Raw genomic sequence first — 144,179 nt, 5'->3', positions numbered from 1 at the left:
CATTCTGGTGCGTTTTGTGCGTTAGGCTCGCTTTGAGTAGACTTCTGGTTTCTTTGTAGATTAGATAGTTGTTGAACAAATGCCATCTCTCTCTTAGAAAAACCATGATGAAAAAAATGCACCGATGACGGAGCCCTTTAAGTGAAGCCCACGCTTTACTCGCGCTTCGAAATGCATAAATCTGAAAGTCAATGAGACACAACATTCTCTATGGTGTATGTTATTTTCTTCACCGTTCAAACGCTGTACACTGAAGAAGATGTACACTTGGTGAAGAAAGAACATAGACGCTGAATGAAAACTCAGAGATCAAAGAGCAACTCAGAGGGAATTAGATCAAATGGCTTGTTCCTTGGGAACTTATCAGCGTTTCTGCTTAAATGCAGCGTTTTGAATGCCATAGGGCAGCGTGTGAAATGTTAGCCATCTTGGAGTTGAGGTGTGTCACATTTGTGCGCGCGGTTATGTGCAAATGCCTTGAATAAAAACTTACTTCCTGCATGCTGACAATGTCATTTATGTAAAATTTCTTGTGGTAGAATGAGCACTTGAGCAAAGCGCAAGTAGATTATTAGCACCGCTGATTCTTAGCACCGCACAGTTTTCAGGTGAGCACGGAGCGCTTTAGGTTGACAATGTGCTCAGCCAAGCCACGGAGTGCCTTCAAAGTTTAGCCACTTGCTTTTAAAAGCACTAAACGATATGCAGAAGAATCGCCTATAAGGTTAAGAATAAGTATGCTTTCACTGGACACATCAACAAATTCACATTTATTGTTCGAACAGTGTTAAGCGTATCATATAATATAATCGAGCGCAGGTCCACTTGCGTTTTGAAAATAATCTAGTAAGCCAATCATGGCGCCATGAAGGCTGAAAACGCACCTGCAGTGCCAGAAAAAAAAAAACAAGGGAGAGTTCAAAGCCACCACACTGCTTCGGAAATACTTGCCTTCCGCCTGCCTTTGAGCGCTCTCCGTCAGCGTCAAAGGAAGTGGGATCGCTTTGTGCTGGAGGAAGAAACAAAAAGAAATCGTCCCGGTAAAACGATCCAAATACGTGGTGGTGAAAAATACAAGGGCGAAGGAGGAAACTAATTTGATTTGTTTGGTCTGGTCTTCGTGCAGGTATACACTGTGGTAGAGCACTTAACCTGAGTGCGTTTACACTACTGTGACCACCCTCATAATGGTTGTGATTGAATGGCAATGACTGCCAACCTTACTACGCGCCAGCTACGCGTGGTCCACATTTTTAACTGGTCCATAGAGAACATATTGACAACGCGTAAATACTGCGATGATCAAACAGCCCTCCTCGCCGACAGTGAGCTTGTTACGTCTATGTTGCTGGTACATTGCAGTGACCTATTCCTCCTAACGTAGGAATGTTGTGTTGGTTTCAGTGGCGCATTAGCATCGAAGGCTATATGAGTGTGAAGTTGAAGGTATAGAAAATTATTTTGTGCAGGATATAAACAGATGTAAAACAACGGTGATGTAATGAGCATAAAAAGTGATTTAGTATTGCCTATTGATAACAAAGGAGAGAAGTTTTAGCAATGGCGAATTAGACAAGCTTTAAGGAGGGTCTGGTATCCTCGGCGACCATCCTTGGCTTGAAAAGGATCTCGAGGTTCCCTCAGCAAATAAAAAAATTCCTTGGCCTTCTTATCAGAAATAAGAAAGTGGCCGAGGTGTGGTCAAGAACGTGGGTTGTAATAGATCGACTATGGCGATGGCGTAGAGGTAGAGCGTCCGCATCGCGTGTAAGAGGACCGGTGCTCTAATGCCGGTGCCGCGCAATTCTCTACCGGGTATTAAGAAAAAAACGCCGTGTGTCGATGGAATTGCATAACCAGGCCTGGAGTGCGGCCTCATCTTAGTGACCAGAACTGACAACGCACTCTCTCCTCAGAACAGGATTTGGCCACTCCAGTGTAGTACTTGGCCACCACTTTTTTAACCACTCGTCCTCAAGGCTTTCAAGATTAGGCAAGCATAGAAAGGGGTGGCAGAATGTTAGACGGGCGGATGATGTTAAGAAGTTTGCACGCATAGGGTGGATGCCGCTGGCAAACGACAGGGTTGTTTGGAGAGACATGGGAGAGGTATTTTTTTTCAAATCAATTCCATTTATTATCCAGAAAATTCTGGCTGGCTGCCTGGACTAAAAGCTTTAGGTATACAGCTTGACGAGGCCCAGGCAGTCGTTACAAAGCACAGGGGCAGACACAGTTCAAAATCGTTACATGGACAAAAAAAGGAGGAGATTCAGTTGAAAATCTTTGCATGCACAAAATAAAAAAGCGAACACATAGTGAGGATACATATTTCACAAAAACAGGACAGTTAAAAAGCCCAAAATCATCTTTAATGAAAATACAGGAGTGCAAAAACAAATTTGCAAATCATACAAGGGAACAGCTGTACTTGGGCGTGAATGAGAAGTCAGGAATTATTTCTGAAGAAATAATTCACGCAATGCTTTCTTAGTGGGGTTAGTTATATTTTTATATCCATTTAAAATTATAGGAAGATTGCGCAGTAATGCTTGGAACCTATAGACGGTGCGAAAAGGGAAAATTAACCCAGTGTTTGTGTTGCGAGTATTAACTGTGTAATCGTTCTGTTTCAATAGCGCAGTGCCTTCTATCATAGACCTAAACTATAACGACAGATGAAATGAAAGCCACATACAGAATTCATACATATTTTCAATTCTTAACACACTTAATGTTTAAAAAGCTTGTCGTGTGTGGCTTAGGTAAGCAAGATTGTCAATGTAACGTATAGCTTTCTTTTGAAGAAGGTAAATATTTTCTAGCTTGGTTTTAGTAGTTGCAAACCACACTAATGAGCAATAACTTATTTGTGACCCAAATAGTGCATTATATAGTTGAAGCTTTATTTTAGCTGGAAGGAACGCGCGGCAACGAGCAATTGCACCTGTCACCAACGAGAGATTTTTGGTTAACATCTCGACATGCGAATTCTATGTAAGGAGTTAAAAAAATGTTACTCCCCTTATGGTGTGTTCGTGAAAAATTTCGATTTCTTCACCACCACAAGTGATGTTTTTTCCTAGACGGAAATGTTTGTTTCTTGACAAAATAAGATAACTTTCGTTTTTGCAGGAATAATTTTAGTAGATTAACATCAGACCATTCATGGAACCGATTAAGAAGTTGATTACACTTGGTGACTAGTTCATTCACACGAGGACCAGAGAATAAAATCGTGCAGTCGTCATCATAAATAACGAATTTTAAACCTTTCTCAATGTTCGCAGTGCTGTTTATATAGACATTAAATAGAAGGCCTAGTACACTCCACTGAGGTACGCCTCTGATTATGTGTAGTAAAGCTGACTGGTGGTTTCTGATACACACACACACTGTTGCCTGTCAGCTAAGTAAGACTTTATCAAAGATAAAGGGTTGCCACGAATATCTCATTGACTGAGAGCTTATGAGTTAAAGTGCAATGATCAAGGGAATCGAATGCCTTACTAAAGTCTATAAAGAGGCCAAGGGTTATTAGTTTCTTTTTTATATTTCGCAGCACGTGTTCCTTCAACACCTTCAAGCCCTGCAGTGGGCGCAGTCAGGGTGATTATGATGATGATGATGATGATGATGATGAGTTTATCAAATCTACAGTTCGTTTAAAGCAGCTGCTCTCTTGAAACCTGAAAAACAGGTGACAATTTAAGAAATGCATCAAGAAATGCAATGTGGGAAGGAAGGCTATATGTTACTCGTCAAACACTGAAAAATGTTTTTTCCTCGGTGTTTGCAGATTCCTGCAAAAAAAAAGAAAATATGATTTACTGTTAGCTCGTCTCTGCAGTGTTCACATAGTGGTGTCTCTTGTTTTGTCAGCATGAAGCGATGTGTAGGGCGTGTGTTTTTTATACGAAGACGGCAGAAAATCCCTTCACTGAAACGTCCCTGGTGTCTTCAAGGCTTCAATTGCCCTAAACCTGGCTTTACCAAGCGCAATTCTTTATTTACTTAGTTCTTCCAAACGAACTGGCATTTTTTTTTCGAACTTTACGATGTATTACGCCCATGCGACGTTTAAAGGGTACATTTATTTTTTATTTGCTTCCAACGAGCTTGAGCAGCGCACAAGTCTCCAGCCTCGTTGGCTTGAACTCCGCCATGACAAGGTACCCAGCAGAGCTTTATGTTCTGTCCTTGAGCTGTGGCTTCTATTATGTTCTGTATGATGCCACCAAGTAGCGGAGTGATTGCATTTCCAGATTGGAGAGCTGTAAGTACACAGATAGAGTTTGTGCGATTAATACTGTTTGTGAAGTTCTCGATTACTCTTTTCTCTACCGCTACACAGACGGTGTAACATTCCGCAGGGAAGATGCATGAATACTGCGGAAGCGTAATTCATTCCGATTCCCTTGTACCACTGCGCTTCCAGTGCAAACTTTCGTTTTTGGAGCATCAGTGCAACATTCGGTGAAACCATTGCATTTTTCCACGAATGCAAGAAATTCTTTAATTATAAGTTGTTGCGGAGTTTGTTTCTTCGGAACTGTGTAAGTGTGAAATCGCAGATTGCAGGAAAGCTGTACCATGCAGGCAGTGGATGTCCACTTCGCTCAATGGCAGGATATGTTCTGTACGCTGAGAATATGTCTCACATCTTCGATTAGCAAGACCAGTAGCCTGGTAGCTTGAAGTCTGTTGTTAAACAATGTTCTAGATGGGCACTTCATATTAACTGCGTATCGGATGCATTTTGGCCGAAATCTTACTTCAATGACATATGTAAACGACAGATAGGTTTTTCTAATCCCAATAGCGGTTTATTTGTTTTTAAATAGATGCTCACCATGGGCGACGTCTTGTATGCAGCAGTAGAAAGACGCATACATAACATGTGCAGGATCCAGTTCTTTAAGGTACGACGGTCTCGCTGACCCACACACTATGCATCCATACTCTAAGCTAGTTTTTGGTTTATAGGGTTTTAACGTCCCAAAGTGACTGAGTCTACGAGGGACGCCATAGTGAAGAGCTCCGAAAATTTCGACCACCTGGGGTTTTTTAACGTGCACTGACATCGCACAGTACACGGGCCTCTAAAATTTTGCCACCATCGAAATTGAGTCGTCACGGCCGAGATCTAACCCGCATCTCTCGGGTCAGGAGCCGAGCGCCATAATCACTGAGCCACCGCCGCGGCATACTCTAAGCTAAAGTGTACTACAAAGGAATAAATTTTTGAGACATGTAATATGAGCCGCCCAGTATTTTTGAGACAGCACTTTGAGCATGTTCATGGATCGGGAGGATTTTGTTTTCAGCGAGTTTATGTGCGGTAGGAAACTGTCTTTTTTTGCTAAATATATGCCTAGATATTTGTATTCGTTTTAAATTGGCAACTGTGTTTAAATAATGTAGAAGCTTGGGCGACTTGGTGGCAACGCACTTTAGAACAGCTCGAATAGACGCGGACTCAGGGAAGAGACGACGCACGAGAGCTGAAGGCGCACTGCATGCGTAAGGCAAATTACCTGTGCAGTGGACGACACTCGCAGCTGTGGTTGTTTTCTTTGGAAGTGGAGGGCGCAGATAAGGCAAGGCTTGTTGCCAGGTGAAGTCGGTGCATCTGTCAGCATCCGCCATGGTAAGGTGTTGTCGGTAGAGCTGCTTGCTTCTTGTTGGGCCATAGGTTGCTTGTAGTTTTAGGAACAAGGCATATCGATGAGCATGGGTGAGCTCATTCAGACCTCATGATTGTGCACACCCTTAGCAAAGCCGAGGTCTGCTGGTTATTTGTAGACTACCTACCATCGGACGGTCATGGACTCACGGTGTGCAAAATCATCAGGTCTGAATGGCAGCAGCTCAACCGTCTTCATCAATATGCCTTTATCCTCCAACTACATGCAATCTATGGCCCTACAAGAATCAAGCAGGTCTACCGACAACGCCTCACCATCCCTGACAGATGAACATACTTCATGTGGCGACAAGCTTTGCTTTATCTGCGGTCGCTACTTCCAAAGAAGACAATCACAGCTGCGAGCGCCGTCCACTCCACAGGTGGGGTTTCCCTTCAGCTTCAGCGTGATGTGTTCGGCAAGCGCTCGTCTGTCGTCAGTTCCCTGAGTTCGTGTCTTTTTGCGCTGGTTTAAAATGAACTATGCTTCATTCACGTCTGAGGTGAAATCTGTCCCCAATCCTCCTTTCACAGAGAAAAGAGTGACCACTGTTTTCTGCAAAGAACACTGGAAACCATTTCCGTCTGCCCATGTTGGCAATTTATTTATTTCCAACCATACTTGTTTTTCACATGTTATGTTGGAGGACGTTCAAGCTACTTTGTCAACATACACTGAATACATAATGAACCTTGGTATAATTTTGGTGATAGAATTAATTTTTACGACAAATGGTGTTGAAAATACGCACTTGAGCTGCTCTGTTTCCTGAATAAAATTCCTCGAAAGGTTCGAGCCTAGGCGTACATGGAATGAACGCTTATTGATGACGCTTTCAAGGGATTTCTCGAGGCAGCTCGTGAGGGCTATAAGTCTTCAACTCAATTTCATATAGCCCCTTTTCAGGATTTTATAAACTGAACAATAAAGACTTTCAGGCCTCGGGTATTTTGTCAAATATCAAAACTTTGTTAAAAATCTTAAATTGCCTCTGCGGCAAGTTCAGTAAAATGGGCTATCATTTGATAAGTGTAATAAATCGCGGCCGGTGCAGTCTGCTTTCCGGAAGCCGGCACAGCATAGATATTTTTAACTGTAACTAAATTATTATAAGGTTCATTTGTACTGCCACTTGTCGGCAGTCTTTATTTTTGAGCGTTTTTTGTATTTTATGTGATGCGCCCGACCGGCAGCAGTTCAGGCAGCCAAGAGGGAGACGACGTGCAGTTGGAATCCTGAGTGACGCCTGTGAGTGTGTCCGCAGTGACGCTCTTTAACCAAAGCTCACTGACCTGCGCATCGAATAAACATCTTCACACTTGGTGGAGGTGTCTCGGTTCCTGTCCCGGTCCCCATCCTCGAACTTAAAAGCCGAACACTACTCGCCCCGGACACAATGTCAGACGATCGCAGCCAACCATCACCGCCCATTGCTGCCACCGTCGTCTGTTCAAGGGAGCAACGCCAGTGTGACCCTTCTCTCTTCAGCGACGACCATGACGTTGTTGGCTGGCTGACATCCAACGAACGCGTGAGCACTTAAAATCAGTGGGACGATTCCGTTAAATTGAGTAACGTCCTATTTTACCTAACGGACGTTGCCTGCCTATGGTTTCGTAACAATGAAGCCGACCTTCCCACCTGGCATTCATTTAATACGAGCTTCAGTCATTTTCGGCCGTCCCACCATGCAACGTCTTCGCGCTCGAGTTCAGCTACCGGCCGAAACCTTCAACAGCTATATTCAGGATATCGTTGACTTATGCAAACGTGTAATCTCATCTATGCTCAACAATGCCAAAGTTAACCCCATCCTTAAAAGGATGGATTATGGTTAATGTGGTTTAGCGTCCCAAATCGACTAAGGCTACGAGGGACGTCGTAGTGGAGGACTCGGGTAATTTCGACCACCTCGTGTTCTTTAACGTGCAGTACACATCGAACAGTACACGGGCCTCTAGAATTTCGCCTCCATGGAAATGTGACCGCCGTGGTCGGGGTCGAAGCCGCGTTTGCGGGTAAGCAGCTGAGCACCATGAACACTGAGCCACAGCAGCGGCCCCTTAAAAAGATAACTGATGACGCTTTCCAGATGCCCCTGGCGAAGGACCCAAGCTCCGCCGCTACCGTCATCCATCTGTGCCAAAGCTATAAAAAGTTACGAAAGCAGTGCTCTTCTACGCGGCAGTCTGGCGCGCCTGCCGAGGTTCTTGCTGGCTTGGCCTTTGGTGCATCTTATTATGAGCAGTCCCTGTTCATGCACAAGTCAAGGACTTCATCTGCGAAGAGTCGCTCGCTAGGTTAATCTTCTCCATCACATTCAAGACGCCGCCTGTCCTACTGACGGCCTAGCGCTGTCCATCGCGGCGACCATCCGCCGTGCTATTCAGGAATAGGTCGTGGCAGACCTGCCGTTCAGCACGCCGCTTCCTCCTGTGGCAGCACCGCTCACCTATGCTGAAACAGTGACCCAGAAATGCTGGTTGCCGACCCCTCCCGCGAACCGCTGCAATCGTCCTTTTATGCGCCACCACCATCCGTGTCACAACCGCCAGCCTCGTTTCGTCGAGCGCGTTGACACCCTACGAATCCTTGGCGTACCGACGACAATGGCCAAATCTGCTACTTTTGCGGGCTTCCGAGCCATGCCGCACGTTTTTCCCGTCAGCGATTGCCCCCTTGTGGGGATGACGTGCGCCCGTGCAGATGCTATCCAGAGCCGCATTTGCCTAGTGCGCTTTCATGCTCGTTTAGCCCACAGTATCCTACTACCCGTTCGCCTTCGCACCGCCAATGCTACATTTATCCTACGAAAGGATCACCTCCTAGGCGCTGACGTGTCGATGATTAGTGACGCCCTTCGCCGCAAAATTGGCAAGGTGCTGACGCCGCTGTCTTTTTTCTCCTTACGGAGAGCTCACAACGCATGCCCCCAATCGCAGCCTGCACCGCACCAGTTTCTATCAACGACGTTGCATATGCCATCTAGTTGTACTGTGTGACTGCTCTCACAATGTGAACGTCGGATGCTACTTCTCGACATTTAACACAGTTAACTGCTGAGCTGGTTGGTTTTCAGACATATTACCGGGATTTTTAGCGCAACGAAGACACACCTAAGAAAGACGACAACCTGAGTGCTTGTGTTGTTCTCTTGTATGTGTCTTCGTTCCACTGAAAATCCCTGTCATGTTTCCTCTCGACACCCCGTGCAGTGAATGATTGTACCCGTGCCAACCTTGCGCTTACTCATGTGTGTAGCGTTTCTTTGTGCGACCTGCCTGTGTGCCCAGCTAAACTTCTTGTAGCTGTCGGCACCGACATACCTCGCTTCTCGTCTGCCCTCGTTCCGCTCCGACCTGACTCTGCCTTCAGCAGCCGTGTTGCCTTTACACCCACAGCATCCGCCACCTGCCATCCCCATCTTCTGCTTCCTTCTGCTTCCTGGATCGTGCTCTTACTTAACAGTGCTCCGATCACCATACCTCTGCCCACGTTGCTGCCATGTCCTGTTGTGCGACTCCACCCGACCCGCATCCCGTCAACGTCTTTCATCGCGCCATCGCGCCCGACCTTTTACCCGCTGAGCGTGACCAGATGTCGGCATTTCTTTAAAGCTTTCGTACGTTTTTACTTTTCCTAGCCTTCCTTGGACCACGCGTCATATGTCACTCACGAAATTGACAGCGGTGCTAACGCCCCCTTGAACCAGCGGCCGCACCGCCTCTCGCTCATTGAGCGCACCGTCATCCTTGACAATGCTACGATATTTTATGCTTCAGCGCGGTATCATGCAGCCCTCCCATAGCCCTTGGGCTTCTCCTGTTGCGCCGGTGATAAAAAAAAAAGATAGCTCCATCAGGTTCTGTGTATACAACCAGCGCTCAACAAGATAACTGTCAAGGATGTTTATCCTCTACCCCCGAATCGATGACGCTCGGGATTGCTTGTAGGGAGGGGAGTATTCTTCCCAGTAGACTTACGCTCCGGGTACTGGCAAGACCCGACGGCTGCCGCTGAGCAGTAGAAAGCCGCCTTCATCACCTCGGGCGGCTTCTATGAATTCAGTGTGGATGCTAGTCGGCCTATGCAATGCTCCGGTCACATTCGAGAGGGTGTTGGAGAATTTTCTCAGCGGGCTGAAATGGCAAACGTGTTTATATTGTCACAAAGACGACGAAGCTGGCCGTGGCGCGGGACGGAGTGCTCGCGCAGAGGAGCTGCCATTAAAATAATCTCACTGTCTCGTTAATCGCTCTTTATTCTCCGACTGGTCACCACGTAACATTTGGTGGAGGTGCGGGGTCTCATCCCCATCCCGGTCCTGGAACTTCGGCGTCCTCCGCCTGCCGTGTGCACCTGGTCCGCCCCGCCCGGCTGTGCCCCAGCCCACCGGGTCTGAACCGACCTCGCCGCTCACTCGAGCCCCGTCCCCCGCCCAGATCACAAGACATGACGACATGACGACGCTCCCGCGACCTGTACCAATGAGCCGAGCGGCCCCAGACGCTGCCCACACGTGTGAACACAGCCCCCCTGCCCATGCCTTTCAGCGCGTTCAAGGGCTTGAGCCGTTGGCTCCTAGCGACCTGCGGCCCGGAATCATTGTGGACCAGGGTTCATTCGTCCATATCTTTCATCGTGACGGCCAGCATTTCCCCATCATGCCATTTCTGTTGTAACGTCCTCTGAACCCATCACCATTGAGCGCATCTCTTCGTCGCGCGATCGGGACGATCGCTCGGCAAGCGCGGGTAGTGTCACGAAGACGACGAAGCTGGCAGTGGCGCGGGACAGAGTGCTCGCGCCAGTCCAGCGGCCACTAATTACAATCACCTGACTGCCATCGTTCATCGCGCCTTATACTTCGACTAGTCGGTACGTAAGAATATTATCTGCAAGACATTGTCGTTTTTTCATAAGATTTCTCTTCCCGTCTAGAGGGTCGCCAGTGCAAACTCACATGTCTAACTGAAGCCGGACTACAACTCAATATTAAAAACGTTACTTCGGTGCTGCGAAGCTGAAAATATTGGTTCATATTGCTACGTTGCTGACACTCAGCTAGCGCCACTACGTACCGGAATCTTATATCTTAGCACGTGGGCAAGCGTCCTCTTCCTCTCGAATGAGCGTGGCTCTTCCGGTATCCTCTTGCTGCGTTCGTGGGTGACACTTGCTGGAGGTGCTGGGTCACACCTCATATACGCTCACCATGACGATATCCTTGACACTGCTCCCCGAAGTGCGGACACAACACCCGTCCACAAAGAGAGCCGTCGCCAGCTAGGCCTGGAACCCGAGTTCGAGCCACTGACAATGTTGATGCGGGCCATGACGTCAACCACGGGCAGCCAGTCAGGCGAATACTCCGGCAATGGCCCGCCGTTCTCCTTCTCTAACCTCGGTAGCCGCCATCCTTCCACGGCGAGAGGTCCGAGGATGTATAAGATTGGTTGGCCAGTTTTTGCCGTGCACATATGGCCGCATTCAACCAATGGAGGAATGATCGAAAACTATTTATCGTATATTTCTTGCTGCAAGGCTCGGCGAAGACGTGGTTTGAGAACCGCGAGGCGTCCTTCTCAAAGTGGGCAGCTTTCCGTATGAATTGCTCGGCACATTCAGCTCGAGCGAGGGAACAGGAAAACACTGAAATTACCCTTAGCTCCAGGTCACGGCAGTTCAACGAGAGCGTGGCCATGTTTATAGAGAACATGAGACGACTCTTCAATCGGGTCGATCCTGTCATGTTTGAGGCAACGAAGGTACGACACCTCATGCGTGGGGTGAAGCATAAGCGGTTTGCTGGCCTCATTCGCGAACGTCAAAGAATCGTCGCCTCCTTCGCCAAGAAAGCAACGAGAATGGAATGTTTATGTATGGAATGTAGTGCACAGTACGGCCATCAGGCAAATGTAGCGGCCACTGACTACTGCACGTCCGTGCCAGCCCCCGAAGACGAGACGCTGCGAGGGAGCCAGTTCGTCATTGTCGAATGTTATCACAGCACCGGCACTCGTGGCATCACTGAAGCGAACATGTCGCTGCTACTTGCTCGGCAAGTTTGAGTAGCTCTCGGCCTTGTAGAAGCTGCCAATGGTCGCACCGATATTTTAGTAACAAACTGACTGTGAACCGCAACATTTAACGAAAGAAGCGGCGGTCGCTTATTTTGAAGGACTTGGAGAATGTACTAGCCAGTGCTCTTTGTCCAACACATTGGACCTCGACGACGTTGGGGCTAGAGTCATTACGACCGACGTGAACCTGCAGCACTTGGCCAGTCAGACACCGTGCGTGGAAAGTCTTATCTATTCCTTCCACCATTCATTTGCGTCATCTTCCAAGGTCCGACAGACGCTGCTCACCAAGCAGCGAAATATAGCTGCCCACGCAGCACGCCATTAACAGCCGGGTACTGGTCGAATGCCGAGAAAATGACTCCAATAAAGGCCAATAATGGCGTCTGACTGGGAAGCCACCCGATGCTGCCAGTAATGACACAATCTTATTGACTAGCTTCATTGGCATTCCTCGGCTATTCAATATTAGCCATCCAAAATTCATTAGCTTATACATCACAGGCAGTCGGCCCAATTCACCGGCTATCCAATATCCCCCCGCCCCCAAGTTTACCCAATAGTTGTTTATTACAGGCATCCAGCTACACTCGGTGGCTGCCCAGTACAGCCCACCCGAGCTAATAATCCACTGGTTGTTCACCACAAACATCCCGCCACACCCGCTGGCTACCGAATGTTTCCCACCCAAGCTCACCCGCTGTTATTCACCGCGTGCATCCAGGCACGCTCATTAGCAGTCCCATTACTCGTTCCCCAAAATTGCTCATTACACATCCTTTGCATAGCACTGCCAATGCCATCTGTAACGAATGTTTGATTTTATTTTGGCAACCATGTTGTATGCAGTGAGTTTGTAAATCAACACTGTATAGTTACATACACTGAAAGTGAGTAAACCAGCAAGTTGACTGTCTGAAAATTTATTAAAAACATAACAAAGAGCCGCAGGTCTAGGCAGGCATGTGGAGGCTACACGGAAGCGATGAATTAGTACTGTAGGGTCTAATAACGGCTCGAACGCCACATCAAAGGGTCCGCTGCTGGAGCAGGCTCCTGGTTCGAGGGAGCGGCTGCATTTATGGCAGGGCCAGATGCTATTGTCACGGAGTTCTCACGGAGAGACGCTTCAACAGCTGGAGTCGGCAAGAGGAGACGGTAATGGCGGCCGATCCGCGATAGCACGATCGCAACCTCATCGTCTTCGCGGACAGCTTGCGCCACCTGGCAACACTAGGTGGCATTATTCCCCCCTCCGAAAAAGAAGGGCATCGCAGTGGTGCCGCCAGCAGCGTAGGCGCGCTAAGGTTCAGAAGGGAAACAGAGAAGAACGCGAGGAAAACGGAGCACACACAGAGTCACAACGGAGGGCCGCTAAGCCGTTATCGGGCATAGTACGGCTTAAGCCGCACAACGTGCACAATGTCAGAGCTGTTGGGCTGTCGACGTCTCGGTTGCGCGGCACCGTCGGGAACCACTTCATAGGTAACATCACTGATACGCCGTAGCACTTTATAGGGGCCAAAGTACCGGCAGAGTAGTTTCTCGGACAAGCCCTGGCGGCGGACAGGTGTCCACACCCAAACTTGTTCACCGGGATTGTAGTCGACCTGTCGGTGTCGAAGGTTGTAACGGCGCGCATCAGTGCCCTGCTGCTGGCCGATGTGTACGCGGGCAAGCTGACGGGCTTCTTCAGCGCGTTGGGCAATTTCATGAACATCGGGTGCGAGTTGGTCGTCATCGAGGCATGGTAGCATCGCGTCAAGCATGCTCTGGACTTCACGTCCATATACAAGACGAAAGGGAGTAAAGCGTGTAGTCTCCTGGAGGGCCGTGTTGTACGCAAATGTGACGTACGGTAGCACCTCATCCCAACTTTTGTGCTGAACGTCTACGTACATTGACAGCATGTCCGCAATGGTCTTGTTTAAGCGTTCGGTTAGCCCATTGCTCTGCGGATGATAAGCTGTGGTCTTGCGATGGCTAGTGCAGCTCAACGTAAATATATGGTCGATTAGCTGCGCTGTAAACGCTGTGCCTCTGTCGGTAATAACGCACGAAGGGGCTCCGTGCCGCAAGACGATGTTTTGCATGAAAAAGTCGGCGACCTCTGAAGCTGTGGCACAGGGTATCGCCTTGGTCTCGGCGTAGCGAGTCAAATAGTCAGTAGCGACTATGATCCACTTGTTTCCTGAGAGTGACAACGGAAAAGGACCGAGAAGGTCCATTCCTATTTGATCGAACGGAGAGCGGGGTGTAGTAACGGGCTTGAGAAAACCCGCCGGCTTAAGCGGTGGCGTCTTCCGGCGCTGGCATTCACGGCAGCTTTTTACGTACCTTTGGACATCGTCCGAGAGTCCGGGCCAGTAGTACATGTTGCGTATCCTGGCGAGCGTCCGGGAAAAACCCAGATGGCCTGAAGTGGGCTCGTCGTGGCATGCCAATAAAATGTCGGCGCGAAGATCGGCCGGAAGTACCAGAAGGTAAGCTCTTTCTTGGCCTCTCGAGTTCTTCTTGTATAAGATACCTTCGCGCAAACAGAAAGAGCCGAGACGTCGAGCGAAGTGTCGTGGTAGAGGCATGGCGTGACCTTCAAGGTTGTCAATCAGCGGTCGGAGGTCCGTGTCAGCCCGCTGCCGGGCTATTATGTCCGATGCATTAATTATACCGAGGAAACCGCGGTCGTCGTCGATTTCGGGACCGGAAGAGTCGAGTGGTGCACGCGACAGCGTGTCGGCGTCTTCGTGTTTACGGCCCGACTTATATACGATGGTAATGTCGAATTCTTGGAGCCGTAAACTCCAGCGGGCCAATCGTCCAGACGGGTCTCGCAAATTAGCCAGCCAGCATAGGCAGTGGTGGTCGGTTACGACTTTGAATGCGCGGCCGTAAAGGTAAGGGCGAAATTTCATGGTGGCCCACACGACAGCAAGGCATTCCTTCTCTGACGTAGAGTAATTGCGTTCGGCGCGGGAGAGAGTACGGCTAGCATAGGCTATAACTCTCTCAATGCCCTCTTGGTGTTGGACAAGGACAGCTCCAAGACCGATATTGCTGGCGTCGGTGTGGATCTCGGTGTCGGCCTCTTCGTCGAAGTGTGCAAGAACGGGAGATGTCTGAAGGCGTTGGCGGAGCGAAGAGAAAGCCGTCTCTTGGTCTATTGTCCAAACGAAGGAGGTGTTGCTCCTGGTGAGGCGCGTCAACGGCTCTGCAATCTTTGAGAAGTCCGCAATAAACCGTCGGTAATATGCACAGAGACCCAGAAAACGCTGGACAGCTTTCTTGTCAGTCGGAGTAGGAAAATTGGCGACGGCGGCTGTCTTGTCGGGGTCGGGTCGAACTCCGTCGGCGCTCACAACGTGACCGAGGAACTTGAGCTCTGTGTAACCGAAGTGGCACTTCTGGGGCTTCAGCGTAAGGTCAGCGGAATGGAGGGCTCTGAGGACAGTTCGCAGGCGCACGAGATGCTGTTCAAAAGTTTCTGAAAAAACGACAACGTCGTCCAGGTATACAAGACAACTTTGCCACTTGAGGCCGGTGAGGACAGTGTCCATCATCCGTTGAAACGTCGCTGGCGCAGAGCACAAGCCAAAAGGCAGCACTTTGAATTCATAGAGGCCATCTGGTGTAACGAAGGCAGTTTTTTCGCGGTCCCGTTCGTCCACTTCAATTTGCCAATAACCGCTCTTCAGGTCAATGGATGAAAAGTACTTAGCATGCCGTAATCTGTCCAGTGAGTCATCAATGCGGGGCAACGGGTAGACGTCCTTTTTAGTCACATTGTTTAATTTACGGTAGTCCACGCAGAATCGAAGTGTTCCATCCTTCTTTTTAACAAGGACAACAGGCGAAGACCACGGGCTTTGGGAAGGTTGAACTACACCGTCGTCAATCATCTCCTGAACTTGCTTTTGGATTACTTGCCGTTCTTTGGCGGAAACACGATAAGGCTGCTGGCGGATAGGGCGAGCGTCGTCATACGTAATGATCCGGTGTTGCGTTAGGGGCGTTTGACGAACTTTCAACGAAGAAGCGAAACACTGTTTATACTCCAATAGCAAGTGCTCTAAGGCCAGGCGCTTTCCTTCGGGGAGGTTGCAGTTGATGTCGACATTCGGAACAGATTGGTCGTCAGTGGCGCGCGATGATTGGTCGTCAGGGGCCGCTGCCGCGAACGCAAAGCAGATCGGAACATCCACAACAGCTTCAGCGGTAGCGATCGCAGTTCCAGAGAAAAGGTGCCGGTGCTCTGGAGAAAAATTTGTAACAAGGATCGCAGACCGGCCAGCGCGAATTGTTAGTAAGCTTCGAGCGGCGCAGATGCCTTGAGTCAGGAGGAGCGAATGATTAGCCTCGGCGACTGCTTCAGCGTCGTGCAACTCAGCACAGGCGACTTCAATCAAAACACTGCTACGGGGCGGAAGTGTGACGCTGTCGGCGAAAACGCGAAGTGCGGCACTGCGTTGGCAGGAGTTGTCGAGTTCGGCGGCTTGCTCTGTGGAAAACATGACGATTCGGTTGCGCAGATCGATAATTGCTCCATACTCCCGCAGAAAGTCGATGCCGAGGATTAGGTCCCGAGAACACTCGCCCAGGACGATGCAGCTGACGACGAACGTGGACTTGCTGATCTGAACGCGAGCAGTGCACATACCCTTGGGCGTAACCAGATGACCGCCGGCAGTTCGAAGGTGCGCGCCAGGCCAAGGGGTAATCACTTTTTTCAGAATGGTCGCCAGTTGTCCACTTAAGATCGAATAATCGGCCCCGGTATCAACTAATGCGCTTCCTCTGCGACCATCGATAAGAACGGGTATTTCTAAAGAAACGCGGTTTTTTAACTCTGGTGATGGCGTCGGCGGGTTTTTGTCGGATTGTAGCGGCGACGACGGGAGGTCTTCAGCACAGCGCCCCCCAGCGACCTCGCCCCCGAAGGTCGCTGGTTTCAGTTTTCCCGACGAGGACTTGGCGATCGGCCCGGTGCCGCTCGCGAGAAGCCGGGAGGTGTCGGGGAAGAGCGCCTCGGTGAGGGTGAGCGCGACTGCCGCTGCACTCGGGATGGATTGCGCTGGTCCGCAAGGAATTCTTCAATTTCAGGGGGTCGTTCACCTTGACGGGGTCTCGGTGAGTCGGTGCGAAAGCCTTGGATGCCGATGCGTCGGTAATAACAATTTCGATAAAGATGACCTGGCTCTCCGCAGTGAAAACAGAGCGGTCGTCGGTTAGGTGTACGCCAAACGTCGGCCTTTCGGAGGGGTGCTCGACGATCCTCGAAGTACTGCACCGGTTGCACAGAGGGCCGCGGGGCTTGAGGCGTGGCGTGAATTGGTGGCGGCGAAGCGGGAGCCGGACGCCTTGCAACTTCGGCGTACGTCGGACGGTGGTAGTCCCCAGGCAGAGGTGGTACGTCGACCGCAGGAACAGGGCCCCGGAACGCCTGTTGCACCTCCTCTCGTACAAGAGCGGAGATGGAACCGAGCGCAGGCTGCAACGGGCTACAAAATTTGTGAAGCTCCTCACGCACGATTGTGCGAATAAGTTCCCGCAAATCATCAGGATGCTGTCCGATGGTGGCAAACGATGAAGTGACTGCAGCAGCATGCACGGGCCGGTCGTAACTGGCGCAACGCTGTTGCAGGACCTTCTCCATCGTTGTGGCTTCCGAAAGAAATGCAGCAACTGTAGATGGTGGGCTGCGCACGAGGCCTGCGAACAGCTGCTCTTTGACGCCTCTCATTAAGTGCCGAAGTTTCTTCTCTTCAGGCATGGCAGGATCAGCTCTCCTGAAGAGCCGCGTCATGTCCTCGACGTACATTTGTACGCTTTCGTTCGGTAGCTGGACGCGGGACTGGATTGCCCGCTCCGCTCTTTCGCGGCGATCCGCGCTGGTGTAGGCCTCCAGCAGGCGACGGCGAAACTCTCGCCAGGAAGTTAGAACTTCCTCACGGTTCTCAAACCACGTGCGGGCGCCATCCTCTAGGCTAAAGTAGACGTTTCTTAGTTTCGCGGCGTCGTCCCACTGGTTATAAGCAGCCACACGCTCGAAGTGAAGGAACCAGTCCTCCACGTCTTCGAAAAGGTCCCCGTTTAAGGCCTTGGAAACCCGCGGGGTCTGCAAGGTATAGTGGGCAGGTGTAGCACCGGCAGCTTGCGTGAGAATACCGGTGGCTGGCATCATGACTGTCGCGAGTGGTCCAAGCTCCGGTGAAAGTCCCTGCAGCCTCCGGCTGAAGCGGTGTACCGGGGTGTCAATCGGCGCAGGGCTGGCGGCACGGCTCCCTGGAGGGGTTTCTTGCATGGGATACTCGTACCCAGCAGGCTCCACCAAATTGTCACGGAGTTCTCACGGAGAGACGCTTCAACAGCTGGAGTCGGCAAGAGGAGACGGTAATGGCGGCCGATCCGCGATAGCACGATCGCAACCTCATCGTCTTCGCGGACAGCTTGCGCTACCTGGCAACACTAGGTGGCACTATCTTAGCCAGCACCTCATCCATGCGCTTTTTACGGGCGCCTCCCCCTGTCAAAAGCTGCGGGCATCCGCCTGCAGATGTATGCCTGGACAATTTGCACAGCTTCCTTATTTTTGGTGAAAGCATCTGCACATACAAACCGCAGAATAAAACGGTATTTGGCGAAATACTTTTTGGACAATAGCAGCTAGGATAGCTACTACATGCTGTATAGAATAGAAATAAAATATCACCTGTAGCCCCTCTGCAGAGCGTTGTCGAAATAAAGGGTTTCTTGCTGAACTTTAGCTGGACTGGAGGGCCCATAATAGCCTTCATACCACTTGTCGCAACCTCTGCCAGCTTGCTTCCCCCTAGCTGGACGAGGTGCCGGCGCTGAAAGCAAGTAGCAAATAATTGTGAACGGCAAATTGAAATTACAAAAATATAATCTTTTCTGCGAACAAACTGCTCGGCTAGTTCGTCATGCATGGTGAGTCTTTGAGTGTAAAAAGTAAAAGGAGCAAATTTGAACAACCTCGACAACTTTCGTCCTTTTTTGTGAAAATAAACCTGTGTGTCTCACAAACCAGTCTCAACGAGCGACAGCTTTCGACCACGGTCGCATCTCCACAGATGTAATTTACAAAGTGTCATGCTCCTTCTGCCCGGTCTCATTCATCGGCAACACCCTCGGCAACACCCTCGGCGAACACCGTGAACACATCGACCACAGAATCACCTTCGGAGATAAGCTTATTGGCCGTGAAGCGCAATGCGCCCAAGAGGAGCCACGTTGAGTCATGGCATATCCGGCTCGCAATGGCGACTTTGAATAGCATTCTGGGAAAGTTCCCCTCCGGGTTTGTTAATGGACTTGGCCACGTGTCAACAGAATGAAAGCGAAGGCCGTGCCCTGCTGCTGCTGGCTTCCATTTCAGTCACCCTTTAAGAGTGGACCTAGTTGGTCTCGAAATAATTGGATGAAAATAAATTATTGGTTGTGTCCATACTTTCGAACTTTTCTTTCTTTTCAAAATTCCACTTCGACTGTACGACCATTGCACAAAAGCTTTGCTCAAGGCATGCTCTGATCCGGCGATGCCACTTCGAGGGAACAGCGCCGAAGACGTACAGCTCAGGAATTATATGCAACATCCACCGACGCACAATGATCAATCGGTTGTCTGCCATTAAGAATGTGAATGTGAAAAAGAGCAAAAGTGAAGCGGACTCTAGAAATCTGGCAGCTGAATCCTACCTAAAGCGAAATATTACAACGGAGGAAGAATTCCGTGAATTCTATGTAACGTCCACCAGTGCGCAGTGATCCATCGGTTTGCTGCCATTTTTACGAAATCATGTGAAAAGTCACCGATGGGATGCAGAAGTGAAAAATTCAACTACGCAGGGTGTTTCACCTGGGTGAAATTTTTAAAATTGGCTTTGGGAATTAGAAGAGCGCTTCTCGCGGCATAGCACTGACAGTGGTGTAATGCATCAGAGTACAGTTAAGAGATGCTAATTGGCAAGTTGGTTGAAAATATTGAGTGTTTAAGTCTTTATCTATTACTGTTAGGTTTCATAATTATTGAGAGGCGTGTAGCTTTGCGTAAGTGACCTCGATATCAGTTTTTAGAATTTCAGAATTTCAATGACGCCGTTACCCTCGGCGCTCCTGCCCAACAAATTTTGGATATATCGATATAAAATGCATGCGCTTTCGAGACGCTTGCCGGCAAATCAACTTCTCCCGCCAAAGTAGCAAAAAAATCGCAAAAATTTGTTGGCCCACAGCTCCGATGGTAGCCCCGTTTTCGAAAGTCTAAAAACTGATTTGTATATTACTCTCCGTGGGTTACGTGCCTCTCAATAATTTAAGCACCTAAGAGTAATAATAGGCGAAAGTTAATTATTCGATATTAGTTAACCAGGCTGCTAGTTAGCATATCCTTGCTGTGCCCTGATTTACTGCCTCACTGACAACGTTATGCCGGAAAAAGTACTCTCGTAACTCAAAAAGCCGGTTTTTAAGAATTGCTGAGAGTGTTACGTGAAACACCCGTTTTAAGAGATTTGTTGATTACCCTTGAGTGTTCCACTTCATTCGCATCGTTCGACGTAATACACTAAACCTTGCCACACTGAAATTAAGCACCTACAAAGGCTAACTCATAACGGCATGTAGTCTGCAAATTTCTGGTCGCGAGTTATGTGTATGTGCGATGTAATACCTACCGCAATTGAAATAAATATACAATAAATGCTCTCACGTGGCAGATGGCCCCAAGTCGTTGGCGATACGTATGAAAAAATATGATCTGCGGAAGAGAAAAGTCAGATCCGAAGGGCTGTGTGCTCCGTTAGTCGACCGAGTAGAGCTTGCAGCGGGGGCGCAGCAAGCCATGAGAACGAAGCAGTCTTTGCACTGAAGGCAGAAGCATCAAAAAGCTTGCAGGATCAAGAGAAGGCACTGACGTTCTTGATGACGATAGGGGAAAGGGGGATGCGGAGCCCGCAGTAATCTCAACCACGGTCAACCCGCAACTAAGGCGCACATCCTCTGGAGATGCGAAAATAACGCGCCCCGACAGGCCCTTCTGCCAGCTTCCTCTGCGGAAAGCTGGGACCAACTCCTCACCCAGCCAGACAAGGCCACTCAACTTGCATTTATTTCGTGGGCCGAGGACGTCGCCCTCGCTTAGGGGCTGCACAGGACCCACCTGCCGCCATTTCCGACACCTGTGGCAGATAAAGTTGTGTCTCTCTCACTGTGTTGAGGTGATGGCCGCTGCGTCGTGCTGGGGAGGGGTGGGGGGTTGGATTTAACGGATAGTAATAGAAAAGGCCCCCTTCGCGTGCCAGCAAGGAGGAAAAAAGGGTAAGAGGTAAAGACGCGCGCGTTTCCTTTCAAACTCAGCCCAGCGTACAACTTTCGAGAGAGACACAACAGAAGATCTTTCCTGCGGACTGCGGTGCGGCTGCCGGCGACGACGGTGACGCAAAGCTTGGAGACTGAGGAATGAAGAAGGTTACAAAAATTGTTCTCAGTCAAAAACCCGAGTACATACGCATAATGCGACCGGCTCGCACACACCTGCCAAACCGCTTGGCCGCGCTGTGCGCTGTTTACTCTGTGAGCTTGCACTGCGCATGGCTCTCACCGCTATATCTACAAAGCTCAAAGGTGCGTTTCCAGTTGTTTTATTGCCTCTTTATAGAAACTTCGACCTAAGCAAAATCTAGTTTGCAAGGTTGGTGAAGTATATCACAATACCTGGCTCGCGCGACATCACGCGCACAGGCCAAGTAGTGTATATGTTCAATGTCAGAGCCACCAAAATTGGAGGGAGAATATTGACCAACATATGCCGCGATGTATGCAAATTCTGGCGGCCCATCGCAACTAGCAGGAGAATGTTGAACAAAGTATGCCTGGATATCACATTTCTTGTAAGCGATCGTTACTCGCGGGACAATATTGACCAACGCATCGTAAGATGTGTGCTATACCCATCGCAACCGGTGGGACAATAATGGGCAGCACGGCCCAGTGTGTATACATTGTCGAAAAGCAATCCCAACTGCTAGGGCAATATTGACGAACGACTCGTGCTAATGTTCACAGGCCATAAACATTTGCGTCACAACGTTGACCAACGTAGGCAATAAAGTATGCTACCGTGGATAGCCACCACAACTGCCCGAACAATATTAGCCAGCGTATGCCATGTTGTACGTAATGTTGGCGGGCCATTGTTATCGGCTGGCCACCGTTGAACGCTGTTGGAGGTATATGCCAATGTTTGAGAATAAAGGGCATGATGGGGACTTTGGTGGAAGTGTCTTCCAAATGGCATCGCCATTACTGGTTGCGCACTGGTAAGAACGGGCCACCGTAGGCCCACGGGTACCAAACGCGTTTCTAATAGCGGGCCGGTGACATGTGCTGTCTGCATGCCGGCGACCAAAGACGATTCTGTCAGCGCCCTTATCGGGTGTCTTCGAAAGAACATGATGCCATCCGCCACCAGGCTGGAAAAATGCTCCAGGACGACATCATAAAACCGTCGACGAGCCCCTGGGCGTCGCCGGTAGTCGTCCGCACGAACAAATTGCACGCTAAGGTTCTGCGTGGATTGTAGGCGCCTCAGCAATGCCACGTGAAAGAATGTGTACCCCATGCCACGCATTGATGAATCCATAGACTGCCTGCGCTCGCCTTGCCACCTACGTTTCGCCACCTTACCTCCGCACTGGGTTTGGGCAAATAGAGGTCGACGAACGCGGCCGAAAGAAGACCGCATTTTTATTAATCCTGACGGTTTGAATCAGTTTAACATGCTCTCTTTTGGAATGTGCCTGGCCCCTCTACAACCCAACGAATGATGGACACCGTGCTGCCTGGCCCTGAAGTGGCTTCGTATATCTCGACAAAGTTGTAATCTTCTCCGACACGTTTCATGAGCACCTGAAAAGTTTGCGAGTTGTTTGAGGCAATCCATTCGGCAGATCTCTCTCTCAAACCCAAAAGATGTCATTTTGCATATCATGAGCTGAAGTTTCTTGGCCACATTGCCGGCGCTGCAGGCATTAGTTTCGATCCCGAAAATTCAGCTGCCGTAGCTGCCCTCGCCAAGCCAACAGATAAACGGAGCCTGCGTCGTTTTCTAGGCTTCTAAGGCTGCTATCCGCGGTTTGTTCACAATTTCTTCAAGCTCACTGAGCACCTGACCGGCCTGACGAAAGACTCAAAACCGTTGTTTTGGGGTATCATCAATAAAAAGACTTGGCGAAACTCAAGTCGCGCCGTCAAAGAACACCTGTGCTTGGCCACATTGACGACGAGGTCGACACAGAACTGCACACCGATGCCAATAACGTTGGCCTCAATGCGGTCCTTGTTCAGTGACAGGACGGTATAGCACGCGTGATTGCTTACGCCAGCCGCACTTATTCACGTTCTCAAGTCAATTCCACCACGAAAATGAAGTGCGTCACTGTGACGTAGGCATCACGAAATTTCGTCAATACTTCTATGGCCACCCATTTGGGGTAGTGAGCGGTCATAATTCACTGCGTTGGCTTGCAAACCTATACGATCCATCGGGGCGACTTGCTAGATGGAGCCTTCGGTTACCAGAATTTCGCGTTCCTATCGTGCTCAAAACCGGCCAGAAACAAAGCTATGCTGGCTGTCTATACCGTGCTCCTCTTCCCTACTGCACGGATCTCTCCAACGACGATTCTGCTTTACTCTGTGCTATCACCACGCCCAACCTCAACCGCCAACAGATGGCCGACTCCGAACTGTTGCCCCTCATCGAGTGCCTCGAAAGAACCGGTACATCTTCACCTCAACTCTTGAATCGCGGACTGTCGTCGTTTTGCCTGCGCGATGATGTACTCTCCAAGAACAACGGCCGAACAGAAACTGTTTTTCTGCTTGCAGTACCTACAACCCTTCGTGACGAAGTTCCACGTGCGTGCAATGGCGACCTTTTTTCGTACCACATCGAGTTTTCCCGCACGTTGGAGCGGATACGCCAAACGTGCTACTGGCCTAAGCTTGCTGCGATTGTCCAACGCTACGTACGAACCTGAGGTGAGCGCGAGAGCCGGAAGACGCCGCCGACTAAACCAGCGGGACTCGTGAAGCCTATCGATCCTGCGCAACTCCCATTTCAACAGGTTGGTACGGACTTGGCCTATTTCCTGCGTGCACAATACGTAACCGGTATATTGCGGTTGCTATTGACTACGTCAGCCACTACTCTGAGACCACGGCCATTCCCCGTGACACCGCAGCCGAAGTTGTAAATTTATTCGTTCACAACAGTGTGTTTCCTCACAGTGCCTCAACAGCCGTATTAACTGACAGGGGAATCACGTTTACATCGTCACTCACAAGCGAGGTGCTTCTACTCAGTTGCATCAGCCATCGAAAGACAAGAGCTTACCATCCTCAAAGAAATTGACTGACTGAGCGGCTTAACAACACCACTGCCGACATGAGTTCGATGTATGTCGACGATGACGATAAGAACTAGGACCGAATACTGCATTACATCATGTTCGCGTACAACAGTGCGCTCCACGAAACGAAGCGTTTTACTGCGTTTAATTTGGTGCGTGGTCGGGAAGCTTTGAACATGCTGGTCGCCATTCGTATTGCGGTTCATGCATCCTCTTCTTTCGTGGGCGCTGACCAATTTGTTCGTGATGCAGAAGCCGCTCGCCACCTTGCTGCACAGTAAATCCGGCGCCAACAGGTACATGACACCTGGTGCTGTAATCTTCGCCGCAGGGAGGTGATTTGCACGCCCGGCGATCAAGTCTGGGTCCGGAGCTTTATAGTTTGGTTTGTGGGGGTTTAAGGTCCCAAAGCGACTCAGGTTGTGAGGAACGCCGGAGTGAAGGGCTCCAGGAATTTCGACCCGCCGGTGTTCTTTAACGTGCGGTACACATCGCACAGTACACGTGCCTCTGGAATTTTGCCTCCATCGAAATTCAACCACCGCGGTCGGGATCAAGCCCGCCTCTTTCGGGTCAGTAGCCGAGTGATATAACCACTGCGCCACCGCGGCGGCCTGAACCCCTATCCGTTTGCGACAAGGGCGCTCTGAAAAGCTTCTTCGCCGTGACTTTGGCCCTCACAAGGTGCTACGCCGCCTCAGCGAAGTTACTTTCTAGGTGCTCCCACAAGGAACATCCGCTCCACTAGACAGCCGACGCCGAGAATTATGCCATATTACACCAGCTAGCCCCTTTCCAGGGCCCACCTCCGGGGCCGAAGACACTCGTAGCGCTAACCTGCCGCTCTTACCCATTCTTTTTCGCAGCACGTGCGGCATCGAGTCGATGCTTCTCGAAAAGGAGGGGGGCAGTGCCACACAGCTGAAAATCTGCCCGCGCAGCCAAGTGGCATAACATGCGTGCTTGAGGTCACGTTGCTTTGGTTGCATCTGATCCCACTTCCAAAACAATCATTTCCGACTCGCGAGGGGCCTGTCAGAACGTCGAGCAGCGCAGGGTACTGTACCTGGCGTACCGCCTTCTCGATAAGAGCGTCTTAACGAAGGCCCCGCTCCCCAGAATATCGTTTCGGCTCCTGCTAACATGGGCCTTGAGGGAAATGAGGCAGCTGACACTGCCACCCGCGCGCTCTATCACCAGGCATTTTCCTCCGACCCCGTCGATCAGGAATTCGAATTCCCTCCGGCCTACTCCTTCAAAGACATTGTTTTACCTATCAATCTGGCCAAGGCCTTTATCCCTGCCCGTGTAAAGGTATCTTAAAGGCAGAGGAGCGGCTTCTGCTCCGCCTATAAAAAAATACATTGCTGAGCCCGGCAGCTTTCAATTACTTCGACCCTTCTTTCTCGGGCAGCTGTGCGCACTCGGCAGAGAAGTCTTCGGACATCTACCATATAGTGTGAGCCGGCCCCTGCAACCCTGCTATCCTCGCTCATCCCAATCCCACCCGGTGATATGCTTGGGTATCGGGACCGAGGTCTTCACCGCATGACGATGACCTCTGCAGACGACGGAGGGAAGCCCTCAGGAGGGTTGGAAAACTTGAAGGTTTATTTACATATTTACAAGAGAAGCAGGGAGTCCAAAAGTCAGAGATGAAGTGCCGTGAAACCAGCCAAATCGCGGCTTAAATACAGTGGATATTACCTAGGCACCTAGCTAGGGAAACCGGTGGCTGATCAAGCGTCCAATGGGCAGACACACTTCATAGTCTCTTCCCTAACCCCGTGACCGCTCCGCCCCCACAAACACGTGCACAGGCGATAAGGAATCCTGGCGCCTTGAGGTCCTGGAATTGTTTCCGACCAGTTGAGCAGGTGCATAAGGTCGTTGGCTTAGCAGGCGGTGACCCCCTCCGTGGGAAAGAGGCGTCCTGGAATGTGGTTTCCGACGGGTTGATCATGTGCACAAGGTCGTTGGCTTAGCAGGCGGTGATGCCCTCCGTGAGAAAGAGGCGTCCTGACAGCCCCGGGCATTCCAGAGGGTAAGATGAATCAGCCGTGTCCGCCCTCGCTTTGTCTGGCCGCACGTGCAAGCGAGCGAGGCGGGTTCGGCGCCTTTGTTCACGTCTTTCTGCCGGTCCACGTGAGGGCGCAGTTCGGGAGCAATGCCGCATTCCATACTCTGGACGAAGGGATGAGAGGCCTTTCGTCACAGCTCACCGTCGCCAGGAGCCGTTCCTAATCCTCTTATCAGGACGACGGCACCTTTGGGTCAAGCATAGCTCGATGGCGCCTGCCCGGCTCGTCTGTTCCCGCTGTCGGGGCCTCCGATCACAACAATCCGTCCGCCGCGAAGAAGACGCCACGAAGTGGTTGCAGCTGGTCGGTGCACCACGAATGGGCGTCAGAGTCCCAGTCGGCCTCGTAGTAGTCAGTCCACTTGACCTGCACAGCTGGCAAGGATCCTCAACGGAGCATTAGCGATCAGATCTGAGCTCAGCCCCTACCTCCGGCTAGGCAGCACGCGGCCAGCCTCAGAACATTGCCAGGTCTTTAATACGGAGCAATATGGCTGCAAATTTTGGATGACTTAACCCTCGCCAACAGCTCACGCCTGGAAGACTGCTGAACCAAAACTAGTTCCTTTTTGTTTTCCGTTTTTTTCGCAAAAGACATGCGTCTGAATTTTGGTAAAAAACTTTTTTTTCGGCAATGAGGTAGGTACGGAGAAGCAAGAGAACAAAATACAAAACAAAAACCAAAAATGATAGACGGTAGCCTTTCTCGAGCATTAGGGCATTTTACGCCAGATTATGCAGGAAAGCTGTGCGAGAAAACCGCTATGTCTTCGAGGTAAGGAAGCGCAAAGTCTTCCGTCCCCCTGAGAACACGATCCATTAAGCGGGAACAGCAAAAGGGGGCGTTTTTATCCCAAAGCTCATCACGAGCGGTCGGAAGGTACCCATGGGTGAGATAAACGCAGCGTAACGGCTCGCTCTTTCTGTCAGGGGCACTTGCCAGTATCCCCGCGTTAAGTCAAGGGTTGACACATAGGTAGCCCGGCCAACCGTCTCGACTCTTTCCTCCAAATTAGGAATTGGGTACAGCTGGTCGCGTGTTATAGCATTTAGCCGGCGGTAATCAATGCAAGGTCTCGGGTCCTTGCCAGGCACCTGCACCAGCATGTGGGGAGAGGTATATTCACTGTCTGACGGAACTATAATCCCCATCTCTAGCATCCGTTCTATTTCAGAAGCTAAAATTTCCTTCTGCCGCGGAGAGACTCGGTAGGGCCTAGAGCAAATCGCTTCGTCCGATGTCAGCTCAATGTCGTGTTCTATCAGATCCGTTCTCCCTGGCTGGTCCGAAAAAACAGCCTGGAACTCGCCCTGCAGGTCCCCCCGTTTCTCTGCACTCACGCTCTCCTCCACCCGAATCCTCTCGAGCAGGTTTTTGAAGGGTTGTGATTCGGTCTCGCCCCCTGGAAACACAAATTCTGCTTTCACTTCTTCTGGTACATTTAGTGCAAGCTGGACAAGGTCTTCGCGTTCCCTGTAAGGTTTCATGAGATTCGAGTGATAAACTCTCGTTTCCTTTCTCCGGCCTGTCATCCTAACCACATAGTTAACGTCGGATCGCTTTTCAACTGCTTCGGCAGGCCCTTCCTACTGAGCAGCGAGTTTGTTTGCCCGTGAAGTAGCCAAAATCAACACTTTGTCACCTACAGCAAACGTACGCTGGCGCGCGTTTCGGTCATAGTACCGCTTTGCTATTTGCTGAGCGGACTTTATGTTATTCGCTTCCACCTCCTGACACGAGTGAAGCCGATCAAGCAAGTTCAGCACATACTCCACCACGGTAGTATCGTCGCCGGTTCCCTCCCAGGCCTCTCTTAACATCCGAAGGGGGATCTCAGCGATCGCCCGTACACCAACTCCGCCGGACTGAAGCCCGTGGCCTCATGCGGCACCGAGCGGAGCGCGAACATCGTTGCTGACAGGCAAGCTTCCCAGTCCTTATGATGCTCATAGCACATAGCTCTTAGCACGCGCTTCAAAACCGAATGCCACGCTTCGACGCTGTTACTCTGAGAGTGCCTGACCGAGCTATGAACTATGCGTATTCCACATTTTTCCAGGAAGATAGTAGTCAGTGCGCTCGTGAAGACGCTTCCCTGATCGCTTTGTAACTCAGCCGGAAAGCCAACGCGAGAAAATGTCGACAACAACCCGTCAACAATGCCCACCGAGTTCACCTCCTTGAGCGGAACTGCCTCGGGGAACTTGGTCGCCGGACAGATCATAGTTAGTATGTAGCGGTAGCCCGACTGAGTCACTGGTAGAGGACCGACTACGTCCACCACCAAACGACGGAAGGGCTCGCTAATCACGGGCACTAGCTTCATCGGAGCCTTCCTCAAATCCCCTGGCTTTCCGACACGCTGACAGGTGTCGCAGGACTTTACAAACTGCTCGACATCCCTGAAGCAGCCAGGCCAATAAAACTTCTGTAGAAGCCTAGCTTTAGTTTTCTTCACTCCAAGGTGGCAAGACCAACCCCCACCATGGCACAATTTAAGGATGCCTGCGCGGCATTTCTGCGGCACCACGAGCTGATCAAACTGGACCCCCTTTGAGTCCTTGTATTCGGCGTTGCATCTGTTCCTGCCGCGAGCCTCCCTGCTCGTCTCAGAAGCATCGCCTCCTGGGTTTGCCCCTGCCTGACCCGTCGTGGGAGAGCCTTCGTTTTTCCTACGATTTACTTCAGCTGCAATCTCGCGAGCTTTCGCACGAGTGAGCGCCTGGACGGTTCGATCGCCGAAACTACGACCCTCTTCCTGGAGCATCTGCTCCGACGGATTTGAAAAGAGGTACGGAAGTGTTTCCGGCAGATTCGGTGATACCGCTGCCTCCGTTTCCAGAACGCCATGCGGGCCCTCTATTCTAACTCGTGCGATCGGCAAGCACGCGCTATTCTCTTCGGCCACCTGCCTAATCCCCGCACATTCCCCAGTAAAATCAGCTGCGTTCACGTACGTGGGGTGGATTACGTCCATGGTGGCCGCGGAGTCCCTCAGAACCCGGCACGGTTTTCCATTAACCTGCATGTCTTTCAGGTATGGCTCTAGCAGGCGCATGTTCTAATCGCCCGCCTCCACCAAGGAGAGAAAGATTTCCTGCTTCCTGGAAGCGTGGGCGAAGTGACCGGGCTCGTGACAATGAAAACACACTGGTTTCTTTCTGGCTTCAAAAGCCTTATCCCTCTCTTTTTCGGTCGCCCCCTTTGTGGGGTTGCTTGATTCTGCTTTGTGGCCCTCGTTCCGCTCCCAGTTGCGGCTTGCTGCCCCTCCTGTCTGTCCCCGTGGAAATTTTTTTTCCTACTTTGGGGCTTACGGGGGCACGCGCACCCTCTGCGACGCGCTTGACATGGAACTCTTCGGCTAGCTCTGCTGCACTTTCTAGGGTTTTATTTCCCGGCCTGTCCTGCACCCACACGCGCATTTCTTCCCCTCAAAGAGCCAAAAAACTGCTCCAGGCAGATCACCTCTATTACTTTATCGTGAGTTCCGTAAGCCTGTTCTCCCTTTAGCCATTCCTTCAGGTCTGCTTTAAGGTTATACGCAAAATCCGGAAATGACTGATTAGGCTGTTTTCTGGCTTCCCTGAAGCGGCGCCGAAAGGCCTCTGCGGACAGGCAATACTTTTTTATTAGTGCTGCCTTTACTTTAGTATAGTCTGCCGCCTCTTCTTTTGCCAAACGAGCGAGTACTTGGGCCGCCTCACATGGAAGAATGGTCAGAAGTTTCTGCGGCCAAGATTCGGTCGGGAACTCGCAACTTTCACATGCCCGCTCAAAGTTCACGAGAAAGAGCCCTCTGTCCTCTCCAAGTTCGTACGGTTGCAAGAGGTCCTTTATTTTTATTTTTGATGCTGCCTGGCTTGCCACTGTGTTCGGCACCTCTAGCCTAGTGCGTTCTGCCTGTGCAGCCTGAGCTATCTGTAGATCGAGCCGTTTTTTCTCGATCTCTCTTTCATGCTCCCTTTCCTGCTCTTCGCGCTTTTTTTGTTCATCCTCTCGCTTCTTTTGTTCCCTTTCCTTCTCCAACTCCTTAATTAGCTCCCAACATTCTACTATCTCCTCCTCGTCCGCACCAAAATCCTCAATTGCCCTAATCAATTCAGGTTTTCTACGGATCGACCCACAATTAATGCCCAATTCCCCGCATAAGAGAACTAGGTCTGGTTTGCGCAGCTTCTTGCAGTCCATGACTATTTAAGCAACGGCAAGTCTCTACTCACGCGGTCAGAGGAGCCCCGGCTGCCTCTTATACCAACCTTCGATTACTAGGCTAACAATCTTCCAAAGTTGTAAAACCTGGCAATGCTCCAAGAGAAAGACCGCGCACTTACCATACCAGAGTCAGGACCAGGCCCAGACCATCCCACCGCTGCCAACCAGTTGATATGCTTGGGTATCGGGACCGAGGTCTTCGCCGCATGACGATGAACTCTGCAGACGACGGAGGGAAGCCTTCAGGAGGGTTGCAAAATTTCAAGGTTTATTTACATATTTACAAGAGAAGCAGGGAGACCGAAAGTCAGAGATGAAGTGCTACATATTTACAACAGAAGCAGGGAGACTCAAAAGTCAGAGATGAAGTGCCGTGAAACCAGCCAAATCGCGGCTTAAATACAGTGGATATTCCCTAGGCACCTAGCTAAGGAAACCGGTGGCTGATCAAGCATCCAATGGGCAGACACACTCTTCATAGTCTCTTCCCTAACCCCGTGACCGCTCCGCCCCCACAAACACGTGCACAGGCGATAAGGAATCCTGGCGCCTTGAGGTCCTGGAATTGTTTCCGACCGGTTGAGCAGGTGCGTAAGGTCGTTGGCTTAGCAGGCGGTGACCCCCTCCGTGGGAAAGAGGCGTCCTGGAATGTGGTTTCCGACGGGTTGATCATGTGCACAAGGTCATTGGCTTACAGGCGGTGATGCCCTCCGTGAGAAAGAGGCGTCCTGACGGCCCCGGGCATTCCAGAGGGTAAGATGAATCAGCCGTGTCCGCCCCCGCTTTGTCTGGCCGCACGTGCAAGCGAGCGATGCGGGTTCGACGCCTTTGTTTGCGTCTTTCTGCCGGTCCACGTGAGGGCGCAGTTCGGGAGCAATGCCGCATTCCATACTCCGGACGAAGGGATGAGAGGCCTTTCGTCATAGCTCACCGTCGCCAGGAGCCGTTCCTAATCCTCTTCTCAGGACGACAGCACCTTTGGGTCAAGCATAGCTCGATGGCGCCTGCCGGGCTCGTCTGTTCCCGCTGTCGGGGCCTCCGATCACAACACCGGGAGGACTGGGATGCGACCCTTCTCGGAGCTTTGAACTACAGGCCCTAGAGGCCCTGGTTAAGCACGCCTTGCCCCGGGCCGACGCCACTGATGTCCCGTCCTAGGATGTAATCGTGTCGATGTAATCCTACCTCCCTTCACGTACTCTTTTCGAGGTAATAAATATCTTTCACCATCACCATCATGTGGCCTAACATTATAACTTAGCGCTTGGCCGAGTGTCTTCTTCACCTGGAATGAACGCGGCTGCTCGGCGATCCTCGCCACACTAGAGAGAAAGAGAGAGAGAGAGAAACCTTTTAAAGAAAAAGCAGAGAATTTCGCCGACATTTAAAAATCGCAAGCATGCTACACAGCTTAGGGAAGGGAATTTTGGAGGTAAAGACGGAGGGAGAAGAGAGTAAGAAAGGTTAAATTGGGGAAATAAAAAAAACGCTGAACAGCTGTGCTGACCTGCTTCTTGCTAAGTTTGTCGGTGAGATCATCTCCAAAAACGGCGTTCTGCCTGCCCTGCCAAATTTCGCAGCATTATGCGCTGATGTTCATGTTTTCACCGCTTCATGAGCCATTCCGCCTGTATCACCCCTTTAACGCAACTTCTCGCCAGCAGCACGAACCTCTAGTCCTGGTCACGAACCATGTCTGACCACCTCGCCCACCAGTTCATGTTGTACAGCTTTATTTCTTGTACAAGTGGCTCTAGCTATTTCTTCCTCCTGTCTTACCGAACCGTCTCGTTTCATGCGCGTCATCGCAAATGCTTCGTGTAAATCACGAATGCTTGATTTCTGCATTCGAAAGCGCATTCTGCCTCTTCAGGTCCTGGGCTTGTTTGTGGGCTTTCAGCTTTCAGTAGTTAGCCATGGCATAAGGATATGTAAGCTCCTGAAGGCCGAATAGCAACGTCAAGTGAGGTTATGCAAGGACAACCTGAGGCATTTTCCTCAGTCTTCAAGCCAGAAGGGACATTGTAAACAACAGTGGCACGAAGCCAGCCGGCTCATCAGCAGTACAATGGAGTTTTGGTGGCAGCAACTTCCTCCATTACTTCGAAGGTGCGTTCCAAAGAAGCAAGCAGGGATGCTCAACCAATTTCACAACGTCGAAGGTGCGCATATTCCAGAGGATATTCAACGAGTCGTACGTCTTGGCCCAAAGTGTGCCGTTGAGCTCAGAATGCAACCTCCTTAGCTACTTGCTATGGTAAGGCGGGTTGCGCGACGAGCTGAGGAACCGCCGGCCAGTAGATGTGTTTCCGACGGAGTGGGTGTTGTGCTGCGCTAGATCCCTCGTAGGAAAAACCTTCCGATTGCCAAGACTGCTCGATTTATGCGGGACAACAATCTGGTTATGCTAACCGCTGACAAAGAAGGGGGCTTCGCAGAACTTTCAAAAGATAGCTTTAAGCAGAAAGCAGGCGCAGCAATTAGCACGGTATTCAGAGGGAACAAGCAACTGCCTCGTGAAAGCCAAAAGGAAGGCAAAACAGTTTTGCAAGAGGCTCAATTTAGAGCCTCTGGTGTCCTCAAAAAACAAGTGCCATAAATTGAGCCGGGACATGTTTTCCACGGCAAAAACGCATAAAGTAGACGTACCTTTACGGGTGATTATCTCAGAAAATAGCGCGTGGCAAAAGTGCCTGGGTAGGTTTTTACAAAAATGCCTAACTCTCCTAACTGTTGACGATCCTTATCAGGTGAAGAAATCGGACGAAGTAGTCGAATTACTAAAAACTAACCATGGCACCAAGCAGGTGCGCGCTTTTTCAACTGACAGAGACCTGCATTACACCATTCCTCATGACAAATTGTTAAAGTGCATTAGTGAGGTCATAGACGGTTATGGTGCTATTGCATTTCAGAATGCCTCTGGCAAAACCTACCTGGAGTCTACTTATGCAGAATGGGATGAGCGTGTTTTCATTCAGAAGAAAGGGATATGCATAGTAGCATGTATTGCTCCATCGCTCACCGATTTGTATTTAGCTATGAATGACAGGGCACTCGATGTTTGCCTTAAGGGATCAAATGTTACAAAAGTGTTACGCTTTGTAGATGATTACCTTATTGTACTCGAATGTGAACCGGCAAATCTTCCTGCACAGGTGACTAAACTTTGTTCTGTTTTTTCAGACGTTCTTTCGCCACTGGAAATAACCCATGAAGTGCCCGTTAATGACTCCATTAATTTCCTAGAATTGACCCTGTTTTTTAATGATATTAATGTATACTGGGCCTTTGAACCGAGAAGCAGGAAGCCTCTACTTCCATACTGCTCTTCACACTCCTAGCTAGTGAAACGAAGCATTGCCGCGTCTTGTTTCGGCAATGCCATGAAAAAATCTTGTAGGCATAAGACCACGCAGTTTTTCATGCCAGGTTGAAAGGCTTGTTGCCGCATGATACCCTCTTCACATGTTAGCCTCGTTGGCGGAGGGCATGGAGAAGAAACTGAAACTTGGCGTTACTTTCAACCAAGTCAGTCGAGGAAAAAATGTATCCCTAATTCCATGCATTCATGTTTTATCCCACAATCTGAAAAGAATAGGAAAACAATCTGGAGTAGATGTTGTTCGCTCAGCGCCTGTAAAATTGAGGACTTTATGCGCGCATGTAAATCGGCCTGCAAAAACATGTCGCGATGTTCTTGTGTGCACGAAGAAGGATGAGGAGGAGAAATATGTTCTGTGCCGAGACAACTTGGTGTATTCTATCCCTTTGCCTTGTGGCGGATCATACGCCGGGCAAACTGGTCGTTGTTTAAATGAAAGACTTTAAGGAGCACAACAATGATGTGAAGAATGCCATCCGCCATATCGGGATTCATTGTCGTGATTGTTCATGCCGCCCACTGTTCGAGAAGAGCAAATTTGCAGCAAAAAGCAAAAATTAGCTCACCAGGGAGGTGATTGAGGAATCAGAGATTACGAGTATAGGTACGGAATGTATAAGCACCCCTTCTGTTGTCATCTCGAAAAAACGGCACAAATACTTCATGTCCTAGATAACGTGCATTGGCAAAGCTTTCGCACGCTTAGAATAATTAGCCTGTGAAACTTGATGTTTTAACTGTATTTTTTTCATTTTTATGCGATACCAGCGTGTATTTACGCACTGGTGTCCTGAATAAAACCACTCTGTTGTTAGTTCAGCGCTGTGTTTTTTTATTCCTTGTTTGGCTTCAAGCCGTTGCGCTGGTCTACAAGAACCAATACATGGTCGTGTTTCTGCATCCACCATGGGCACTATACATCATGGTGAAAAGTAGCGCGGAAGGAACAAGGACCAAAGGAACAAGCAAGACACCACACGAGCGCTTTTCCGCAACTAAAACTTTGTTGGAAAGAACACAAACATATATACCCGCCTCGTAAAAAGATAACCAAAGGGAGAAAGCCATGAGGATCCCAGGGCAAAAAATTCAAAAGATGGCAGTGCTGAGTAAGAAGAGCGCTACCTTTCATCATGAATCAAACTCAATTCGCCTAACATTCCATCTTACTACACTACCCTTCCCTATAACCCTGAACTTTTCGAACATCGTCGGGCCAGTCGCCACCTATCCGGACCACCGTCGCCGGGGGCGCGAAACTCTGCACGTCCAGCGCCTCAATCCTTATTATGATCCGCCTATTCTTCGGTCTTGTAAGTAGCCAGGATGGTTATTTTTTCGGCGAGGAAGTAACTGTGATGGGACAAACTGGCAGCAGCTAAAGCAGCGCAGCAAAGAGGTAGACGAAGTGCGGTTGAGGTCCAACGTAACGCCTCTGAGTGTCCGCAGTGACGGTCTTCGACCAACGCCCACTGACCTGCGCATCGAATAAACACCTTTACACTTCAAAATGATTCCGTGCAGTGAGAATAAGTGGTAACCGAAGAAAAATATCCACGTAAAATGTTTACCTGTTCTTCTGTGCTTGGCTGTATAGGCAACGACTATTCGCTAGGAGCCGCTGCGATCACTTAGCAGCCAGCGCCACCCAGAGAACGGTGACAGCACTGGAGGATCCATACTTGGCAGCCGGTAAAGGAGTCAATCGCGAAACCGAGGGCATCGAAGGAGAAAGCGTGCTGATAATTGGTTCGCCAGCATTTCATGGGCTGCAGGGGTGAATTCAGGGTTGTTTTATTGCTTAGAACAAATTTGAAGTCGGCCCACGCTTTCTCGAAAAAGGGCAAGTATATCACTTGAAGGAGCGAGTGTTGCCAGGCAATTCTGAGATCATACCAAAATGATTGCCACCGACGACCAATGTGCAACCTTACTTACTCATAATAAACACTTGTATATTGTGTGCCTAAATATCTCGCTGTTTTCACACAGTTTTAACCCACCCGTGAGCCGGTCTATATTGTAACGCGTGGCCGTTGCTACCGTTATGTCGTGCATGCCGGCATTTGCCGTGTGGTTGTGTAGAATACATAGCTAGCGCATTTACCGTGTGACAGTGCTAAAACTTCTGGCGACGCAAAATACCGCCGGTTTGCAGCGGATTAGGTGCCGCCAGAAAAAAAAATGCGTGTATGGCATAGCTGTTACGCGGTGCACTCAAGAGTCAGGACTCGCGACTCGCACTGTTTCGGTCGCGAAGCAGCGAGGCCGAGCTTCGGACATTTATCCAGGTGGAAAACGGTAGTGAAAACAATTAGCGGTTGGTGGACATAAGGAACACCGAAATGAGCTAAAGAAGTAATTATTAGTCTATTAGTGAGAGCGTGGGCGAGGTTAGGCGGAGACTAGGGAAGACTCACGTAATGATAAGAACAACTTTATTACGAGGCATTCCGCCCCACTACATGCTAAACACTGCGCGCACTCAACGAGCACATGTTTGCTTATTCTGTTCACACGCCCAAATTTTACAGATATTCTTCAGTTTCGAGACTCTCCCGCCGGAGCCGGGCCCGACATGCTCCTTGGAAGTTGTAGGGCGTTGAAGTCGACTCTTGCGCCGTCGTGGCCGTCGCGCGTTGTGGCCAGTGCGGGTCACAGTGCGCATCTCGTTGGATGGGGTGGTAGATTATTTTGCTATACGTCCGATTTTCATTTTCGTGACAAGTTATTCTATTGATGGCGTTCAGCAACGGCTAATCGTTCTCTTTCGCGCCTCTTGATATCCATCGAGGAGAAGTTTGAAAGGTGTCATGAACGGCACGCGACTAACCACTATCTTTCACGCAGCTGCTTTTTGTAAAGAAGTCTTATTCTTATTGAACTTCGGAGTGTTTAAGTGGCATGGCTCTGCTTTATCCTCTACGATGAGCCGAAATTCAACAAGTATGACGACCAGCTTCTTGCGTAGTTGCACTAGTGGCTATGGAGCTAAGAATGGCCGGTATTTTCTCCCTAACTGACCCTTTGCTCCTCAAAAAGTCAGAAAAGGACATTTCGTGGGCGGACTGGCTGCGCGAGAAAACAAGCAATATATTGCCACGTAGCAGTTGGTGCTGGTAGCTCGCGTCTAGACGGCAGAGAAACGCAAACACCGCGAAGCTCTATGATGCGACAGCGCAACGAGATGGCCAGAGCGGAACGCCAGTTTCTTCTTTGGAAGCGAACAGGGTGGTGCACGAGCTGCGTGCAGAACAGCCGCCGAGCGGCATTGCCCTTCCTGGAAAGAGCGTAGCCCGATGCTTTAACAAGAAAATAGGGAGAAATAACAAGACTGAGTAACGTGCAACACTTAGCCACTAAATGTCTCTTGAAAAATAGGGCCTCATCCGCACGACAACAACAATCTCTGGTGTGTGCTGATGGGGAGTAGTCCGGAAACCCATCCGGAAGTACTTCATAGGTTACGTCGCTTAGCTGACGGAGAACTCTGTAGGGGCCGAAATACTGCTTTAGCAGTCTTTCGGAAAGACCGCGGCGTCGAATGGGTGTCTATTTCCACGCTTTGTCGTCCGTGGCGAACGTCATCAGTGTGTGGCGGCGGTTGTAACGTAGGCTGTCACGGCTTGGTTCAGGATGCGCACGCTCACAAGTTGTCGAGATTCTTCTGCGCGAAGCGTAAATTCGTCGGCGCCAACGTCAAGGTCGCGGCCATCTTGGGGCAGCACTGGGTCTAACGTTGTCGACAATTCGCGGCTGTACAACAGACAGAACGGCGTATTACGTGTGGTTTCCTGTTGAGCCATGTTATACGCGAAAGTACTAGGTGGCAAGATGTCCCAGAATCGATGCACAACGTCAACGTACATGGACAGCATGTCGACGAGACTTCTGTTAAGGCGCTCGGTCAGGCCATTATCTGGGGATGGTAGGCGGTTGTTTTTCTATGAGTACCGCCACTCAGCCGCATGACGGATTCCAAGAGTTTGGCAGTAAAAGCGGTGACTCTATCCGTGATTGTAAGTGCCGGGGCGCCATGCCTGAGGACAATGTGTTCCCCGAAAAATTTCCCAGCCTCGGCTGTTGTCCTGCACTGAAGGGAATTGGTTTCAGCGTAGCCTGCAAGGTTATCAGTGGCGACGATGATCGACCGCTTTTCCGAAGAAGAAGTTGGGAAAGGGCCGAGAAGGTCCATGCCAACTTCCTCAAAGGGGACTCTGGGCACTTGTACGGGATGTAGAAGTCCAGCTGGCTTGACGGGGGGTCTTTTTCGTGGTTGAAAATTGCGGCACGTGCGCACATCGTGTCGCACTGTCGGCGGAAGATAAGCCAGTAATAACTCTTTTGGATCCGAGCCAGAGTGCGCGCGTAGCCGAGGTGACCGGCAAGGGCTCGTCATGAGACGCCTGCAAGATTTCTTCGCGGAGATTTGCTGGAACGACGGGAAGGTAGTCGCTTCCGGTTGGAGAAAAGTTGGCTTTGTACAGTACGTTGTTGCGCATACAAAAGGAGGACTGCGTGCTTGCGAAAGGCTGGGGAAGCTCCGTCGCACGTGCTTCCAGGAATATGATGAGAGGTTTCAGCGCCTGGTCCTCACGTTGCTTACTGGAAATAGTCGCTGCATCTACGGCTGCGATGAGAGGAAATTCCGGTTCGTCGTCGTCGCGTGCAACTTCCACGAAGCTGCCTTGGAGTTTGCGCTTCTCTGCCCTCTATACCTGTAGCTCATTTTCTGGAGCATCTATACGTAACGCTAGGCTGGTGTTCGCTTCGTCAGCCCTGTCCAGGCGTGCGCTTAATACGCAGCATTCGCACATCAAATTCGCGCCTCGAAACCTTCCAGCGGCGCCGTACCCCGGCTCAACTTTTGTACCTGGCACACCCAGTTTCCTGGCGGCGCATATTGCAAACGGCGCCTTGAAAAGAAAGAGGCCCTGCACCGCGATGTTTAAAGCAAGCGTAACCGAAAAATGCAAAAAAAAAGAAAGATGAAAGTGCCAGAAATACTTCAAACTTTATGTACAGGTCTGTGCGAACAGCGCTTTTCCGAAAACTAATGCGAATCGAGCACAAATAGTGTAGCTTCGCTCTTGAATCGAAAACGAATAATATAGCCACAGATCGAATCGAATCTGAATTGAATAGTGATAGAACCAAATATAATACGAATTTAATCCTTTTACCAAAATATGCCATTTGTGCGAAAATCCGTGCAAAACAAAAAATTGCGCGGAAAAGCTATGCCTCTATGGCGCTATAACTTGAGATATAGCTATGCCTGCCAAAAGACAATACAGATTTGCAGACGGGGATACCAAACACGCGCTCATTATGCCCGTCATCTCATACTTTTCAGGCGATTACATTTAGGCAATTGACAGGACAGTCAATAAACTAAGCTCGCTGACAGCTTTTTGTCGCCATGCGGTGGAAGCTACGAGGGTGAGGCGCAATGCTTTCACAAGCGCGCTCTTATCACTGTCTCACGAGGGAGAGACATATACGTTTAAGCTGGCGGCGCGCGTCCCTAGCTTCCTCAGCAAAGCTACGAAAAGTTGTCCGGGAGTATAGCGCCACATCTCCACAGATTGGAAGGGCGATATCTGCGCATGAGGCACGAGTTTCAAGATCGGACATCTTGGCGAGGTTTACTAGTTTGCTGGATCTGCCCGAGCTCTGCCTTATCGACCAACCTTACGATGTGAACGCCGCCACACAGGTTAGCCCCGTCGCGGTATTTAGCCCTCGTATTGACTCGGACAGATCGTGGCATCGAAAGAAAAATAAAGACCCGGAATTCCATTCGGACCTCTTAGAGTCTTCGCCATACCTAAGTTCACCATGCTGGGCATCTCATGAAACTCTGCCTTCAGAAACCAAGTTCGAGATACCATTGGCGTAATTGCTTTCCATGTTATTCAGGACAGTAATCTCCTTCAGGACAGTCATCGTTGCGAGATAATTAATCGTGGCCACACCTGATTCGCGCTTCATCATGCACCACTGATAACTAAAAGTCGAAATAATTACTGCACTCTATCAGTAAGGCAATGGCCAAAAAATAGAACTTCCTAATAAATCGCATTACGTTTCGTACGTGGTTAAGATTGCTTAAAAATATCTTCGATTGTTTGAATACGGTGATCTTACGCAATTTTTAGCATTCCCTTCTTTTTCTTATCGGCCTTTCCTTTAATATACCGCCGTGCTCGTACTTTTGTATTCCGAGTAGGTCTGTCTTCTCTTTATACTCCTAGTGCTAATTAGTTTGCACTGATCCCCATCTGTATTCTTCCTTGATGCTGCCTCTCAATTTCCCCTTAATTTGTTACATCAGTTTTATTACGTTACTTATGCGTTTTCGGCTCGTTGTGCGTCCTTTTATCGTGGGGTCAACCTTCGCCTGTTTTCACTAGGACATAAGAGGTCCCATTTCAATGTGCTTCGGCACCTCCTGTTGTGAAGATTTCCCACTACAATAAGGAGAAGCACAGGACACACTAGAGAGAGTACATTGCTCCTGCTTTGTCTCCACGTCTTTCTGCGCTAGGTACGCTGCCTCAGATGTCGAGTGACCAAGTACAGCCACACTCGGTGCTCCAGCTGTTCATAAACCTGCTTTTTCGTTTCAAGCAGTGCGGGCAACATAAGAGGACTTCCTTACTTAATGGAGTTTATGCAAAACTATTAGACTACTCGAAAACGCTCAAGGCCCAAAACTGCGTTACCGTTTCCTAAATCGTAAGACAGCGAAGTTGCCGCCTTTGTTGTCATCTGTGAAATGGCTGCCACTTACGTATACTTAGTGCACTAAGACTGCTTATCACATACTGCGCCTGTTATTGAGAACTCAGTTCAGCGCTATTGAGGCGTTGAGTTTGATAGCAGACAGATATTTTTCGACATGACAGCTTTTGTGTTCACAGTTCGCATAATTTCCTGAACCTTGCAGGATGATCCTGTTCAGAGGTGTTGCAATAATATTTCGAAGGAAGACTGCCCGCCGTGCCATTTCCGCTACATGCTTTCCTCACCCAGCATTATATGCGTGTGTTTTCGAAAACTTCAGTGTGCATGGCCTCTTAGAGGAACTATAGACTGCTGTGTTTTGCTCTTTTTAATTAGCTTCATCAATGCGCGATTTCGAGCCTTCAGCGTGGCGGTGGCACGTGACAGTGGCGGCGCAGCCACCGCCACGTCGTCACGTGAACAACCACGTGGTGCGGAGCAGCTGCTGCTGCCGGTGAAACCAAACTGCCACAGCTATGCGCATGCGCCATGTCAAGTGGGACGAAGATGAAGGAGGAACACCCAGCGAAACAGAGCGGTGAAAGACTGACTGCAATTCGGCTGAGCAAGTTTCACTCAGCCAGCTGCAGCTGTCGCGTCACTCCGGGTTTAACCAGCGCTAAACCACTGCCAATTTTTTTTTGTCTCAATATTCGTGGTTCCGGGACACATCAGTGCGACTTTAGAAGCAGTGAGCGAAGTGCGTTTTTTTTCTGGTTTTCATGACGTTATGGAGCTAAGAGCAAATGGAACTGCCAAAGGCTCAGTTGCTTTTTCTACGTCAGGGGACACAGGTTAAACGAACTCCTTGTTTAGCCGTGGTTTGAGATAAGAGAACGCAGCGGAACAGTTCTGGCTAAAAGCACACGTGCAAACCTGGGTGACCTCGTTAAGAAACGTGTGCCTTTTCGAGGTACTAACAGTGACATCTACTTCGCATATAGGTGACTGGAACCCTCCTTGGTTTTTCATGTACTTAGGCGAACAATTGTGCATCTGGTATTTAGAGCAGCCATGGGGTATGCAACTTGAGACACGTAAAACGGTTGTGAAATTTCTTTTAATATAATTTTAGTCACATAAGAACGCGAACCAAAAAATAAATAACCCGAAGTCTCGGAACATCTAACCCGTTTTCTATGTTCCTTGCAGTGCTATAGAAGGTAGCGGCCTCCACAGCCAATCAGCGAGCGCTTTGAACGTGTTTATCCTCCGCTCGTCGTCTGCTCTCTCCGCACACGAGTATGGTTAGAAAAGATCGTAAACCGACGCTGTACAGGTACCATAACCGTGTGCACGCTTACCTTTTGCCGTGTGCCACCCTCGTACAGGCAGCCACCACGTCACTGACAGCAGACCGGGATTATAAGAGGGGGGAAGGGTTCCGAGTGGGCGATTAACATTCTCTCGTGTCTGCTGAAGGGGCAACGACTCAAGTAAGAGCTTCCTGCGCTGGGCCGACTCCGTGTCCAGCACAATGGTTTCCTCGATATCAATCTTGTGGTCACATCCTTGCTCATGAACAGGGATCGAAGCAGGGTGGCCGAACACTGCGAGGCATATGACCCCAAGATTGACTTCGGCTGAACAATCGTGCCAGACACCGAGCCTCTTATTGGAGTCATGGCACATTAGGCAGGCGCAAAGGAATGTTAACCGCGCCCTCGGAAGCTTTCCCCCCTCTTACGTCCACGGTCTGCGGTCAGTGAGCAGGCGGGTTACTTAACATGGCTTATAAAAAGAGCAAGCTGCAACTCGCTTGCAGTCGCACCTAATTAAGGAATCTAGTAGGTCCCGAAAGGCCGTGTTATTCCATTTTTTGGTAGGCGTTATTGTCTCACTTAAATCATCGAATCATCACTGAATAACAATCGTCGCCGTGCAAAGAACTATAGTTGACATCTTTCACGTGCAATTCAAAAACGTGTAAGGTTCACACGGCAGTGCAGCTTTCAAAACCGGACATTACTTGACCCAAGATTCAGAGCTTCGGCGATGAAGGCGTGGGTTAACCCTTTACTAGGCGAGCTAGCTGCGTCCACGTCTCACCTACATACAGATGGTAAAATAGTAGGACTCTAGTAAAAGAATGACAACTCAGGGGTGAAACTCAGTGGAACTCCCTTTGTTGAAGCCGAGCTGTGCATCAGAAATGAGATGAATCTGTTCAAAGAGTTGGTTAAAACGGCAGCACGGCATATTTTGTAAATGTTTACCGATTATGGGTTTTATGAATATTGAACGGTAATTTTTGCTAAGTTTCTATCACTGCTTTCATAAACAGCTGGCACCCTGGACATTTTCACTGCTCTGGGGAACTCGCCGGATTCGACAGAGAACTCCAAAATATACGGGAGTGGAGGTGCTGCGCACATTTAAACATATGTAACGGGTTTCATCTGAATGTTACTGGTATCAAAAGTAACGCTTTTTTTCCAGGATTACAAAGATGCCGTAAACCTCTGCTTCATCTGTGGGCTTAAGAAATAAACTTTAAGCGTAACAGCACCCTGAATCTTTGTTAACTAGGCTTCTGCTAGTATGTGGTGAAGGTCCAATGAGATATGTATTTTAAAAATCATCAACAGCTCCACCGGTATTTAACTGAATATAATGAATTACTTTCTGAGAGAATACGTCAATTTTGTCTTCTTAGAGTGCCATTTATTACCCTCTATGCAGTGGCCGGTTGCTGTCTATAGATTTTTGCAAAAGCTTTCTCACAGTAAGCAACCTGCGCTCTTTAGAATTCAGTGTTTAATTTGTTTCAACTGGTTTCGAAATGTTTAGCGCATCTGGGCTTCGCATTTGGTGAAAAGTTTGAAAAAGAGCATATTTACGCTTCAAAACTTTTAAATTATTGTCAGGTACTCGCAGTTTTCTTTTATTGTTCATGGATTAAAGGTTCACGCTGTAACTTCAAGAAATCTCAAGTATCATTTCCGTTCGATTTGCTATAAACAGAGGACTAGCTTTGCTGGGTAAAGTTTTGTTGAAAGGTCCTAAGGGAATTATCAGTCATATGCTGGATCTCCCTTTATAGCTCTTTCAAACTTTCATTATTGGGTCACAAAAAAATTGGACAGCGATGAGTGATATCAGATGTTATAATTCCAGTGCTACAAACAAATGTTTCATATTTATTAGAAACAAATACAACGCAGATAAAGTCGATGCATTGACATGGGTGGAACCTATCGAATAAATACGAGCTGTAAAGTCCAACACAGTTGGTGTTTTAAAGGGGCTCTCAGTAAGATGTCGTATCCCTGGGGTTTTAAAGAACCCCGCTTCACGAATATCCTCCGCCAAGAATTTTTAGTACGTTCTCTAGAAACTGAGTTCACTGTGGGCAAAATGTAAAATTCGGCATCTTCGCGCATTTTTCTCTCCTCGCCTCACTTCTTTGCGCGCTCAAACGTCAGCTTCACCGGGGAGCGGAGCTTCCTGCACCACCGGAGCGACGCTGCTGACTGGCCGCGGCCACGGTAGCAGCGTGACGCCTGAAAGAATCTAGCCAGTAGTCATCTCTGAACACCATTACGTAGAAGTGTGCGACGGACGAGGGCACCGGCATGAAAATGCCGCCAGAAATGACTCGCCATACTTCGCGCGCGATTTTGTGTTGTCTGCTGTGTGTATAAGAGCAGTATTTCGCTCAGGTGTTCATGACGAGAGAATCTAGTGATTGAGCGGGTTTATGTACTTTCCTCGTAAGGTGTTTCAGCGCCCCTTCAAGCGAAGTATTGATGCGGAAATCTCCTTCAGGAGTTTTCAAAATTTCAGCAAGTTTCTGCTTTAGGTCATCCAACGACTCATGGGCAAAATCAAGGCTCGTCGTCATGTTACATTGTTCAGTATTCCTGCGATTTAATTACGACAGTTTCTTTCGAGGTGCTCCAGAGACGCTTTTATTCGTTGTTCGTAGTCTTCCTTCACCTTAGCTATTTGAGCCTTTAGTTCCTCTTTAAGCTTGGCTATGTCTTTAGCCATCTGGATATAGACAAGCTATTACTCACAGAAGAAAACAAAACAGAACAAGGACAAAACCCACGTGAGGCAGCGGCGACGATAACAGAAGCACAGGCGAAATAAGTTTATACTGTTTTTACACTAATCTGCTGCGAAATGCAGAGGCACAGTAAGTGGTTTCTCGCTCCGCCGCTGTCGTTTCATTCTTGCATATTATCAACGAAACAAAAGTATGAGTCTGATTCCGACTGGAAAACACGAAAGAAGGGAAGCAGATCATGGCATGACACTGTACATTAAACGGTGCCCCAGTGCCCATGTGGAGAAACGCATCATCGCCGTGGGACCCACCGGTTACCGCACGAAGACTTTAGCGACCTAATAGCTGGAAAACACGGTGGCTGGACAACTTTCTCACGAGAGAACGAAAGCAGCAAGACCATCGTAACGGACGATGCTCTTACGAAGGAAATGTTTGGTTTGTCTTGGGGCAGTCGCTACTACCCCAACTCAAGGGCCACCACAGATGGCGCCTACCCGGAGATTCCATACAACACGCGGATACGTTTCCCATATGGGGAGTCATGAAGAGCGTTTCGACTGCCGCAGGGGATATCACAGAACGGAGAACTGCAAATGACTACCAATCTTAACTGATTCACGCAGCGACAGCACATATTACGCGACACCAAATATTGAGGAAGTGATGGCCAACGACATCAGGAAGCAGTTGAAACGGATGCAATACGTCGGAACAAACATCCAAATTACATGTACACCAGGACACATTGACGCGGACGGGCAAACGCAGTCTCGCATGCAGCTGTCGCGCAAGTTGGTGGGCTTTATCACACATACTACAACACCCCACACCTCAACTTCCTGCCGAACATGGTAGATCGAAATCCCTACCGAGAAACTTGAGGGGGCACTGAAGATGCGCCTTAAGGGTGTGACGCGATAGAGTGAATGGGTCTCATAAGCGTTCTGGGGTCTTCCTGCCTCTCCTGGTGTCCTCCGGGGAACGTCATAGGCTCTTACAGACCTGAAAGGTGTTATTAAAATCATTTTGTAATATATATTCATTCCTTATATTCATATATATTACTGGTTCCAGTGGTGCACGGTTACGCGATGCGCACTCTGCCACGGCGAGCAGGTTCACAACTCGGTGTCGCCGACTCCGCGTTTACCGATGAACCGGATTCTTAACGCTATCCTGTTTAAAGTTCACTAAATCCTCCTCCGACAGAGCATTGATCTACTACGCTCGCACCAAAATAGAAGCAGGCAGGATGCGTCGGTTATCGCAAGTGACACCAGTGCCGGTGCTTGACACTAAGGGAGAGCTCAGTATATTGGCTGACGTCACGCTATCTCCTGGGCCAGAACATGCCCGCGGAAAAGGGCGCCGACTCGCACGGCCGACCAGCTCTCATAGATGCCTGTTTCAATTGATGACGGGTCGACTCGCGATTAATGCTGACTAAATTTGCGGCCAGCGGTTATGTGCTAGGTCTCACGCAGATTCGAACGCTACTTGTCTCGAAGGTGGTGAGCCGCTTCTCGTGTGTTTATATATATATATATATATATATATATATATATATATATATATATATATATATATATATATATACATCATCTGTTAACGGGTTTTAAGACATTTTCAAAAATAGGGTTTTCGAGGTAAAAAGTGGCTTTTGCGGCACGCTATTGCTAGGCTTGGCGGACATCAGAAAACCGGTAAATCATTATAACTAGTAAATTGGTTAACTAAGTTTTAATAGCTTTTTTAACTATTGCAATTAGGCGCCAGGCTGCAATTAAAGATTTGTAGCCAGTCGTTAGTAACCGGCATTAAGTTTTTAGAATTTCGAAAATGTGATACCCTCCGCGCTGTGCCCCAACAAAACTTGCCTGCATCGTGCAAAAATACATTCGCATTTGAGGAGCTACAAGCTGTGAGGTTTGAATTGGGGAGATAAGTACGTTCTCCCCACTCAGTCGCGGCTGACACGGTTCAAAGCCGCCCGCACCCCACCCCGTGATCGCGTACGCTACCGAGCGCACGCCGACCACGGCGGGCCTTGCTCTGGGGGAGCAAAGGAACGACACATTGGCTGATACAAACAGGCATTTATTGCTACAGGAACAATAACGCCAGCTAGCAACAAGGTACGCTAATGAATCAAGGTCGTCCGACTCACCAGCAAGGTTCCGAGGGAATGTTGCCCGCGCTAGGGCAAGGGATATATACACCGAAGGCCGGACGGCACGAATACGGGAGCCTGTCTCTCCGTCGCTTCCTCGCCCCGCCGGCGAAGAGCGGAGCCGCGAGCGACACGTCCGCCCGCGCCGGCGACCCCCGCCGAAGCCCCCTCTCCCGCGCGCGGGCTTTGGCAGTCTCCCGCGAAGCGATGCTGGCGCCCTCTCTTGCCAGTTAATGTAACTGACAAGGGAATGCGCTCAGCCTCGAGGTGAGACTGCCGCTGCACGGTGCCTCGCGGGAAAGCAAACTCAGGGGGCTGCTGGGCAGGTCCCCACATCCCCCCAAACTTAAATAGACCCACGCGCCTGAAAGTACATGCTATGGAGGAGTCTCCTGGTCTTCATGTCCTTGAGGCACGTGTTGCAGCGGAGGTCACGCCGACAGCGCCCACGCAGACTTCCGCGGTATTCCGAAGGCGGCGTGAAGGTCTCCGCTGGGACGACTCGTATGGCCCGCGGACTACCGTGTCCGCAAGCCCGCGAATCGAAGGCCGGTGGGAAAACTGCAGGCCAGGATCCTGCAGTAGTCGCCAGGGCAGCAGCAGCCGGAGGTGACTGCTGACTGGTCTCGCCACAGCTGCCCCGGATATATGCGGCGAACAGGATACAATCCGCTCCGTCGCAGCAGGTGGCAGCGAGACGATGTGCACCGGACAGCAAGCCTGGGTGGCTCCACCGGATCTGGAAAATTGCCGAAACGCTCTCGGCGTGCCTTTAACGTAGGTCACGGGAGGGGAAACGGCATCCGCAAGGGCCTCGTGGCACAATGCCTAACTCGCTAGCAAAACGTGTTGGCGGCTGTGCAAACGCAAAGTTCGAGTGAACAAAGCCCTTTCTTGAGTTGAACGAGACTGCTCAGTTCGTGCGAGGTTATAAAAAAAACGGGCGGGCAGCAAAGTGCGCCCCCTCTCAACGACATGGTCCGGTGGTCGCGTCTATTTTAACGTGGTGCAGGCAGCTTCGAAAGCCTCAGGCCTAACTACCACTCCGACAACGACCGTGACCACAACAAAGACCCAAAACGGATTATATGCGCGCAGCCGCGAGGAGACGTAAGCTTTGTGGGGTGGTCCTACCCCGCTCACTGCACAAAGCAGCTTCTGAGCGGTCGGCGCCCACCGTATCGGACGGTGTCGGAGCGCCCGGTGCCGAGCTGCAATACCAGCGAGCTCGTAGCGGCACCCGTGGCCCAGGCCACCCGGCTTCCGGAGCCGCGACTCCCAGAGTCGAAAAAGAGACAGTAGAGAAAATGTATACAGAAACTCGGACCACCCACGCTGCTTCCGTACTCACTCGCTTCGGGCTCGGCGACTCCGCGGGCGCTAGGCCTGGCGCTCCCTCGATGCGGATCAAGTGATTCTCGCGAAGAATCTCCAGGGAAAAAAATGTGCTGAACATGTCGAAAAGTTAAAACACGCTGCAGCGCAATACACCTCGCACTCAAGAAAGCATGCCGCAGGTCCTAGCGATCAAAATTCACTCTAGGCCTAGCACTTGTCAAGTCCGGACAAAGAGCGTTCCTCGAACCGAACCGACAGTCGTCCAATGTTCCTAGAGCAGGCCCCACGTTGGGCGCCAGATGTGGGGTTGAATGGGGGAGATAAGTAGGTTCTCCCCAATCAATCGCGGCTGACACGGTTCAAAGCCGCCCGGACCCCACCCCGTGATCGCGTACGCTACCGAGGACACGCCAACCACGGCGGGCCTTGCTCTGAGGGAACAAAGGAACGACACATTGGCTGACACAAACAGGCATTTATTGCTACAGCAACAATAACGCCAGCTAGCAACAAGGTACGCTAATGAATCGAGGTCGTCCGACTCACCAGCAAGGTTCCGAGCGAATGTTCGCCCGCGCTAGGGCTAGGGATATAAACTCCGCAGGCCGGACGGGACGAGTACGGGAGCCTGTCTCCCCGTCGCTTCTTCGCCCCGCCGGCGAAGGGCGGAGCCGCGAGCGATACGTCCGCCCGTGCCGACGATCCCAGCCGAAGCCCCTCTCCCGCGCGCGGGCTTTGGCAGTCTCCGCGCAGCGATGCTGGCGCCCTCTCTTGCCAGTTAATGTAACTTACAAGGGAATGCGCTCAGCCGCGATGTGAGACTGCCGCTGCACAGTGCCTCGCGGGAAAGCAAACTCAGGGGGCTGCAGGGCAGGTCCCCACAATGCAAATCGATCTCTCCAGTGCACGTAATTATTCGAAATAGCCAATTTTTCTCGAGCCACAACGGCAAGAGTAACCGCGTTTTAGAAATTCTAAAAACTGGTATGGAAATGACGGGCGCGTTGTGACGTGTAGCCGATACGTTGAGAAAGTCCAAATGTTTTGGTATAAAGGGTAACTCTTATTTTTATTCGTGCTGGGATTATATTATGGCTACGGCGGGCACAGGAAAAGATGCAGACTCTAATTAGTTTGGTATATAACTGTTCATGTTAATGTCTTAAAAATTTTATTTTATGCGGTGTTATGTAATTTTAGAATTGGAGATCGTCCTCCGAACGCTCTATCGATGAAAAAATGTTCGTTGAAAACTTTGACGGCATGTTACCAGGCAAATAGCAACCATAGTAGGGAGCTTCGCACTTCAACTCAGCAGCGGTGAGCGCCTCTGACGTAGATCACTCCGCCCCGTGCTTTGCATCACACTACTGATGTCACCTGCGGCCCAGCCTGGCGGGCCGGTTGTCTCGATGCCAGTTTTGCATCGCTCCAAGTCTGAATTCATTCGGCGCTGTCATTACGCTTGCGATCCGACATCAAAGCGACTGGGCGGCCCTTTTCATTCATGGAAGCGACCAAAAAAATGGCTGTGGTTTAGCTCTGGTTAAACCTGGTGAGACAAGATTAGCTACAGCTGGCTGAGCGGAACTCGCTTGGTCGAATTGCAAACTCAGTCGTTTGCCGCTGCGTTTCGCTGGGCGTTCATATTCGTCCCTGGACGTGGATACACTTTATCCCCCTCTCCACTCCTCCCCCACTCTGTTTCGCCGGCGTGCCGCGCCGTCGGCAGCTGCCACGGCGCCGAAACGCAGAAGGCTCGAAATGCTAACGTAATGTAGGCGCGCGGTGCACACACCAGCTGCAGGCTATGACGTCACTCCGCGCATGCACACAGCTGGAGGAGCGGTGGTGTCACGGTCCAGCACGCAGCCACGCTGACCTTGCGAAGTGGCTGGCGCAGTATAGCGATCGCTACAAAAAGAAAGGCTCACGCCATTCTCGCTTGAGGCGTGTGACAGCACTGACCTCGGAATGACGTAGCGGAGTGAAGGAAGGTTATTCACAGAAGAACAAGTGGACATGGTTGTCGCATAGCTAAACAGGGAGAAGGACAAGCGTTTTGCGGCGCAGTTCTGCGCTTCCATGCACTCGGGGCGCCAGTTTCCAGCAGAGTATCGTTTGCGCGGATTTTCACCAAAATTGCTTGCACACGCTCTGTGCCGTCAAGAGAGAAACCTGAGCCTTTTCTGGACGAAGAGTTTTCATCCGCGTGCTTGCGTTCCTAAGAGCGGAGCCAACATTTGATAAATGGCCCAGTATGCTGATGAAAGCATGGCATCACTGTGCAGACTCTTTGAAAGCAGTGCATGTGTGACGACCCCCCCATAATGCGCAGGTCCACACGGGACGGAGAGGCAAAGAGACACCGTAAGGCTCAGTTTAAACAAACAGATATATTCAATAATTATACATGATTATGATTATACATCAGAGGCTGGGGTGCCCGAGCTTACGTGCCGACGACTTCATGGGGACGATGGAGGGGCTCCGGAGTTGAGCTCGAACGGTTGCTGGCAGAAGCTGCACGCCGTCGGGCTTCGGCGCTGAAGGCCCCCTTCGCGAACAATGTCGTCCTCAGCGTTCCTTTTTTCCGTACTCCTTGTCGATTTTTATATCCTTCTTATTCCCCACATTACCTAGGTTGAGGACGCCCACGCCGGAGTGGGAGGGGCCTAGGGCTTTCACTTGGGCGCACAAACACACCACCGCACTTATGGTCTCGCCTCCGTCACGTGTTGAGTCCGAGGGAAAGAAGGTTGTCGTCGAGGTAGCGTCGGCTGTGGTAGACGGTCTCTGGCCCGCTGTCGGTTCCCGCGGGTCACCGACCTCCGTTCTCCATCAAATGACACTCGCCACTCAAGGCCGGAACGCGAGGTCACTAAAAGGCCGGGAAAGTGGTCCCTTGTCCTAGGATGTGCTCGGGAGTGTTGGTGATGATGCCCGCCGTCTTGTCACGGGGCCAGGCCCGCCGAAACGAGGCCCTTTGTCCCCGGCACGGTTACGGCAATTGGGGAAGATAACGCCCGTCTCCCTGCGGCGGCGGCGGCGTTCGACACGTGCCGACACTATGGAAAGGGGGTCCGGTTGGGCTCAAACCCCTTCGTTTTGGTCGTTCACTCTCAACGAGTATGGCTCGGTAATTGATGATGCCCGCCGTCTTGTCCCGGGGCCAGGCCCGCCGAAACGAGGCCCTTCGTAGCACACACAAGGAACGTCACACATGTCTCCTTTTCGTATGAGTCTGCACCAGCAACTGAGTACGACCGACTTTGAACGAAGACAGGATTTCTGTAGCTGGGCCCTTATTCAGTTTGACAGAGATCCTGGCTTTTTACAGGAGGGGATCTGGAGTGATGAAGCAAAGTTGTGTCGAAATTGGTTTATAAACCTGCACAATGCTCATTAAACGGCTGACGGAATGGCGCAGCAACCTCGCTTTCTTGCCGCCCACCAGTGTCATTTCCTGCCGCCTCTTGCCAGATTACCGCAATGCCACTGGACAGCTCTGCGACTTCTTTGCTCCGGTTTATGGTCAACCAGTTGTCCAACCTGACGTCCGTGATTCTACAGCGCTTAGGCTAGTAACTAGAAATGGCAAGTTCCAGTCCTGCTGGTGTGCTGCAGTGGAACTGCAGAGGCATTTCCACGAAGGTGGGAGAGCTCAAGGCCCGACTACAAATTCACAAGCTCCAGGTGTGGGCCTTGCTGCTACAGGAAACAAACGCCTTGCTATCGATTCCAGGCTTCAGTGTCTACATGTCCCCTTCAATGATAGACGGTCGTGTACAAACTGCTGCTCCCCCGGGAAAGGCGGCGGTGTATGTGGACTCACGTTTTCCGCATGTACGCCTTGCTCTCGAAAACTGGTGCACGTCGTATCAAGAGGTAATGACAGTGGCAGCGAAACTAAAGAAAGAAACCGTTGTGGTCGTTTCATTTTACGTTAGACCAGCCGGTGGTGTTTCCTCCCGTATTAATCTTGGCTGGTTAACAAGTGTCCGTTGGCAGTATCCCGGGTGTCCAATTTTAGTCGGAGGATACTTTAACGCCCCTCACCAGGATTGGGGGTACCCCACTTCGAGCCCTCGTGGCAGGCGTGTGCGGGACGCCTTCACGGATGCCCAATTTGTGCTGCTCAACCCCCCTGGGACAGCAACACGGGCAGTTCGTCCAATTCGCAGTGCTTCCTATGCTCCAGACTTGACGTGGTGGTCGGGTCCGGGTGCTCCTTCCCGGCATATGGAGCCAGACTTTTGGGGAAGTGATCATCACCCTATCATCATTGGTTTCACACCTCACATTTCCGACCTTAACGCTACAAATGTCCTGTAATAAAGTTGGACAGTTTTCGCTCCTGCATGGAAAATCTCTCCTCAGATTCTTCGCCAATCCTTGTTGAGAGCATACAAACAGCGCTCAACAGTGCTACAACTACCACCTGGACTGATGTTGGTCGACCGGCACCAGACCTCGGCCTTCTTAAAGGGAGTCTGAGGTGGTTTTCAAATCTGCTAACCTACTAGGCTTTTGAAGTATACTCATTGTTGACCATGTTTGTGAAGTTATTTTTTCAATTGTTGCAAAAGCACCGGCGCAATCACAGATTGAAATCACGCCGTTCAAATCTCCCGCGTCCCTAGAGAGCGCAGGAGAGGGAAACAGCGGAGAGGAGAACCGCCTCCTTGTCGGCCCGTGTCACGGGATTATGAGGAGTCGGAGACTCTCCCTAGTCGCCGGACTGTGCTTTCAGTGCGCGTTGTTCCTCGTGTTGGCTGCGCTGTGGACGTACTCACAAAGTGTTCCAGCCAAGTTTTTAGCACCCGACCCCGTGCAGGCGATCGAACATGAGGTACTGCTGTGCATTCGGGTGTACGAGCACCTACGGCCGCGACGATGTCGTCTTCCACACTTTCCCGAAAGATCAAAAGCTCGCAGCGCAGTGGGTCGTGGCTGTGAAGAGGAATAATTTCAAGCCGACCAAAGCAAGCGTACTCTGCTCGAAGCACTTTCGTGACAGCGACTACGCGCAGAGCTTGTCCCTAATGCGATCGCTAGGGATTTCTGTCAGAGGGGCAAGGCTGAACCATGACGCGGTTCCTTCAGTATTTTCGCACAAAAAAAGCATGTCGCCACCGCCAAGAAGTGCATTTGCTAAAAGAAGGAAACATGAGGTGAGTGCTTCTACTTCCGATTTTAAATTCATTAATTCGCGGAAATTCAGGTCTCATTTTTGTGTGGAGCGTGGCATGAAGCGTTGACTGTGATTCGCCCACGTGGAGAGCGATACCGCGATGGTAGGGCACAGCTGCATGCGCCGCGCGCGGCTGTACTGGCGAGTTTCCTTTTCTCGCGCAAGGGGATATGCTATAGAGACCCCTGTGCTAAACGTTACTTAATTAATCAACGAAACACCGCTGGTGATCCTTCGCGTGCAGACGGGACAGGCAATTGAAGAAAGCCCACTGCTGTGCCTGACATGCTCGGGAAGCCCCTGCGGAGCAGTGGCGCTGCCAGGTTGGCCAGGTCTTGGGGCGCGCTGAGCGAGGTTTGGTCCGACGCGTCGAAGCAAACAAATGTCGAAGCTGTTCACATGCGGCGTCGTGATTTCCCACCCGTTGCTGCTTCGCCTTGAATCATTAGCTACGCAATCTGAAACGGAAATACTCGACAGAGCCTAGGCGAGTTGAAGCTTGGCTTTGAAACACAGGTGCGCGGCGTCAGACTTATTCTGGCAGCGGCGGGACGCAGAACGGACTAGAAGTTAATAGAGACATTTAGAATAGGGAGAAGCTGCCGATTAGGGTCACAGGGGAATAGCGAGGAGCCACAGCGCAGGCGCAGGACAATAGCACCACTCTGGTAACTGTCCTGCGAATGCGCACTGGCGCCTCGCTATTCCCCTATGACACTAACCGCTAGCTTCACACTTCTTTAAATCTGTCCAATTCCGATGTGGTTATGCAAATGCGATAAGTTGGCAGGCGTCATGCTATTCTTACGAGGTAAACATCCATTTCGATGATCACCTAACAGCCGAGACCGACATCACATACGCGGCTTTCTTGCTTTCAAAGAAAAATTTTCAGTGAAGAGCAATTCAGTGGTCCAGTACACTTTTTATCCTTTCAGGTACTTGCAGAACTGCTTGGAGAAGGATCAAGCGTGCAAACACTTGATCCAAAATTGGGCAGTTCCTCTGGTAACTCAACAGGTAATGACGCTACATTCAGTCTGAACATTTAGTTATGCATGGATCTCGTGTGCATCAAATCATGTCTCAGCCTCTGTTGCAGATGTCACAACAGAAGCTGCAGCAGATCTCTGTGCAATGCAACTAAGTATCCTCGCTCTTACTGGTAATGACCAATCTTGACCAAGCAGAGTAATACAAGGCATTACATGATAACCTGCTCATTATTTCAGATGCAGCACAGGATGTGCCGCCGGAGGTCAAACTGACAGAGTCTTGTGAGGGGGGAAGACACAAGTCTGTCCAAGCCACAGTGCGGCCATCAACACAAAGCATAGCTGTACAGGCATGTGTGAAAAGAAGCACAGCATCACGCCACTCTCAGGCAAAACCGCATACTGTATCTATTGGTATGTGCCTCCACATTCAGCGTACATTTTCGATTCATGCATTTCTATAATATTGATGGGGAAGGGGGCAAAGCGCTATAGAGGTTTTCAATTGTACAAAAATTTCCGCATATTCTACATTGAATCCAGTGGTAACAACTACTAAATGCAGGTGCACATGTCGCATGACTTTTAGGCATTCAGGTTGGTAGTCCCATGATAGACGCAGCTACTCAAACGACCATGCCAATCCAGAGAGAGGCGATTGAAAATGAGAACACCACAGAAGACGAAGGTGGAGATGAGAACTACGATGATGAGGACTACAGCCCATGTGAAGAATTTGAAGAGAAGTATGTGATTTGTAAATAGTATGATAAACACCTGTTTACCCTTTATTTACTCTGGTGCCATAAACATTCACTCCTAATTTTTTCATGCGAGGTAGCATGTTTAGGCCGTCCAGTGCGATTGAAAATTTGCCCATTCTCTTCCAGGCAGGGATGTGTTGGAAACTCCACAGATGACTCCGGCAACAAAATTTTTTTGGTACAGAAGAAGTACCTTTGGAAACTTTTCCAGCTGTGCACAGAATGCCTCGCTCCTCGGGAAGTCAGATTCGAGTGTGAAGGCACACTTCTAAAAGTCTATGGGGAGTGCGCATCGGGCCACTTGTTGTACTGGTGTAATCAGGACACCAAAAAACAGCAGCCGATGCTCAACGTGCAGCTTTGCGCAGCAGTTCTCTTCTCTGGAAGCAATCCAACAGCTACACTGAGAATGCTGGCTTCAATTGGTGTACCAGTTGTGAGCAACAGGACGTTTTTTACAATCCAGCGTTCATATCTGTGGCCTGCAATTGACAGGGTAAGGAGTCATGAAGAAGTTTCCAGCTTTTTTTGCATGGTCAAGGTTCAATGCACACTGATTTTTTTTTCAGGTTTGGAAAGAAGAGCAGAAAAGTCTGCTCCAAGAGCTGCAAGGCCAGCAAGTCAACCTTGCTGGAGATGGACGATCTGATTCGCCAGGATTTAGTGCCAAATATGGCACGTATACTCTGATGGACGTTGAACGCCACAAAGTCTTGCATTTTGAAGTCGTGCAGGTGCGTTTCCACTGTGCTACAGCAACATTCTGTAAATGTTTATAGCTCACTAATGCTGCCAAATGAACTAACGCAATACTTAAATATGGGGACTTCTTTCTACAGCACATGCATTGCCATGGGTTTATCCTTGAATCCCCATCAGCATAGCACTACCATTGTTAGAAATACAAAGATGTATTCTCGTAAAAATACTTAAACACCTGGGAAGGAGAAACCTCAACACATGCAGTCTTTTTTTTTAACTGATAGACACGCAGCGCATCAAACTCAATATCCTTTGCCATTATCATTCCACAGTCCAATGATGCTGGCTGCAGCTGTCGCATGGAGTTGGAAGGCCTGAAACAAGGCCTTGCTTTTCTGGAGAGTGCGAACATCAAAGTAGCAGTGCTGGTGACTGACCGTCATACACAGATCAAGTGCTTTCTCCGCAACAACAAAGCTGCAATCACCCACGAGTTTGACGTGTGGCACATGGCAAAAGGTATCTAGCAGCTGCTGCTTTACAGTGGCTGATAAAATGTTATTTTTAGCGTATTTATGGAATATATTACATTAGTTCTATTTTTTCTAATATGCATTTTAGGTATCACCAAGAAGCTGCACACAGCTGCAAAACAAAATAGCTGCAAGGAACTTGCACCCTGGATCAAGTCTGTGTGCAGCCACCTCTATTGGGCGGCAGCATCCAGCGAAGGCAAAGCACAACTCATTGGGCCTAAATGGTTGTCACTTCTCAACCACATAAGGGACATCCACACACACGACCAGGCATTGTTCCCCACGTGCTTGCATGGTGACATCGAACCAAAGCAGTGGCTCAGAGAAGGTATATTATTACATTTTGTAATGAAAATATGTGAAAGGCCCTAGCAAAGCATAATAAGGCACATCTAACTATGATATATAAAGTAATAATTTCCAATAAGAGAGGGTTTTAGGTAGGGAGACACAATCTCTAGAGTACTATTCACTGTATGTTTACAGAAGGTATTCACTGACCTCAAATGAGAAGAACTGGCGATAAGAGTTAATGCAATTTGGTGATGACGTTGCCTTGCTAAAGAACTCGAAACTCCAGAAGAGTGGCGGATCGGGCTAGCTGGTGCACGTTTGTCATTTTTCGAAAGTGCTAAAACAACATGGACAAAAAGGAACAGACGGGGATGAGTGCTTGTCCATGTCTGTTCCTTCTTTGTCCGTTTTGTTTTAGCGCTTTCGAAAAATGATTTCTGAACAAACTGCAAAGCATGATCGATAACCTCGACGGGCAAAGCAGAACAGTGGGTCTAAAAACTTTATGCAGAGAACTTAAGCAATGTCCAACAGTCTCTGAAGCGAGCAGTGGTTTGTGATAGGCAGTGAAACTTTAAAAGCGCGAAGGGAAGAGATCTTATTAGTGTGTAATGACCGCACATCCAGACCATGAGAGTGAAAGAAATAGGATAATAAGAATAAGGAGCAGTGCATTTGGCAGGTATGCTGAAATCATGAATGATAATTTACCAGTATCCCTCAAGAGCAAATTGTACAAAAGCTGTATCTTACCAGTACTCACTATTATGGCGCAGAAACAAAACTAGCAAAAAAGATTGAACTTAGATTGAGTACAATGCTGCAAGCTGTGGAAAGTGAAAAGTGCAACGTTACGATATGAACGAGTTAATGACATCCTAGCAGAAATCAAGAGGAAATGGCAGGGAATGGAATGGAGGGCTGGACAACCTATCGTTGTTGAGTGTAATAGACGGGATTCCAAAATTTTCAGCAACCTGTGCGGTGCAGCAGGATTTACATGAAAAGCTTCATGAGCTAGGTAAATAATGGCTGTTTAAATTTCTTCCATACCATTTATTACAGTGCACCTCAAATGCCAATGTTTATTAAAACTTGCGAAACTTATAAGTGGCTCATTACTGAACAGAAGTTTATTTACAGGTGCACTGAAATATTTTTTAACTGGTTGATGCAGGAGCATACAGCAAGCCGCACGCTTAGAGCTATACAAAGAGATGATAATAGCCGTTTCCTTTTAGAATCAGAAGCTTTCCAGAAGCTAGAAGACATTGCAAAGTCTAAGGCCCTTCTGCAAGACATGCCACGGCTATCCACCAGACATCAAACATATGGATTAGAGGCTTTTCATAGCCTTCTAGTCCATTTTACACAGAAGACCTACCATTATTCGTATTCAGGAATGAGGGCCTGGTAAGCTGTTGTCTTCTATACTCTATTTTCGCAGTGAGAAACCATCGATATCACAAAACAATTGTGTTAAACAAAACAAATGTTAAACGCATCTATAGAAAAGTGAAAGGCATGTAGGCACGTGCCAGAACTATATGAAAAGGTGCCCATCTTAAATTACACTTACTGAAATTGTCAATAGCTGCATCATTTCTTACGTCGTCTAAACAGAAATTAAAAACGGAGTCGAGCGAATCGGAAGGGATTTAATTTTGGCTGTGTTTACCATACAAGAACTGCATTTTCATTTTCAATTTGCCCAGCAACTGAGGCGATGCATTGTTCTGTTCGCTCTTCAAAAGTAGTTCTTTGCTTCTTCAGTATTTTCATCATGCGTGCTCATGGTGCTTTTAAGCACTAATTGCTAACATGGTGCTGTGCTTAATTAACATCCATCAGTGACCTTCTTTTGTTGCATGATCTTTACTGTTGGACTTTTTATATATGTTACACGTTTACACGTTTTCACACGGTCCTGTGCAACTTTTTCAGGACCCAACTTGCTGCACTTCACTACAATGAGAACAGTGGACGTGGTCAGGCACGCACAAAGGATGGCACACTTCGATGGTGTGTGCGTTACCCAAAGGCAGCAGATGGTAACCCAACAGCTTGTCCAGTAAAGGAGCCACCCACTCATGGTAAGCTTGCACCACCTAGTTTATTTGGTCATGAAGAAAGTGAATATTGCACAATCTACAAGATAAAATGCTCACACAGGCTACGTCAAATGCCTCCTCGACAAGGTTGTGGCCATGGCTGAGAGCATGCAGCCCCAGGAGAGGAAAACTGCCCCAGAATCTCGCCCACCACTCAGCAGCAGTTTTCCAAAGGTCCCAAAGGAGAAGCTGGTCAAGAAAAGAAAGTCAAGATTCAATAGGCAATGATCAGCCTCTCATCATCTGCAGAGAAAATGCTGGTAAGTAGTATGGGGGTTTACCACATGTCCCAAATCTGAACGTGGGTTGAGCAGCCAAAGCCCTTGATAGCCATTGTGACAGGTAAAAATGTACAGCAAAGGATGTGATGACATGCACCGTGTAGTTTAATTAGGGAGTACTAGTTACTAAAATGTTTAGTTTGTAAAAAAATGAAAAACAGATATCACTAAACACAAGAAGGCAGAGTAGGCGAAATCATGCAGCCACTAAAAAGTACGTATACCACTTTGCACTATATGCTGGGGATTGCATAGATTACAAGGAAAAAGAATGCAACCTTGACAACCACTTTAAGGCCTCTATTCTTTCCTTCGTGGCATTTTTTTGCTCCCTTAGCTGTTTTCCTTTTATTGTTTTATTGCCGTTGTTCATTTAGATTCTGTTGCATTTTTTTTGAAAAAGGGGGCTCTGTTCTTGCATTCTTTTCAACTCAGTATGGTTACTAACCCGCTTCTCTCCTACCTGTAGGTGACAGCCTCCATGGATAGACAAGAGCTGTTTGAAGACTAAGCGCGCCACCTTCCCACCCTCTTCGCTCCACACCCCACCGTAACCCCAGTCCATCCTCCTTAGAGTGAAGGGCCTATATAACCCCTGCCAATGATGACCGCACTTGACCTGACAAAGACAAGTCCTCTTGTTGGAACGCTGGTCGCTGGACTGAGGCTCTCTCTTCACTTTATTTTTTTTAAGATTTCAATCTGCTGTACTTCTTATCTGCCATTATGAAAGAGGAACCAATGCACTACTGCCACATATTTAGCAGCCATTGCTGTCTTCCAAAAAATATTACTAGCGACAGACTGTGGTGAACACACCATAAATTATAAGACAGTATCTGCATGATCCTAAAAGCTTTATCCTTCTGCATTTCTCGACAATTTGTAGGTTAGCATAAAAAGACTTGAAGTCCACGGTCTCACCGAACGGTTTAACCGGACATTTGTTGACATGCTCACCATGTATATCAGTCCTGACCATTCCAACTGGGACCTTGTCCTTCCTTTCGTCACCTACGCATATAATACTGCCGTCCAGTCCACCACCAGATATTCTCCATTCTTCTTTTCTTTTATTACTATTTCAAATGGAGTGAAATTGTAATTTCATTCCCATGCTCCTCATTCTGTAGCATGGTCTCTACCGCCCACTTGATTCACATTCTTACTGGCGAGATGTATGCTGACTTGCAGAAGCTTCGCAAATAAATAACTTTTTTGAAAGCATCTGTGTGTTTTTATCTCTGGTTTTGCCAACCATGAATGAAAATTTATTTCATGAATGTTCTAGGCATTTGCACAAACTCTGGAAGGAGGTACAAATAACTGCAAATTAGAGGAATGACTTGTGTGCTTAGCTATTTAAGCTTTACAATGTGTACTTACCTCAGCAAGTATAAGGGTGCTTGAATCCTGTATAACTGCCATCTGCAGAAAGATATTTTTTTCTTCCAGCACTGAGCACGCAGCTCGGCAGGATTTCTCTCTTGTGCCTGCCCAGTCTTTTCCACACAAGGTAGACAAATTGTCGATATGCAGCATACCTCATCCTCCTAAAATAAAGAATGCATGTCAATAAAACTGACCCAGCTACCACATGTGCTCCTCACTTGTTCACAGAGCCCCTGTCGTTTCTTGATGCCCTGGATTCCTGCCGTGCCAGTGCAACTTCAAGGACTGCTTTGTTGAGGCATACATCTTTGAATTTTTTTGTTGTTGTGATGCACCGCGCCCGCTTCTGCTTTCCAGTAATTTCGGGGACCTCTTGACAACATAGGCAGTATTCTTTTTCAGTCATTACTGCGCAGTGTTTGCAGGAACACCTGAAGAGGAAGGTAAAACGCTTCGGTAATGCTTCAGTGCCAAGCCTGTAGGCAAGAAGTCTAAAATCGTACTATGCATTAGTAAAGTTTGCCGGTGGTTTTCAAAACTGAATGCACCGCTTGAAAGCTCCTCAATGAATGCGACTTGCAGGCGAAGCGATTTGGTGAGAAACGAAGAACTTTTATACAGGCTATTTACAAATGGGTACAAGAGTCAGTATACGGCCACAACTGCCCGCAGCCGACTTAGTCTATCGCCTGCACAGAGGCGAGGGACACCGCGTCCCAACAGTCGAACTGGCGCGCCTTGCACCAGCTCTCAAGCGGTCGCTGCCTCCGCGCTCGGCCAGACCGAGCGCCTGCCTGCTAGGAGTAGCTAGAGACAACCTGCCAAGAGCGCAGCCCCCTTCGCCGGTCCACCCTCAAGATGTCCGCGCCCCTTTTCACGCGTAAAAATAAATTGCTAACTGCAGCTCGTCAGTTTGAACGAGTCGGAAAGCTCAAAACTGATGTCAACGTCTTTCCCTTATACCAGAATTCCTCCCCAGGCGGCTGCACCATCCCTCGCCCAGGGGACGGGCCCAAGGTCGAGGCCGGCAGAGAGCCCCGCCGTCTGGGGTGGCGAGGGAAGCCGCAAGCGCGAACGGGGAGATAGACCTAAGTGCATGGAAGCTCAAACTGGTCCTCCCCTTCTAACGACGTGCAGCAAAGCAAAATAAAACAGGACGCGCAGCATAGGTCACTGCCCCGTCGCGGAGTGTTCGCAACAGATGTGCCAAAAAGATGCGCCAGCGCGCCGAACCCTACAGCATTACTCTGAAGATATGAAAAACAAACGTGCACATGCTGAATAATTTGCGTATACGGGAAGAATGCATGTTAAAAACGGACTGTCGCACGCCGATCAGGCTATCGTACAGCACGCGCAAATACTGCGGTAGCAGCCTGTTCCTTGAATTTATTTGTCGATAAATTGCATTTACAACCGGGATAATGTGTTCTGCCAGCGCGCTCAAACACTGACCGTGTTCTATACCTACACTACACCTGCGTATTCCTCGCGACCAAATGCAATAAAGAAATGCCGCACTGAGCCACTCGCGCTGTAGGGCCTCGTCAGCAGCAACGCCGCATCAACAAACAGCATCTATATGCGGGGGAACCGATTAGCAATCGAGATACTTACCAGTTCACATTTCCCACGCGTAAAAATGCCTCGTCGCTTTCGCTGGCGGCCAACGACGAACTGTCGCTCGACGGGGGCGCAGTAGAACTCCCTTGCGGGGATGCGTCAGGCTCAAAAAGGTAAGGGGAAGTACCGAGCTGAACTGTGGAATGAAAGCCTTCCATAAGGATAACCCCGATGTTCACGTGAGAGCCAAAAGTGTCTTGTAATCGCTTATACAACACCGCGAAGAGCTGCAATCGGCACGCAACGCAGCCTACGCAGCACTGCAGCCATATCGGCCGCTTCGCCGGTCCTCGGAGTGTCGTCACGTCTTCTTGGCCAATCAGAGGCGGCGGCGCGACCCGCGATGTGCCCCGAGGCGCCGGCTGCGTATTTCTGCTAAAAACGACAACTAGCGCTTGTTTTTACCAAATTTCAGTTCTCTATTCGAGTTCGCAGCATCAAAAACTGTAAGGTGCCGCCGCAAGCCCGATTTTTGCAAAAAGTGCTTCAGTCTCCCTTTAACTTGTGGGCGGCACGCCGTCAAGCCGAGCTGGCTGCTACGCGAGACCCTACTTGGTCGCAGGTGCGTACGCGATTGCACTATCTCACTGCTAAGGCAGGCAAATATGAACGCGACCTCTCTCGACGGCAGTGGCATGCTTGGTGCGAACAATTTTCTGCAAAATCCTCGAATGCCTCTCTCTGGCGAACGTTCTGTACAATAGAACGCGGTCGCCGTTCGACTGACGCAGCGGCAACCACATGCTTCGCGGCAAACTTGTCGCCAGATGATTTCGCCAAAAAAGCAGCGCGAAAGTTTTTCCCAAAATAGGATGTTGTGCCTTCTTCATCCGCTAGTTTAAATATAGCAGGCATCTCAGCGAATGTATATCAAATGCCGTCTGATGTGGACGTAGATAGAATTGTAAGTCCATTCTCTATATTGCTGGCTGCAATAGATGATGCGACACGAAAAACAGCGGCAGGCCCGGACAATATTCAGTACGAGGTGTAAAAGAACCATAGTAGAGCTGCACTCCCTCACCTACTTGACACCATAAACAAAGTATGGTTGGATGGCGTAGTGCCCGATAGCTGGAAATCCGCTGTAGTGATTCCTATCCCGAAACCAGGAAAGCCTCCGATGGACCTCGCCAACTTGCGACCTATCTCCTTAACTTCTACGCTGTGCAAGCTGGCGGAGAAAATGCTAGTCACACGATTGTCGTGGTGGCTCGAGGAGCACGGCTTTTATCACCCAGCACAAATCGGTTTTCGTCCATATATTGGTACAGAGGACGGGTTGGCTGTCTTAGCATCTGCAGTTTTGTCATCTACCCGCAGCCGCAATGTGCGTACTGTTTTAGCAATTGACGTTGAAAAGGCATATGACAACATCAGTCATGCAGCCATTCTGAACTCCATTGACATGCTTCATCTCCCTATGAGAGTGCGTAGTTTTGTGCAATCATTTTTGGAAGGCAGAAAATTTGCAATACACCTCAGCGGCGAAGCGGTCGGATCATTTGTTCCTCTCTGCGGTGTGCCCCAGGGATCAGTTTTGTCGCCGAAGTTATTTAATATTGCTTTCATCCCGATGGCTTGGTGCTTACGTGACAAAGTTTCTTCAGTACGCTGACGACATCACGGTGTGGAGTACTCACCAAGATCTCCGTACTCAGGAGGCTGCCCTTCAATCTGCCTTGGATGTTACCTGTAATTACGCATCATCCATCGGACTTCAGCTATCTGTGCTTGAAACAACATACACGTCAGTCGCCAACCGCTGGGGACGCCGTAAACTTGCTGGAAGTCCAATCCGTCTTTGTCGATTAGGCACCCCACTACAGCAAAGTCCCAGTGTAAAAATCCTTGGCTTAATGACTCACCAATCAGGATCAGCGACCGCATGGTTTTCTCAGGCAAAAAGGCAAGCTATTCAGACTTTGGGTTCGATTTGAAGAATTGCCCCTAAAACTGGTGGCGCAGGCTCGTTAGTTGCACGGCAATTGGTGAAGGCACTTCTGCAGTCCCGTATTGTTTATCAAGCCCCGTTTCAACATCTTACAAGAGCCCAATGTGATCGTCTTGAAGCCGTGAACCGAGAGGCTATGAGGACCATGACGTGCCATCCACACATCACACCGATCATAGCTTTACAAGAAAATGCGCAGCTCAATACCATTGATGAGCTGGTGCAGCAGAGCCGTGAAGCGCGCAGCCTTAAGGTCAGTCTATCGCACTCCACGCATGCACTGAGGACTAATGCAACGTCACATTCCGTTCTTCAGCCGCCAACTCCAGTTCTTCCCCCATGGTAGTTTGTACAGCTCAGCCAACAAACCCACAGATAATCGCCGGCCAACATCTGCTCATTCAGCATCGTTGCTTCGCCAGAAATTTGAGGAACAAGATGCTTGCCTCCCTCAAGGATCCATTGTTCTCTACGTAGACGCAAGCATACAAGACTGCAAAGCAACAACAGCTATCTACTGCCCGGGCAGACCTGCCCTGGATCAAACCTCTTGGTTTCAGCTTACAGAACCCCTTTCGTCCCTTTGTGCTGAGCTCTTTGCAGTTCAAGAAGCACTGCTCCGTGGCCAACATAACTATGCTCCCTGCGGCCCGCGTTGACATCCGCACTGACGCCCTTCAAGTTGTCCGGTTGCTATGACGTGTTAGCCGCTGTTCAACGATATGTCAGGATATCCACCGGCTCGCGGCACGCATCCCGCAGCCAGTACGTATTCAGTGGGTCCCACGGGATCTGCTTACCTATCAAAGCCAGGCAGATTTAGCGATCCGCCTGGCGAGTACAAACACATCACTGCCTCGGCTCCTTCATTTGGACAATTTTACCCTCCTTTCATCTAAAAAGGGTCTCCTCCGGCGCCGCACACGTGCTCTCATCCCTCCGTGAGCGGTACCCCTCCCCCGCGGTCTTACCTGCGCAGAGGAGGTTGCGCTTAGGAGGATCCGGGTCGGGGTTGTCCTCACACCAGCCATAACTCGGAAGTGGCCTCAGTACCGAAAATTGTTTCCTCGGCCAGAGTGTCAGATATGTAAACACGAGGACATTGAGGCCGACAGTCATCACTTACTGTGGGACTGCCCAGCTCTCAAGCGTACAAGGATCCGGCACCTGAAGGTAGCAGGTCTTTCACCAAGCAACCCTGCTTCATACATTGCCTCGACGCGGGAACTGTACCATCGTTCTCTACTGGACTTCATCAAATGAACTAACTTTTCACCATTCATTTAATGTCTACTACATCATTCATCACACCTTCACCCATCATTGATGCCCTGGGGCAATGCATTTCACTTAAAAAAAACCTTACTGGCTTCTAGCACAAAACCACCAAGAAATGTGCGCAATGAACGTTTGGTGCGACAGTTTCAAAGCCCAAAACGTCAGCCTGTATACTTATATGAAAAGTGACTAACTGGGAGAAAGTACTGCGAAGAAATTCTCAAAGGAGAACTGGAAGACTTCATTGTAGACCTGCCTCTCAAAGTGCTCAGGGTAGCGTGGTACCAGCACGATGGAGTGCCAGCACATTCTTCCGGACATGCTGTAAATCATCTAAATGGAACGTTTTCACTGCTATGAATAGGATTAACGGCCCGTCCCATGGCCCCAGAGGCCTGCAGACTTGACACCCTTAGACTTCTTTCTGTGGAGGTACATAAAAGTGAGGTTTTCATTGGTGAGCCTGACAGTGTAGAAGACCTTAAGGCGAGTATCATCACATCATGGGCTGCTGTTGAGCCTGCATTGCTGAGGAAAGTACTTGGTTCTGTGCGCAAGCGAGCATTATATGTGTTGCTTCCAGCATTTCTTGCAAAAGTTGTGTGCTTCTAGTACCGCTTCTTAGTTGGCTTGCAACACCGCAACTTCTAATTTTGTCAGTAAAGCAAAACTTCAATAAAGCGTTTCCGTCAAATTTGGGAATGCTGCCTATCAGCTGAGTGGTTATCAGTTTTTGTGTGCGTTCCGAATTCTGAGTTCTAAATTTCTTTTTTCTTGGAGATACTCGAAACCAGAAGACTGCTGCCAGTCAATCATAATAGGCATGTTCGTTTCTGAAACACAAAACCTGCGATAGTTTTTTGAAATACTCAAGTTTACTGCAGCAAGCGATTAAAAAAAAGTGATCTCACTAGTGAAATGTACCAGGCACTGAACTACCCATGCACTGTCAATAAGTTAGTGAGGTCCTAAAGGGCATTTTGAGCTCCCTCTAGTCCATTAACATCAGGTTACAGCTCACTCAATTATCCAGATTTCGTATTTTTTTCTACAGCGGAGTGAGTGCCTTCAAGAGAAAATAAAATTTAAATCCTCGTGCATCTGTGGCTAAACCACAGTTTACAATAATTATTTTCACAAAGGGGCCTCATGCTCAAGGGTTTTCCTACCACGGTGTTGAAACATGATACATAATACAAGGTGCTTGTGGACAGATCTTGGTCGATGCCAAAGCAGCTGGTGACGTTGGGAACTAAGAAGTTGAACATGATGTCAGCTTTTTTTTGTCGCTCCAACAGACGACAAAAACCGCGCAGTCATCTTGAGGCCGAATTACAAGCGCAATGACAGAGCGCGTTGGGATGCGACGTGGTAGCAAACCGCGAGGTTGCAAGGTGAACCAAAGTTCGTAGCGATGCTGCTGGACGGGCAAGTCTTGGCCTCAGGTAGTGCACTGCAAAGCCCTGGGTGGAGCGATCGGTGTCAGAGGCGCTCATTGCTGCTGAGTTACAGCCACCTACCAGGTTGACTTTTTCTCGCTTCGTAACGCGTGGTAAATGTTTATGCAATTTTTTTCATTGCCTAGACTGCTTGGAGGATGATCTCCCGCTGTGGAAATACAACATCCGTCTCTAAAAAGAAATCAGAAATGAAAATTAACGTATTAACTTAATTCGCTGAATAAGGCGTTTTGTCTCTTACCTGGTACCCGCCGTGAACCCTCAAATAGGTCTGGTGCTGAAATAAATCTAGAGCAAGTTACCATTTCTTTTTAAGTTCGGACCTTGCAAAAAATAAACGGCAATATGAAGGAAGCCAACAGTTAATGAAACCAAGTAGCATAGGGGAACTTTTTTCTTAATTTACGACTTGTGGGCTTAAATATCTAAAACTATGGAAGGATTCAAGATCAGGACCGTCGGAAGAGAAAATTGCATCAACCTACTGTCAGTAGCTATCAAATATAGCGAAATGGATTGGTTGGAGTCATTGGCCAGATTATAAGTAGAAGGGTGAATGTGCCTCTTTGGAGTGCACAATTATTTCATTTTGTCATGTTTCGCTCTTTCCTGTCATTCTAGTTCTGTATAAAAGCGCCACACCCAATGCAATAAAATCAGGTCAAATAGCGGGGCTCCGCCTGTGTGCCCTTCTGTGCATGTCCCTTGTTTTCTGTATTAGTTAAGCGCGATATCCCCACTATGCAGAACTACACGGACACCGCTGGTTCGCGCTGTTTCATTTTGGGTACAAAGGTACAATGTAAAAAAAATGCTCCGCTGTACAAAGAAATCCGCTTGCAATGCATTGCCGGAGGGTTTTCCGCCACATGAGGTATGGACTAAATGTCAGAAACAGACTCTGTATGACGACTGTCATATTCTTGGTAAAGGAAAGTTGCACCATGCTATGCACGAGAACGAAATCGTTTTTTCACAATGAATGCTTCTGCTTTGTTCTTATTAAAGGTACCGCAATGTGTATGCATACTTCCTCCATTCACTCGGAAGTCATTTCTTCTAGAGTGCAAATGATCTGTATTGTAATTATGTACTTTCTATAGTTCATGAACATGCGTCTTCATATAGCAGCCCAGGTGCTGAAGAAATAAGTATTATGAACAAGACTTTTCTTTACACATATTATGTTCGGTTTATGAGGTTTTATTGTCCCAAAGCGACTAAGGCTATGAGAGACGCCGTAGTGAAGGGCTCCGGAAATTTCGACCACCTGGGGTTCTTTAATGTCCACCGATATCACACAGTACACGGGCCTCTAGATTTCGCCTCCATCGAAATTCGATCGCCGCGGCCGGTATTGAACCCGCATCTTTCGGGCCAGCAGCCGAGCACCGTAAGCACTCAGCCACCGCGGCAGCCCGGCATATTATGTATTGCATAGATACAAAGAATGCAGCTTAGAATGAGAGTGGTAAGTGATTGGGTGAGTACAAGCACATACGTTTTATTTTCATGACAAACTACACATTGCTGCCGGATCCATCTGAAAAGCATAAAAACCCTCATTTAGTAGCCACACAACACCAATTATAAATTTCACAAATATATTTGAACCATCTGCAACTGAACTATTGGCTTTCGTAGAACCTTGCAAAAGCCATTCACTGAGAACAAAACCGTTATGATTCATTGCAAAAAATTCATTTCTCATAACAGTAAAAACCACAGGTCCAGAAAGAAGCAGACAAAATGCGCTTACCCGGGCGGCACTGTGTGCATGAGTCTTTACGGTTGTCTATCAATTTGAACAAAAAGAAAGTAGATCAGGATGGGTGCCAAAAACAATCCAGCTCAGATGCCTTTCAGTATATAGTACTCAATGCACAACTTGGCGAGCAAGGAACATTGGTAACATCTTAAAAAGGCCGGACACTTGCCCACAAGCATGATGATGATTGGGATTTTTTATGGCGCAAGGGCATCTGAGGCCGAACAGCGCCATGGCACAAGGTATTTTCTTCATCTCAAGGTGGGGCCAAAGACCCATTTCTCAAGCATTTCACGCTAAAGAAGCTGAGAACCAGGCCAGGGGAAAGCTGGTACCCATTGCATCAGCGGTGGGTACACGGCACTTGCTCACAAGCAATCAGGGTCCGTATTCCGAGTTTGAGTCACAATAAGGAGCGTGCTAATCTGCCGCAACGGGCACACCTGATTGGTCGAAACGCCGGAAGCGGAAGTGGTGGTTCGGATGCAGCGAAAAGGGTCGAAGAAACTAAACAAATAGCGTATGTAGCAAATGCTCGACAGCCAACATGGCGGCGCACTCTGAAGTGGACCCTCTCGCTTCGAAGTGAACTCGTCGATGTTACTGCGTTTTTCGGCACGTGAACTGGCTATAAACTGGCTATGGAACTTTCGTTTCGTCTTGTATTGCCTATAACAAATTGAATGAACGTCCAATTCGGCCTGTTTTTTATCTCGTTGGACGATTCGGTGGCTCCTAGACCTAACAAGCACCAGTTTGTTGCAGAAATTGTTCCCTTCATTCAAATTGAATGGCCCCACTATCACTGAGTTATCTCGTCCGTTTATGTTAAATGATGTAACATAAAGCAAAATGACCCGCAAAATACTTGCGTTTACTGCGCGCAAATGTGCATCTTCTATTCTAGAGCTCTCTATAAGCTGTTGAAGCATCCTGCATCATGATCGTGTGTAATGTCTGCCAGCGTGAAACCACTAACGTGCACAGATGGTTAAGTGCAAGCGATGCGCTGCTACACCGAAGCATTTGACGTGCCAGAGGTGGTTTTTTGGTGTCCCTTACGGTTCTTGATAGCTGCGGCGGTGTGGCTCTGCATCACTGAGCTCGTGAGTTAGCTTGCAAATTAGTTTTAAAGCATCAATGGGCATGCGTGCATTTAGTACAATGAAAAATATGAAGCCTATGAAAACTTCGTGCATATGATAAATTGTGAAAGAAGCTGAAACAGTTTTGCGGTGACAGGCACAATCAGGCTGCGGCCAGCCAGCGACATGCCAAAAGACCGGTTGTTACCGTAAGTACATAGATTGTCGCACAATATGAAAAATATGGCCAGAAAGTACGATGTAAAACTGGCTTTCTCGGCCCTATTAGGTTGTCTAAAATATGTAAAATTTTAAGAATAATTCTGTGACTGTGGCTCGAGAAAAGTACACGTGTAGAGTGAAATGTATATGTACCTTGTAAAATGAATGTGGTATCAGATACTACTATCTTGTGGTCGGGTTGATGTAGGTGAAACTGGAAGGTGTATGAATGTGAGACTACAGGAGCACAAGAGGGTAGGGGCTCTAACTTGGCTCTACATTGCAAGGGATGTGAGTGCTGCTACCCTTTACTTTTGGCAACATGCATTTTTGCAGTCCATTCGGAGAGATTAAATGGGAGATTATCGAGGCTAGACACATCTTACGACTCTGTGACGAATGTGTGAGTGTGTTATCTATCGTGTTAACACGCAATGAGTTCGACTATCTGGATCAAAGAAATGTTGAGGCCAATTTTTGTCTCACGTTGTCTTGTATGCTTATCTGGAACTGTGTGGTTTGTGGTGTTGCTTGGCTTCTTATATATTCCCTGTTCCCGTCAATAAACTTTAGTCGTGAGCCAGCGCCTGTCTCCTTTCTCGTCCCTGTCTTTCACACTGGTAGATTCACCGCGATGGCTTACCTCTGCAGAAATCCAAGACATGAGATTTTCCTCTTCACACTCGAGGTTCAGCGCATAATATGGCAAAGGCTTCTCAATTCCAAGAAAAGTCCATGGCTCCATTTAACACTGCCTCCTGCTTACAAGACACAGAGCAGCATTAATTGTAGATTCTACCTGTGACACAGAAAGCAGTTTTAGTTTGAGTGGGCTAAACTAGGAAAGAAGCACAAAATATCTATAGCCAAATAACTGAACTGAAAAAAAATAGAGGGTAGTGTAATAGTGAACACATTGATATATTGCATGCAAGATATATGCATGATATATTGTGATTTCCAACACTGCTACCATTGCTTTAGCCAACTACTTCATAAATAACAAAACCTGCAGTATCATGAAAATAACAGTACTATTAGTGTTAATAGTAGCAGTGCAGGTTCGATGAAAAAAAAGGGTGCCCAGTGCTGGCTGTCGTTCCCACAGCAAGCTTGCGACCAATGGCCAGTGCAAAGGAAAAAGGAGGAATGACTGAAAAGACAAAGAGCCAGGGGGAAGGAAGATAGGTATAGAAGGACTTAGGATATGTTATGCAAATAAGGTTGTTTAGACAGTGAGCACAAAATAAACATTACCACACAAGTAAAGACATACAAGACCAATCATATATATCATTGTGCAGAGTGGAAAACTTGACGTACTTTAGCCCAAAATGTTTCCAATATGCTTCTGCAATAAAGTGATTATAATTATTCACAGCATAACTGACCGAGCGAAACCAAAACAGGGATGACCAGGGAAGTTGTCAACATTTTGGCAGAAATTAAAAGAAGAAAATGAACCTCGCAAGAGCATACGATGCAGAGAATGAATCACCAATGGTCTCTTAGGGCAACATAATGACTGATGGATTATAATGGCACAAGGGCATTTGTGGCCAAAGAGTGCCCTAGCACAAGTTAATTTCGTCTACTCAAGGTGAGATCAGAGACCCATTTCCCAAGCATTTCATTCCAGATAAGCTGTGCACAAGGCCAGGAAACATCCTGTACACATTGTATCACTACAAAATGAATTTCACCCAAAGAAAAATATAGCAGGAGATAGCTGATTACAAGCTCAATATCGAGTTCTTAGGATAGCGTGGCATGCAGCTGGTGCAAGACACAGATACTGAAACTGGAAGACGCCGTTGTCCTGAGATGAATGTAAGCTAACCGATGACGATGATGAAATTCGCGACACTGCTGTTCGAGCTGTTCGGAATGAGCTTAAGTCTCATGCTTCAAAAAAAGGCAAGTTTGCTCAGTGTGACAAAAAAAATCATAAAAGTTCACCCAAGAATAGGTATCTTGGCGGTATCAGGCTGCAGGTGCAGATGAATTTATCCTGCCTCAGAGAAGAGCTACATAGAGCACATAGCAATTTAGGCCAGTCCTACACAGACAGCTGTTAACAAATATTTTAAAACTGTTGTTCATTGCACAAACAATAATAGCCAGTTTTTGTTGGTCATGTGAATATGTTAATGAGGCTAACAGGCTAAACTACGCGCTGTCTCAACTTAGTTTCTATAGCAACTATGAAGAACTTAAACACATGCAGACTATTCAAGCAGAAGTATCATTCTTCATGGTGTGCCCTACAAATTTTAAATTATACTGAAAAGTAATAGAGTGGAGTGCTTGTGCCACAAAAACTAAGCCTCAACAACAAAGAGAACACAACATAAAGGTAATCACATATTGCCCACAACTTCAATTTTTGACAGAGCAAAATAGAAAAGAAAACATCTCCACAGCAGGAACAAAACAGGGTGATACTGAGCAAACATTTGACAATTGTTTCATCCAAATCCCCAGTCTGGTGCTCGAGCACTCGTCAGCCACCATGTCATGAAATGTACCTTAGTTCTGGTAGCTGTAAAGAGAATACAGCTGATCCGACATTTTGATATGTGAACAGTAACCGTCAATGACCACCAGGCTAAACACTTTCAAGAGGCTGTTCTAGTAACAAGACTGCGGTGAAACACTTAGCAAGTTATGCTGGCGTAGTAATGCAAACCGTTAATCTGAGAGTTCACTACGACATAACTCTGAGGCAACTCCTAAAGTGTTGCAATCGAATGCAAAAAAGGACTGCCTATTTTATAAACAATAGTGAAGAGGCTGCAATGCAATCCAACGACTGAAGTGCTACAATACAGCAATAGCGATACAAGTTACACTTTAAGCAACACAATTAAACATGATCTTTTATCCTTACATACCAGAATTTACATTTTTTCTTGCTCTCTTGCAAAATTAAGTTTAGATCGTGAAAGTGCTCAAAAAGACAAAGATACCGAAAGAGATGGCCACACAGTGCACGTACTTTCAGTGTCTTTTTGACCGCGTCCACGATCTAAACATGGTTACCCAACAAGCCTAAATGCTGCTGTTATTCCGAAATTAAGCCTTTCACAACGTGGGAGCCCCTTTTACTATACAAGGTGCACCATAACTAATCCAACACTTTTTTCATGTGTTTTTCTAAGAATAAACACTGCTTGAAGATTTTGCAATAATACTTGTCTTTTCGATTCTACGAATGTAACATGCAAGTATTCAATGGAATGACCATCTGCATGTCTTGATTATTGATCGAAATCAGGGTATAATGCACCGTGAAGGACAGGCTATGCTTGATTTTTATGTTTTCCTAATGAAGCATGTACGTTCAACCCTTCTGCTGGCTTGTATGCAGCAGGTTTGTCTAGCTAGGTGAACTGTGCTTTTGCTATAAAGGTGAAATAGTACTTTGGAAGTGAATGGCCTTTTAAAATGAATTTAACGCATATACAGGGGCTTTAACAGCACCTGGTGTAAGCAAAATCAGTGGGGGCACTGCAGCAGTGGCCTAGTGGTCTGAGCATCCGCTTCGCAAGGGGGAGGTGCGGGGTTCGATCCCCAGTGCAACCGGGTAACCAGCGGTGGTATAATGGGTACATGTTTTCCTCTACTCTGGTGCTCGGCTTATTTAGGGTGAAATGCTTGAAAAATGGGTTGTTTAAATGGCCAGTTTAAAGCTTGAAATAAACATGCTGCAATATGTACAAAAAATTATTTGTGTGCTCTCTTACATCACTTTAGTTAATCATATCATAGTGTTGGTAGTACACAAAATGCATGTGCAGAACATATATTACATGCACTGTTTTTGTTCATATCTTACCTACTATGTGCTGTTATGGCCTGTTATGTTCTGGGAAAGAATCAGTTGTGAGCAATGTTGTGTTGCAGCCTTTCTTCTGGTGAAATTTGAATCATGTGAAGTGCAGCTGAAAGAAATTGTTTCATACGTAAGTATATTTCATGCAACAAAACAAAATGTGCACAGCCACATGATGAGTTGTGGTTTCAACTAATAGCAAGCATTTTACTACTCTATTTAACATATGATGCAAGTCAGTGATGCTGGAGGCACAAAACTAAATATTGTGAGGTAACAAGAGCTAATATGAACAATCATGTCTTTAAAAGATATTGTCAATAGACATTTTCCTGAATGAACTAACGTTATGCTTAGAAGCATTCAGAGGAAGACAATTTTTCTAAATGCCATTGCCAGATAAGGCCTTTTATGAACCTGTTGCAGATGTGAAGAATCTGACTTTAAGACCACGCTATGCATGCTCTAGTGCCAAAGTAGTCGCATACAAGCAATTTGTATACTATACCCCTAGTCTCATGGTGGGTCTCTACAGCACAATTTTCATTCAAGGTAGTGGAAAGTATGTGCCATAAAACAGACCTCTGTTTGCTGAAACTGACCAATAAACACTGGGAATTTTGGGCAGGAAAGAAGTTACAAAGTTTTCTTGCAGGTTTTCATCTTCAGGCTAGTTATTTGTAAAATATCAATCCCTGACGCTCTCTTATTTGAGGAAGGACTTTCCAAAAGCCTGCATTTCATGGCAGCTGTCAAGTAGTCCTGATAAAGAGAAACCAGTCACGACATACAACCAAGCCCCCGTAGCACATTTTCAACTACACCCTCATGATGTAGCTTTAAAGTAAGTGTTAAGCAATACAAATACAAATCCCTTGATTTCCTTCATGATTTATCACTGGTGTATACATACAAAGACAACCGTGCAAGACGTGGAGTACATGGTAGAGAGAGAGTAGGCAGATGGTTTCTTGACACTCACAAAGTGAACAAGGGAAGGAAAAATCTCAGGGTGCTTGCCAACGTTTCGACACGACGACTTGTTTTTGTCTGGAGTCAACATATCCAGAGAAAACTTAGAATATCTCAACTACAGGTTTGTCCACTCTTAGTGCGAACACGCGAGCACATGGCTGTGCTCTTTGGAGGGCCACTGCGTCTAACATTGCCACACATTGAAGTAAGATATGACACGAAGCACCACATCTGGGTGCATCTCCTCCTGCGCCATTTTGCAGCGATGAGTGGCTGTTTCGCACGCAGTTGACATCTAAAGAGCGTGGCCACGCGCTCACATATTTGCACTAAATGTGGCCAGCTCTGTACATTCCAGAATTGGCGTAATTGTTAAAAAAAAGCCTTGCACATGGTCAGAGGTTTCCCGACCCATTATTTCCCCCTCCTTTCCTGCTTTCTTTAATTTATAGTTATACTTTACCCTACGCCCTGTACCTCCTGGCGTCACTTCTCGGAACCTTGGCTTCCACACTCCCCCCCCCCCCCCTTCTTTATGCCTTTTCTCCGAACCTGCCCTCATTTTCTTTTTACTTCAAATTATTTTGCCCCCCCAGTATTTTATTCTGCCACGCTGTTTAATTCCTTTATCCTAGTTTTTCAGGTACAGGCAGCCAGCCATACCATGTCACCTGTTGCAGCTGGACACAAAGACTTTCAAGCCCACTATCTCTCCACGCTCCACGCCCCGGGATTCCTTTCTAGTGAGCTGGCCTTCTCTTTTCACAGTTTTGCAGGTCAACCTTCTTTAGCAGCCACCATGCCTGGACAATGTTCACGCTCCCCATTCTAATGTCGTTCCCATATCGCACCCTTGTCCCACACGCTAGGCCTTTCCCCTCGAAGTGAAAACCTCATTTAAACCCCACCAATCATGAGCGCTTTGCCAGACAAAGACAAGTCCTCTTGTCAAAACGTCGGCAAGAACACCGAGGCTTTTCCCTCCCTTAATAAGATTGTGAGATACCAGGGATAGGTGTTCAAGCTTCAAGCACCCATACCACAATAATACGCGTCACAAGGGCACCGCAAAGGCATTTGAGAATCAGGTACTTATATCCAAAGGCGCAAGGAGTGCAACTACATGGCATAAATGTCTCGCCTTTGCCGTTAAGGGCATTGGAGGTGAAGGCGCTCATCAGAGACCTTTGGTGCGCAAAGGCACAGCCTTCGAGAACCTGTGATCGCAGTGCCATACAACGTAAAAAAGTAAAAGCAATAAAAAAGATACAGCTAATAATGTATGAAAACATTTTTTTGAATACTAAAGGTGTGTCGGGCTTTGGTTTTGTACGGGTGTTAATATTTTATGTTCAGATTTCAAGACAGTGAAAGTGTTGCAGCAACACCGAGCGCTCATGGTGGCCAAGGCAATACACGTACAAAACCTGCTGCTGCTGATGAGAGCAGCTGTCACAGTACTTTATAGGAAGCAATCAGAATTAAAAAAACGGTCTAAGCTGAACGAATGAAAAGAATACGGCACATTAATCTTAAAACACTCACTTTAGCCACCTCGAGCACAGCAGCGGGTGCTAAGCCTGAATGACTGTTTCACCTTTGGGCTGCACTGTGTAGCTGTGTTGCTGCTGCTTTAAGCTTTTGCTCCTTTGGTAAAAAATGGTGCCTTTGCTATAAAGGCCTTTGAGGAATGCCGCGTGACAGGAGTATAAAGCACATTTTTTAATAACATGAAAGACTCGGTGCCTTTAGTTCTGACCGCATTCTGAATCATGCTTTGGTGGCTTAGTATACCAAGGTACTGGACATGACAAAAACAGCTAATTAGTGATGGCTATTATTTGCAATAGGTGAAATTATAACATTCTCCTAAAATAATGAAAAGAAACCACCAGCATTGACATCAATGTACAATTTGGCTATAACATACGGTCCTAACATGAAAATCTAGTTAAACGTAAATTCCCTTTTCGCACTTCAAAACTGCATGCGTTATTTCTAGAAAGCGCAAGAACAGAAGCTCGTACATAGTGCCAAAGAAAAGAGTGCATAAAGTACCACTTATGAGGTGTTTATCGGCAACTGCAATGAGCAAGGCTATGTAAATGGCAATCCAGAGTTGCAGAAAATCAGAAATAAGTGCAATTCAATTGAGACCTAGTCTGGAATCTGAATGGAATGGCTGCCATTACTTTAGCAACAAAATGATTACCAACCATACCTGAAGCAGAATAGCTTTACCCCTTGCAAGTCCTGCACTATACCCAGTACCAAGGTAGTGCTAAAACTAGCCTGAATCTTTCAACCAACAGTAAGCATGTGAAGTAAAATAGGACAGGTTTGATGGTTACATTGTTTCACTTCTTAAGGAACTATAGACGCCAAATTTTTACTTGCGTGTTTTCTTCTTTCAAACGATGCGTTAGACATTCTTATACATGGAGTACCCCGTGGTATTCGTGTATGACCACTAAATAACTTTTAATTGTATTTGTTCTGAATGCTGTTCCGGTTTAATCAGTCGAACAATGACTGTGATGCGTAGTTGGTGTTTAGGTCACATGGGGCATAAAAATGGGCTATATAATTGCTGACACATCAGTTTTTGCCATTCCAGGAAGAGGCTGGTTTAAATGTAGTGAATTAAAACTACATATTAGCGATTATATTAGTTTTCTAGTGCATCACGTGACCAAAATATCAACTTGATATCACAGTCGTCCTTGAGTGGACAAAACCGAAACAGCATAAGAGAGGAAATTCAATTAAAAATTATTTAGCAATTGTAGACAAATGCCACCCAGTAATCCATGTATTCTAATGTCTAACACATCATTTGACAGAAGAAAATGCTCAATAAAATTAGGTGTCTATAGTCCTTTCGGCACCCAATGATAAGGCATCAGGTTATCATTCTAATTTTATTTGCTATGCTGTGATACTGGGTAAGCTGAGTGATTTTCACAACTGCTGGTAGTTCATGCTTCTTGCTCATTCCATTCACCTGATATTCATTTTGTGCAGTGACCTTTTCTGGCCACTGCCTGTGCACAAACATCAAGGCATCAGTCACCAACAAAGATGAGTATTAAAAGCTGATTGAGAACAGAACGAAAAATGTAAAAGAGCACAAGTCTGTTGTTCTCAGAAGGCTACAGAATTCGTTTATGGTTCATGGGTATTTAACATCCCAAAGCGACTCAGGTTGTGAGGAACGCGCTGGTGAAGGGCTCCAGAAATTTCGACCACTTGGGGTTCTTTAACGTGCACTGACACCTCGCAGTACACGGGCCTCTAGAATTTCGCCTCTATCGAAATTCGACCGCCGCAGCCGGGACTGAACCCAAGTCTTTCGAGTCAGCAGCCAAGAGCCATAACCACTGAGCCACCGCAGCGGCTCTAAAAAATTCCTTTCACGCTGAGATGATTACTCGAAATATCATCATGAAGAGTATCATGTGCAGCCACAGAAAATATCACTATTTTTCATTTGTTTCTATCAAAAGAACAGGCAATTACAGTCAATGCTGCTTAAATTAGCTATGGCTTAAAGGTTTAATGTCAATACTTTGAGTAACTGAAAGGAAGGAAGTTATTCTAGCTCCCTTCTCCCTGGAATTGGACTGACTGGTGGCTTCTCTCTAAACTATGCTCAGCCCTCGACGCACTTCCATGTCAAAGAACTAAGAAGCAACTCACAGCATCCAGCATGATGTGCCACTTGTTTGCCATCAATCTACTCCCTGGCACTTCGAGGTTCCTGAAAACATTAAATATCAGTCAATATCTGCATCTTGACAGAAATCATGATAACTAAGTGGAGAAGATAAAGAAGTTTGTGAGGATAAGGTGGCCACAGCTGGCGCAGGACATGATTAACTGGAGAGGTATGGGAGATACCTTTGTCCTGCAGTGAACGTAGTTAGGCTGCTGCTGCTGTTGTTGATGATGACAATGTAGTATTGGCCCGGGGCTGCCGAGTGAAAGGAGCCATGACTCAGTGCGCTTCAAAGTGACTTAAGAGGGTTCACTGGACAAAGAATAGGAATTTATAGACTGAATGACTATTATGTGTGTTATCAGTGCATGCACTTGAGAGGTGATAGTAGCTGTGGAACGGACCCCACTTGTACCCCTTTTTTCAGCCCAACACACAGCCCTTAACTATCTACGTTATTTCAAGGCATGTTAACCCCGTTTCCCTTGGTGAATCACAAGCGCCACTGTCTGAAGTAGTAGGGTCTTGAAGCTGAGCTGCGGGAGCAGTGAGAAACAAACCAAGGCAACCCTGGAATGGGCTGTGCTTTTGCTGAGTGCATTTTTGTTGTAACCGTTGAAGCATTTCTGTGAAACAGATTGTGCTGCTGGCCCCAGAAGTGAAGTTTTAGATTAGATCACTGGGTAGCACTTCAGTGACAAGCCTGAATATTTCAAGGTGCTACTGAGAGTTTGCACCTCTGGGATTGCTGTGTAGGCTGTCCTGTTTGCAGAGTTGGAAAACTGTGGCTTTCAATGAATCTGTAGGATTCATTGCTTTCAGTTTCATTTCATTCAGTTTCAATTATGTGCAAGTCTGCTATGGCAGCTGCAAAGTTGGAGCCATCACAATTCCTAAATGTAGTGACAGCAGGGCTTTCTTTTGTTGTCAAACTGGTTACCAGACTTCTGGCTGATATTTATGGTTAAAAGCTTAATTTCACAATCTGGTAGCAGTACTGGTAACGCCTGTGAACTTTTGTGTTGAATGAATAAAACCACTGCAGTATTCATCACATTGCTTTTGTACTGTTGCAACAATATATGCTCAAAGTATGGCTGAGGCGAAATTGGTCAAACAGCGACACAAGAAAGTAATCCAATCGATCACAGCCAATAGTGAATGAGGAATGTTTGTTAGTGGAGTCAGATCTTAGAACTCTGTAGTGGCAACAGTTGCCATCCTTTCGCTTTTACATCATTTTCTAGGTTAGCAAGGCTCAGAAATTATTCATCTCGGAACACTACTCAGTCTAGTCTGACTTCATGTTTTTCTGTGGTGTCCATTTAAATTGCCACAACCGCATGCATCAAAGTAGCCTATGCAGTTATATGGTTCATCATAACAGAGAAATATTAGCAACAGAGTTACTGTGTCCCCTTTGACTCTGCTTACCGTGCATATTCAAATCGTTCAAATTTAAATATGGCTCAGAATGCCCCCTTCTGAGGCATCCAGGCTGCTCTTAGACAAGTAGCGCCATTCAGTATTTTGCGAAAGGACCCTATTTCAGCTCAGAATTGGAATTTTGCCAGTCGCATGAGGGAGCTTTGGCACAGTATAGCAGAAAACATAGTATGCGATTCTCTCAAATTTTTCTTCAGTTAGATTTTTTCTTTCATAAGCAACACATATCCTGTCTTTTCTTGGTACCTTCAAAAACAGGATTCCATTATCCACATTGTGATGTGCTACAATAACTACAATAAAGGAGGAGGAGCAAAAACTTTTATGCACACCACCCTGAAATTGCCAGTTTTCCCTTAGTAAATTGCCTGTTTAGCACTTTGTTGCAGTATGTTTTTCTGTCTGTGTGGAGGTACAAAGAGCTACTAAACTTTGCTGGTCTCTGTTGCTCTGTCAATGCTTCTTTGACTGACCGCTTACTTGGCATTTTTGGTTAGCATTCAGGCAGTCTTTTTTTCTCTCTCTCTGCCAGCTGGCCATGGAGGGAAGGGAGAGGCATGACAGTTTAACTTTGGGGCTGGGAACTGCACTTCATTTAGGTTACAAATGCTTTGCAAGCTTGCTGAGATCTGCTGGGAAGGGCACCTAATCAAAGCATGGTCTTGCACCTTACATATTTTGCCTGACATCCTTGCAGCTCTGGTTGTTCACTTGGATATTACACTTTGTTGTGCAGTTTGTTTAAAATAAAAAATCGTGAAAGTGAAATGAAGGTTAATTTAGGATTCTAAGCAAACGTCAGTGCTCACACATGAATAAGGCCTAAAACCTTGTGACTTACACCTTTTGAGACTGCAGTTAGTGTGGAGCACTTTCAGTACTACACATTACCGTGCTCACCGTGGCAGGGTGTGCACTCTGTACCTTGCTTACACTGGCTTTTCTTGACATCAAGTAGCTACTGATGTGATGTTCATATTTACTTGTGGACATGTAAATTTAAATACAGAAGTAATTAAGGTAATTGTCATAAGCAATGCAGTATATTGTGTTTTTTTTAAAGTTGGGACTGAAAAAAAACATTAGTGTGCCTTATTTTCACCTCTAATGACAGTATCAAGTAGTGTTGATGAACCCTGACCTCCGTGCTTCAGTCAAAGCAAAGAATATTTATTTTTGCAGAGCATGCAAGAGTCACCAAGAAGGGCCAGTAGTGCCCCTCCTGATAGGCAGGCAGTGCTGGCTACACCCATACATTCAAAAGAGCCAACAAGTTGTACACCAACAAGTAAGCCTTGCATGCACGTGTCTTTCAAGATTTTTGTCTTGTGATGTATGCCGAGTGCGTGACCTTTTGTTCTGAAATTGTTTGTCCAATTCTAGTCCAAGCTGTTCTTATAGTTTATGAAAAACTGAATTTCACCCTGGTTTAGACATCAGCAATTTGACTCATTACATTTTGTTTTCCTCCATGAATTTGTTTTCTTTTCAATACAAGGGAATAGTTTGTAGAGTTGGAGAAAACAATGCAGTACAATGTGCTTCATAAACAGTTTCAAACTGATGCATGGGTGTCATCCTTCAGCAAGGAGTTTCACATGATATGGCGAACTCCTCTGTTTAATCAGCACGAACCTACGGTTTGTGCACATTGGTTGGCGTGAACTACAGCTGTATCACTCCAGCTTCCATCCCGCAGCAACAATGTATAATGTTGCATTGTGTGAGGAAAGAATGAAGCATTTAAAAAGAACATACTTCAACATTTTCGCTTTCTAGCCTGGCAAGAGCTATGGCAAACTGCAGTTTGCCTTGTGTGCAACAGGCAGTTAGGCTTACTCTGCTCCCTTAACATGGGAACAGTCTCTTAACGATCACATTATGCGGTGAATGGTAGGCTAATGGCGTCTAAGATTTCTGAGAGTGCATCATTGAATGTCTCATGACATCTTTAATAACCGTGCTTCAGAATTGCCCTGGAACCAGTGCGGTGCACAGTAGTGGTAGGTTGGCCACCCTATTAGTGGAGGTGGTAGAGCCTTATGCACACCAGTGCAGCTTATGAAAATAAAGTTGTGCCCCAGTGTCATTATTGAACATGCTGTACTGGTTTGTGGAAAATTCCTCCTCATTTATGCCAGATTCATTAGTGTCCATTTCTTGGGGCCTGTATGCACCCAAACAACCCAACATTTTGGCCACCCCTGGTTTTGTCATGTTTGTCTTAAAGGAAGGTCTCTGTATTTTTCATTGTTTTGCTAATTTAATTATTTCACAAGACTGATGCTACAGGGTTGTTTTGTCTGATATTGTCCCATACAACTCAAGAACAAAGCAGAGAATGCCTCTCAAAGGAGCCCCCCCCTAACCATTGACAATCTATCGTCACGATGTCATGATCAAGTCTTGCACCTGCGACAACTGCAACCAGATGCATGCTAGGAGGTGCAGGATGGCTGTCACAATTTCATGACAGTAGTCAGCACCATTATATGGTGTGCCGGATTTGAGGTGCATTTCCCGCTTTATTATCGAGTTCCATCCGACAGCAGTCTGCAGTGAGTCACCATATTTCAGTGGCAAGGATGTTGCCTAAGAGACATGCAGCAGGTGCCATGATTGGATCAGCTTTTTTCTTTTGTCGCAGTTAGACCTGAACTTGTGTGTTTTTCATTTGATTTGCCTCATGCCTGCAGCAATGATGCAAAGCTTAAGCCTATGGGCTGTCTTGCATAACATTTCACTGCAAATGTTCATGTGGACAGCCTAATTGCAGCTTGCACTTTGTTTTGGTTTGCTAAAGCAGTGCATAAATTTACCTGTGCTCTCTGTATGTGACGAGCCCTTACAGCTGTTTTTTTGCCAAGCTTTGACACAACAGCATAGTCTGAAAGGTACTCCTGCTCTTAAGGCTGCTGTATCATTTACTTAACATCTTCCTAACAGTTGTGCCTAAGCATTTTGTGCAAGCCCTTGTATAAAGATTTACTCCTGCTTTATTATTCAGTGTCAGAATTGTGCACCAGGCATAAATAAGTGCTACCTACAGAGGCTTCTAACATTGTCAGCAACTGGTGTCTACCTTGATTTGTGTTGTGTTGTCTACAATGGCAGGCAAGGGAAGGAGACCGTCAAAGCGTGGTTTTTGTTACGTCAGTGTTGTCCTGTTGCAAGAAATAGCAGTGTAAGGTGTAAGTTGTAAATAGTGAGATCCTTGCAGCCTCTTGTGTTCTATAAGCTTCTGTATTGGCAACAAAGAGAAATATGAAACTGCAGGATTTGTTTTGAATGCCTTGGTCAGAAAGTTCTGTGCCACATTTTGCCTCTTTTGCACCCTACCTGTGAAGTAGATTTTTTGCTTGCTCATTCAACAGTAATTTGTGAAACTCTTGCTGTGAAACTTGACTGCTTACCTTGATTTCATGCTTTCACCTTTTTGCGTGTATGACTGACATAACACATTCGACACCTCAATGCATCCAGTACCATAGCCTCCGTATGTCTACATGGGTGTAGGCACACTGTTCACATCTTAGTGTGAATGCTTTATGTCACGCAACAGTCGACCAACTCGCGGCTGAGTCAGTGCCTCGCAACAGAGCTAAGCAGAGAAATGGGCAAGGGCACACGCACAAAGCTCACAGGTGCTTCAAGAACCTGCCACAGGTGGTAAGCTCCAAAAGGCACCGCAAAGCAGCTGCTCTCCAGGTTGGAAAAGCTCCTCAATTATCGTGGAGTAACACTTGTGTAGTTGCAGGCCAGATTTTTTTTCCATTAAAAATTTCTTATTATAAAATAAAAAGTGATCAGAACCCTTGAGGGTTTCCTCCTCATCATTCCTATTGCACTGGAAGCTATACGTTGGCCGTGAAGCACTGTGAGGTGCCAGTGAACATTGTGGCTGCATCCACATTTAAGTTCCGGAATAGGTGCCGGCCTTAATAAAAGATAACAGTAGTGATATACAGGAAGTAGGAGAATCCAGCAAAGATAGACTAGTTAGATGCACACAAGCAACGGAAGCTTAATACTACTCATATATGCCACGCACAAATGTGTATAACGACGTGCTGCATTGACAGAGTGGCTTATTTAGCTTTCTTTTGTTCATATGCATGCATGGCTGCATGTACCACTGCCCCACAAACTGTTAACAGAAGTCTGCGGTGATAAGGAGATCACGGCTGGCACAGAGCAGGGTTAATTGGAGATTTTGGAGAGACCTTTGTCCTGCTGTGGGCATAGTCAGGTTGATGACGATGCTGACAATAATACGCTTCCCCAAGGCAAAAATGCTAGAAGTGCAAGTCACGAGTTGTACCCCTAGTATTAAAGCCAATATTGTTAAGTGGTATTTGTTCATAACGGATTTGAAAAAAAACCTTCCTTGGAAATATATTTTATCAGTCAGCATCGTGGATGGAAGCCGTTCTTTGTGTAGTTTTGTTTTCGCATTTATTTGTTGTTCTTTCAGCCTAAGAAAAGCTACTTGTAGGGCTGTATTGCTTGCTTTTGCAATGACTGGTTTGAGAAGCAAGAGGTGAGGGAATATGAGCCTCACTTCTTGACTGCTTCTTCCTTTGCAGGAAATGCTGGGGCAGTGGACCAAGATATGTTCATCAGATCTTTTGAAGAGGTCCCAAAAATACAGGTAGGGTCTTTACAAAGTGATTCTTCAAGTTTACTTGTACTTTCTTGAAAAACTTTCGGTTTTATTCTTTGTGCGAGCAACTTTCTGCCCACAAACACGTTGATCTGGCACGAAAGGTTTAGTTTTCGGTGTTAGGTACAACTGATGTGCCTGAGTTCGGTTTCAGTTGCCCTTGCACAACAAAAATAGATACTTTCATCTTCCTTACATGTGACGGAGTAGTTTCACACCTTTCTCTAGTGAAGATGTACCCGTTAGTATGCAAAAAACTTTCGTGCACTACTGCATCATGCCTGCTTCCCATGCGTGACTGAGCAAAGTGACGGCTGCCTAATGAGCTGCATATTGTCACACCTTATTATATGCAGGTATGTTGCCCAGTTCACAATTTTTCTTTCGCTTTCAGCTTCACTCAGCAATGGAGTTTGAGCAAGAGCTCGAAAAGATCAGGCAGGTTCTGTCTGACACCAATGCTGAGTGGGAGTGCAAAGTGGACATGGTAAGTCAGCTTGCTATGTTTGAGGGAGCCCTGAAGTTGTATACTGTTGTCAAGAAGTTGGGGGTGCTTTGTTTAATAATCATCTGTTCAGAGGAATCACAGGGCTAAAAAAAATTTGAGCCTCCAAAAAAGAATTCAGGGTTCAGCTCGTCACCTTGGTTTAATGCATCATATAAGTAGGCTGATATAGTCGACGACTGATTTTTCGGACCCTCTAGGGACCGCAAAAATGTCCGAAAAATTATACAGTCTGGAAAATCAAATTTCGCCGAAAACATCGCGAACTTATTGCAATTATTCCGGAGGAATAGGCCAGTTGTGTTTCACATGTTCTAAAGCATCTAATGACTAAGTTCCTCCACGCAACACGTGCATAGACGACGGGCGGCGACCACTTTCACCAGCTCGGCCTGGCTGTGCTGCCCTCGGCATGTCGCCGATCAACGCACGGGTTGGGACAAAGTCTAAACGGGAAAGCGAACACGCCGTTGCGGGAGCTACATTGCACCCGCGGTACCATGGGCCCCGAATGAGAACGCGAAGATGGCGAAACAATAGGAACCGAGAAACGGCCGAAGCAAGCGCTCCGTCGGCGTTATCCTCTGCCATTAGGCCCAGCGACTAGAGCCAAAATCAGCATTGTATTCGGCGATATGCACTCTGCGGTGGCTTGCGTATAATGAGGGTCACCTTGCCTGTTATCTAAATGCCAGTTATTTACGGTTTTTCGATAGAAAAGTCAGGGTTGCGGAGTGTTTCGCTTCGGGTACGCTGACCTCTCTTTAAAATCCACCACCATTCCTCCCGTGCTCGCAGTCTCCATGAAGCCGTGTGCTTCCCATGCGCTTCGCTGCTGCGTTTTTCCGTATTCGACGCGAAAGACTCGGCATAGATGAGTTTCGCAAACTCTGACTGCTTTTAAAAAGTTGTGTGGTGGCAGACGTTCAAGAACCGTACGAATCTGAAACCACGTGAGCGCAATGTGCCGACTCAAGCAGAATTTGAGTATGGCAAGAGGCCCCCTTTAAGCTTGAATTTTGTTTTATTTGATCAAATTTTCGATCTCTCCTGGAGTTATGAGGTTCCACTGTACACATTACATGGCGGTTTGGGTATTGACGGCGAGTGCGAACGAGGTCTGAGAAATCGAGCAGTCAGTTGCGGTGTGAACGAAATTTCAGGCGCTCTTACACATTGGCTCTATGAGCCATCTCGTGGTGCGACGAAAAAGTCCGAAGAATCAAGCATGTCCGAAAAATCAGGCGTCCGAATTTTCGGTCATCTACTATAGGTAATCTATTTTACCATAGCATAGTGGGGCTCACGTGAGATGCAAAAACATTTTTTGCTAGCATTTTTTCTAATGGTGCTGAATGCAGGGCCAGCTAAAGCCTTGTCCTGTTTCTATTTGTGTTTGTACAACAATAGGTGATGCTAATTTTTTTGTGGTTTGGATGTAATTTATTTTGTAAACCCTATGCAGCAAACAAGTGTCTTCAGTTAAATTTGTTCTGAGGTGAAGTTCAGAAGTGGGAGCTGCCTTTCTTACTTTGAATCATGGGGCCCGCCAAGGAACTTTTGCACAGTTCTGCACACTGAGCTGCTGTTTTGCAAAGTTTTCTCTTTTCATCTGTGTTTTATGAGCGTTTTTTCCCGCAGCTGCAGCACCTGTGTAGCCTGCTCATAGCTGGAGCTGCTGTGTATGAAGAGCTCTTTATTAGTTTGAGGCTTCTGGAGCCTTCATTCCAGGTTTTAATTCGGGACTTACTGTCACAAGTAGTCAGGGAGGCCTGCATAACTATTGCGTGAGTATTCGTCCTACGTCACATCTCATCATTTCTTGCATCTTGGGACATTGCTATGAAATGTTTGAGTGGCAAGAGTTGTGGACCTTGCACATCAAATTTCGTGTTTCCCTAGAATAGAATAGACACAGCCGTTTAATTACCAGACTCAGGGAAGAGCCAGTGGTGTAGTTTTTGTGCCAGCATATCACCTCTCAATATCTGAGTCTGCATATTTTGCACCACTATGCATTTGTAATGCTGCTGCTTACATTGTATATTCATTGCTCCTTGGCATCATTAATGGCTTTTGTTCTCTGTGTTTGTGGTATGAGCAGGCAGCAGTTAATTTTGAAGAAAACCGCCAAGTGGAAGGCAGGCACAGCCTGCAGCACTGTATAAAATTGTATGAGGCTACCAATGAGTGCTTATTGTTACCATTGTGAGCTTTTCAGGCTGCTACTGTTGCTGTTGGAAGATTACTTTGATATATCGCTGGATGCATGCAACTTCTGGTCTAGAGATTGTACGCAGGCGGAACTGAGTTAACGATCATACTTGATATTGCATAATATTAGTCATGAAGAATTAATATTTTAAGCATAATATGGTCACAAACAGTATCAGCTGTGCTTCAAGCCGTGCTGTTTTGAAATCTCACCGAAAACCTTAACAAAAACTTTCCTCCCAACATGCCGGGGGCGCAAGATTGGTTGCTGGAAATTTTTTCTCTTCCATTGTAAACTAAAGAAATTATCTCAATTAGATGAAGTGGAAGCCTGGAGCTCTGGTGCACACAGGTGCTGGAAGGAGTTCGTAGTAAATCAGGAGCATGTAGTACAGGTTTCGCAGTGGGTATCAGGAAAGTGATACGAGTGGCACAGAGGACAAGACCATTTAGTTTTTGTTCTTGGCAAAAATACATTCTGTGGCTCTCTCGCATGACATCGAGACTGGAAAGGGCTTGGTGATCGCCACCTTGTTGTGGATGGGGATGAAGCCTAGCCTCGGAGATACGCGCTCAAGAAACTGTTTTGGCGTCCCTGCCATTTGCTTACGAAAATGGCTGATCACTTCTATATCCGTATTTCATATTCTGGCCTTTTCTAGCTTATGAAAGCTTTGTCTTCACTGAAAGTGACACCTTTGTCATTTGAGAATGGTAATCTATTGATACGGACCAGCTTAATTTTATCCTCAGTATCCCTTTATAGGCATTTCTTAAACGACATTTACACCAGAGGCACCGGTAACAGGGGGGCCAAGTGGCACAAGTTAATCTTGCCATTGAGTTACTGGCACTGAATGTTGCAGTGCAAGTATTTTTACGGACTATTACAAATATTATTACATCACTGGTGCAGGTGCATAACGGCAGTCGACAGGCATAAAACAGCATAGGTGTTTTAAATGGGCATCGGCCATCATGTTGTGAGGCTGTGCCAGTGGGCGCCAAAACCTTACCAGTGTCATGTACACTGATCGATTGTGAACTTTTCTGTCTGTAATATTGTCCATAACCCCTCTCCCCCGACATGGCAGGCGTTTGTAGCCTCGGATCACACAATAGTTCTCGGAAATAAAAAGTTTTTTGTTCACCTCTGTGCTTTAAGGCACCTTTTTCATGTGACTGAATGTTTGTCTTTGCTTACCATGATGATGTGAGTGTGGTAATGTCCTTTGTTTCTGCTATAGCTTGACTTTAAAGTGTGTGACTGGTCCAGGTGTTCATTATGATAAATTTTGCTCATGTCCTTTTTTCCTTTATTGCAGTTACTTATCACTGAAATTGGGCCAAAAGCTCGGGCATTTCTCAGAAGCCATACTCGATCGACTAATAAATGTAATTCCAAGTAGTGCCAAGATCATGGCCACGTCTTGTATTGTCACAGTACAGTTTAATATACAGGTAAATAAAGAGTTTACATGTTTCCTGGTTGTTACTGTTCTTGCATTTCAAGGTATTATTATTCATAGGAAAGAAGTTGTAAATACTAAGCAATGCTATAATGAAATAATTACATATTTCTGCCTTAGTAATTACGTAAGGGAGTAATTGAATAGCAGTGCTACTGCTTTTGGGAAAGGTTTTAATATGTTGAGTTGCCACGCAGTTGCTGGTTGTTGGACGGCACCGAGGAGTAAAAACTCGTGTATATTTATGTGTAGGTGGGCTGAACCATAACGTGGCACATACAGCTCTGCATATATCAAATGCTAGACTGCAAAACATTAAACACTTGCACACTTTTGCTTGCCATTTTAGCACACACGTGTAAGTCGGCTGATACCAGTTATCATATTCAACCTGCGTTCAAAATCTAAAGACATCAGAAAGTGAGTACTATGCTTCTTTTTTCTGCAGTACAAATTGTACCCGTGGTGGTGCAATTAATGTAATAATGTTCTTGCAACAGATTTGATCACATTATACCAAATTATAGATTCCAAGTAAATTGCTTTACATTGTGAGTGCCATTGTTATGAAGCTTCGATTTTAGCTCAGGTAACCTTTTTGGGTTCTGCTGTGCCTGTACTGTGCAATGTACATTTTGTGGCATATATTTCATCATGAGCTTTAAAAGAACTAACAAAATATGCCATGTTATCTTGCCTGGGGAACAAAAGGGAAACTCTGTGTGGCTTTCTTTTTGTTAGCCTGAGACTAGAGTTATTTAAGACGTTGACATAACCTGAGCACATAAGTTAGTTTAGCATTTCAGTAAAATGCAATTCCTAAAACATAAGTCAAGCACCCTCCTTGTGATGTAATAGTTGTCAGCCTCCTTGTGAAGCATGTTTGTATGAGTGCCAGTCGTTTTTGTTCACTGTTCTTGCTGTGCTTTGAAGCCTTTCCTTTCAAACAACCCCCATTAAGGTTTTGGTACGACAAACATAGCGATTGTGTCAAAGGTTTTAGAATTCTCTCAGCGTTTTCAGTGTTTGCTTTTAATCCGGCCTTGTCATTAACCTTGTGCAGATCATGCTTTAAGTTTCTCGACCAGCTGTTGCAAACGTGGCCAATGGATACTCTGGAAAAGCACATTGCCATTCTCCAGGAGGCCATCAGAAAGGGAATCAGTGATGCTGACCCTGATGCCCGCGCCTTTTCACGCAAGTGAGCGACTTACTCTGTCCTGTTATTAACTTTGTAATCCGGACCATAACCACAATCACAACCATTGCCATAGATGTAGTCATCTTTTTCAAGCCTGTTACAAATACAAAGGTTTTTTTTCTTGTTGCTGTTATTGCCTAGTTCTGTCTAGTGCTTTTTGTTAGTGTTGAAGAATGTAGAACAGATTCTACAGTGAAGGTTTGTGGCAGTTCTTTCTCATGGAGCATACCCGCTTTTTTATTTTTGTTATTTTCTCGCCCAAAATCTGTGTCCCAACTAGCTCGATCAGCAACCCTGCTTATAAGAGCCCGATATATTATAAATTTTACCTAAATGTGGAAGTTCAAACATAGCTTGCATTTGCATACTAAAGTGGCAGGTCAGGTTATCGCTGTGCTTAAGTCTCGGTTCTGACCAAGGATATTCTCAGGTTGTGTAATGGACAACCCTTTTTGGGAATGTGTTGTTCATTGGCAGAGAAGAAAAGTTTGAAATTTAACAACTTACAAACCATGGGCTCATTGCAGTGGTTGCATCCGGCTCACACCTTGCTTATGGTTATGGTTACCAGTTTATCCATGTGTCATGAAAGCATGCTGACGAATTAGTGCTAGAAACAGAGGCAGCATTAGTTTCTGAAGGAGTGAGACAGGTATCAACGATGGGACATAATCTACTATAATGATGCAAGCATTTTGTACACATCCTTAATTAGAAAAATGAGAAAAATTTGCCAAAGTTTACAGAACTAGGATTTCCACTCAGCCTCCTAGCAACCAAGACTTTCCATCCATGTGCTTGGATTCGATGCTCCAGGTACTGAACTTATATTTTTGATATTCTATCATACACAAATACACTGATGTAAACTTGCTACTCAGAACCACTCGTAATGATTAACTTCTCATACCTTCTGGATGTTTCTGGCACAAAGAAGTCTGCTGCTTGTTGTGAGTTTTGATCTTTTCTGTACTAATTTCATCTGGATTTCCAGCTGTTTATTCCAGACATTCCTGTCCCAACACGGTGGCTCGTTAACTTCTCTTTGCGTCGTACGGCGCTTCATTCTGGTTTCACACATTACAGGGCCTTCTGGGCTTTGTGGAACATTTTAAGGAGCAGGCTGACGTGCTGCTCAATTCGCTGGATACGAGCAAGCAGCGCATGTTGCAGGGCGAGCTGTACAAGAGCAATTCCTCAAGCAGCAACTCGCTCAACAGCGCCCAGGGTCGACCCGTGAAACACTGTCTCCAGCCACGGATTCATCTAAAAACTCAGGTATGGTCTGCTGACACGGCCTTTGCCTGTGTTCTTACCCCTGCTGTGACCAAGGCTCAGGCTCGTTCTCACTTCTGCAGAAGCTCCTTGCTTGCGATGCACTGCTGTGGGCACAGTAGTTTTAACGTTTTGCTGTTGAGGGGTTATAGTTGTGGACATGTTTGTTTAGTGTGCCGACGTGGCATGGTAAGGTTGGCTGGCATGTTTACCTGCATTCACTGTCCTGCTGCTCTAGAGGGCAGGTTACTTAAGAGAGAACATACCCTCAAGACAACGTACTGTTTTTTGTTAAAAGCATCTGGCCAACCGCAATCACTGTTGAGCCGGATCGGCAGCTCCAAATCTCTAAGGTGTGGATCTTTCATGTTCACCCCTGCACAGCTGTACAGGTTCGGGGATACTTCGAGCATTCCATTACACGGCTCACTGGCAAACCTTGTGGTCTAGACATTTTCGACACTGGTCACACTCTTTTAAGAGCTTGACTATTTAACTTGCATGAATTTAATAGGTGGTTAAAATATAATTTGTATTAAAGTGTTCACTAATTAACTCGCATGAATTTAATAGCTGGTTAAAAAGATAATTGGTATTAAAGAGTTTACTAATTAATCGAAAATTTAATCCGTCGCTCATCCAGCCCTTGCTTGAATCCTTTCTTCTCTTAACTTTTTTTAATGCTGTCATACTCTGCCTAGTTTTCTTGTGAGTGGTGCAGTGCTGTCATTTCTGGCGTGTGTTTACTGTCTTATGGGAAACAGGCCTGGAAGCGGTACTTCAACTCCGGGGCAGAGGTGTGGCGTGCCAGTCTACAACACCAGGAGTGCCTCTGGTGCGTTGACACTTTGAGCACCCATCCTGAAGTGACTTGACTGTGCATGTTGTACCAGTGGTATTTTTAAGATTGGCTGACCACAGCTTATGCAGACAAAAAAATTTTAGTCATGGCTGCAGTGGAGTAGAAGTAGGGATAGTGGAAAAAGTGGGAGCTGCAGCACATAGGTGGCATGAAGCCAGATGTGTTGACTGCTGATAGGGGTGTTTGCATATAATTAATGATGCCGGTGTGCTACTTCCAAGCAGATGAGTAGGCGATGCTGAAGTAACTGCACTGTAGCCGCCGCTACCATTGTCTGCCTCGGTGGTCATGAATCTTTGAGGTCGATTGCTCTTTGCGGTTTGGAAACAGCCAGATAGCTTGTGGTCTGGGGCAATAGTTCCTTAATGCCCAAAGTTTGGCTGCAGTGTTTGATTCGTTATGAAGGCACTATATTGTGTTCAGTGGAATTTCCTGAGAAGAATATGCAGTAATTTGAGACTTAGATATTGTCATGTAGTGGTAACGGCAGTCCGGCAGTCAAGAAGACGATGAAAAGAGCTTCAAAAAGAATGTTTATTAGGTGGACCTGTGCCCACAAAGAACTGAATGACTCGGAGGCAGTGATAGCAACAGGCATGCTTGGTGGTTGTCGAACAGAGTGCCTGCCGCTCACGGTCGTGCTCAATTAAAAGCCGACAAAGAACTTTTGAGGCATGGTGTGCAGAGTGACCACAACGGTCTGGAGGAACGTAGAATGAGTTCTGCCCAGTTGCAATCATTCGAGGTAAATCTACTTGCTCCTTGCATCACAAACAAAATGATATAGCAGCATTCTGGCAGCTTTGACGAATGAACAACCAACAAATACAAAGCTTTGCATCAATATCGGGCTTTGAGCTGTTCAGCAATAGCACACCAGTGCCATTAATTCTGTTTCAGTGCCATTGTCAGCAGCAGTCGACACTTCTGGCTTTGCGCCGCAGCTCCCTCTTTTTCCACTGCCTCAAACCTAATTCACTAAGCGTGGCACTCTTTGGTGAACTGCCTTTGCACCATTAAAAATGAGTCATAATCATCATATCTTAGACTGACTGAGTAAGCTTATGTTTCACGTAGCCACTGGCAGGGTTGGTAGCTTTTTTTATAGTTTTGAAGTTTCTTTTTGTCATCATTTGCTTTTTGTTTCTTATCATTTTTCTTGCCATGGTTGCCTTATTGTATTGTTTGCTTTTTCTTTTGCCACCTTTTCTTTAGTTCGGCCAATAGTGCCATTGACTTGGAGGCCGCAAGAAGGGCACGACCGCGCGCCTTTTCTACTACACAAAACAGGGGCACTGGAGCGTCACTACGTAAGTGGCACAGAGCGAGAGCACTTGTACAGCACTTTGCTGATATTTCCCTCTGAAGACAGGCCTCTGTCTTTTTTTACCAGCACTCTTGTTTAAAGTCCAGGGTTGTATTTTTGACTTGTCTTTTTCGCTGGTTCCGCACGTTGATGGAGCAGTTGTGTAGGGCCTCTGCTGCTGCTAGTGTTCCATCGAAGGTTGAAGGTTGAGGCTTCACACGTACCGTTGGTTTTTCAGCGTTGCTAGTGAAGTAGTGCTTTTCACACTAAAATTTGTGGCCCAAAGAACTTCATGTGATGACAGCAGCAATAGCCTAGTGAGCATTCGTTCCGAACGCGGGAGGTACGCGGTTCGACCCTCTAGTACCACCGTATACCCTCTGGTGGTGTAGCGGTTTCAGGCTTTTTGCGCTGGCCTAGTGCTCGGTTTATGTGGGTGAAATGCGTGAGAAATGGGTCTTTGACCCCACTTTGAGTAGACAAAAACATCTTAATCATGGTGCTCTTTGGCCAATGCTGCCCTTGCGCCATAAAAATTCTTCTTCAAGGACTTGATATGTTGTTTGACCAGTTTCTGTGCTACATGTTGCAATTGTGCACACACATTATGGTGCCCCATAATTAAGCCGGTTATTCTGAAATTATAGCTTTCAGAAGTACTTGGTGCTGCTGGATATATGTGGTGTGAGTGACCATATTGTGACATGCCACAGTCCTCTTTGTCTTCAGAATATGTGGAAACTTCATTCTGGAGTATTTTATGCACTGAACTAAAATTTTGAAGTGAAACATCATTTTTGAAGCTAAAACCTGTTTGATGTAATTAAGGCCAGCAAGTACTTCTTTTTTGCAATTCCTTGAAAAAGCATATTAATGGCTCTGCTCTGTGTTATAGAGGGAGATGTGTGGTAAACTTGCATGCAGTATTCAGGCATCTGTTGGGCTTCTTCATGACTTCAGTATTTGTTAATGTTTGTGAAATCTTCAGTGCAACCACAAAGCAAACGTGTGACTGTTTTTTCTGCCACTCCATGTGGTTTGCTCATTCCTTTTTATTTTTCTGTCACATTGGCTTACAGTTCGTCCGGGAACAAAACGAGCTGACACCATTTCAAGCACAATGGCATCACCCGAGCGAATAAGCCGAAGTCGAACGAAGGGTGGTTCCCAGTCACAGCATAAGTGATATTTGCCTGGTTTAGTGGCTGCCGCATATCGGCAAACTCATATTGATTACATAGTTGCAGGAAAAACAGCTTGTGGTTTTTAACGCTTTGTACGTATAGCCTCCACATTGCTACACATCTCTAGTAAGCATAACACATTTGCTGTTCAGACATTATTCTAAACAAATCAGTTCAATTCAATTCAATTTATTTTACCAGAAGTTTGGAAGGATATCAGGGCTAAAAGCTGTAAATCACAGCTTGACATGGCTCAGAAAACCTCTACAAGCCAGTGTTGATATAGTTACTAACAATAGTTAGCAGAAACAATGGAGAGATCGAGAATAGCGGATACTGTACAATACAGTCGAGCCCACATATAACGTCCCAACTTAAGACAAACTGTCGCTTATAACGAACGAGACCTGCGCAACCGTCAAAATATACATTATTTCAATGGCACAAAATCACACGTATAACGAAGGCCATTAAGCCCTGCTGATTGGTTACAGCGAACGGACAGCGTAAACCCGGCGCCGCGACACGAGATAACCTGCCTCCGACCCCTTTGTGTGCCCGGCGTGCGGTATGTTTCCCTGAGCCACATCACAGGCGAACTGCCCGCCCCGCTTCGTGTCACTCTCAAGTGAGGTACCCTTTCCCCGCCGACCAGCCTTCCAAGATTGCCCTCCCGCCCTTCCTCGCAACTCCGCTCCCATCTCCTCACTCTCTCGCAAATCTGCACGTGGCCTCCACAATCAACTCCGCCGGTGGCGATCGCTGACACCACGCTCCGTGAAGCAGGTCTTCCGTGGAAGCCAAGAGGTGGCTGCACTGACGCTCACGGACGCCCCTTATTGGTCTCTCCGCTGGCGCTGTGCATCTGTATCTTTAGCTTGATTGGCATGATTGCCGCCTGTGCACATTGCACGTCTAGCTCGTCGCGCGCTTTTGTCAGCCTTGTTGCGGTGTGAATGTTTCATTGGCTTCGAACAAATCTTGGGCCCTGGTTGCAATTCAGGACGGCGGACAGCAACACCGTGCCCATTTCCACTGTATTCATCGGTCGAGATGATGAAAATGGCCTGGGCGGAGGTGACGGCTACTTGCATGCGAAGCTGCTTCTGCAAGGCCGGCTTCGTCGACACAATGTCTGATGCCGGGCCTGATGCTTCGGAAGATGACCAGCCTTTTGAAGGCAGGCTTGCATGAAGGAAAGTTGTAGCAACAAAAACATATTCGTCGCTGCTTGAACTTGTGTCACAGGTGGCTGCATGCTCTTTAGTACCTGAATTCTTCTTACTCCAGGCTGCCTGCGAGTTTCTGTTTGGACCACTGTCATAGTCCACTGCTTGTACTATTCTCGTCGTTGAACGACAGAATCGTGCAAAGTGACCAATCTTGTTACATGCCTTGCATGTTTTGCACCATGCAGAACAGCTTGATCGTCCGTCTTGGTGAGGCCACTTGCCGCCACAGTTGCAACAACTGGCTGATGAAACACGATGCCAATGTGGTGCGAAGGTCTGTCGTGGCATCTGTTGTCCATTTCTTTGGTGTTGACCATTGTGTTGTCCTTCCTTGTGCATTGCAAACACTGCCACGTTGCTTTCGATGCTCTTTTCTATTTCGGACACATCGCGTTCGACATCGTCGAGCATTCTTCCTTGTTTAAATAAGTCCGGTGTAATGAGGGAATGGAGCATCGCATATTTTCGGAGGCAAGATAATGTTGTGGTGATGATGATTTGGTTCTGCGCTTCAGCATCGACGCTTTAGAAGTTACAGTAGCGATAAAGCTGACAAAGGCGCGCGTAGAAGGCGCCCAACGACTAACCAGCGTTCTTCTGAGCTTGACGGAATTTGTAAATTGCAAATGTTGAGTTCACTCGTGGAGCAAAATATGAATTCAGTTTCGCTCGTGCGGCATTGTATTCTGGCGTCGATGTGCTCTGTTTGGTCTGGGTCGTGCTTATTGCCGTTGTGGCTTGCATAGCGCTGTCAGCAAGGGATTGAAATATGTCGTAGACTTCACCGACGTAGTGCAGGCAGAGTGCCTTTTTTGCGCATCTCTCGTGTTATCACATGCTAAAAGAAAGTTCTCAAACCTTTCTATCCACTTCATCCATTCGTGACCTATGTTGTTGGCGTCGGTCGCACGAAGGTCGAAACTTGGGAAGGGCGGGAGCACATGCGCCATGGCTGAGACTACTGGTTGCCACTTGCTGCTAAGGGATGCTACGACAGAATGACTGTCGATTTGATGTTCACACGAGGTTAAAGAACACTTCTGACACCATTTTAGTGCTCCCGTAGACCAGGAATGGATCTGATTGTCTAGATTGTGCGGGGCACAGATGACGCGAGCTTGTTCATTAAGCTGCCGTGTTTTCATTCACCTTAGTTTTCAACCCAATATTCACATTCGGCTAAATGCCAATTACAAACACTACAATAGGGTATGTGCTGCAAAAGCAGACGTCCATCACAGACTTTTTCGCAAAGAAAAAATTTTGTGTTTTGGCAAGCAACTCTCTTTAAAGCTGTGGTCCACTTACTACGAACTTCGGGATATAACGAACGAATGCACGCCAGGTGAAGCTCTTGTTCACTATAAGCAGGCTCGACTAATAACTTTGCATAGCTTTGAAAACACAAACAAGCTTAGTTTTCATATATTACCAGAAATAATACACGAATACATCATACATACTATATTTACATGACTGTAAGTCAACTCGAATGTAAGTCGACCATTTTTTCATAGTTTTCAAAACACAAACAAGCTTAGTTTTCAAATATTATCAGAAATATTACACGAATACAGCATACATACCGTATTAACATGATTGTAAGTCAACTCGAATGTAAGTCGACCCCCTCCCCCAAGTCGCATTTCCGAAAAAAAAAATTCTCAGGTATTTTAAACTTGGCCTTGAATAGTTAAATGCATTAGCATTAACCAGCGGCCGCCATTAATCGCCAGCTGCTATCGGCTGCCGTGCGCAGGTGTGCCCATGGGCACATTCCAGAACGAAGATGTGTAAGTCACTGGAATACTTGTCCACACTTCCGTCATAGTCCTCACAAGCGCTCCTGTCGTGATCGCTGCTATGGTCCCACAGCATGTCGTTCTAACTTCGTTTTCCAGCGAAATCCCGCACTTTGCAAACTGCCACAGCACAACATCGCGTGGAACAGCTGAAGATTTTCCTCGCTGCAACTGCCACACCTGTATCACCCGTTGCAAATGTCAATCATGTGGCCCGGCGCGCGGCTGTTCGTTTCTTCGGCGTAAAAATTGGCAGCCATCTTGAATGTAGCCGTGAACAAGTGCCGGTCGCTTGCCGGACCTGGAGCACAAATAATGACTGATGAAGCTATACATTAAAAACTTTTTAAACGCGGCCGGCAGTAGTCAAATGCGTCAGAGCCAAAGAGAAACTACATGTGAATGACGTCGGCTCTTCCATCGGCTACCGACACTCCCGGCATCGCTGCCGTTCCCAGTGGGGGTTCCGTCTCGATTGGAAGAGCTGCCTTTCCATGAACTATCAATGCTCTCTTGAGCACCGAGCGCGCATTTGAAAGTAAAAAAAAAGCGCTTGTTGGATGCTTAAGCTTTCCGTAGAATGCGATTGCGTTATCGAGCCGCTGCCGCCGCCGCTTATCAGCAACCGCAGTGAGCAGCGAGGTATGGGGTGCCAGTTTGCTGCTTACCAATAGCCGCCGTCGGCGAGCGGAACTTCGGTGGGGAGCAAGCCAATGAATTCCCCGTCGTCGTCCTCCTCTTCTGTGCGTTGCAGACTCCAGGCTTTCGGATGTCTCGGGCCACACAAATCCACTGTGCCTAAAACAGTTTGACGCCACTTCTGCCGTTCTGTTTGCCCGCATGTGCGCCAGAATATGGATCACACTCAGAAGCACGATGTTTTATTGCTGCTTCTGCTCCATGCAGAGAAGCATTCGTTCCAGCACTTGCTTGCGGTACCTTTTCTTCACGTACTGGAGCACTCCCTGGTACATAGGTTGAAGAGCAAAGGTAGTGTTGGGATAAAGCACACTAGCCGGATCGCCTTCAAAATCTCTACGTTGCAGTGCGCGGTGCAATTATCCACTATGAAAAGCACCTTGCGTTTCTTGGCATTGAAGCGTCGATCCAGCTCCTGCAACCAGGAACAGAATTTATCCGACATCATCCGTGCTTTCCGGTTTGCACGGTACTAGACGAGAAGTCTCTTAATGTTAAAAGGTCTCTGTTTCAGAGCCTTCCTGATGATGAGAATTGGAAGGTGCTCCACGCCCGTCATGTTTGCTGCCAACAGCACTGTCACCCACTCCTTACTCCTTTTACTGCCAGTGCACGGGTCCCCCTTGAACGCTATTGTTTTATCTGCCAGTGTACGGGTCCCCCTTGAATGCTCTTGTTTTATCTGGCAGTGCTTTGAAGAAGAGTGCCGTTTCGTCAGCATTAAAGACGTCGTTGGGGTAATAGGCTGCCATGTGCTCTTTAAGGTGGACGTTTTGCCAATCTTTTACCACTTCTTCATACACCCCACCCCTCTCCCCACATAGTCTTAAAATCAAGTCTATGCCAGTCTTTAAAATGCGTACACCAACCCTCTGATGCCTTGAATGAATCAATATTCATTTGGACAGCATAGGTCTCTGCTTGCACGCAGATGAGTGGTCCACTCAACGGCAGCTTCGAGTCACGTGCAGCGGCAGCCCACCGCAACAATGCTTCCTCCAGGGCTGGGTGGGGAGTTCGTAGACGCTTCCGACTGGCATGAAATTTCTCACTCTCAAAGGCTTCCACTATTTGAGCCTCATTCTTCACGTATGTCGATGGCGTGCTTTTCACGTCGAACTGGCGCGTAACTTATTCTCTGGAAGCGCCGTCTATCAGTGCCTTGAGGACAAGTATTTTTTTAATGTTTTTTTTTTGTGGTAAGCCAAATAAGGCTACAGTAATTAAAATAAGATGAGAATAGAGCGTGATATATTTGCAGGTTTACTGTCGTAGGGAAGAGTGTTCGGCAACGAGAGAGTGCTCCATTTGTTGCAGAGAGTTTTCTACAGAGGCTATGGACTCTTGAATCCCAGCTTAGTTGAGATGAAAAAATAACTCCCAGGATCTTGTGTTCGTGCAAAGTATCAATTTGTTGACCAGCATATTTAATAACATGATTAAATTAAGTGGCTTGTTTTTGCCCTAAAAATAACTGCTTTAGTTTTTTTGCATTAACATTTAGTTTATTTGACTGTCAACTAAGTATGGAGTTGTTCAAGTATTTCATTGGTATTTTTAATCAATTCATCTTCAATGAAATGTGACTAGAGATTAGAATGCTGCAGCCATCCGCCTAAATGACAGATTTAGCCGTTTAATTGCAACATTATTCATGTAAGCATTAAACACAAGAGGTCCCAAAACACTGCCTTGTGGGACACTGCATGTAATAGGCAGAAAGGATTACCGTGCAGTGCCTATGCATACACATTGGCTTCTTCCAGTTAAATATGATTTTATCAATTCTAACGGCTTCCTGCGTATACCATATGACTATAGTTTGGATAATAATATCGTGTGATCTAAGGATTCAAAAAACTTCGTGAAATCAATAGAGTGCTCACTTGAAAATATTGTTTTCAATATTTTCTACTATTGTCTCTTTTAGTGTTAATAATGCTGTTTCGGATGGTTTGTTTTTCCTGAATCCAATCTGGGCTTCGGTCAAAATGTTGTGTTAATCTAAAAATCACATGATGCGACAGGAGATAAGCTTTTGAAGTCCCTTAAAAAATATGGGTATAATCGTTATCGGCCTCTGGTGTGATGTTAAGCTTCTGTCAACACTTTTATATATTACTGTCACTCTAGGCTGCTTCGTACCTTCTGGATACACACCGGTTTAGAGCACAAGGTTACAGATGTGGACAAGTACCGAGACAATAGATTAATAATAATAATAATAATAATTGGCTTTTGGGGAAAGGAAATGGCGCAGCATCTGTCTCATATATCGTTGGACACCTGAACTGCGCTGTAAGGGAAGGGATAAAGAAGGGAGCGAAAGAAAAGAAAAAGAGGTGCCGTAGTAAAGGGCTCGGAATAATTTCAACCACCTGGGGATCTTTATCGCACATCACACTGGCGCCTTAGCATTTTGCCTCCATAAAAACGCAGCCGCCGCGGTTGGGTTTGAACCCGGGAACTCCGGATCAGTCGCCGAGTGCCCTAACGACTGAACCACTGCGGCGGGTAGACAATGAATTGCAATACCTACTAAGGCGAGCAAAGAAAACTTGATATCAAGATTTGTTCTCTGATATAGCTCGTCGCTTGGGAAATTATCAGTACCGTCCTTAGCCACTGAAATACCTGCCATTCGCCCAAAAAGATAACCCACCAAGATCGTGAAATAACCAGCAAAGCCTTAGCAGAACACTTTAACGAACACTTTGTTAACATAGTAAAACAGAACAGTACCACTCCGATTCTGCTCTCACAAATAAATAGCACTGTGGAAAGCCAATCTTTGGAGCCAACAAGCGAAATAGAAACTTATTTGATCATTATGGACTTAAGTGATAGCACTGCATTAGATGTTAACAATATGCAAGTGGTGCTAGTAAAGTAGGTTTTGGAATTTATTGTCCGATTTCCAAAACCTACTTTACTAGCCGGCATTTCTGTCGGTTCTTTGAACTCCGAAATAATGTGGTTTTACTAGCCATCGTGTCATGTTTGTTTCTAGTCTTGTCATGCTATGGATTGCATTTTGCCTTACCACATTACAGGTTGGATACAGTTATGCAGTTCATTTATGTAGTATACATTTTTGCGCACATCATGCTTTTTTTAAACGGTGCTCAGGCAGTCTAGCTTTGTTTATTTCAGTTGCAAAGGATATACACTATTTTGAAAAAAATATGGGCAACAAGTTTTGCTTGTTTATATTTTCTGAATTTATTCTTTGTACTGACCAGATATTCGATTCGATATTCGAAGCCATTTTTTTCTTCGTATTCGTATTCGATTTGTATTAGACAATTTTGATAATTTGCACACCTCTAATCATCACCCCTTCGCTTCAAGTGAACCTCATCCTCATTTGTGAATCATCATCATCAACGCTTGTTCGTTGGTTCGTTTTTCGACGTCATTGTTGGCAGTGCCAGTAAAAGCTCGTACGCCCAGCTTACAAGTGGTGGAGCGTGCTGTTGATCCTTGTCCGGCTCAATCGAAACCTTGGAGCTACGACGCTCTGGTTGAATCCTGGTCGGCCCATCAGCCAGGATGGAACATATTGATCAACATACCCCTTTTCCGTCTGCCGTGCCTGCTTCCTCCCCAACTGGTGCGCTTCCTCTCGGACCCCAGGCTTCTACCGGCCCTGCCCCCCACACGCGTCCAATGGTACGCCGTCAGGTCAACCTACCTAGATTATTACCACCCGGCAGCGCGATCCTCCAGTTTTTCCTGGCCTACCCAGCCACGACGTTCAGAATTTGCTGGAGCAATATGAAGATGCGAGCGCCTACAACCATCGGGATGCTTCGACCAAACTTTTGAATGTGGGATTCTTCTTGAGCCATGTAGCCAAGACCTGGTTCGTCAGCCATCGGGCCACCATTCCTGATTGGCCTCAGTTTACCACTCAGCTTCGTCAGATCTTTGGAATGGTAACCACCAGCCCCGCTGCTTACCAAAAGAAATGAGACACCCGTGTGCAGCTTCCCGGGGAGAGCTACACGTTGTACATTGAGGACGTCCTTGCCCTCTGCCACCGTGTCAACACTGTCATGCCTGAAGCCGACCGGGTCGACCATGTTCTCAGAGGAATAGGCGCTTTCGCCTTTAGCACTCTCGCCGCTCAACACCTTTTATCTGTTGCGGACATTCGTACCACCTGTCAACGATTAGATGACTTCCAGTCACGACGCCTCCCGGACACCTGGGACCATCGTTTTCCCACAGACGCCGATCTCCGCGCGCTGGTTAGATTGATAATCCGAGAAGAACTGCAGGGTTCTTATCCAGGAACTGTTCCCTCTGCTTCCCACTCTGCCAGTTATTCTAACTTGCTGCCGTGGTCAAGGGGGAACTTGCTTCTGTCGCGTGTCCTTCCTATCAAGAGCAGCCACGCAACCGTTACATACCTACGTATGCTGGCGTTGCTGCAACTCCTCCTCCTCTTATGCAACATCCCAGCTCCAGTCCTCCGCAGCCTAACATAGCCGCCGTATCGCATCACCCACCCGCTCCTGTCTGCGGCCCGCCTCCTTTTACTCCTTGGCGTTTCCGTTCACCCAGGCCGGTCTGCTTCTACTGCGGCATTCGCGGCCTCGTCGCTCGAGTCTGTCGTCGGCGCATGTGGGACGAGCGACATCACTACCGTGACATTCAACGGGAGGCCACTTATGATGGCCTTTCACCAAACCAGCAGCAAGAATTACTTACCCTCTTAAAGAAACATGCCCGCTCATTCGACACTCACTTCTATATTCTGGGTCGCACCTCTGCAGCACACACCGAATTACAACTGACGGCTCTGCCATAGTTCGCCGCCGGCCCTACTGGGTGTCTTCTTCAGAACGTAAGATAATACAGGATAACGTTGCGGATATACTGAATCACAACATCATTCACCTGTCTTCTCGTCCTTGGTCATCGCCTGTTGTGCTGGTGAAGAAAAAAGACGGCTCGGTTAGATTTTGTGTTGATTACCATGCTCTGAATAAGATTACTCTAAAGATGTATACCTTTTGCCACGCATTGACGACGCCCTTGACTCTCTTCAAGGTGCCGAATTCTTCTCCAGTTTAGACCTCCGAACCTGTTATTGGCAAATACCCATGCATGAGGAAGACAACGAAAAGACAGCTTTCGCCACTCCCTATGGGTTATACGAGTTTATTGTGATGCCGTTTGGCCACTGAAACGCTCCCGCAACATTTGAGCGTATGATCGACACCGATCTTTGAGGCCTCAAATGGAAAACTTGCCTATGCTACCTCGACGACATAGTAATATTTTCCCAAACGTTTTCAGAACACCTGCAGCATCTCAAAGAAGTTTTAATTGCATTCTCCAGCACCGGCCTCCAGCTCAGTATGAAGAAATGTCGGTTTGCATCAATATCCATCAAAGTCCTTGGGCATATTGTCAACAAAGATGGCATTAGGCCTTATCCTGACAAAATTGCTGCTGTTGTGCATTTTCCTCGGCCGTCCTGCCTGAATGATCTCCGTAGTTTCCTCGGACTAGCGTCTTATTTTCGCCGGTTCATCCGTAATTTTGTTTCTGATGCATTCCCCCTACATTGGCTGCTGTCTATCGGCGTCCCATTCGGCTGGACTCCTGACTGCGAGACTGCCTTCCAGAAGCTGAAGCGAATTCTGACATCAGATCTAATTCTGTGCTTCACGTGAAATTCATCCTCATTCTTGAATCATCATCATCAATGCTCATTCGTTGGTTCGTTCTTTGACGCCATTACTGGCAGTGCCAGTATAAGCTCGGACGCCCAGCTTACACTATATGATATCTCCTTTAAAAAGCCTTCTAAAGTCAAACGAATTTGCTCCCACTCATTTGCTCATGACATTTTTTACTTTTGCACCCCCTCCCCTTTGCTTGTGCAGAACACCATGTAATATTGTTAAGAACATCACCCTGCCAAGTTATCGCCATTTGCTAGAACTCTTGTAAATGGCGGTAAACCTCCTACGGCAGGCAAAGTTTCGATTGGCATTGCAGTGCCGATTTTTCAGCGTGGGAGCAACTAGTGACATGATGCACTCCAGTCTTGCATTCAGTGGTACCAGACATTAAAGCAGTGAGGTATGTTTCATTTCTGTATGCCCATGGATGAAGCTTGGACAGTGTACGTACAGTGGGGTTCTGACTACACTGATGCACTACAGAGCACTTCATGCCGACAAGCTTCTTTTATTTCAGCCTCAAGAGAATAGTGTACAACAGCTGTATATTACCGGCACTCACCTACGAGCCAGAAACGTGGAGCTTAACCTAAAGAGTTAAGGACAGCACAGCAAGCCATGGAAAGAAAAATGATTGTTATAACGTTAAGAGACCGGAAGTGGGCAGAGTGGGTGAGGGAACACACGCGGGTTAAAGGCATCCTAGTCGAAATCAAGAGGAAGAAATGGGCTTGGGCAGGGCATGTAATGCGAAGGCAAGATAACCGCTGGTCCTTAAGGGTAACGGAGTGGATTCCGAGAGAAAGTAAGCGTAGCAGGGGACGGCAGAAGGTTAGGGGGCGGATGAGATCAAGAAGTTTGCAATCATAGGGTGGATGCGACTGGCGAAGGACAGGGTTAATTGTAGAGACATGGGAGAGGTTTTTGCCCTGCAGTTGGTGTCGTCAGGTTGATGATGATGATGATGATGAATGTAGTAGTTCAGTTGACTTTCAGTAATGCAAGTTTTTAAGGGGGCCAAAAAGTTGGTGTGAAATGCATACTGAAAGGAGCCTTTTTAAAGCGCAAGGTGGACGGAGCCAAAGTTGCAGTAGTAGCAGACAGTGCCATTCACTCAGGGCTGCACGTGTATTGTTGTCCATTGCATTGTGGAAATTTCTGCCACCTGAAGGTTGATGCATATTGCCCCACACCGCATCACTTGTATATTGATGCTCCACATGCATATTGATGGGCTGAAGCGTTTGTTTTTGTCTTTTCCCCCAAAACCAGGTGTTTACGCTCTTCCTGGAGGCCTTGGGCGAGCTGATTCGCGTCCACAGTGTGGACTTGCATGGCTGGCTTTATGTTGTACTGACTCGTTTTTTCATCAAGACGGGAACCAATCTTTTGAGCTTATTGCAGACGAAGATTCAGAAGACCCTTTCCATCATTAGGTAATGATTGTCAACCCCTCCATAAATTACGTGGTCACGATTCCTGATAGCTTGTTTGCTTTAAATCAAGGCTGGAGAGGTCTGCACATCAGCAGTTTCACTTAAGGCCTTTCAGGGAACAGGGCAGTCAAGATAAACTGTGTTCATGAGCTATTTCTCATTTCCTCATGCTCTGTTCAGCATCGACGCAAGTCAAATTATGCAGGTGCAACTATGCAAGTCAGACTAGGCAAACTATGTGCAGTGCTTGATCCTTCTCTCCACAGTACAGTCAGTTCCATTGCTGCGTGCCTGGAATGATGAATACAATTTTTGTAGGCTATAATGGGCCATGGTAGTTAACTTTGGAGTGCCTATGTTGGAACAGCTAGTGAAGCAACATCTCCAGAGCTAGTTAGTAGTGTGATATATGTTCTCTGTGTGGAAACTACATGTCTTTACGTTTACTGTCGTTAGTGTTCTGTTGTTTTTGTTCTAGCTCTACTTTCACTTTTCTTTGTAGTAACAGTAGTGATACAAAAAGTAAATTTCATTCTGCTTGCCTGGGACTGCATTGTTGAACCAAACAGCATTTTGAGCATCTGCTACCACACAAATTGTTGTGTTGTGCAGTGTATAAAGCTCATACTGGAGGCAGTATTAGGAGCTCCGTCACTTTTTAGGGCATCAAGGTATGCCATGGAGTCAATGTGATCGCCTTCCTCAATGATGCGAGACCGCAGAGTGATAACCATGGGGCAAGACCTAGCAGACTTAAAACAGCCTAACTGATGTGTGAAAGGATGAATTTCTCAGGAGTGCGTTGTTGTGCTGTGTCGTATTGTGCCACCTTATTTGAGCATTTCTGTGATCTTTATACTTTTATCTTCACTGCATGCATGGACTGTTTTCCTCATGATGACCAGTTTCAAGCGGTAGCGAGGTACATTACTGACCCAACAGAAACTCCAAACATCAAGGTAAGCTCCATTTGTTCCTCATTGTTCATTATTTCTACTTGCTGAATTCAAATGAATATGTTCATTTCTAACGATGCTTCCAAAAAGGCTTTCTCTTTTATGCGTTCTTTACATTAATGGGGTGCTGCAGAAACTGGGCCATATTTGGATGAATGTGAACCAACACGTGTCACTTGGACATTTTGGCCGGTACAGTAAACCCTCATTGATACCGACCCGTTTCATAACATTTCTCGGCTCATAATCTCAGAATCATGGGCAATAAAGATGTCCCATATAGTTGCACTATATTTCTTCCAATTAATGCGTTCCCAGATAATGAAATTTTTTGGCTACTACGGGGTAAAATATTTCCACAAATCCAAGTCGTGTTATATGTTTATAACTAATTGAACATGTGCAAAAAAAGAAAGTGGGCCGAACCAGGGGCCCACAACTGAGGAGCTGGAATGCAGCGACGGGAACCCGTCATGTTGGTTTCTCTGCAGAGCCTTCGTGCAAAGGGGCAGAACATGAAAATATATTAGTAGTTATGTACCAAAGGGGGTTTTACTGTATTTGAAACAATGCTACAAATGTAACGCAACATCTTTTAATTCCTTGTTCAGTGCATAGTGAGCTCAAGTACCACGCACCTGAGCTTTATGAAAAGCCAGTGTCTCGGATTCTTTTTGTGGAGAATGCAGGCATACATGTATCATTGAAGTTGATGGTATTATCAGACCACGCATGTCTCAAATGAGATAACTTAGCATTGCCCTTCAATACGTTCGTCAGTCAGTCGAAAGGATGAACTCGTAGTGCATCTCATAGCTTACGGCATGCGCAAATTTTTGTCAAATCTGAGCGTGACATTTGCCTATCACGTGACAGGGTGACAGTCATACTTATTTATTCATGGTGGATGATCAACTGGGGTTGAGTCACTTATAAACATGTGGTATATTTCAGCATGCAGTTCTGAGTATCTACTTCAGCATGCCTGATTCTGCTTATGACCTTTCTGCAGGTTAAGATTACCATTCTGCGGTACCTCATGTCCCTGCTTCAAGCGATGGACCCTGGGGATATGCTGGTCAGCACTCAAGGAACACAGGCCATGGTTGCAAAAATCTCTTCATGGATCCGTGACCAGAAGAGCCCTGAACTCAAAACGGTCAGTCTAGCTGCCGCTAAATGCCACTTTCAGTCACCCATGCAAATATTTGTGCAGGAACTTGTTGCTGTTAATGGCTTGTTATTAGTGTGTTAGCATTAGAAGTGTCAGTGCAAGCAGGATTGGCAAGCAGACTGTTAGTATCCAGTGGCAGGTGGCCCACCTGCCCCATTGGGCTATGAACGAACTTAGTATACAGCCTCTACAAACTAACTATTAACTATTAAGGTTCGGCTGTTTCGGCAACGCTTCAGCAGAGATTCTGGGCATAGTATAAGAATTGATGCTAGAAAAGTAGTGCCAAAATAATCAAATGCCCAGGCAAATGGAAGACCCTGGTCTTTAAAAAAAATTTTATTAATGAAGTCAGGTAACGAAGATGCAGTCTTCGGTAAGGCAGTTTCGGTAAAGCTTGAGCAGAAATTCTGGGCATAGTACAAGAATTGATAATGTAAAGTAGTGCCAAAATAATCAAATGCCCAGGCAAATGGGAGACCCTGGTCTTTAAAAACAAATTTATTAATGAAGTCAGGTAATGAAGGTGCAGTCTTTTTAGACTATTTTTTGTTGCTTGCAGTCAATGGAAGCCTTTGCACATGTTTCCATATTACTGTATTATGTGCATGTCATAAATGCAGCAGCAAGCAAGAGTAATTCTTTTATCGGGCTAATGGTATTTGAGTGTTAAACTTTGTGTGAACCTTGCTGTGTTTTCAGATTATCGCTGTGCCTTTGCCAAATGATAGTAAAAGTTGTATTCTTGATGTTTGTGTTCCATAGCACTCCCAAGAAGTGATCGTATCCATTTTCAAACTGAGCCCAGTTGAACTGCACGGGTTACTCAACACGCTTGACCCAGAGACCCAGGTGAATTGCTTCTCACTTCACTGCAGATGTTCTCTCTCTCCCTCTCTGTCTTTAAGTTTGAGCAATAGCTTTGCTGAACATTGCCTTTTTCTTGGCTATTGCTTGAACATTTCTGCCGATGTGGTGTTTGGGGGTGAGGGTATGCACAAGCATACTCGTGTGCATTCTGTTGGGGTACACTGTTTCTTAACTGCTGCCAGCACACTGTTGCAGGCTTGTGGAAAATTTGCCTTTAACACAAATAACACTAGATGCTAGGGTGGAGTGGCTGTGTCAATTGTGCGTTTGTGCCGCTAGCTGTACTGAGAGTAATTGCACTCACGAACCTGTATCACTAGGCATGTACTGCGTGTAAGGTTACTTTGTCTGGGGTAGAACTTGGGCCAGGCTTTCTGCTTGTTCCTTTTGTGCATTATCTCTTGTTAACTCCCTTGACCACAGGCACTCACTATGGGCCTTAGTCAGACCTCCATGCATGGACGCATTGAAGATGGTGAGCTGCGAACAGCCAGCCCCATTACATCATCTATCAGCTGTGCACCAAAGTAAGCAGAGCCCAAGAAACTGCCTGCTTGAGGCCATCTAGCCAAATGCACTTGCTTGTTTTAGTGATGTTTGGAATGCATATTTTGTTAGCTCCTTGGTAGTAATGGTTGTTCAGAATGCTGTGGTGTTGAGCTGTGACAAAAATGTAGTGCTTCAAACAGCAGCAGTGGCCTAGTGGTTTGAGCATTGTTATCGCATGTGGGAGGTACGGGGTTGGATCCCTATCGCTACGAGGTACCCACCGATGATCGTGTTTACTAGCTTTCTTGTGGCATGATGCTCGGCTTACCTTGCGTATATGAAAATACCTTGTGCTAAGGTGCTCTTTGGCCAAAGCTGTCTTTGCGTTATTAAAATTCATCATCACCAAGCTGTGCACTTCAAGAGGAAATTTTGTTATCGAATGACTTTTATTAACTATTAAGGTTCGGCAGTTTCCGTAAAGCTTCAGCAGAAATTCTGGCCATAGTTTAAGAATTGATGCTAGAAAAGTAGTGCCAAAATAATCAAATGCCCAGGCAAATCTAAAAACTGCATTGCCACCACAGCAGTAGCTTTTAGCCTTGGGGGTGTGAGGCCATGGTCTCTCCGGGATCACTGGTCTTCATGTTTGTTATGCAAAGGTTCTGTCGGATTGAGACAAATGTACATTCTTGCGGTGGATTAGCCGAGGAAGCAGAGGCAGCGGGAGCCGGTCGAGCACGCACTGCAGCGGTCGCTGGAGAAAGAAGAGGACAACACCGAGAACATGAACCCTGACGAGGTGTACAGCTCTCTGCTGCACCGAACCACAGCCCACATTCATCGGCTGGCGCTGGACCCTGTTCGGGGTGGGGTTGGCATGAACCGGGACTCCAGCTCCTCAGGCAGGAGTGCAGAGCTGCTGCTCCCACCACTGGGCAGTGGAGGCCTAAGGCAACGGCTGGCACCTAAGAACTGGGAGGAACCCGGCAGCTATGGGCAGCAGCAGCGCCTGACCGGCAGCAGCGAGGCTCTGCCTGTCAAGCGCATGGGCAGCTGGAAATACGTGAGTGCGCCTGCCTTGCCCAGTATTTAGTGACACGTGACATATCTTGTGGCCATAGACACTGCATCATAGAACATGTAGCAGTATTTTTGGTTTGTTCATCATTTGCAACATCGATGTGCATCGATAGAGCTTCATGCAAGAGTTCTCTTGTAAGCTTCTTCTGGGGACTTTTTGGTAATCGATCCAAAACACCCTTTCATTTTGTCCGAGTGTGAATTAGGGGCACACAAATATTCAAAGCTTGAAATACAAATCTAATACATTTGTTATTCAGTCCGTATTCATATTATTTTCTTCAAACTTGACCTTCTTAAAATATGGGCCTTTCTTTAGTCCTTTGATATCCCAATTTAACCTTAATGTTATGTTTTTTTTGCCAGTAATTCATCAGTTCATGCATTTCATTTTGTTGCTCATTTTGCATCACCACATTACCGGGTGCGTACTGTGTTACTGTCAGATCAAGCAGTGTACATTTCTGCGCACGTCAAGTTTTTTGTTTATGGTATAGAGTCAGCATAGTTTTATTTATTTTGTTTGCAAAGACAACACATTGTTTTGGAAAAAAAAACCTTTGCCTATTTATCTTTCTGTGAAATTTGTTTTCATACAGAGCAGATATGCAATGTTCACAAGCATTTTTTCCTTATAGTCTTATTTGAATCATACCCGAGAATTAATACTTGCACACCCCTAGTGAGAACGCTAGTTGCTCTGCTTAATATTGCCACGGACCTGGCTCGAGCTACCTGCGCGCTAAGCCGTGACGAGGACGAAGTGGTCGCATTCGCGTGAGGCGCGCTCGAGCTGGCTCTGTTCTGGGCGATTAGAAACCTCGGCCGTTCTGCGGTCCCCCTCTACGTCTACGACTGTTCTCCGTCTGGCCTGTGACATCTGGTGGAGGTCGCTTGGGTATTCTCGGCTGATGCTCCATCCTTCCTCGTAGAGCCGAAGCACAAGCCCGGTGCCTCTTGTGCGAACCCCCGTCCATCGTGTCAGCCGCAGGCTCCGCGGCTTGTCTCCAGAATTCGGACTCCAGCCTCAAGAGAGCGCACCCATGGCTACGACCACGGCAGCAAGGTCAGACAGCGCCCCGTTCATACCTGCTTCTTTTGTGAGCCTGCAAAATCCCCGGATCCCGAAGCCCTTTCACGGCGTATACTCGGAGGACGCCCAAGACTGGCTTGATCAGTTCGAGCGCGTTGCGCGTTTCAACGGCTGGGACGACAGTGCTAAGATCCGGAACGTTTACTTCAGCTTAGAAGACGCCGCTCGGATCTGGTACGAAAACCGCGAGACGAGTCTAACGACGTGGCAGGACTTTCGTCGCCAGCTGTTGGAGACTTACACCAGCAGCGATCGCCGTGAACAGGCCGAGCGTGAACTGACCGCTCGCATTCAGCTACCAAACGAGAACGTAGCGATGTACGTGGAGGAAGTGACGCGCCTCTGCAACCGAGCGGACCCGACCATGACGGAAGAGAAAAAGCTCAGACACCTGATGAGAGGCGTGAAAGAGCAATTGTTCTGCGGTCTTGTGCGAAGCCCGCCCAGAACAGTCGCCGAGTTCCTCTCCGAGGCTGTGCTCATGGAGAGGGCGCTCCAGCAACGGTACAATTTCTACGACCGGCAGCTAAACCCTATCTCGGCTCTACACCCCCTGGATGCTGCTTCGGGGGCCAATACAAGCTCCCTTCGGGACATCGTGCGTTCTGTGGTCCGTGAGGAGCTGCAGAAACTTCAGGGGATTTTTCCTGTGGACGCTCTGACTAGCGCCATTCGGGAGGAAGTTCAGCAGGCGCTCAGATCGCCCGTCGCTCCAGTAGAGCCGCCACCACAGCCAGCTGCTTGGCCGCCAGCGACGTATGCGGACGTGCTGCGCCGTCCTGCGCCGGTTCCCTGCGCGCCACCGTATTCCCCTTCGGTAGTCGCAGTACACGCCGAGCAGCCGGTTCCCTACTGGCAAGCTCGAGGACAGGCGCCGAGGAAGACCGATATTTGGCGTGCGCCAGACCGACGTCCCCTGTGTTGCCATTGTGGCGAGGCCGGTCACATCTTCCGGCGGTGTCCATATCGGCCTCTGGGATTGCGAGGCTTGTCTGCAGGTAGTCCCCGTCCGCGGCATGCCGAACAGCCTCAGGAGTTTGACGAATACGTCACCCGCCGGCGTGGTTCACCACCTCCTCCGCGCCGAACGTCCCGATCGCCCTCACCTCGCCATCCGTCGCCTCATCAGTCCGGTTATGGACCTGGTGCACAGCGTGGGTCCTCGAGCCCGCACCAGGAAAACTAGAACAGGCGACCTTTGGAGGCGAGGCCGCCGAACGCCGTATTGCCGAAAAGCTTCCACCGACGCGCCGACTGACCCTTCCCGAATCGACGACCACGATACCGATGACGACGACGACGACGACGAAGACGGCGCCGACGACTGGGTCGGGTAAGACCAAGGTCTCCCTTGACATACCCGTGCTGATTGACTCTAAGGAGGTTAGCGCACTAGTAGATACGGGTGCGGACTACTCGATAATGAGCGGTAGGATGGCCAAGGTGCTGAAGAAAGTTATGATGCCGTGGGCAGGCTCACAGATACGTACGGCTGGTGGCCACGTGGTTACGCCGCTCGGAATGTGTACGGCAAGAATTACGGTGCGCGGATGCACGTTCGTGGCAACGTTCCTCATTTTGCCTGAATGCTCACGAGACGTCATTCTCGGTCTCGACTTTCTTCGAGAAAATGGTGCGACTATAGACCTTCGAAATCGATTGGTTACATTTTCAACTGAACTCGCTGCCACCAAACCCGCCCCCGAGAATTGCAGAGCCGCACTGCGTATATCCGACGATGCCGTAACGGTGCCTCCACGGGCGAGTATTCTGGCTAGGGTCACTTGCGACGCGCCACATTGCGGACAACGTGTTGTTGAGCCAAATGTCTCTCTTTTGCTCACCATGGGTGTTTGCGTAGCAAGAGGGCTCGCCTTTCTAACTGACGGTCGCACTGACGTCCTCGTGACCAATTTCAGTAATGAACACCGCTATTTATTTGGTGGCACAGCCATCGCCCACGTCGACCCCGTCCAAGAGGTGGCTGAGTGTTTCGCATGCCTAGAAGACACGCCTGGTGAAGTTGACGAAGAGGCAGTACGCGCCGTTCACATAAACGAGGGCCTCCCGCCCGCAGAAAGGCAGCAATTGCAAGAATTGTTGCTGCAGTTTAAGGACTTTTTTACCTCGTCGTCTAAGGTACGTCAGACGCCCATCACTAAGCATCGGATAGTCACGCACGATGGCGCGCCCAATACATCAACAGCCTTATCGCGTATCTCCCGAGAGCGGGAGGCCATCCAAACGCAAGTGAAGGAGATGCTCAATGATGGCATAATCCAGCCATCGAATAGTCCCTGGTCGTCTCCTGTCGTTCTCGTAAAAAAGAAGGATGGCACGCTGCGCTTCTGTGTGGATTACAGAAAACTTAACAGCGTAACAAAAAAAGATGTCTATCCGCTACCTCGTATAGATGATTCCCTCGACAGACTGCGCCAAGCAAAATACTTTTCTTCGGTAGATCTGCGCAGCGGATATTGGCAAATAGAAGTTGATGAGAGGGACCGCGAGAAAACCGCCTTTGTCACCCCGGACGGCCTCTATGAATTTCGTGTGCTCCCCTTCGGACTCTGCTGTGCTCCAGCAACGTTCCAGCGAATGATGGATACCGTGCTCACCGGCCTTAAATGGCAAACATGTTTAGTATACCTGGATGATGTAATCATTTTTTCAACAACGTTTTCGGACCATTTGCAGCGGCTCAGAGTGGTGTTAGAAGCCGTCCGATCAGCTCATCTGACTCTAAAGCCGCAAAAATGCCATTTTGGATTTGGATTTGGACAAAATTTCTGCCGTCGCGGACTTCCCGGTTCCCACTATGAAAAAAGCCGTCCGACGATTTCTAGGCCTTTGTTCGTACTACCGACGTTTCATAAAAAAACTTTGCTATGCTGGCCAGTCCTCTGACGCGCTTGACACGAGATGAGGAGCCATTTTTGTGGGGTGCCGAGCAGCAAACTGCTTTTGACGATCTACGACGTCGGCTACAATCACCACCAGTACTAGCCCATTTTGACGATGATGCCGCCACTGAAATTCACACGGACGCCAGCAACGTCGGTCTTGGAGCGGTTCTCGTCCAGCGTCCGAACGGTGTCGAAAAAGTAATCGCTTATGCTAGCCGTGCACTTTCCCGTGCAGAGTGTAACTACTCTACAACTGAGAAGGAATGTTTGGCCGTAGTATGGGCCATCACAAAGTTCCGCCCCTATCTGTATGGCAGGCAGTTAAAGGTTATTACTGACCACCACTCATTGTGCTGGTTGACATCTTGAAGGACCCATGTGGCCGCCTAGCACGTTGGGCATTACGCTTACAGGAATTTGACTTCACGATCATCTACAAGTCTGGTCGCAAGCACACCGACGCTGACAGCTTGTCGCGTTCACCCGTGCAACCTTACGAAGGTAACGCAGAAGACGAAGCATTCCTTGGTGCAGTCACGTCGTCCGACATCATCGCACAACAACGTGCGGACGACGAGTTGAAGCTGCTCATGGAGCATCTAGAAGGTCACCATCCCTCGATACCCTCCCACCTGGCTCGTAGGCTGCCATCCCTATGTCTTCGAGGCGGAGTGTTGTATAAGAAAAACTCCGCCTCCAGTGGTAAGAGTTACCTTCTGGTTATACCAGCCGCCCTCCGCCACGAGATCCTCCTCGCCTGCCACGACGAGCCGACCTCTGGGCACCTTGGATTCACGCGCACACTTGCCTGAGTGCGGCACAACTACTATTGGCCCAACCTTGCCTCATGTGTGAAGCGATATATTCGGACCTGCCGTGAGTGCCAGCGTAGGAAGACGCCGCCTCTGAAACCGCCTGGCATGTTGCAACCTATCATGCCTCCTAACATACCCTTTGAACAAGTCGGCATGGACCTCCTCGGACCATTTCCCTTGTCGTCGGGAGGAAACAGATGGATAGCTGTTGCAACCGATTACCTGACGCGTTACGCCGAAACGCAGGCTCTCCCTCAAGGCACAGCGTTCGAAGTTGCGCAATTCTTTATGCGTGCAATAGTGCTTCGACATGGCGCTCCGTCCGTCGTCATCACAGACCGAGGGAAGGCATTTACAGCTCAGCTTGTCCACGACATCTTTGAGCTGAGTCACACCAGCCATCGAACAACGACAGCATACCATCCCCAAACGAATGGGCTCACAGAACGCCTGAATAAAACACTGGCCGACATGATTTCCATGTACGTGGATGTGGAGCACAGAACCTGGGACCAAATACTCCCCTACATCACATTCGCGTACAACACTGCGACTCAAGAAACAACCCGCTTTACACCATTCCGTCTAGTCTACGGCAGAGAAGTGCGGATGATGCTCGACGCCATGCTCCCGTGCGTGGATGATGACTTGACACCAGATGCGGGCTCCTTTGTCGAACAAGCCGAGCAAGCTCGCCAGCTTGCTCGTTTGCACATCACAGCTCAACAAGACACGGACTCCAGACGTTACAACCGGCGCCACAGGGAGGTTACCTACAACATCGGTGACCGTGTGTGGGTGTGGACCCCTGTCCGCCAAAAGGGATTGTCCGAAAAACTGCTGCACCGATATTTCGTACCTTATGAGGTGCTCCGTCGTGTTGGAAGCGTGGATTATGAGGTTGTTCCACGTGGAACTGTGGCTACCGGTCGTCGGCAACCACGGACTGACATTGTACATGTAATGCGACTTAAGCCATACTTCTCGCGTGAGAGCGATGACGCTCCACTTTAAACTGTGTTCGGGCTCTGCGTTTTAATTTGTTTCTTTTTGTTCGTTTCTTTTTTAAACATTGTCTTCCTGCTTTTCCTGTTCGTTTTCTGCTTTGTACATACCCTCGCATCGGGACGATGCTCTTCTTTTTCGGGGGACTAATGCCACGGATCTGGCTCTAGCTACCTGCGCGCTAAGCCGTGACGAGGACGAAGTGGTCGCGTTCGCGTGAGGCGCGCTCGAGCTGGCTCTGTTCTGGGCGATTAAAAACCTCGGCTGTTCTGCGGTCCCCCTCTACGTCTACGACTGTTCTCCGTCTGGCCTGTGACAATATGATGCAAGATTTTGTTTTCAATTGGATTTAAAAGACAGGCTTGACATCACTCATGGTTTTGGAATCGTCATCAGCTAGCTTGAGCCCACTAAAGGGCACTGCAGGATTTGGTGCCTTCTTTTTTACATTAAGCTTCTTTTTTTGTGAGAGATTGCATTTCTGCATTTCTTTTAGCTCTAAGTGCTGTTGTGTCATTTTGTTATTCTAAATGTATTCGTGATGCATTTCTTGCTTGTTAACAGTAAATTTTATTTTTGCAGGATGGAGAGACTGGTCTTCATCGGATCAGGAGAACGTCTCTAGATGGGGGTATTGGCAAAAATGGTAAATCTATGCGTGTGTTCATGCAGTTTTTTTTTCCGTCTTGAGATTCATTTTGACTTTGCCAGTACTGCACTGTTGCATTTTCTTGTCTTTTGGCCTGTCCATTCCTCTCCATGTGATGCTTGATATGAAAAAACTGTTTAATATTACCTTGTTTTCAGAACAAGACACCCTCAACAACATCTTTGCCATCCTTCCAAACCCAAACAGCAGGTATGCCACATCATTAAGCGAAGAAAGACAGAAAGTTTCTTTCATTAAAACACCTTGAGGTTCTCACTGTTGGCATTTAATGCGGCTAGATTTTTTTACAGCTTTGCTTTTGTTGATCATTGTACTTCGACATCTTTTAGCCATGCTGTGGTATCGAGGTTGGCAGGCTCAGTGCCAGGAAAATCTTGACATCTCACTTGCCATTCCAGGATGGAGCATCGCAAAGAAGCATTATCAGAGCTCATGCCCCTCACCAAGGATGACTCACCAGAGCTCTGGTATGAGAACTTCGGAAATGTTCTGCATTGCCTCGTGGAAAACATTGAAGAGCAAGTGGTAAGAACATTGGCTGTGCCCAGTGGTTGTGGCTGCTCGCAAAGAGTCGTGCCCACATATAACGGCCCCACTTAAGACGAACTTTTGCTTATAGCGAACGAGACCTTTGTGACCATCAAAATATACATTATTTCAATGGCACAAAATCACACGTATAACGAACGTCTTTATACCTTGCTTATCGGTCACAGCGAACGGACGGCGTAAACCTGGCGCCGCGATACGAGATAACCTGCCTCCAACCCCTTTGTGCGCCCAGCGTGCAGTATGTTTCCCCTAGCCCAATCGCAGGCAAACTGCTCACCCCATTTCGTGCCGCTCTCAAGCGAGCTACCCTTTCCCCGCCGACGCGCCTTCCAAGATCCCCCTCCTGCCCATCCTCGCAACTTTACTCCTCCCTCCTCACTGTTTTGCGAATCCATGCATGGCCTCTGCGATCAACATTGCAGCCGGCCCGCGCTGATCTCGGAGGCTACGCACCGTGCAGTAAACCTTCCTTGGGAGCCAAGAGGTGGCTGCACTGACGCTCATGAACGCCCCTCATTGGTCTCTCCGCTGGAGCTGTGCGTCTGTATCTTTAGCTTGATTGCCACTTGTGCACGTTGCACGTCTAGCTCGTCGTGCGCTTTTGTCACTCTCGTTGCGGTGCGAACGATTCATTGGCTTCGATCAAATCTCGGGCCCTGGTTGTAATTCGGGATGGCGGACGGGAACACCGTACTCATTTCCATTGTAATCATCGGTCCAGATGATGAAAATGGCCTGGGAGGAGGGGACGGCCACTTGCATGTGGAACTGCTTCCGCAAGGTCGGCTTCGTCGGCACAGTGTCTGATGCCGGGCCTGGTGCTTCAGAAGATGACCAACCCGTCGGCGATTTGTGGCAGCGCGACGTCAACTCCGACATGGGGGGTCATGACATTGGTTGGAAGGATTTTATTTCTCTCGATGACGACGCCGACACCGCGGAACCGTGCACGTACCAGGGAATCGTTTCTGGAGTGCGGGACGAGAATGACGTGGAGGAATCAGATGAGGATGAAACTTTGGAGCCAGCACCCATAAGCGCGCCTGTAGCAATGGGCTACAGAGAGAGCCTCAGGCAACCTTTTTATTCCAAGGGCCTCGGTGAAGAACACGCTTCTGCTTTAGATAAACTGGAAACCTCTCTCATTGGATCGGCGCTGCAAAAACACATGTCCATCACAAACTTTTTCGCAAAGAAAAATTTTGTGTTTTGACAAGCAACTGTCGTTAAAGCTGTGGTCCACTTACTACGAACTTCGGGATATAACTAACAAAAGTTGCATGACGCTTATGTTCATTATAAGCGGGCTCAACTGTATAATTTGTGCGCAGGATTACTTCATTATGTGAATGTGCTGGAAAGCGGAGTGGAAAAAGGACACAATTTCTTGCATTGCCACGAGCACTGCTTTAGACTATTCAGTTAGTTCTCCAATGAGGGGCGTTAGCATGAAAAAATACATGTTCTCTGAAGATTTCATAACTCTGACTTCATTTATGAAAATTTATTTCTAAGGCCCTTTTCCCCCTGAAGACTGACTGCATTCTGTTGCCGCATCTTGTCACGCCAGGCTTTCTGTAAGTTTGGTACAGCAATGAAGTATATAAAAATTAATAATGTCGAAAAAACTGAAGATATTTCGAAGAAATTTTGTATTTATTCATTTAGTGGACTTTCCAATTTGCATGCCAAATTTCAATACTGGCAGTCTACTCTATTTGCACCAGTGTCTGAAATGTTCAAATGTTCACATAATCCTGCTTCACCCTTCCCCCCTCATTTTTTTTTATAGCTGCAGCATGCATTTCTAGGGGATGCACAGCCTCCATGCTGTGAAGAACTAGTTTTTGGACATGTACTTTTGTGCTTTGTTTGTGTGAAGAACTGTAGGGTGATGTTCATTCTGAAGCTTGTAAATATATGACTTGCTGGTTCGAATTAACAGCTGACAGTGTGAACTGGGCGTCTTCTACCTTGCGATGTTTTCTTCACTCCCTTCACATTGGGAACATGCACCAATTTGCCCAGCAGCCAGTCATTTGAATTATGTGACTACATCGCCTCTGGGCATGCTGCTGTATGCTGCATGCATCGTGCTCTTTGCAGGTCCCTGTAAAAGTGGCTGCTCTGCGAGCTTTGGCAGAGTTGCTGAAGAGGCAGCCTCAGCACTTCCACAACTATGCTGAGCTCACCTTGAACAAAATATTTGGAACACTGAAGCAACCAGAGGGAGAGGTTTGCTTGGACAACTACTACAACTCTTGAATACAGTGGTGCATGAGACCACCACTTCAGTAAAAGTGCAGCTTCAGTGCTTGAGTACAGTTCAGAGCATGACCTTCCGGCCGTGCAAGCCACAGGATAAATTTAAAATATTCGAGTTTTGTTACAAAGTCTCCTAATGAGTTCATTCTGCAGCAAGGAAACTTGTGATAACTGATATTCCAGGGTGCACAAGCTCGAGTTAACGAGGCTTCACTATGTGTCATGTGAAGAATTTATGTAACATCCAGTGTAAAGTAGGGGCATGCGAATTTTCAATATTTCAAATACTAATCGAATATGTTTCATATTCGGTTCAAATTCGTATTCGAGAAATGATATTCGTGAATTTCCGAATATTCGAAAATTCCCGAATACTTGGCGGCGATCGTATACCGCGCCGACTTTCGTAAATTTGATAGTGGCAAAAGCGCAACATCTGGAAAGTACCTGAATATAGAGTTTAAAGTTCCAGGAAAACAATATAAAGGCCCTGTTCTCTTTCTTCTCCATCGTTTATCGCGTGGACCGATCGCATTCCGAGGCTGCTAGGCTTGACCTTGTGCGCAATTCCGCAATTGGGCTTTCCCACATACCACACGTGCTGCGAACAAGATGGGGGACGACCCGCTTCTAACAATTGCAACGCGAAAGCGCGTTTACTTTTTTATCCTTCCGCAATATGTTATCTAATTAATGCCCTCACCCATGGCATTCGTTTTGTCACCTTAACTCTCTGAGCGTGACCACCGCCACCTTGTTTTGGTGAACTACGCTATGCGGGAAAGCCTACTCGCGGAATTTCGCGTGAGGCTCCCGAAGGGGCGAGTCGAGGTGTCTTAACAGGGCAAGCGATACTGTAAAAATCCCGCCTATTTATTGCATGGTGCACTGTAGCCCATGCACCTCTTAAGTGGGCGTAACGACAGGCGCGACAACGTTAGAAGGGACCCTTTCACGAGGTCAAAAAAAAAAAAAATAACCTGGCCGCGTAGTTTTGGTTTCTGAGCTTCGCCACTCGCCCGTGGCAACGGCAACTGTCGGCCCGCGCATTCGCCTGTAGTCCAACCTCAGCACCGTGCCGCTTTCAGACACTGACTGACACGTCTGTCGTCTTTTTTTTTTAGACCCAGTCTCGCCATTCCGACGTCAATGTGTGTTCCCATCTCGCTTATGTTCGCGATCTCTTCCAGCGCGCTGAAACTCGGTGCTCGTCACGGGATTACAGGTGTTTGCACGATAGAGCCGCCTCATAAGACTACCGCATTTTCGGTAGTTTTTTTTTTAGGGGGGGGGGGGGGCGCGGGGCATTTTTAAATCGACCTTCGGATAATCAAGGCATTTCTGTCGGTTCATTGAACTCCGAATTAATGAGTTTTACTAGCCATCATGATATTTTTGTTTCCAGCCTTGTCATGCTATGGATTTCATTTTGCCTGACCACATTGCAGGTTGGATACTGTTATGCTGTTCAATTTAGTAGTATACATTTCTCTGCACATCATTGTTTCTTTTTATACGGTGCTCAGGCAGTCTAGTTTCGTTAATTTCAGTTGCAAAGGCCATACACTATTTTGAAAGAAAAAAAATATGAGCAGCAATTTTTGCTTGTTTATCTTTTCTGAATTTATTTTTTGTGCTAACCAGATATTCGATTCGATATTCGAAGCCATTTTTTCTTCATATTAGTATTCGATTCGTATTCGAAAAGCTTAATATTCGCACACCCCTTGTGTAAAGTTAATGTATAGCTGCGTGCATCTTAGCTGAGGGATGGAAAAAGCTTGCCTTTTTATTTGTGGCAAGTCTCCAGTGCTGCTGACTGGTTACTCTCACAAAGTGATGCTCAGGGCCAGGTCTTTGTGGCATAAAAAGCTCTGCACAAATTACGCGTGCTCGAGGCAGGACTTGCGACAGCCTGCATGTACCATCAGTGCCAAATGAAATGCAAACAGGATAAAAAATTTCACTTTCAGGAGAAAAAATCCTGTTAACACTTGCGCAGTTGCCTTCATGCCTTCAAAGTGACAAACTAGTATGCTAATGTTCAGGTTTGCTCATTTAAAGCCTTCTTGTTTTGCTATTGCCGTTTCAGTTGTCTTGTTTACATTCATTTGATGCCAACAGTACATACAGTTCACATGAACTTTTCTATAGCTGAAAGAATGCATTAACTAGCCCGGCAACAGATTGCAGTCAGTGTGTTGCCCTTTTATTGTGCACTCACTGTGCCTGTGTACAGGTGTGTCATGCTGCTGAGATGTGCTCCATGGAGGCTGCTGCCGCACTGCCTCCCGAACAGATAATGCGCTTGCTGCACTCGCTCATTGGGGAGTCAGAGGACCAAGATGTAGTCATTGCTGCAGTCAAGGTCATGTCCAGGGTGAGTTCTGCACTTCCAGGGCAAGCATTGAACTATGCGTGCCCGTGGGTGACCACACAGATGCTGCCATTGTAATGGCCCCTGTCACCTAGCAAATTCAGTGTCGTGTTCAACTGATGTCGTTTTCTATTCCAGGTTCAATGACGTTTGCTAAAATTGAGTCATGGTAGGATGTTATTTGAGGAACTCATTTGCTATAGTTTCTGCAGGGAATGTGTTTGCTGGCTTAACAACCAAGTTCAGGAGTACTCAAGCATGTGGCATTAAGTCGGATATCGGATGAAACATCAGCTTTTAGCTATATTTTTAATCAAAAATTGTTTATACTAGAAATAAATAGTTTGTAATGCTATCAGCATTTAAGCTTGTCCTCATTCTTGCCCCTTACTCTGTGTTTCAACGACCGCTACACATGCCGCAGTTTACCAATGCAGTTTGGTACAAGTCCGCACACTTACGTTTTCTTCAGCATGAAGAGCCCACTTTCTATTTGGCATTAAGTGCCACTCTTAGTGCTAACAGCCCCCTTCCTCTCTGCTTGCCACCCTCTCAAGCCTCCTCTTATCATGCACATAGCACTGTTCCAGTCACTGTCATTGTCAACCTTTTTTTTTGTCATGTTACTGCATGCAGAAAAATGGCATTAACGTTTTGTGGTCCGAAACTTTTACCCACTTCGCGGCCCTTCCGGTCCGGTTCACCAATTTTCCACGCTGCAGAAGAAAACAACTCTGCAAAAACACCAACTGTTTTTTTAGGTTTCTGTACCTGTCCAAGCCTCTCAGTGATAATTTGGCAGCGTGTGGAAATGTTTGAAGCATTCCCTTGAGTGCAGTCTATGATTTTGATGCCACATTTGGCAGAAAAACACTGTTTCCTTCATACCAGCTTTGGTTTTTCGGCCACTGAAAACCATGGAAATTTTGCTGCTTCAACCAGAGCGCTTATACAGTCAATGATTAATTTTTTGAACTCTCTAGGGAACGTAAAAACCTCCGAAAATTCAGGCAGCCCGAAAAAATGAATGCATGCAAAGAACGCACCATTTTACTGATATTTCTCGGATCTAGAGGATCAAGGGCGAAGTACCAGGCTTCCGAAACCCTGCAAAAGCATCAGTGAGGTGGCTCCGAAAAGAGGCATTCAAAAACTCTGTATGGCCAGCCGACAGCTGGTTTATTATGTGTGTGTCGTCAGGGCAGCTGGTGTTATTGCTGCAGTGGCTTGAAGAACTTGTTGCTCGTTGTTTGGCCGGTGTTCCGCTTGCATGCGATCATACTTGCCTTGATCTGAGCAAGTGTCATGTCTGCACTGTAGACCAATGAAAGCGTCAACAATGCTTGTGTCGTAGGCGGCATGGGTGTTGGCTCCTCATTTTCAACTTCGGAGTCTTGCAAATCCCCCACAACCTGATGGACTGTTTTCTCATCAGTTAGTTTCGCTCAGAAGTTGAGCTCATTGCCAACATCAACGAACTGTGCAAAAGTTATTTCCATGGGTATGGAAACCCCAGCAGAGTGGAGGTCGATCACTTCGTCCATGGGCGGGCACACATCAGTCACATCGTCACTTTCAGGCAAGTCTGCTGCCTCTTTGGCGAGTACAAAGCTGACGTGGCAAAAACAAAAATCGTGTCTTGCCTCACTGCCTTCCATGCGTCTGAAGCATTCCGACAGCAGACCGAAAGTGAATTGTGTAGCCTTTGCTGTTTTCCGCGCAGAGCATTATATGGTTTAGTAACCACGAAAGGTACAAAAGTAAGTTTTAGATTTTGGATGACGCCTTGGTCCTTCATTTTGAGGATTGCAGTCGTGTTGGGCGGCATGAATTCCAGCTGGACAGCCTTCAAGTTCTTGATGTGACCATGAGTGGCGCAGTTGTTAGTGAAGAGCACGCCTCGTCTGTTCAGAAGTTCAAACTTCCTGTACAATCTGCGGACGTAACTTTCAAACAGCTGCCGAGTCACCCGTGCCTTTCTGCTGGCTTCGTACAACACTAGCAGCATTGCTTCTTTAAAGCACCTCAGGTTCTTTTATTTTCCGATTACTAGCAAAGAAAGCTTCTCACTGCCAGACATGTTGCTGCTGACGAGAATGGTCAGCCGTTCTTTACTATGCTTCCACCATGGCATGGGTCACCAGCAAAAGCCAGTGTTCTTTCCGGCAACATCTTGTAAAACAAACCAGTTTCGTCGCAGTTGAAAACGTCAGCGGAGAACTGCTGCAACAAAGACTGAAGTTTTCCGTTGCGGTACTGCTCAATTACTGCACTGTTGACGGCGCCGCTCTCACCCCACATCGTCTTGAACTTGAGGTCATTTTGATGTTTAAAGTTCCTCAACCATCCATCACTAAACTTAATCAGTGTCCATTTGATCTGCGAGAGCTCCTGCTTTTTCTTTCAAGGTACAGCCCGAGACCGGCAACCACTTTGCAATCATTGACAAGAGCTTCCTCAAGCTTTGGATCAACACCTTGGCTTGCATTCTTTTTTTGGGCACCAGATGGTTTCTTCGGCCGCTTCCAAGATCTTGCCCTTGTTCTTGAGAAAATCTGAAACTGTTAGCTTAGAAATGCCGAACTGCATGCTGATTTCAGCGTGCGATTGGCCGCTCGTGACTCGCTTAATAATGGCAGCTTTCTTCTCCATCGTTAACCGACGGTACTGTTTTCCACACTTCGATGTCATCGGCGAGGACGGTGAAGACAGATTTGGAGCCATGCAGGCAAGTGAAATCCTCATGTTGCGAACAGTGGAGTTTGCTGACGAGCATCGAACTACATGGCCTAGCGTCGCAGAGCAGACTTGGCATAATAGCACAGCCACGCACCAGGCTAGCCGAACATATCATATGGACTGCACAAACGAAACGCCACCACGGTGCCTCCAGAAACTACAGAGGAGGCGCTGGTGAACATAGCCAGTGTGGCCAGACCAAATCGGTATGCAATGGCTAAATTCGGCTAGTTGTGGTTCAAAGTTGTGATGCGCTTCGGCCGCAAGCCGATTTCCTTCGCAAGAGCGCTGCGCGAGGAGGCAAAGGTCCTTCCGAGGATTTTCCGTCGCGTCAAAAAGTACGGAAAATTGGATGGTGGGCGGTTCGAGCGTCCGAAACTTCTGATGTCCTTATACAGTGATTATATGGGGCCCGTGGTGGTGCCGTGAAGATGTCCGAAATATCAGGCATGTCCGGAAATTTGGGCGTCCGAAAATTTGGTCGTTGACTGTATATGAAGTGAGGCGTGCTATCCAGCATTTCATTGCCCTCCAGATGTGCAAATAGGTCCCACTTTTTAGTTTGAGCCCTGATATTGCCTTTCATGTACTTCTCTTTAATTAAGGCTTCAAAAAAGGGGATGTGCAAATATGCAAAGATTTTGCGAACTTGTCCTAAAACTTTACAAAAGTCATAATGCATAGCTTATAATTTGTATTGCTGCCTACACGTCTACCTCCCCCAACTCACGCTACTTGCTGGCCAAAAAAAGTTTATCCCTAAAATAAGACTGATACCCCCTTCCACGCCGCCCCACATTCTGTAGTTCCCTGCAGGATCACTTGACTGCACGTGTGCAGCTCAAAGCAATAAACACGCAACGATATAATCGCAAAGCCAGCAGTCAGAGATAAACGGAGATAAAGAAGGATAAAAAGGCGCCCTCGCATGTGGCCTTACTGACTAGGGGCAAACCGAGCGGGAAATGGTTTGGTAGTTTCGGACTCCGGCATATGCCAGAGGTTACCAGAAATTTTCTCTCGCAAATTGCTATTGTTCGTCCGGGAAAGCAAGTCAGCGTGAGCGGGCAGGGTGAAAGCTGTACAATTTGTGCCTTTGCCACTCACACCTTTCGCAGCTGCACACAATGGCACGGCCATGCCGATCTTCTCAACCCTCTCTTGCGCGCACCCGCATGCATGCTGCACAGCAGGGAGTGTAGAACAGTTTATAAATGCAGGTAATACATTGGAAGTGCTCAAATTACCTTTTCCCGCGAATCTTCGCAGTGTTTGTTCATTCTTCGAATCTGCCGCCACGCCGCTTTGTCGCTTTGTTTGCGACGCAAGACACGACAAGATGTATCTCGATTGATTGCAGCCAGGCAGAGCTGATTATACGTTGTTCCAGAATGTCCTAGTAATATTCCGCTCTTCATATAGAAAGTTCGCTATCAGCTTTAAATTTAGCACGGCCGACAGTAGCGGCATTCTGTTCGACGACCGCCGAGCGCCTTTGTTGCTACGCTGCTGCCGAGTGATTCAGTCCATTGTGGGTGCAAGTCAGCCCCGAATTGAGTTTTGTTTAGATGCCATCTTCGGTGTCGTTTTGCTCCTTGGATTGCAGTCACCATTTTGTGACGCTATGCTAGGTCACAAATTACACGTGCAGATATGGTGATAATTGACTGGGCCGAGCCGATAGTAGCCAGACTCTTATCACATATTGTGCTTGGTGCTAGGAGAAAGGCCAGGAAGGTAGGGGACATTCTTGTTTGTACTTGTGTAGCCCTTTAGCGGCATGTTGCTTTTTTATGTAGGTTAAGAGAAGGAAGTGAGCAAGAGCAGTTTACCTGTGTACTAAGAATTTGTGTGCAAAGCCTTTGCCACAGCTGTGGCAGGTGCCTTCTGTGCACGAGTCTTTACAGCGATGTTTGTTTATGCCTGCCAACATCTGTTTAGCAGTTGGACTCGAAATGCCGTATGTTTGGTTAGTTGTATCGCTTGTGCTAAGAACAGACAACTGCTAGTTAATTTTTCTCTACATCTTATGTGTTCTGCTTCGCTCATTTCAGCTTGTGGAGGTACATTCGAAAAGGATAATTGTGGATCTTCTACCTCAGATGATGCCAGTTTTGCTGAAGGTAATTGTTGAAAACATTCATCTGTTTTTGTGGCTGTGTACGCTGTCTGATTGGGATGAGCTGTACCCTCTGTCTCAGACACGGTTAACTAGACCAGGGGTTCTCAAACTGGGTTCTGCGGAATCCTTGGAGCACTCTTTGGGATTCTCCAAGCACCTAAGTCCATGCCTGCCTCAACCCAACCTTTCCATTACCCACTTTTTGGGACTAATCACACTGCAATTGTTGATAGCATAGTCATCATTAAAGGGGGACTGGAGTCTTGGAACTTTTTCTTTATTTTTGCACTGAATGCAATAAAAATGCATAGTCTTAATCACTTTTTATGCTGGTTTCAAATATGTAACTACTTTTCTGATATTTCAATTAGTTTTCAAGATATTAGGCATGTTCACTCCTTTGCAGAAAGAGTATAAAAACTGATCAGTAAACTATTTTATTAAAACGTGCTAGATATTAAACTGTACAAGGAAAATAACGTAGGAAGTGCTTTTTTTATTGAAGTAAGGGAATACGTCTACTTTGTCTAGGTAGTGGCCACTGATCCTAATCATGAGAGGAAAATAACTAGAATAAGAATGGAATGGAGCGCATATTGCAGGCTTTCTCGGATCATGAATGGCAGTTTACCAGTATCCCTCAAGAGAAAAGTGTGCAAAAGCTACAGTACCTTACCGGTACTCACCTACGGGGCAGAAACGTGGAGGCTAACGAAAATTAGTTCAACTTGTATTGAGGACGAGTGAGCTATGGAACGAAAAATGAGGCGTGTAACGTTAAGAGACCGGAAGTGGGCAGAGTGGGTGAGGGAACAAATGTGTGTTAATGACACCCTAAATGAAATCAAGGGGGAAGAAAATGGGCTTGGGCAGTGCATGTTATGCGAAGGCATGATAACCGCTGGTCCTGGTCCTTAATGGTAACGGAGTAGATTCCAAGAGAAGGCAAGCATAGCAGGGGCGGCAGAAGGTTAGGTGGGCAGATGAGTTTAAGAAGTTTGCAGGCAGAGGGTGGATGCAGCTGGCAAAGGACAGAGTTAATTAGAGGCATGGGAGAGGCCTTCGCCTGCAGTGGGCGTAGTCAGGCTGATGATGATGATGCGGCATTGGTCATTTTCTACTTATTATTCATATAGATCTCGTGGAATCCTCATACCACTCCTGGCACAGTGGTGCAGCGATTAAGCGATGCACCACAGCACTGCAATGGCAGGCGCTGTTACCGGTGGGGCTTGTGTGACTCAGGTTGCTCTTGTCAAGTATCCTCTAATCATTAATTTAAGTGCCACCTCCCATGGTGTGCTCACAATCCGATAGGTAGGTTGTGATAACACCTCAAGATTAGGCAATCTAGGTGGCCCACCTGCTTCCTAGGTTGCATCTTGGGATTTTTTGTGGGCAATTCGCTCACGATCAGTGACACTGACGATACCGGAGTTTCTGCGACACAAGCCCCTAGCGCTGTCGCATTAAATGTGCGGCCCTTACATGCATTCATACGGTGATTACTTATGGGCCCGTACTTCGATGTTATCACCCAGTGACTATGGCTGTCACAAGAGAAGGCTACAAGCATGTTGCAGTGGTTTATTATCAGCAGAAGTAGCTGTTCAGTTTAGTCTACGTGACGTATTATGACGTTCCTGACAACTGCGCATGCTTTCTACTGGAGGCTCGTGTTTTCTAGCATTTGTGCTTGCTAGGTTTGTGCCCATTGCATTGGGAAATGGACTTGCCTCATGTCCTACCGTAAATTCTCCTAGCAACGAAGTTGGAGGCAGAGGCGGTATTCGTCTGCAGTCATCACGGCATCAAAAACGTATGACACAGTGCAGTAGCAAGGATTGCGCCTTGTGGCGCACTAGGAGAGGCTTGCTTATTAGTTGCAGTGCAACACGTAGGTTACGTAACCTGCTGGCTGACTGCCCGTTTTCAAAGTTTTGAGTTTCTTGGTTGGAGCACGAGCAGGAAAGCGCGCCATACTCAATGCAGGCAAATGCCCACATGCTCGCACCCTTGTCCTGGCTAATAGTTTAGAGGCCCTTACCCAATACTTGCATTTGAGGAGACTTTCACTGATCTCTTGCAGTTAGCTGGCCCACCAAGTAGTATTAGTTGAAGTTGTAATGCCCTGATTGTGGCTTTGTGTCCTTCGAGCATTCTCATACGCACAGTTTGCAAGCAATGGTATAGTATGTGTGGAGTTGGAGATAACTGCCACTATTTGTTAATATTTTAATTATGAGCGAGAGTGGTGGTCAAAACTCTAAGATCACGTCATTTATTACTGAATGTTCTATACCTGATGTCTTTTACAAAAGTGGTCTGCTTAATGGGAGAGAGGGCAGCCAAACTAGTATAAGAAATGTTTTATTTTCCCGATTGCTCATTAAAGCCGTGCCAATTTACGGGGTTCAACTGTATTATTATACATTTTGTTCCGTCGCATTTTTACTCTTTTTGTTAATTTTCATTCCTCTCTCCTCTCAATTACAGGCGTACGATCACAATGAAACTTCTGTTTGGAAGGCGGCAGTATTCTGCATGGTACGCTGCATGGCGTGGTTGGCTCTGAATTGATGAGGCCACACTTGGCTTCCCTTACGGGAGGCAAGGTAGGCTCGGAGCTCTTCTGTTCCTAGATTTTTTCAAGATCAGCTATATTAACTTTTTGCACAGTGTGGCGCAGCTTTGGGCTCTCTTGGTGCGATAGTGTTTTTTTTCTGTTTTCTGTTTTAAGAATGGACTTTGTACCTGTCTTTGGAGCATCTACTGTGTTTACCTGAATGTAGCTCACAATGAATGTACAAACGCATACCGATTGCTCGGACACGAAGGAACCCGAAAAATGGTCCGAAAAATCAAACAGTTCAAAAAATCTGTGAAGTACGGCTGTGAAAATCTGTGAAAATCGGCTTAAAAATGTCACTGATTTTACCTTAAGGCAAATTTCCCTTGCTGGCGATGATTTGCGGCTGTATTTGCCGAAACGTTGTGCTTTCACTGTACACGCTAGACAGCAAAGTCACCATATTTAGTTGGAAGACTTCCTACGCTTCTTTGACGGCCCTCCTGGTACAGCCTTTCCATTGTGTGTGACCTCACATTAACACACTTTCGAAAAAAACAAACAGCACAGGAGCACATACAGGAATACCGGGCACTACAAGAAAAATATGCGAATTGGAGAGAATTTTACACTGATGGCTCAAAAACAGCAGAATATGTCGGAAGCGCGGTTGGACGAGGAAGCTGCCAAAAAATAGTAGGGCTCCCTAACTGCTCATCCATTTTTACTGCCGAATATTATGCAGTCTCTATAGCTGTAGGCAGAATAGTAAAAAATTGCATTCAAAACAGCATAATATACACAGATTCACTTAGCGTGCTCACGGCATTACATTGCAGAAATACAGGCGAACCCTTACTGGTAAACATATTACACAACATAGAAAAAACAGAGCACTGGGACATATAATAAAATTCTGCTGGGTGTCGAGCCATGTTGGAATATACGGTAATGAAAGAGCCGACCAATGTGCTGCACAAGCTCGCAGTCAAGAAATGAAGAAAGTCAGCGTGCCTCATAGCGATTGCATGCAACTAATATACATAAATCTCAAGCCTAAATGGCAGGAAACCTGGGACCATGAAGTAAATAATAAAGTGCACTTGGTAAAGCCTGTACTGGGAGAATGGAAAACCTGTAGTTTTATAGAGGTAATATTATGCCGTGTCCGTATTGGACATACACACCTTACACACAATTTCCTACTAACAAAAGAAGACAAACCTGTTTGTGAAAAATGCGGAGACGAAAATACAGTACGCCACATCTTATTCTCATGCACAGAAATTGAATCACTGAGGAAAAAGTATTTTACTCTATGCTACAAAGAACACGTCCTCTTCACCCAACACTGATTTTAGGTCAAGAGGCACTTATTGATATCTCAAGTGTTTTTAGCTTTTTAAGGAAGCAGGCGTCTTTGAAAAACTCTGAATTCCAACCTTGCGCCTAGCTGCGTATGGTGATACACCTCAGCCACCTTCTCATTCTGAGAACAGGGCGGGGTTTTTTTATTTTTGATGGATTGACAGCCTCGACATCCTTGCCGCAGCAAGGATGGTTGCTGAGGTTTCCCGTCTCTCTTTAAAGCTTTCACTAATAGCCAGTTTTGAAGTACTTTTCTCATTAACAACAAATATGAACTAAAGTTTTTAGGTGTGTACACCACCGAGTTTTTCACGATTGAGCTTGGCGCATGATAGCCTTTGATGCTTATGCGTCATTAAACCCAACACAACAACAGCTTCTTTGACGGACCCGGCAGGGTCATGATGTCCACAACCCGAGTGTGCATTACACCGTTCGTCAAACACACGCAAAAACAAGGCCCTTTTCGTTCAAAGCCGCAAAACTGCCGGGTGCAATCACAAAACGGCGAACAGATTTAACTTCGTTTAGACTGAGCGCCACTCGGTCGACGCGGTCAGAGAAACCCAAGTGATGAAACGGCGAATGGTGAACGTATGAGACCCACCACGGTGGCTCCGTGGTTAGAGTGCTCGGCTACTGATCCAGAGTACCCAGGTTGGAATCCAGCTGTGCTAGCCGCGTTTCAATGGAGGCAAAACGCAAAGGCGCCCGTGTGCTGTGCGATGTCAGTGCACGTTAAAGATCCCCAGGTGGTTGAAATTATTCCGGAGCCCTCCATTACGGCACCTCTTTCTTCCTTTCTTTTCTCAGTCCCTCCTTTATCCCTTCCCGCCGAGATGTGAGATAGCTCCTGCACAATTCCCTTCGCCCAACAACCAATTTTCAACGTATGGGCGGTATGGGACAAGCGATAGCTGCCCGCGGCAACGTCAGCGACAAAAGCAAGTTGACAGTGATAACAATTCGGCTGCCACCTCGAAGTGTCAGAGATAGCAGGGACCTCTACTGGCAACACTGAGATACCCAAAGTATGTCAAGCCAGTCCAACTGCAGCGTAAATCGACCTGAATTCAAGATGGCACCTTTTGCGCCGGCGGAAAGCCGATAAGATGGCAGATTTTGTCCCACAGGCAACTGAAATTAGTCCGAAAAATCGAACCTTCGGACTTTGAAGTCCAAAATATCCGTCGGGAATATGTATGCGCTTCTATGGGGTGAGTTACGGTACCTCATCAAGGTCCGAAATATCCTACAAGTCCTAATTATTGGAGTCTGAATTACCCATCGGCTACTGTAGTAACATGACAGATAAGACTGCAATATACTGAAAGTTTTATGAACGTTTGTGAACAGAAGTAGCTTGGAAATTGGAATTCCTATCTCCCGTCTTTATACAACGGTGGCCAAGGTATTCCTCAGCCACCTTCGAACTTTAATGACAGTTGGCACCACCGTTGCTGTGCAAAGGTTTCACACGTACATTTATCGAGAGAGCCACAGAAAAGATTCTCAGAGAAGGCCAGTGCAAAGATAAGTGCGGAGTCTCGCCATGCTATCACTACGTCAACCATGTGCCTTAGAGACTTGTAAAGTCTCTCAGTTGCCCAACCGAGCAACGAGTCATGCATCCCAAATGTTGCAAGTGGTTGTCCTTGTGGGCATTTACGGAAACTGTCAAAAAATTGTGCGGCTTCTTGCAGAGTTCGATGTGTCTGAAAAATGTGTTAAATAAGGAGAAAAGCAGCAAGAAAGCCTTAACTTCTGCAGTTACAGCAGCAAGCTTTACATGCACCTGCAGAGTATTACTGCTGTTAACATACAATATCGACAAAAATGCAGGCGTTGAGTGTCTGTAAAACTTGAACAGAACGTAGTGAAGGCTTTTAGATCTCACATGTTCTAATGAGCATTCTTCAGGACATTGGCAGGGTGTCTACCAAATTTGAAATCCGTGAAAACCGGGAATTCTCGGGGAATTTGGATAATCTGCAAAAACTCAGGGAAAAATCAGGAGATTTTTGCTTATATCACGGAAAATTAGCTGCTGTTCTACATAAAAGGAATTAGTCTGGGCAGTGTACTCTGTCCTTTATTAATTCGTATATATATAAACGACTTACCTAATAACGTATCTTCCTCTATGCGAGTATTTGCAGATGATTGTATTATCTACCACCATATTAAACCTGCTAACAACTATCTGGTACTCCAATCAGATCTTCTTATTAATGAGTGGTGCAATAAATAGTTAATGACCCTTAACATATCAAAATGTAAAATCATCTCATTCAGCCGGAAACAATTCTAACTATACATACCATATTCAAGATGACTTCCTCTTCCATGTATCCTATTACAAATACCTTGGTGTTAACCTTTCGTCCGATCTTTCATGGTCTTTTCGTATCACATCCATATGCGCTGTGGCCTCAAAGTCATTAGGGTACATACGCCGTAACTTAAGAAATTCTCCTGCTAATATTCGGAAACTAGCATACCTAACATTTGTTCGACCACAGCTTGAGTTTGCTTCCTCCATTTATTCTCCTTATTACAACAACATGGTCACCACATTAGAAACCATTCAAAATAGGGCAGCCCGATCTTTCTTTGCAATCATTAGGCATATGCCGTGACATAGCTTTGCTAACATTATTTCACAAGTACGTGCACTCCAATACATCATGCTCATTTCACCTAGATGTCCCATCTCGCGCATCCAAAAGATTGCACAATCATCTCAGTTTTACACGCATCTATGGTGACACATTAGCTTTCAATTCATCAGCACTTCCGCGAGCCATCAGATTATGGAATAACCTCCCAGACAACATCGCCTCACTGCCTAATCCTGATACCTTCCATCACCAACTCATTGCACATTTCACTGAAGCCATCTTAACATGTTGATGCAATCTCTTTTACATTTTCCGCTACGCATTTCGTTTACTTTTTTCTCTCGTTTTGTTTGTATTTCTGTTTCCAAATTTTGTTGACACTAGTAAACACGCCATGTGCTTTTTAATTTTATTTTTTGTGTGATGTACCCTGGGTCACTTTTTTGGATTTATTTCGGTGTACCTATGTCGACTTTACCTGTACTTATCATGCGTTTCTATTTCAGTGTTCCTATGTCAACTGTTCTGTATTATATTAAGGTGTTTCAAATTCTTTCTGATCATGTATAGTGCCTTGTTTCCTTGTTTTTGTTTGTCCCCTTTTAAATTTGATCTTGATGTTTTGCCGCCCCCCTTACACAATGCCCTACGGGACAGTAAGGTATTTCAAATAAATAAATAATGCTGCCTCGTGTAAACAATGCAGACTGGCATTGCACGGATTGTCCAGTGCGGTGTTACGCATCCTCTCCTCCGCGACCGCTGGCCTCCAACATTGTGCTGTCAAGTGGAGCATCCCAGCAAGGCGGCAAAAAGTTTTGCGGGGCAAGCGGCGCTTCCAATTTCGAAGCATACTATGTCGAAAGCGGACACTTTCCCGCCTTTCACCGGTGCTGTGGCCGATGGCAGAGCACGCGCTTCTTACGGTTTGCACGTGCGCTGTTCGACGGCCAGCTGCCTCCCCTTGATTTTTGTGTCTCCAACTAGGCAGCAGAAAATGTTGTGAGAACTTGTGATGGTCCCAAACGAACTCTTCCTTCCTCCCCTTGATAGAAGCATCCATTTCTGCTGAAGGGGGTGCACGCACTCGATGCAGGCGGCGCAGCTTTGGGAGAAAGAGAAATAGTTCCGCACCTTTTCGCGATATGCCGACGCTAGCAAAGCAACCAATTCTGTTCGTGCTTAGCTGCGCCATTTTGAACTGACATACTCTTATTGACTGCTGTGGTGCCGCAGGCAAGCTGTGTGCGACGTGTGTGTGCCTTCAAGTGCACTTTCGTCCAGGACTGGACACATGCGAATCATTGAGAGTTTGGAGCGTGGATCAGGCCCGTCAAAAGTAACCTGCATACTATGCGCTATGCAGAAAGCAGTCTTCGCTCAGCAACATGGGAAGAAGAGTGGTGACAAATCACGCTGAATTTAAGAAGCACCGACTGGCCATTACCAGAGCCGGAACACCCTCTGTAGCCTCATTTTTGACACCACCGACCACCGTTGTGATCAATGCCAGGCCAGTGCCGTCAGTTTCTGCGCATCCTTCAATGCTTGAACTACTGCGCTTGGTGTCCAACTCGATTGTACAGCAAAGAATATATTTCAGCGTGACTTAAAGGCCATAAATGCTGAAGTGATGTGGTGCCTCAGTGCTATTATGACGCACAGATCACTCCGTGCTAGTGCGGCATCGGCTTCTCTGTTTCCTTTGGTGTTCCCATCATTAGCTACAGCCAAAAAAATGCAGCTTAGCAAAGACAAGGTAGGATATACTATTGTCTATGGCCTCGCACCTTTCCTCAAGGAGAACCTCATGTCGGAAGTAAGACAGGCCTCCCATATCATCATGACGTTTGATGAATCGTTAAGAAAAGTTGCACAAAAGAAACAAATGGATGTATTGGTTCGCTTTTGGTGAGATGCAGAGCAGAGCGTGAAAACGTGCTACTTGACGTCATGCTTTCTGGGGCGCTCGCGGGCGGAAGAATTGGTGTCCGCTTTTAAAACTTCCGCAGATGGACTCTCCCGATCAAAAATTCTTCAGATCTCACTGGATGGGCCAAATGTAAAAATAAAATTTCTCCGTCAGATCAAACAAGAACTTTGTGAATCCAGCGATGGCCATCGTATTCTCGAGGTTGGTAGCTGTGGCCTTCATAATGTGAATGGTGCTTTCAAAACCGGACACACGGCAACAGGTTGGCAACTCGTGGAATTCCTTCGTGCTTTGTACAACTTATTCAAAGCTGTACCCGCCCGATCCGCTGAATACATACGCATAACCAGGAGCAACATTTACCATGTGAAGTTTTGCACAATGCGGTGGCTTGAAAATGTTCGTGTAATTTCAATAGCTAATGGGATTCTACCGTAGCTAAAAATATACGGGGAGTCGTGTTGAAACGAGAACAACCAACTGACCAGCTCCAGTTACTGTGTGTAGCCTGCGAAGCTAAGCTTTATGCTTGGCATCGCGGAACTGCAGCCGTTGCCGGCTGAGTTCCAGGCCTATTCGCCTATGCTTCCATTTCTTGGCGCAGCATTGGAGAACCTTCTGTGATCACTAATGAGTAGAATAGTAAAGAAAGAAGTAATAATGACGCCAGACAGTCCGTTGAAGTTGTTCAAGGTGGACATGGACTGTACTGCAAATGTAGTTATGGCGCCCAAGGTTGTCCTTGGGTTTGCTACGAAGAATGCACTCCGAGAGGCCCCGAAACGTTCAGATCTGGTTATCCTAGTGTTCAGAAGGGACTGTGCCACTTTCGTGAAGAACTGTGCCAAAAAGATCGCGGAGCGGCCGCCATTGAGGTTCAAGCTGGCGAGGCGATTGCCATATCTGGGTCACGCGTGCGCGTTGATTCCCGATCTTTGGGAACGGCGTCTAAATGATGCACTTGAAGTTCTAACAGAGCACCAATAGATGACAGGAACAGAAAATGACGAGGCGATGTGGTCCTACAAGCATGTATGCTACCAAGTCTCGACGCAAGTGGCATTGAAAAATTTCAATAGGAGCACGCATCGGCTGGATGCCCTTTGGGTATGCATCTGTGGTTCGAAGAAAGAACTGTTCACATTTGTCAAATTGATTCTGTCTCTTTCGCATAGAAATGCGTCTGTCAAGCGGAGATTTTCTGTTAATAAGGAATGCCTTGTTGAAAATCAGAAGGAGCAATTTTTGGACGCCCAGCGAATCGTGTATTACACCGTAATGTTGGCAGAATGAGTTTCCAATGTTCAGCTGACCAAGAGGATGCTCGAAATGGTCCGTGGGGTGAACGCACGGTGGAAAAAGGAGCGGGAGAGGACGAGAGGCAGAAAGGGTCGATGCACTGAGGAAGGAACGGAACAGGAAGTGTGCCGCCGCTTTTGTGAAAGAGCTTGAGGTGAAAAAGGAAAGTGTTGGCTGACGCCAAGATGCAATTGTCCCTCATCCAAACGAAAATAAACTCTCTCAAGCAGTGAAACAGCACTGAAGCGTTGTGCACGAACTTGAGGTTGACTTTCCAGTGTTACTTTGAGGTTTGTTGCTCTTTTACTTCTACAAACTAAGGTTTCTATAATCTGCAGTTTGTCTAAATAGACTTGCTGAGAGAATCGCACATGTGATGCTCATGTTCAGGTCCAACACTATTGCGGTTACTATCAGTAGATAGAAATATCTCACATTTAAAAATATTTGTTTCCGCATGCATCCTCCTTCAGATCCCATGTGGGAACGTTCAATTCGATTCGCAGTTCTAGCATTTTTTCGAAGATATTCGATTTGTTATGCATTTTGCTAATCTCTCCCCCTTTTTATTTAATGAAATAAACACTACTCCTTACTATTCTAATAGGATTAAATCGTTGCTTTTATTTTTTAACATGCTTACTTTAGAGTAATACCATCAGGCGGCTTTGTGTCAGCTTGTTTTTGTATAAAACAAAGTGCTGTGTCACTCAGGGAATTTTACAGCTGCACTCAAGGTAAACCTGGAAAACTCAGGGAATTTAGAAACGTCAACTTGGTAGACACCCTGCTTTAGTGTCCTAAGGTCTCTTCGATTTGGCTGCACTCGCTGCACTGGTTCTGTAGAGTTACGCGGTAGTACCGCCAGCGTGCAGCGTCAGTTTAAGTGCAGCTTGGCAGTGGCTGCTTCCAAAATGAATCGTCGAGTGCAGGCCTGGTCATCTCCTAGCCTTGGCGTCGCTACGAAATCAACCAGTTGCGTACGACCGACATCAGCGGATGCCAAAATCCTAAAGAACGTTAAGTATTTCTCAAGCAGGAAATCCCAAGGAAGTGTCGTCATTAACCAGCCCCAGGAAATAGTCATTTCATAGAAAGAAGAGTGTCATTGCATGTATACACGCAGACGATTTACAAATGTGCTGAAATGCCACCCATGAGGCTCGACTTGATTGCTTAGGTTTACAATTACGACGCCATGAACAGTTCACCTCCTTTCAAGAATGAACTGTCATTTCATTTAGAGACTACTGTCGTATCTTCACTCCTTCTACCTACACATGGGCGCCGCCTAATTGCTGCACTACAGCTGCACTTCCACTTTGGACAGTGCAAGCCAGCCAAGAACTCGTGCTGCACCAGTCTGGCACTTTTGCAAAACAAAGACAGAGGTGCAGCGGGCGCACACTGCACTGGCAAAATGAATGCGAAAGTGCAGCACTCTTTGAACTGGTGCAGGAAGTGCATCCAAATCGAAGAGACCTCTAGTGTGCTATTTTCAATGACGAGCTTCTCGCCATGCTGCTGCTGCTTTGATATATGTGATCGGATAGGCCAGTCACTTTACTTGAGTGTTAATGGCTTGGAGTTTTCATTGTGTGACCTATAGAACTTTTCTTTTTGGCTTTATAACGGTATAGCCTTCACAGCTGTCTGTAGACAAGATTCAGTTATGCTAGGAAGTGACTTTTGACTTCTTCTATCACCAGAAAGAAAATTGTTATATTCGAGTAAAAAGGCTAAATGTTAATTTTTCTAGCAGCATTGCATGCTGTTATGATGCTGCATACCAAGCTCCTCAGGTGTGCAAGAACATCTGTGCAGGCCTGGCTGGTAGCTAAGGTCTTCATAGGCAGAGGTTGTTTTTTTCTTGGGCAGGCAGACAAGTGTCATTTTGTAAGCAATTTGGACATCAACATGCACTACGACAACCTTCGATAAAATAAGCAGACCATTCCATCACACCTCCTTGAAATCTTCTCTGCATCCATTCGTCTCCTGCGCAAAATTCAGTTTAACATCCTCTATACATTGGCTAGAGCGTATCTGCACTGTTGGTGGTCCACACCTTGATGTCCTGTTTAACATCCTCGATACATTGGCTAGAGCGTATCTGCACTGTTGGTGGTCCACACCTTGAGTTCCTAATTGCACAGAGCATTGTCGATCTTACTGTTGCCTTGAATGCCCATTAGCCATAGTCGCCACGTTACCCCTACCCAGCCACTCCTTCGTTGAGTGTGTTTTGCTTGCCTCAAACCAGTTGCAAGACCAGCTGGCCCTGGTACGGCAAGCCCGCTTCCAACATAATAGCTAACAACACTAGCTGCACAATTAAGTGTACCCGCTCTCTGAACTTGGCGTATTACACAGAGAAAATTGATGATACTAGGAAATAATTCAACCACAAATATAATGCAAGCGAGAAGTTTTGAGGCCTCACAAAAAATAAAGTATTCTATTATACCAAAGTAGAAGCCTAAGCGAGTGTCTAGGTGCTCATTCTAGAACAGTGCGAACAGGGCACGGACAAAGAAGGAAACGAAGAAGACGAAGAATGTACTATTACAGTCGGCGACCGATTTTTCGGACTCTTTAGGGACCGCGAAAACGACTGAAAAATCAGGCAGTGCAGAAAATCAAATGTTACCGAAAAAAATCACTAACCTATTACCAATATGCCGGAGGAAGGCATCAGTTGTATTGCTCACATTCTAAAGCTCCTGATGACTAAATTTCGCCACGTGGCATGCACGGACGAGGACGGCGACAGCTTTCATGAGCTCGGCCTGGCTGTGCTGCCCTCGGCATGTCGCCGATGAATGCACCGGTTCGGATAAAGTCTAAATGGGAAAGCGAACACGCCGCTACGGGAACTGCGTTGCGCCCGCAGTACGATGAGCCTGGAACGAGAACGCGAAGATGGCGAAACAATAAGAACCGAGAAACAGCTGAAGCTGGCGCTTAGTCGGCGTTGGCCTTCGTCATTAGGCCTAGCGACTATAGAGCCGAAATCGGCTGCGGTGGCGTCTTGTCTGTCATGGAAACGCCAGTTGTTTACGGTGTTACGATGGAAAAGTCAGGGTTGCGTTGCCTTTTCCCGCGGGTACGCTGGCCTCTCTTTGAAATGCACCACCACTTCCTCCCGCGCTCGCCGTTTCCGTGGAGCCGTACGCCTCCCACGCGCTTCGCTGCTACCTCTTTCCGTCTCCAGGACGAATGGCTCGGCACAGATGAGTCTTGCGGTCTCTTACTACTGTTCAAGTTATTGCGGCGGAACATATTCAAAAACAGTACGAATTCAAAACCATGCGGGCGCAATGTACCGACTCACTTGCGCAGAATTTCAGCATCTGAAGTCAAAAGGCTTCCTTTAAGCTTGAATTTAGTTTTGTATGGTCAAGTTTTCGATCTCTCCTGCAGTTTGAATTAATGAGGTTCCACTGTACGCATTATATATGGCGGCTTGGGTATTGGAGGCGAGTGCGAACAAGGCCCGAAAAATAGGGCAGTCAGTTCCAGTGCGTCCGAAATTTCAAGCGCTCCTATACATTGGCTCTATGGTGTCCAATTTTCGGTCGTCGACTGTGTAACTAAATCACAGGCTGTTCAAACAAACTACAGCTGAGGCGCCAAGGACTCGAAAAAAATCTGCAACGGATGCGTCTATATTATTTGAGAGGCAACACTTCAGAAATGAGCGCAACATCATCAGCCACAGCAAAGGCTCCGACGTGGTAAGGCACGCAGTTTTTGACCCAGTTGCGGTCGCAGTCATCGCCGTGCCACTGCTGCTATGACAGTCTTATGTCCTATACCCGTTCACCCTTCTTTCCATTCCCTGTTCCACTCCACTATTTCAGTGACTAGTCTTTCTTTTAAAGCCCATGTCGGCTTCTTTCAACGTTCACAGCCAGCCTCTACTTTCTTTGTGCATGCTGTGTGGCTCCAGGGTCAAGGAGAAGCTTGCTTCTCCTAGCAGCTTTTGAGTCTAGTGGTGAAGGCTACTGTAGCTATGTTAAGGAGCAGCAAGAAAAAAGTTTGTGTGTTACATTCGTACCTTGGTTTCGAATATAATTCGAGTTGCGTTCTGAAAGCGACAAAGTTGGAAAAAAATCGTGTTATATTCGTGTAAATTCAATATGCTTTTTCAAATTAAGGGGGATAAATGCTAACTTTTGGGCAGCATTTGAATGGTAGGAGCACAGACCCTGGTTTATTTGACCTGTCCAGTTAATCTGTTGTTTATCAGTAGTAAATGCCTGCTTTCTTTTCCTTCTTTCTTGCCGCAGTTGAAGCTTCTCAACTTTTATATCCAGAGAGCACAGGGCAACAGCAGCGGAAGCACCCGAGGCTCCCCTTCGAACACGGCGCCTTCCTCAAGCAATCCCTGATGAACATCGCCTAACAAATCCACGCTCCCTGCTTTGCTGGTTAACTACCGTGGCTGTGACCCTGTGCCGAGCATCACTTGCTCTTTCGGTGGAAACGAACTTTCTGTCCATGGGGGCCTCAGGCGCCTACTTTTTTGTCTTCTTTATTAGACTCCAGCATGTGTTTTGTCTTTGCTGCAAGTGAAACGATGATCCAGACTGGTGGCGACCACTCGCACCAAATGTACCTGCTCGTATGTGAGATGTGTTCCAGCTGATTATGCTGCACTCTTGCCTTCCCTTATTGAATGAGGTGTTAAAAAGAGCAAGATATTGTAATTTATTCAAAAGAGATATCTGCTCCTTTCTTGGTTAACAAGTATTGCGATTTTGGACAGTGAGTCACATGGGTCGGTTGCATAGCAAAGACAGTTCTGATAACATTGTGTTCATGCTGACTATGTGACAAGTAGTGACATTGTTAGCAGAGCTGCTACAGTGCAGATTTTTTTATTGTTGCTTTTTCAAGGTGGAGAAATGCGAAAGCAGTGCGATTGTTGCTGCTGCTGCGTGTGACAACTACATCACTTCGGCAATTTCCGGTTAATACACACTACGAAACTTCGTTATATGCGATTGTTTGGGACGAAATACTAGGACACGAAGAACCGCTGCTTCACATTTTTAATACGAAAATTAGTTTTGAGGAAAGAAAAGGGCGCAGTAAGGCACATCTCGACATCTCGTTGGAAACCTTAACCGCGCCCTATGGAAAAATGTAGTCTCAGAAAGGTCCATATGTCATTGGTCCGAAACGCTGTCGCAAGCTAGCCTCCAAATTGACTAAAACATGCGACGTATATGAAACAAGAAATGCTAAGACACGCGGAAAGCACTTTCCGCTCTTGACAAAAGGGGACGCGCGCCCGGCGCAAGAAGGAGAAGGAAATTTGCAGTTGATACTGTGTGCGTGCGCGTGCCTGCCTTGGCGCGAAGAACGAAAAGACGTGGAGCGCGCCTATAAATGAAGGCCGTTGACTGCATTCTGTCAGCCTGAGCCGTCGTTCAAGCCTCAGAGAAGCGCGTCCGCTCGACTCCCGGGAGAACACCACTCTTCCAGCCACGGACCAACGAGCCAAGGCGCGCCAACCTGAGGGACGGCTCCGTCGTATTCCTCAGGTCGTCATACTGTCGCAGTGGTCGGTGAACAAATTGTAATTTATTTTATTTGACTCCCTCGTCTATTAGTGCATTTCAGGTGCATAGCTTTTGCTGTATTGTAATCTCACTCGAGTGTTACTTTGCAGGAGTTGCATTGCATTGTAAATAAATTTGTATGTGGTCGTACGAGTTATAGCGAAATCCTCTGCATCGTCTCTTTGCAGTATAAACTTTGTTTTGTTTATGACCCTTTGGCTCCGACGCATTCTCTGGTTTGCGACCGGAGAAAGCCGGGCACCAAACGACCTACTCCCTGGTCACTTGGTAGCTGGCATCACGCTGAGTTTTCCACGCTGAGTCGAGAGCATCGTCTTTGAGACCGAGACCGCTATCTCCACACTCTCTAAGGGTGACTGGAAATGCACGCATAAGTGCGCGAAAAGGTTAACTATTCTGGCGTCCACGAGAGGACGTTTGATGATTTGTAACCGCAGAGAACGGAGAAAGAGTAGGAAGGGGTTTAAGACTAGATCGTAAACGAGTGTTCGGCAACAGGGCGATACCGTGAGGTACCGCGCTGAATCGGTTAAATGTGGTTCATCGAGCACACATCCTGTACTGCATTTGAAGAGTTCAGGCTAAAATGAATCTCAAGGAGATAGACGAGCTAGGCCTTCAGAAAGGGCTCAAGGCAGCTGAAATTGTTCATTGGGTGGACCAAAAATGTCTAGAGGTTCGAGAAGAGAGAGAGCTGAAAAGAAGACAATAAGAGGCAGTGAAGCTCGCCTTGGAGCAAGGAAGAAAATTTCAAATAGAGTATGCAATCCTTGCGGGGAAGCTTGCTGAAGTCCGGCGTTTGAAGAACATCAGAGAGCCAGTGAAGCTTAGCCCGGAGGGCCGGGTGGAAGACTAATGAGTCTGAATCGTTGGCAACCACGGAAGAGGTTGTAACTAGCTCCACAGGTCAGAGTTTGGTTGTGGAACAGCCCGTTCCTACAACTGAGATAGCAGAGAGTGAATACTAGGCCGGAGTGTGCCACCCTCAGAAAAGTGAAAGTGCAGCTATTAGAACGCAGTAGGCACTAGACAGAAGGCCAACCTGACGCTTCAGTCGGAAGGCACCTTAAGTCGCCTGAAGACGAGGAAGAAAGCTGGAGCTCCACCGAGTGGTCAGAGTACACAACACCTCAGAGTGGCAGTAGTGACCGTGAGAATGCGCGGTCAAACGCCAAAGAGTGCGAAAGCTTCGTCGTAGCGACAGCTGAAAAGAACACATTCAATGAAGGACCGGAAACTGCCCAGAGAGAACCCTCGACCATCGAGGAGGACTTCCTCTATGAGGAAATTTTTTTCTTTGAGGAAGGCGACAGTGCCGTGCAAGGAATGAAGCTCGACTGCACTGAAACCGACGAGCCCAAGAAAGAATCAGAGGAAGGTGAATTGATAACTAAGGAGTAAGAATTTCCAATTGCTTCTGAGCCGTGTTCAGAGCCCTGCGCGCGACCGAGAGTAAGGAAGAAGAAAAAGAAGTAAATGTCGGAAGGAAGAGAAGATTCAGTCCATCACAAACAAAAAGCGACTAAAACAGTGGCTCCATCACGAGAGCGCCAATCTTGTGGAGCTTGTGAAAATGAAACGGGCTTGACCCGAAGAATGCGGAGGAAAGTCAAAAGAAACAGAAGCGAATCGTGCACCGCCGACATAGGTGGAATACAACTGGATGGTCCTCGGAGAAAGGTGAGGAATAAACTAGGATGAAAGAGAACCATGCTATAAAACAGCTGAGCCGGGTGTAAGCGAGCTGCACGAACATCGCAGCAAAGTGAGAAAGAAGTTCAGATCAATGAGCCAGCGCTCAGTAAGGACTCAGTCTGGGGGCGCCGAGAAGAAAGAAGGCATGACAAGCGGAGCCGTCATGAGTGAACTGGCGCTACTTTTGTTCCCAAGAGACGCGCTGGCCGCAGAAAAAGAAGGGCCGGAAGTCTGAGCAGAAACACACAGAGGAGCTTGCCACGCTGAGTTGAGGGCATCTCCTTTGAGATCGAGGCCGCTACACCCACACGCTCTAAGGGTGTCTGGGAGTGCACGCTAAAAGGCGCGAAAAAGCGACACTGGCACAGGCTGTCACGCAATGGTGACCGCGTTCCCACTGAGCAAGGATAGCGTCAATCCCGTGGCCGCTGGAGACTGTGCGAAGTTCTGTAGGGGTGGAAGGGTCGAAGTGCTCGAAAAGAGGTGGGGTGGTGAGGAAAGCAATGAGGCTTGAGAAAGCGTCAGAGTGCGCCCCAAATGAATGGAACGTCTTTCTTCAGTAGATTGGTGAGAGGGCGGGAGCTGCAGCGAAACTGGGGACGAACCGGCGAAAATAAGA

At 47.2% G+C, this 144,179-nt stretch overlaps 1 protein-coding gene and 1 pseudogene across 1 annotated transcript; both read left to right on the top strand.

The window, feature by feature from the left end:
- Positions 1–53,035: 53,035 nt before the first annotated feature.
- Positions 53,036–59,012, top strand: LOC144102525 (uncharacterized). The gene is made up of 8 exons (XM_077635777.1): positions 53,036–53,362; positions 55,464–55,637; positions 55,711–55,875; positions 56,176–56,362; positions 56,465–56,707; positions 57,915–58,086; positions 58,618–58,766; positions 58,846–59,012. Exons 1-8 carry the CDS (start codon positions 53,036–53,038, stop codon positions 59,010–59,012), a joined length of 1,584 nt encoding a protein of 527 aa, XP_077491903.1.
- Positions 59,013–81,006: 21,994 nt separating this feature from the next.
- Positions 81,007–140,867, top strand: LOC144102524 (CLIP-associating protein 1-B-like; annotated as a pseudogene).
- Positions 140,868–144,179: the final 3,312 nt, after the last annotated feature.

Source organism: Amblyomma americanum, chromosome 8, assembly GCF_052857255.1.
Source record: "Amblyomma americanum isolate KBUSLIRL-KWMA chromosome 8, ASM5285725v1, whole genome shotgun sequence".
NCBI classification, from domain to species: domain Eukaryota; kingdom Metazoa; phylum Arthropoda; class Arachnida; order Ixodida; family Ixodidae; genus Amblyomma; species Amblyomma americanum.
Note: the sequence above shows the minus strand (reverse complement) of the source record. Positions and strands in the feature narration are given on the sequence as shown.

Bases quoted from the DNA above. Each gene is read 5' to 3' on its own strand.
- LOC144102525 (XM_077635777.1), top strand. From the start codon at position 53,036: ATGAGGTACTGCTGTGCATTCGGGTGTACGAGCACCTACGGCCGCGAC. The intron at 53,363-55,463 runs GTGAGTGCTTCT...TGGTGTAATCAG, and splicing joins CTAAAAGAAGGAAACATGAG to GACACCAAAAAACAGCAGCC. The intron at 58,767-58,845 runs GTAAGCTTGCAC...ATGCTCACACAG, and splicing joins AAAGGAGCCACCCACTCATG to GCTACGTCAAATGCCTCCTC.